This window comes from Meriones unguiculatus, chromosome X (assembly GCF_030254825.1).
Source record: "Meriones unguiculatus strain TT.TT164.6M chromosome X, Bangor_MerUng_6.1, whole genome shotgun sequence".
Taxonomy (NCBI): Eukaryota; Metazoa; Chordata; class Mammalia; order Rodentia; family Muridae; genus Meriones; species Meriones unguiculatus.
Genome location: NC_083369.1, coordinates 75,568,864 through 75,713,042, shown reverse-complemented (window position 1 = coordinate 75,713,042; position 144,179 = coordinate 75,568,864). Strand labels below are relative to the sequence as shown.

The 144,179-nt window shown below is 39.6% G+C and overlaps 2 protein-coding genes across 6 annotated transcripts; both read right to left on the bottom strand.

The window, feature by feature from the left end:
• Positions 1–28,546: 28,546 nt before the first annotated feature.
• Positions 28,547–31,864, bottom strand: Zcchc12 (zinc finger CCHC-type containing 12). Of its 3 annotated transcripts, XM_060375401.1 has the most exons (6): positions 31,724–31,864; positions 31,567–31,640; positions 31,387–31,458; positions 31,175–31,229; positions 30,816–30,947; positions 28,547–30,387 (listed from the first exon to the last, which is right to left on the bottom strand). In XM_060375401.1, the coding sequence occupies exon 6, from the start codon at positions 30,269–30,271 to the stop codon at positions 29,066–29,068; it is 1,206 nt and encodes a 401-aa protein (XP_060231384.1). In that variant the 5' UTR covers positions 30,272–30,387; positions 30,816–30,947; positions 31,175–31,229; positions 31,387–31,458; positions 31,567–31,640; positions 31,724–31,864; the 3' UTR covers positions 28,547–29,065. The 3 variants fall into 3 exon arrangements, with proteins under 3 accessions (XP_060231384.1, XP_021520483.1, XP_060231383.1); XM_021664808.2 differs by lacking the exon at positions 31,387–31,458; XM_060375400.1 differs by lacking the exons at positions 31,387–31,458; positions 31,724–31,864 and having other exon boundaries at positions 31,567–31,717.
• A 24,181-nt stretch (positions 31,865–56,045) lies between these two features.
• Il13ra1 (interleukin 13 receptor subunit alpha 1) lies at positions 56,046–122,287 on the bottom strand. Of its 3 annotated transcripts, none has more exons than XM_021664811.2 (12): positions 121,992–122,287; positions 115,221–115,307; positions 107,590–107,729; positions 103,839–103,977; positions 101,281–101,401; positions 93,442–93,626; positions 90,478–90,629; positions 83,660–83,707; positions 83,252–83,384; positions 78,768–78,864; positions 75,131–75,215; positions 56,046–58,547 (listed from the first exon to the last, which is right to left on the bottom strand). In XM_021664811.2, exons 1-12 carry the CDS (start codon positions 122,077–122,079, stop codon positions 58,455–58,457), a joined length of 1,368 nt encoding a protein of 455 aa, XP_021520486.1. In that variant the 5' UTR covers positions 122,080–122,287; the 3' UTR covers positions 56,046–58,454. The 3 variants fall into 3 exon arrangements, with proteins under 3 accessions (XP_021520486.1, XP_021520487.1, XP_021520488.1); XM_021664812.2 differs by having other exon boundaries at positions 115,221–115,304; positions 121,992–122,200; XM_021664813.2 differs by lacking the exon at positions 115,221–115,307 and having other exon boundaries at positions 121,992–122,197.
• Positions 122,288–144,179: the final 21,892 nt, after the last annotated feature.

The following is a 144,179-nucleotide window of genomic DNA, read 5'->3' as shown; positions in this document are numbered from 1 at the left end:
GAACTATACATACTGAAGGTATTATGAAGGCAGCTTAAGTTTAGGCAGACCCTGAGGAAAACCCAGTGATATTTTTAAAAAACACACTGATCAAATGTAAACTAAATTAGGTGAATTTTCAGCAACTGTATTTGAGCTGTTAAAATGTCATCCTTAAACTCCTTGGTGTGTGTGTGGGGGCAGTCCTCAGGGGAGAAAGCAACAGATGCAATTTGCCATGTCAATGCAGTATCCATCATATGTTCCATACTTTTACAAATTTGAACTACTTTCATAATGCCTAACTCACCTGACAATGTTTGCAGGAAAGCATTCTTCCTCCTGTCCTCAGACATCAATTACTATACTCCAAAGCAACACTTCAAAATTGGGTATTTCTATAACAAAAGAGCTTGTCAGCTAAAGGGACGCTGTGTCCACATCCTCTGCAGGATTCCACTGGTAGAGCTGGGTCAGACCTCAAATCTAACTATCACAGGATATAAAAGAAAGTTGCCTAGATGCTAGAATCCTTGCTCTTAAGAAATCTTTAACAACTCTACCCACCAGGATATTGAAGGAGATACTAAGACTCATAGCCAAACTTTGGCCAGAGTTCCAGAATCCTTGTGGAAGAAGAGGGAAATAGAAAGATCTGGAGTAGTCAGGATCTCCGTAAGGAGAACAACAGAGCAAAAATACCTGAGCCTGGGGGGTGGGGAGGGCTTCAGGGCCTGTACTCCAACCAAGGACCATGCATCGGGAGGACCTAGACCCCCTGTTCAAAGGAAGCCCATCGACTGCTCAGTTTCCAAGTGGGTTTCCTAGTAAAGGGTACATGAACTCAGTGGCAGGCTCTTTGATCACCTGCCCATGGGGGGAGGGGGTGCGGCCTTTCCAGGCCACAGAGAAAGATGATGCAGCCAGCGTTGATGTTGATGAGACTTGATAGGCTAAGATCAGAGGGAAAGGAAGGAGAATCTTCCCTATCAGGGGACTAGGGAAAGGGCATAGGGGGAGAAGAGGGAGGGTGTGTGGGACTGGGAGGAGATGAGGAAGGGGGCTACGGTGGGGATACAAATTGAATAAATTGTAATAAATAAATATAGAAATAAAATTATTTTTTTTAAAAAAGAAATCTTTGACAGAGTGTTGCCTTTGTGAGATCATTTACCTACACACAATGCAAAACAATTGCCATCAGCTTCACAACATTCTTTGCTAAGAAGGAAGTAATAATGCAGAATTCATGGGTCATTGTTTTGTTATTTTGGTCTGGCTATCAAAGAAGGGTGATGGAAAAGTTATTTATCATTTCTGAACCTTGATTTGTCTACTTGCTTTAAATCTTATTCTTTTTATTTTTCTAGGGGATTTATTTTTATTTCTGTGCATGCATGTGTATGGGAGTGGTATGCACACATGAGTACAATGCCTTCACAGTTGGAAGAGGGTGTCAGATCTATAGGAGCTATTGTGAATGGCCTATTGTGGGTGCTGGAAGCCGAACTTGGGTCTTCTAGAAGACCAGTACACACTCTTTTTTAATTTAATTTTATTTTATTAATTACACATTATTTACTTTGTATCCACCATAAGCCCCTTCCTCCTCCCCTCCCAGTCCTACACTCCTCCCCCCTTCTTCACGCATGTCCCTCCTCAAGTCCACTGATAAGGGAGGTCCTCTTCTCCTTCCTTCTGATCTTAGTCTATCAGATCACATCAGGAGTGGCTGCATTGTCATCTTCTGTGGCCTGGTAAGGCTGAACTCCCCTCAGAGGTAGGTGATCAAAGAACAGGCCTATCAGATTATGTTAGAGGCAGTCCCTCTTCCCATTACTATGTAACCCACTTGGACACTAAACTGCCATGAGCTACCTCTGAGCAGAGGTTCTAGGTTATCTCCATGCCTGGCACTTGGTTGGAGTATGAGTCTCTGGGAAGACCCCTGTGTTCAAATTTTCTGGTTCTGTTGCTCTCCTTGTGGGGTTCCTGTCCTCTCCAGATCTTACTATTTCCCACTTCTTACATAAGATTCCATGCACTCTGCCCAACAGTTGGCCATAAGTCTCAGCATCTGCTTTGATAGTCTGCAGGGCAGAGCCTTTCAGAGGCCCTCTGTGGCAGATTTCTAGGTTGTTTCCTGTTTTCTTCTTCTTCTGATGACCATCCTCTTTGCCTTTCAGGATGGGGATTGAGCATTTTAGTCAGGGTCTTCTCTCTATATTAGTTTCTTTAGATGTACAGATTTTAGTAGGTTTATCTTATGTTATATGTCTATATGAGTGAGTATATACTGTGTGTGTCTTTTTGCCTCTGGGACAGCTCACTCAGGATGATCCTTTCCAGGTCTCCCCATTTACCTGCAAATTTCATGATTTCCTTATTTTTCATTGCAGAGTAATACTCCATTGTGTAGATGTACCACAATTTCTGCATCCATTCTTCAGTTGAGGGACATCTGGGCTGTTTCCAGCTTCTGGCTATTACAAATAAAACTGCTACAATCATGGTTGAGCAAATGTCCTTATTGTGTACTTGAGCCTCTTTTGGATATATGCCTAGGAGTGGTATGGCTGTATCTTGAGGAAGCACTATTCCTAGTTGTCTGAGAAAGCGCCAGATTGATTTCCAGAGTGGTTGTACAAGTTTACATTCCCACCAGCAGTGGAGGAGGGTTCCCCTTTCTCCATAATCTCTCCAGCATGTGTTGTCACTTGAGTTTTTCATCTTGGCCATTCTGATGGATGTAAGGTGAAATCTCATGGTCGATTTGATTTGCATTTCCCTAATGGCTAATGAGGTTGAGCATTTCTTTAAGTGTTTCTCTGCCATTCGGTATTCCTCTACAGAGAGTTCTCTGTTTAGCTCTGTTCCCCATTTTTTTAATTGGATTACTTGGTTTGCTGCTTTTCAGCTTCTTTAGTTCTTTATATATACTGGATATTAGCCCTCTGTCAGATAAAGGGTTGGTGAAGATTTTTCCCAATCTGTAGGCAGTCATTTTGATTTGCTGATGCTGTCCTTTGCTTTACAGAAGCTTTTCAGTTCCATGAGGTCCCATTTATTGATTGTTGCTAAAGTTTATGTTTTAAAAGAAAAAAATTGTATGTACAAATAAGGCTTAATTTGTTGTTTTACAATATTATACACATCGTGTTTCTTAAATTAGAAAGAATTACCAGCACTCAGGGAGGCAGAGGCATGCAGATCTGTGTGAGTTGGAGGCCAGCCTGGTGTACAAAATGAGTTCAGGACAACCAAGATTGTGCAGAGAAACCTTGTTTTGAAAAAGCAAAAAAGGAAGAATTAGCTAGAATGGTAGTACATTCTAGAACTTGTAGCACTGTAGAGACTGAAGCAGGAAGTTTACAAAAATGAGTCCAGCCAGGATGGCATAAGGATTCCTTGGCATTCATAAATGAATAAGTCACAAAGGATAAAGCTGTCCTCTACTTTGTTCTTGTTTCCAGATATGTGGAGAGATGAATAAAGAACAACAGAGTATTTTCTCTTTTTTCACAGATTATTCATTATATATCCTGATTGAAGTGCCCTCCTTCAACTCCTATCACCCTTCCTCCATCTTTCCCCCATCCACTTCCCTTAGTCCACTGAAAGGGGGGTTCTCCTCCTCTGCCATTTGCCTGTAGCTTATCAAGTCTCATCAGGACTGACTGGATCTTCTTTTTGTGTGACCTGGCAAGATTGCATTCTCAGGAGGAGGTGATCAAAGAGCAGGCAACCGAGTTCATGACAGAGGCAGCCCTTGCTCCCCTAACTAGTGATGCTCCCCTTACTGGGAAACCTCCCCTTATTAGGAAACCCATATGGAAACTGAGCTGCCAATCAGCTACATTTGAGTGGTGGGTCTAGGTTCTCTACATGCATAGTCCTTGGTTAGTATATCAGTCTCTGCAGGTTCCCCTGGGCCCAGATTTCTTGGTTTTATTGGATATCAAATGGCAGGGAAAAACTTAAAGAAATGCTCAGCATCCTTAGTCATCAGGAAAATGCAAATCAAAATAACTCTGAGATTCCATCTTACACCCATCAGAATGGCTAAGGTCAAAAACTCAAATGATGGGGCTGGAGAGATGGCTCAGAGATTAAGAGTGCTGGATGTTTTCACAAAGGTCCTGAGTTCAATTCTCAGCAACCACATGGTGGCTCAGAAACATCTATAATGAGATATGGTGCCCTCTTCTGGCCTGTAGGCACACATGCAGGCAGAGTACTAAACAAGTGAAAGACTTGCATGAAAAAAATCTTTCTCTGAAGAAACTGAAGAAGTTATAAGATGGAAAGATCTCCCATGTTTATGGACCAGTAGGATTAACATAGTAAAAATGGTCATCTTACAAAAAGCAATCTACATATTCAATGCAATTCCCATCAAAATACCATCACAATTCTTTACAGACCCTGAAAAAACAATTTTCAACCACTTATGGAAAAACAAAAAAACCTAGAATTGCTAAAACAATCACATACAATAAAAAAATCTTCAGGAGGTATCGCCAACATTGATGTCAAGCTGTACGAAGGAGCAACAGTAATAAAACCTGCATGATATTGGCAGAGAAACAGACGGATGAATCAATGGAATCGAACTGAAGACCCAGAAATCAATCCATACACCTACAGACACTTGATTTTTTAAAAAAGGAGCCAAAACCATAAAATGGAAAGAAGATAGCAATTTCAACAAATGGTGCTGGTCTAACTGGATGTCTACATGTAGAAAAATGTGAATAGATCCATATTTATCACCCTCCACAAAACTAAAGCTCAAGTGGATCAAAGACTCAACATAAAACCAGACACGCTAAATCTGTTGGAGGAAAAAGTGAGGAAGAGCCTTGAACTCATTGGCACAGGAGACAACTTCCTGCACAGAACACTAACAGCTCAGGCTCCAAGATCTACAATTAATAAATGGGACCTCATGAAACAGAAAAGCTTCTGTAAAGAAAAGGACACTGTCAATAGAACAAAATGACAGCCTGCAGAATGGGAAAACAACAGGGTATTTTCATGCTCAAGGTGAATTATTTTTTTTCAGTTACTTGGAAATATCACATAAAATTTCAAGTGGCTCAGAGGAAAATATCTTCACAGATTTAAAATTTTACTAAAAATAAAAGCTACAGAAAAGATGGAAAAGCTTAAGATTTGGTAATGAGGAAGGGAAAGGTTCTTAGTGAGGTAAATTACAATCCCAAACTCGGCTATGAAATAGAGGAGAGTCTACATGAAAATGAGAAACTCATTTTCATGATGAATTGAAATGTGACTGCTGAGAAAGAAGGGAAAACATAAACAGCAACAGCCAAGTGGTATTTTCTCAACCAGATACATAAAGAAATCTTAAAAATGATTATTTGGAGAAATCTGAGAAAGAATTAGAAATGCTTTATATATGACATGATAAATCCACAAAATTAATTTCAACTGTCAGCTACAACAAAAGTGAATAATGCAGCTGATCCTAAATGTTTTTTTAACCAGGGGCTGGAGAGATAGCTCATTTAGTAAAGTTATTGTCACACAATAGTGAAGACCCGTAATTAATAAAATTAAATTAAATTAAATTAAAAAAATAAAAATAAAATGCAAAAACTTAAAAAAAATAGTGAAGACCCACACCGTGGCTCATTGGGGAAAAAAAAAAGAGTGAAGACCCAAGTTTGAATCCCAGAGTCTACATAAAAAAGCCAGATGTGGTGGTGCATTTATAGCGTTATCATTGAGGAGGCAGAAGCAGGTGGATCTCTGGGGCTCCATAATCATACAGCTCACCTAATGGGGAGCCAATGAAATATTCTCTATTGAAAAACAAGGTGAATGGCTCATGAAGAATCAATCACATTTAAGGGTGACCTCTGGCCTCTCATGCATGCATTCTACATGCACACACACATACAACATATACACAACACACACACACACACTAAGATTAGCATTGATTCTCTAAGAGGATATGATTTACATTCAAGAACTGGCTGGTTGAATTTGTCTCATATAGATTTGAAATTATAAGCATTGCACAGATCATAGTATAGAACCTCAAAGAAAGTAGATGTAAACTAATCAGTGGGGCCTAATTCAGACACAGATCTTATCCCCATCTTCTTACAATTCTGAACTTCCCTCCCCACACACATACCCCAAGCCACCCAGCTAACCAGCCAACCTATTATCCACAGAGCTAACAACTAATGTGTATCTGGTGTAAGAGACTGCCCTTGAGAAAAATATATATGCCAAAACCATAAGAAGCTAAGCTGAAATTCTGGCAGATTAGTTCTTTGGAGATTGATTTGTGCTGGAACAAGCCATCCCATTTCTATGGCAGGTACTAAAGGCATTAGAAAGAAAATTATTTAGTTTATCTCTGAGAACAAACTGCCAGAAGCATAAGCAACCAAAGTCAACAAGTATCCCAGGATTGTCTGTCTGTGTGAGTGTGTGTGTATGCACATATGTACATACCAGTGAGTGTATACATATGTACATACGAGTGTGTGCATACATGCATACTAGTGTGCATGCATATGTACATACTAGTGTGTGCGCATACATACATATTTGTGTGTGTGTAAATGCTACTAATGTGTTCCAGTGCTAAAGGTTCAGTTAAACACTATGGTTGGACCAAGAACAGTCAACCATTTCTGTCGTACATTCCTTCTAAGAAGTGGTCTTTACTTCTAGTGAAACATTTGGAAAGCTTCACTAGATATTCTCCTCCAAGGAGAACTATTAACTTTTCCTCTCTGTGATACTGAAGGACAATAAGGAATTCTGCTCTCCTAACTTCATCAGAGAGACAAACTAATTTGTGGTGAAACAAGCCTCAGGCATTGGGGCCCCTAGAGATATGGGGCATGGCCTGTGCCAACCTTGTGATGGTGACCTCATTTAAAAAAAAAAAAAAAAAACAAAAAAAAAAAAACAAAAAAAAAAAACACCTTCTTATCAAAGGCTTCAGTCAGATCTGGGACTTGGCACTAGAATGACAAAAGTGTTTGAGCTGAAGCAATTCTTACATTATTAGTGTGATTCTTGGAAGAGAAGCAGCAGGGAAAATGCAAATAATGGTGAGTAATGAAGCGGGAAAAGAAAATAGACTATGATGAATAAGTGGGTAATACCTTTTCTGTCCTCTCTTAACTGAATTAAGCACTATCTGTGGGACTGAAGAGGTGGCTTGGTGTTCAAAGTTCAATTTCTTTCTAGAGTAGAATATCAGCATCATTCATTCACTCCCTGTAAATGGGGTATGAAATCACCGATGAGTCGGTACCCAGGGAATGCAGCAAACAATCAATGGCCAGCAAATTTAACAGGTATACCTCTTCATAGTTTGCATCCCTTGCACTTAGATTAAAGTGAAGGAACTGGTTCCTGTTAGTGAAGTGTATACTGAAGTTGAATGTGTCACCTGTAGGCAACTAAAGCATGTGCACTTTCAGCAGTCATGTTCTTGCAGATCATGTGTTCCAGAATAATTGATGTGTGATTGAATAAGGCTAACTGGTTTGCACCAAAATTTATGTATAGAACACATAAACCCGGGTTGTTCATATCTATATCTGAGTCTAGCCTCTCTTGGCTAATATAGGAGACAAAATGTTCATCAGTCCAGAATGTGAGAGACTTAAGTGTAAGAAATGAAATTATTCATACACTCAAGGTACAGTTTCTTTTAGAGAAGTAAATTCTACCTTGATGATTGTTTTTAACATCTCAAAACACTCTTCAGTAAAACATTGTCTCTGAAGGAGAGGAGTTCTTCCTGAAATAGTAACTTGAAGCAGAAGGTCACCTCTCTCTAAGATACATACCTTCATAATATCAGACTTCATCCAAAATTCATTGAGTAGTTCACAGAATCTCTGCTTGGGCCCCATCACCTCCTACTGCTCTTTCACATGTCACTGGCAGCCCTGATACAAATGATGATTCTCAGCCTTTATATACAGAACTGCTCCTAAAATTCTGATTCTTATAAAAAACAGACAAGCGAGAGAGTGAGAGAGAGAGAGAACACTAAGTTTCCCACTATTAAGACCATTTTAGTTGCCTGTGAGCCCCAGACCAACCCATTTTTAAAGTTTAGCATGGGGAGGGAACTTCCTTCCAGTGAAATGTATAGTTAGCTCTGGATTTCTCAGTAAGCTAGGGAACCCAGCCTCAGAAACGAGGCACAATGTTTTATAGCTCTGAACAAAAAGGCAGTGACAACTTTGACTTTGAACCCTTCTCAGACAGATGACTTCTCTGCCCAGTCTGAAAGCTTCTACTCATGGAGGTCCAGAAGCCCTATAACAGCTGCTTGCTGTAAGTAACCAAGCTCTGTATTTAAAAAGAAAATCTTTCCAAAGGAGGTCATGCTACCAGTGAAGGTATGAGAACTTATACACAGAAAGAAATTTTTTTCTTGGGATAAAGACTAAAGGGAAATGTTGATGTTGGACAGAGGCTAGACAAGAGGCACAGCCTGGTTCCCTTACTCTGTAACCAGAAGTCAGTTCTGCTGGGAGAGGACTGACAGAAGCCCTTACATCGCTGACCCAGAAGGCCTCTTCGGAGCATTGCCCAATGCTCCTGTTATACAACATGAAAAATAAATAATCAACCTTAAAAGTCAGACAGCCAAAACTCTACTCAAATAATAAGCCCTTTTACAAGCTGCTTATCGTCTGCCAAAATCAGCTCCAGAGAACACCAGGAACTCTTGATTCTTTCTATTGTTCTTTTTAACTACTTGGGGGAACCAGACAAGCTTCAGTGGCTTAGGTGGTTTTTCTGAGAGACAGAAGAATAAAGGCTTCCATTTAACCATGCCCTGCCCTTGATCTCAATAACTGAAATGCAGAGGAAGTCCTCCTGTTCCTGGGAAATCCCTACTAAAAGAGTGAGCTAGACCAAAGGCCCAGCTTGGTCTGTTGTTTTGTTTTGCTTTGCTTTGGTTTCTGTGTGTGTTTGTATGTGTTTGTGTGTGTGAATGTGTGTGAGTCTGTGTGTGTGGTACTAGAGTTTGAATCCAGGACTTTGTACACACTAGGCATCCTATTGCTGAACTAAAACTCCAGCCCTGGACATTTCCGGAAAACAAAAAACAAAACAGCAACAAAAATACCCCACATCACTCTTTACTCCCCGTCTGTTGAATAGGAAGAGTATAAATGCTAGGCTTTTCAGGAAATATGTATTTGAAGGGAGGGACAGAAATGTGTGAAATGTAGTCTTCTGCATTTGGGGGCCTGCTGGCATAACCACAACAAGAAGGTAGAATTTCCCAAGGAAACATATTTAAAACAATGTTTACTACAGTTGTGTGGGCCTAACTGTGCCCTGTTAGTCTGGAATTTCTCTGGTTTTCAAAATACAAAATGAAGGTTCTGGTTAAATGTTCTTGTGAAAGAAATCTGATGGGAGAAATTTGATACAAAACTCATTTCTCATGAACCACAAGAGGGATTTTAATGTTTACCATTTTACTATCCTAAGACTGTCAATGAGCAGATTCCAAGCTCAAGCTTTCCATTTCTGGGAAAACCTTCCTTCCCTGACTCTTTCTCTCACTATTCTCTCCCATAAGTTCAGCCCTTTCCTCTGTAAGGCTTTATTTAGACACACTCACCCTTGTCTTCATTACTGGTTTATGAGTTTTCTGAGAGGAGAGAACAGTCTCCATTCTTTCAACATGTCCACAGTTTAGAACGGTCCCTGTATTACCAAAGGTGTTCATAAAGCCATTTTTATTTATTTATTTTTTTCAAGATGATTTCTCTGTGTATTCTTGGCTGTGCTGGACTCAATTTGTAGACCAGGCTGGCCTCGAACTCCTAGAGATCTGCCTGTCTTCTGCCTCCCGAGTGCTAGGATTAAAGGTGTACAACACCACACCAGTCTTCATGAAGCCATTTAACTATCGAACTATCATCAAGATTAGCATTTTTTAAACACTTGAGTACTGGGTACTTTTATGTTTAACTTCCTACATCTTTTCTCATTTTCCAGGTGACAAAGTTAAGATTTGAGAGGTTAGATATCATCCCCAATCTCTTACTAGTAAGAAGCATGACAGCTGTTATCGCCTAGGCTATCGGGCTCTAGAAAAGCTTCCTTCTTGTGTGTGTGTGTGTGGTGGGGATATGTGTCCATAGGGGTGTGCATGTGTATGCCCATGAACCATCATGCAGAGGCCAGAGGAGGATGTCAAAGCCTTTCACTATGGCACTCACCCTTGGTTTTTACAACAGGGTCTCTCTCTCTCTCTCCGAACCAGAAGCTTGCTATTTCAGCATGGATGGATGGCCAACAGGCTCCTAGGATCTGCCTGCCTCTACCCTCCGATCTGGGTGATACAGACATGGGTAGCTATGCGCAACTTTCACATGACTGCTGGGAATTGGAACTCAGGTCTCCATGCTTACACATGAAGCATTCTTACCCACGTTAGAACCCTTACTCTTAACCATCATACCAAGTGGTACATAGGAATGAATAAATGACCTTAGTAATATACATATATGTCAGAAATATATATATGTATATAATACATATATATTTGATATATATATATATATATATATATATATATATATATATATATATATATATCACAAATACAGACAAAACTTGTTTGGTCGGAGAATCTGGTTTACCTTCATATGTGGTGACTATCTAGTAAGTACTCTGTACCAAGTCTTTAGGTGTTAGTGATAAAAAGATATAAATATGGTTTTATTCATGAAAGAAAATAGATACATAACAGTTTATTTACTGTGTGCTGAGCATGGTTCTAAGTGTTTCACAAGTAGTAATGATTATTACACAATTTTATTACAACCCACCAGCAAGCAGTATCATTGACACAGAGACAGAATCAAACCAAAACGGGCTGTGTCAAGTCCTCCAGCGCCCTCTGGTGGAATCAATTCCAACAAAATAAGAGGACAGGAAGGAACAGGCTGTTGCTTGATGTTATGACGCAGAAGGGACACAGCAAGCAACTACATTTCACAGGAAAAGTAGTCATGTGAACAAGAGACAGTCAAGAGTGAACACAAAGCACGCAGTGAGATCTATCAACTTATATTACTATTAAGCTTCTTTGGCATGATGATAAAGGGAAAAAAAACTTTACCAATATAAAATAATAACTCCCAGTCAAAGAAATTTAAATCTAACCAATTTAACAAACAAATACAATGTAATAAGCATGACTGAATGTGTTAACATGTAAATAAAAAACTCTAATTTTCCAAGGAAAAGGAGGAATTACTTTAGTCTGAATAATTCTGGTTCAGAGAATTATTCTCAGCTGGAGAATTCAGAATTATTCTGAGCCTTAAAACAAAGAAAAGTTTTAACAAGAAAGTATTCTATGGAAAGACTTGGCTATTGCAAAGGTCATAACATGTGGAATCTCAATAGACCAGCAGGGTTTTTATAAAGGTCACAGTCTGAGTGGCAACACAATGTTGGTGAAAAGAACACAGAGATTATCTAGAGAAAGGTCCCTGGCAGAGGTAAACACTGGAGGAAATGAAAGAAAGATTTTTACCTTGTCTTATATCAGAGGAATATGCATAGAAACTATGGTGGGGGAGGAGATACAGAAAATTTTCAATGCCCGCATAAGCAGTCCAGGTTACATTAACAGACAGAGGGGTACGAACTCACAATGGAAATACCGGTCAGGCATGTAAAACACAAGAGGTCTGTTCTGCCCCACATTTGATCAAAAGGGAATATCAGGAGTACAATCTTTTCAAACTCCTCTCTCTCCTGTGTAAGATCCTTCTAAAAAAGAGGTCAAAGCACCTCTTGAATCCATCTACTCCTCTCCATCTCTACTATCATTATCTTTCGTGGGCAACCCACTATCCTAAGAACCCTGGTACAGTGCCTCGGCCTTCTGGTTGGTCTCCCCACCCACCCTGTACACTCCCTCTCAGCCCTAGTGCACACACTAAACAAATTACCCAGGTTCGTTCATGTAAGAAGTAAATCTGCCATGTCTTTCAAGTTTTCTTTTTGAAACAATTCTAGACTTGTCAAAAGCATTGTAAAAACAGCACGAAGAATCTCAGCATCATCCATGGATTCTCTGAATGCTTGCATACCTATACAAGACTAATGAGAGAGTAGGGCAGGAACCTGGAGGCAGGGGCTGATGCAGAAGCTTTGGAGGAGTGCTGCTCACTGGCTTGCTCCCCATGGCTTGCTCAGCGTGCTTGCTTATAGAACCTAGGACCACCTGCCCAGGCATGGAACCACCCACAATGAACTGGGCCCTCATCATATGAATCACTGATTAAGAAAATTCCATACAGGCTTGCCTATAAACCCATATTCTGGAGGCATTCTATTAATTGAGGATCCCTCCTGTCAGATGACTTTATCTGTATCAAGTTGGCATAAAAGCATCTAGCACAAAAGCTGCACAGCCTTTATGGAAAAGGGCCCAGCTGGTGGTAGTAAGTCAGTAGAGATAGTCCTCTGAAGGTTACATCTACCCTTTATTCTATTCCCAAATTTCAGTCATTGTGTATTTCATAGTCTACCCTAGTGAAGGAGCCTATGCCACTCAATCTGATTGCCACAGGATGAGTTACCACTGCTATGGACTGGGATCTCTACAACCATGAGCCCAAATAAATTATTCTTCCCTTAGGTAGTTTCTCTGGGCTACTATATGTTATCAGAGGGATAATAAAAGGAAAGAATATTCATGTTTCACAACACAGATCAATATGGACAAAGAGATCTCAAACAGGCACAAAAAACTTTCTCATATTTCATTATGCATTAGTGAATTTAGGAAATAAGATGGGTGCTATGGACTGATTGTGTTCTGTTGAAAATTCATATCTTGCGGTCCTAAGTAGGACCTTTAAGGAGTTCGTTAAGATTAAACGAGCCTAGAAGTGTGGAATAATAGGAAGAAATACTAGGAGTGTATGTGTACAGGAAAGGCCATCTCCATGCCCAGGAGGCAGAGATCAAGGCTGCTGGCAATTTGTTCATTGTTTTTTAGCCTCCAGAATTGTGTGAACTATACCATTGGTAGATTGTATGTTTGTGTACCACAAGCATGCCAAGAGCCACAGTAGCCAGAAGAGGGTGCCAGATTCCCTGAAACTGAAGTTATAGATGGTCCTTAATGGCAATGTCATTCTGGAAATTGAACCTGGGTCTTCTGGAAGAGTAACCTGTGCTGTTAGGTACTGAGCCGTCTCTTCAGCCCTGTAACATAATTTTATTTTTGACAATCCTGGTGGACAAAAATACTAAGTTATTTTGGAAAATAGTGCTCAAACTGTATTGTGAGATAGTGGTTCTCAGACTTCAGTGTGCACCAGAGTCATCTAGAGGGCCTGCTAGAATTCAGATGCCAGCCTGTTATCCCAGAAGTTCTAATTTACTAGGTCTGGGTTAGAGCCTGAGAATTTGCATTTCTAACAAGCTCCCAAGTGATGTTAATGCTGCTGGGATCACATCTTAGAATTAAAGACGAACTACCTACTTTGATTAGTATTGCTTCCAAAGGAGTATATATGGGTTCATAGTTTCTAAATCTGTGTATATTCCCATACGTAGCAAATAAATAATATATTGTGAATGTTAAAAGCTAGCTTTTACTCTGTTGGAAGGAATTGAAAGCGATGACATTTAAAATGAACCTTGTTAATATCAGTGGTACCAGTATGAATGTGTTTTTTACATGTACACATCCTATTTCTTCTCTAATGCAATGATTATTCTTTCAACCAAAAACGGAGGCAAAATTTTATGAAAAAAATTTATGAGAAACTGAATAGTCATATAGCCTCTGAGTATCTCCCCAACAAATATTCATTAATTGCAAGAGGTAGAATACTGAGTTCAGTCAGGAGAAACCCAGCAGACATCAACTGAATGATGAAAGTAGATATTGCTGATGCGGAAGCAAAGTGACACGATGTGCCTCTTGATATAATACACCAAGAAGAATCAATCTCATATGTCTGTGGTTCTCTTGCAGAGCATGAAGCTTGAATTTAATCAAGACAAACTATCAGACAAATACAAACTTCACAATGGTCAATCATTAAAAAACTATTATATTGATGAAAAAATTCTATTAGTGGGTTAACTAGAGAAGGTTGTATGTTACGAGTTGGTCTGGTGCTATGTATTCTGATGCTAATTATTTGCCCCCAAGATCTGGTTGCTGCCCAGACGAGCAGACATTCACATAACTCAAAATGATGTTTGTATCCTTGCCTAAGAAATTATTCCTGATTGGCTGATTAAAAGGCCTATACCTGGGCAGGGCAGAAGTGAGAATTTGAGCTAAAGTTCAAGGGGTTTGGGAACAGAAGGATCATGGGAGAGAGAGATAGGTACCCGAAGAGGAGGGAAGCAGAAGGAAGCCACAATGGGTTAGCATGAACAGGAGCACATGGTCAATTAGCATGGATGGGGTAAAGAGGCCCAGATGAGAGAATAAGCAAGTATTTATGAAATTATGGATGGAAGGCAGCCCAGATAGAGATTAAGAAAAACTGGCCTGGGATAAAGGCTGGGAGGTAAGGGTAGTTTAGATGGTTAAAAACTGTCCTGCCCCAGGTGAAATAAGGATATTTTAAAATCTATAGGGCATCTATGTCTGTATTGATTGTGATAGCAGGTTAGGTAATACCACCATAATAATTATAGAATTAATAATAAACATTATTTATCCATGTTTTTAAATAAACCACAACAGTTATAGGTAATAAAACATATTATAGATCTATAGATAATATTATAATACTGTTAGAATGTTAATTTCTTTTGTTGTCTTTAGAGACAGGGTCTCATACAATATGACTTCCTATCCTGACTTCTTTTGATGGTGAACTGTGATGTGGAAGTGTAAGCTAAATAAGCCCTTTCCTCCCCAATTTGCTTTGGTCATGATGTTTGATGACAGCACTAGAAATCCTAACTAGGACAGCCTTCAAAACAGTACCACCAGGTAAGGACCAAGCATTCAAAAACATAGATTTTTAGGGAACATATCAGATTCAAAACATAATAATACGACTCTAAAAAGTCAAAACAATACACAAAAAAAATATAATCAGAAAAACTGTCACCGAGGAGCTGGAGCATCTCAGTGGTTAAAAACATGCAGAGGACCTAATTTGATTCCTAGGACCCTTGTCAACTCCAGCTTCAAGGAATCTAACACATCTGACCTCTACAAGCACCTTCAGATACAGATGAATAAACATAATTAAAAATAATAAAAATAAATATTTTTTCATTTTTTTCTTTTTTGGAGGGTTGGGGGAGGAAAGGCTTTATTTGGCTTACATATTCTAAATTTCCATTGAGAGAAACCAAGGAAGGAACCCAAACTGGGGTAGACCCTGGAGGCAGGAGCTCATGCAGAGGCAACTGAAAAGTATCTCGTATCGGCTTGCTCCCATGGCTTGCTCAGCCTTGCTGAGCACCAGGGCTGGCACCACTCACAATGTTTTTCAAGACAAGTTTTCTCTGTGTAACCCTGGCTACCCTAGAATTTGTTCTGTAGACCAGGCTGGCCTCAAACCCATAGATCCATCTGTCTTTGCCCCTCAATGCTATGACTAAGAGACTACACCACCACTACCCAGATAAAATATTTTTCTTAATTATCACTAGTGGATGTTAGAGAGCTAGCTCAGCCATTAAGAGCACATTATAGCTCTCCCAGTGAACCCAAATTTGGTTCCCGGTACCCACATCAGCCAGCCTGTAGCTCGAGCTCCAGGAGATCCAATACATCTAGCCTCTGTGATCATGTTAAAATACACACACACTTAAAATTAATTTAAAAATATTTTAATTGTTGTTTTCCTATCCCTTCTATTCCACTTCTACCCTTCCCCTTACCTTTCTACTCTTCTCATTTGCCCTGCAGGTTGCTAATCATGTCGGGTTTTGATTTCTCTTTCCACATTGAGATTCTGTAACAAATTGCCCCAAGGTTAGTGATGCAAAGAGCAAACACTATTATATTACATCCCAGAAGGTCAGACATCTAAATGGATTTCACATTACTAACATCAAAATGTCAGCAGGGCTGCATGCCTTCTGAGGGCTGCCGGGGAGAATGTCGTTCCTTGTCTTTTTCATTCTTAAGGGGCTAAGTATACTCCCCGACTAATAACCCCTTCATTCATCTTCTAGGCTGCAGCATAGCACTGCCAAATTTGTCAGAAGTTTTCACCTTTGCTTCCATCACCCCTCTGCCCCTGGACCTTCTGCCTTCTTCTTATATTATACCCATCAGAACGATTCAGAATCTTTCCATCTCATGATACTTAATAAGATCTAAAAAGTCCTTTAAGTCCTGAAAGTTAAGATATTTATGTGTTTTGGGAGGTTAGGACATATAGACATCCTTTGTGACCATTGGTGTCTGTACCACTCAGAGACAGAGGTTTCACTATGGAATCCACGCTGACCTTGAACTCACAGTACTCATGTCTCAGCCTTCATAGTGCTACAATCATAGCTATATATTGTCATCTTTTTAATAAACATTGTAACCAGACATAATAGCACAGGCACATAAATCAATACTTAGGAGATACAGACAGGAGCATCACAACAAGTTTGGGGGCAGTCTGGTTTATATAAGTAGTTCTGAGCCACGCATGGCTGCATAGTAAGACCCAGGCTCAACATAACTAAACAATACCAAAAAATGCCCACAGCAACACTCCTATCATTCTCCTTCTTAAAGCTCTTAAGTGGTTCCTCCAGTATACCTAGAACCAATTCAATCACTTGAATCGTTGAGCTTCCTTTGGTTTCCTTCATCCATTGAAAATGCCAAATCCTTTCTGACTCCAAGACTTCTTCACTTCATCATTTTTCCTAAAATATCTTTTTCCAAGCTCTTTGCATGGCTGCCTCATTCTTCCAACCACATCGCAAATGTCATTTCTTCAAAGAAGCCTGTCTAATCATGGTCATATAACAACCTTCCTCAACTATTCTAATTTAGCCCTTTGTCATTTATCAGAGAATGTAACATAGTGTGTTATATGCCAATTCACTTTTTTATTGAGCCTTTTTCTCACTATAATGAAAGCTCCAAAAAGAGAGAGATTGTATCTATCCTGTTACATCCCAAATACCTAGCATACTACCAGGTACACAAAAATCTCTTAATAGTGTTGATTAAATGAATGTAGGATGGCCTGGGGTGCATCTCAGTGGTAGAAAATTGACCCTAAGGAAGAAAGAGAAAGGGAGAGAGGAGGAGGAAGGATATGGAGGAAGAAGGGGAGAATAATAATATGATATTCCACTCTGGATAGAAAATATAAGAAAAAAGTATTGCTGATCCAAATACTGCCAATAAAACAATCCTACATTACTTTAGGTATTGTGAGGACAAACTTAAGCCCCACTTACAATCTAAACAACTTCCCATACATTCCTTTATTTAACAAGTATTTGCTACATAGCTAATAGAGTCTCTAGTCCTCACAAAAGCTCTATTATATAGCTGCTGTTGTTATCATCTCCATTCTCTACTTGAAAAAACAGAAATTGGATGTGGGGTGGCTAACACTACAGACCTCTTGTAAGGTACCGTGATACTAGTGAATATGTCCCTTGTCCCCTGTAGTGAAAAGAAAACCCATTAGAGATTTACCAGTCTGGAAATGGTGAAATGGTGGAATGATACAGGCAACAAAAATCAGGCTAATGAGATTAATGAGGCTTCTGAAAGGAGGTGCTGTCTGCACTAAAATGTGCAACAGTGAGGATCAGCAAGTAAACACCCTGCTGTCAAGCCTAAGGACCTAAGATTGGTCCCCATAGGTCATGTGACAAAAGAAGAAAACCAACTCTCACAAACCGCCCTGTAACCACACACACACACACACACACACACACCACATACAAAGAGCACACACAGAACATACACATACCACACACCACATACACAACATACATCCACACACAAAAAACACACATCACACATAAAACATACATTCACACACACAAACACATCACACACATGTACAATATACATTCACACAAAACACACAAATACATACACCACACACATACACACTCACACAACACACACATATGACATACACACCACACAGTACACACACACACACACACACACACACACACACACGCAAACATACGATGGCATATATGCACTCATCCAGATGCATTCATGCATACATACACGGCACAGAAATAATAAGTGTTTTAAAAGCATAAATAGATTTCTCTAGATGAAAGGAATACTAATTTATTACTCACTGAGAAGGCTCATGGGATAGCATGTACCTTGACGGGCTTTCTATTATTTGTGTGAGCCTTGCCGGACAATAAATGCAAACTGCAAGGAGAATAAAAACTAGGAAAAAAATGACACTTACAAATCAGAGCATCAATTTTCTCAGAGAAACCAAGGTGGGCACTCATTTCCTTTAGGGACAGTTTTCTGCTGAGACTAGAACAAGGGTCTGCAAACTTTTTCTTTAAAGTCACAGTAAATGTTGTATGCTTTGTAAGTTTTATACAGTCTGCATCACGGTGATTAAACTCTGCAAAATCGGTGACGGGCAATATTCAAACAAGTAAGTGTAGCTGTGCCCCAACCAGTCTTGATTTACAAAGACTGATACTGAGCCACATATGGTCCATACTGTCATTTTATTGATCCATAGCCTAGAATAAGAATGACAAAAGTAAGCTCAGCAGTGGTGGCACACAACCTTCATCCCAGAACTCAGGAGGCAGAGGTGGGCAGATGTCTGGGAGTTTGAGGTCATCTTGGTCTTCAGAGCGAGTTCCAGGACAGCTAGAGCTACACAGAGAAACTCTGATCTCAGTGAAAGAAAAAATATAAAAACAATGAGAAAAGGAGAGGCTTGGATGGCTCAGTCAGCACATGCTAGGCAAGCATGAGAACTTGACTTGGAGCCTTAGAAGCAACATATGGTACCACATACCTCCAAACCCAGCACTGGGGAGTAAGGACAGATGCATCTCCAGAGCTCACTGGCCAGCCATCCTAGGGAACTTGCTGGCCTTCAGATTCAGTGAGAGACTTTACCTCAACAAATAAAGGTAGAGAGCAACTGAGGAATACACAGTACACTCTGGTCTCTGCATACGTGCAAGCACACACACTCACATGCTTATGTGCACTTATACTTCTATACCTTACACCCACACTAACAGGTACAAACACCGCACTCATATACCATAATACACATACAGGCATGTATATCCCAATGCCCACACTATTAATGTACACCCTCCCCACACACATGCACGTACACCCACATGCCCACAAGTCCACCGCCATACTAACAAGGACATACTCAGATACAACACAGGAGGAGGAAAGGAAGAAAGAGAAGACTGGTTACAGGAGTCACGTGATTAATTGCATCAGGTGTTGGAAGGCTGATGTCTCATCAAGGCAACACAGAGCTACATAACTGGTACCGGATCATGTCACTCCCAAACATGGGATCCTCTTTCCTCAAATGACTTTAGATGGACACTGGATCCTGCTCTCTAAGGTCCTCCTCTGTAACCGCTGGTCCCCTTCCAAAACACATACAGTTAAACGTCTTGGCTACAAAGCTCTGCTTACTTAATTGCAGCAGCCAATCTACAGCTCCCTTACAAGAAACTGCTCGACTCTTCATTACCTGCAGGGAGGAGTTGAAAAGAGGTAAAACATGGAATGGGAAGAAGGGGAAAGAGAGTAGAAATGATGTAATTATATTTTAAAATACTTACAAAAGCCACTGGCTTTTTAATTGGAAATAACCATTAACAAATGTTTGTTTATTACAAAACGAGTATAGGTTTATTTTAGAAAATTTGATAAAGTGGTCACATGCCGCCCCTATAGATGAACTGAGAGTTGCCAAGCTAAGCACAACTGATCCATTTCAGAGCTCAGTTGAACACAGTTACAGGTAGCCTAGCAAAGCCCCACAGTGCTTTGCCAGGGATAGCCAAACCTAACCGAGCCTGAAGTTTACCCAGCCAAGTGCCCTTCGAGACTAGCCAAGTCCCAGTTGGGACCAGCCCAGATGAAACAAGAGGAACTTTGCCCAACCCAACCAAACTTAACTGAGTCCCATCCATGTCTAAACTGGTAAAGGCGAGTCTAAGTCAAGCCAAGCCAAGCCAAGCCAAACTTAGCTGAGTCCAGAACAGGCTAGCCGAGACTCGCCGGACATAGCCAAGTCCCAGACAAGTTGAGTCAAGGCCAAAGGAGGCTAGCTGAGTTTTGTCTAGCCTAGCCCAGCCGACCCACGTCGAAACTGGCCAAACAGCTAGAGCTTGCCTTCAAAACAACTTGAGAACTAATGGAGCCAAGCCTAACCAAGTCCAACAGATCCCTGGTGAGTCCAGGCCAACAAAGCCTTCCTGAGTTCAGCTCTAGCTTAAACGAATTAGGTGAGCAGCTGAACTCAACCAAGTACAGAGAAGCTATTTTGACCCTGGATCCCAGCTCCTTTGTGAGGAAAATAAGGTAGCTTTGTTGAACCTTTTTGTTAGTAGTGACATTCCTGAAAACAGAAGCTCTGAGCCTCAGTCTCTTATCAGGCCTCTTACCCTTCCTAATTGAGGTTTTCTGCCACAGAGGCAAGATATGTATATTGATTTGAGCTCAGATCTTTTTCTGAAGCTCCAAGTTGCTAAGGACAATGGCAACTATGGTCCACATATGGCAAGCAAGACTCCCTCATTTACAGATCGCTATGTTCCACTGTCTCAGTGGCTCACCTGCTCCAGGGCTCCTAGCATACTTGTTTCAGTCCCTTACCTACTGCACACAATGGTAAGCATAATGGGGCAAGGGATTCCCCAGCTGTTAGTGTGAGGTGGCTGATGCACCAGATTCTAAAGTGATGTCATCCTCTCTGTTCTGGCTTTCACACCCACAACTTCCAACTAATTTTTTTTTCTATTCATAGAAATAATCTCTTTCTACATTTAAAAAGTTTTTTCCCCCCATTTTACTTTCCTAAGCCATTCAGATTTTGTCTTAAAATGTCTTATTCATGTATTTTCGGAAGTGTTTCCATCTGTTCTCTTGCTTTTTCTAGGAAAACAACGATATAATTTAAGACCACTCTGTGCCTAAAAGTAACAGTTTATTTCTTATAGTTTCTGTTGATATGCTTCTATATTTCCTTATGCCCCATTTTGTCAAATGATCTTTTCATTTTGTTCTAGAAATCATTACACTTATTAGAAAAAAACATTTTCCATATGTAAAACACCATAAGAATAGAAGAGTAAATATCAGCAAATTAAATTATACATTTATCTACACTCATAGAGTTAGAAATAAGTTTTAAAAATGTGTTAAAAAATCCAACATTAACTACAGCTTGTTTGTCCTATTTCTGTATGCTTTTCTGACTACTTAAACCTGTTTCTGTTGTTTGTTTTTGGCTTTTGGAGACAGGATTTCTCTGTGTATTCTTGACTGTCCTACACTCACTTTGTAGATCAGACTGGCTTCGAACTCATAGTGCTAGGATTACAGGCGTGCACCACTACGCTTAAATATTGACCACTACTTAAATGTTGACCACATAATATTTTCTAGTTTTGTGACCTTTCAAACTACTGTTTATGCAACTTACTTAATGGATGTTTTACAAAATACTGTAGCAAAGAAGAAAAGCTTATCACTTAAAAATATTTATGTATGTGTGTGCCTGCTTATCTGTAATATGTACCATGTGTGTGCAGGTGCTCAAAGAAGCCAGAAGAGCCTCTGGCACTACATGCCTGAAGTGTGTGCTGGGAGATCCAAACCCGGGTCCTCTGAAAGAACAGCAACTGCCCTTAACTACTGAGTCATCTCTCCATCTCCTTAAAACACAAACGAACAAACAAACAACATCAACAACAACAAAAAAAACCTGTATCTTATGGTATACCGGGTTGATCCCAAACTTGCAACATAGCTGAGAAAGGCCTGAGTTTCTTATCTGCTGCCTCCTACTTGCTGAGATTACAGGTGTGCGTCATTATACCCAGCTTCTGTGATGCAGGGATCAATAGATCCCTGGGCTGCATGCATTTTAGGTAAGCACTCTCTCAACTGAGCTATATCTCCAGCCCTATGTATCATTTAATTAGTTTCAAGAATCAATGATGCTAAGCAGTCTACTTTTTATTCTATTTTCTTGAACTCAGATCTTTGCCTATTGAGACAAATACCCATGGTATTTTAAGTCAGTTCCAGGTTTTTTTTGTTTGTTTGTTTTACTGCTACCAATAAAAAGCAAGGCTGATATCTGGGACCATGTCTCAGCTGGTAAAGTGTTTGTCATATAAGCATGACTAACTGAGTTTCAGTCCTCAGAACTCACATATAATATCTGGCTGTAGTGCAGCATACTTGTTGAAGAGGTGAGACAGATACATTCCTAGAATTCAATGGACAGTCTGTGTAACCTACTGATGAGGCAAGATCCTGTCTTAAAAAACAAGGAACAAAGAGGAATAATGTCCAAGGATATATTTGGCTCACACACACTTGCACACATATGTATCCAAGACATAAACAATACACACATACAAAATTGTGGATGAGTATCTTTGTTCATAAAATGTTTATATTCTCTATTTTATATGCATCAGTTTTAGGGTGATGATCCAGAGGTTTTCATATTTCAATCATTGTTGCATTCCTTAATTGCTATGCCAGTAAGAGTGTGTCAGTGCCAAGTTTTACCAGTGGAACAGGAGAGAGGCTTTTTGCCTATATTTTTCCCATGAGTTTTTCATTTTTATTATCTTTTCCCAGAAATCACATTTAAGGAATATGAGATGAAAATGGCTTTAAACTCTGATAAGGAATTTTCCTAAATAGATAATTTATTTTTGTTTTGTTTAACAATAGAAATGAGACTGGGACCATGCTAGTGACTGAGTTGGTAAGAAAAAAATTAGCACAATTATAAAATGACCAATAGAACTATTAATATCCTAGAGTGAACATCAGTAATGACCCTTTTTTTTTAAATGTGTATGAGTGTCTCGCCTGCAATATGTGCACCTTATATGTACCTAATGACCTTACAAGGCAGATGAGGTCATAAGATCCCCAGAAACTTGAGTTGTAGATGACTGTGAGCTGCCAGGTCAGTGCTGGAAATCCAACCTGAGTGCTCTGGCCAGTGCGCTTAACCATTGAACTGTCTCTCCAACTCTGTAATCACTTTTGATTTAGGAGAGGCTGTTCAGTTCCAGCTGTACTGAACACATACCTGCTGTGTGATGTTCAATGAGTGGCTCTGTAATTCACCATACTTTGATGTTCTTGACTGTAAAATAGGGCTTGCAAGCAGAGTAGCTACCTAAAGGCATAGTTGTGGGAGCCATACCAAGTTGTCAGGCCTGGTCTAAAATGAACTGCTAAAGGCAGCAATCCAAGATGAGGCCACAAAACCCATTCCTGCATTCTCTATCCCACCCTTTTTGATGACATGCAAGGTATAGTTCATTTGTTCTACCAAAGTTTTCAACAAACAGAAAGTGAGAACATTGGCACACACCTAGTATACTTTAACCCACAGTGAGGACACCATTGTTCCCAGGTGGGCGTAAAGACATGTGTTTATAAATCCAACTACTGACATAACTGTCATGGTGTGTAGATAAATGCTTTCCTACTCTCTTTTTACTCTTGGATGGATTCTTAGTTAAGGCCTAGAGGAGAAGAAATTTTTGAACTCCATCAAGCCATGCTTGCAAAATATTTTAGCATTATGCTAGATAGGATTCTGCACCTTCTTATCCTGCCCCTGCTGTGGCAACACATAACTGGATAGTGAGGACTCCTTAGACATCAATCATCATGCTTCCTTCCTGCATGCATTGGGGAAGTTCTGTGTCACTCTAAAATTAGTCTCTCCCTCCCTTCTCTGTCACATATTGCTGAAGATAATGGCTTAGCTGGCTATGAACAGTAGAAATGGACTGAAGAAGCCTTTAATATGTAAAAAAAAAAAATAAGAGAAATCCCCCCTGAGATACATAAACCACACCCCCTGCCATGCAGTGTTGATCTTGCCCAGGAAATCCACTGTAGCATTCCACAGATACTCTCTTATCATCATACTATCATCAACAAAACCTACGCATTCTTGAACAGACTATTATGTCTGCCAGGAGCCAATCTCAGTGCAGTTCAAGGAGTCTGACAGTTACACCCTCAAATGAACACTAAGTAAGCACTGTGTGCATAACAGGGACAACATTTTATTTCTTTTGTCCTTCCTTCTGTAGCAGATAAGTAACACATTCTAACACAGCAACTTAATTAGCACTTTCTAACTTAGCAGTCACTATGTCTCCAGAGCCTTTAACGGGTTAGCCTTGTGTTAATTTCATAGCCAAAGCATGTCTACTAACAGCAAGCCCTATGAATTTACAAGCCATCATTTCCTTGTATGTGAAAAGACATACATGCCAGGGTGTTACAAACCCATGAGTTAGGGAAGGGATTCAGGCTTCCGAGTTAGTCACCCTAGAACGGTGATTCTTCCTAATGCTGGGACAGTTCCTCATATTGTGGTGACCCCCAACCATAAAATTATTTTTGTTGCTACTTCATAACTGTAATTTTTTCCAGGGGTTTGGTGGTCTTAGCTGACCCCTGTGAAAGAGTTGTTTGACCTTTAAAAAGGTCACAACCCACAGATTAAAAACCACTGCCCTAGAAGCTGATGCCCAGCTTACAAGCCCCAGAATTCCAGGTGAGTTTCTGAGATATTCACCCTGTTTCCTTAGTAGAGAAATGAGAGCATGGTCTTTCCTTTTTGATAAGATTGGTATGACATATTTAAAGTGCTTCATACAGCTTTGCCGTGACAAACAACTCTCAAAAATCCCAGGAGTAATATTTATTCTAGTTTTATTATAATTCTACAAAAACCACAAAGAGAAAGATGATACAATACAAGCAAAAAATAGGATACCAAAAAAGCCAGAAGAGGAGGGAGCCATGAAAAAATGGTGTCATGAAAACCAAGGGAAAAGACACCAGGAAGGAGAGAGACAATATAAAAGGCAACTTAGAGGCCAGATACTTCTGACAAGACAAAAAGCCATTTTCAGTCCATAGCAACTATTGAGGGTGGAGGCAGAAGGGAGAAAATAAGCCCATAGCTTGAAAGGAAGTTTATTACATCCCAAATGCCCCAAGCACCTCATTTAATGGTCTCAGTGGTCTGATCTGACTACCCAGATATCCAACCTGAGAAAAACATGGTTTTCTTACATAAAGAAAAAGAAGTTGGTGTCTCACAAAATGAAGAGAGAGAGAGAGAGAGAGAGAGAGAGAGAGAGAGAGAGAGAGAGAGAGAGAGAGAAAGAGATAGAGATAGAGATGTTAGGTCAGCAAAATAAAGAAAATAAACAATATTTGGTATCCAACAGAAGCTTGGGGGGAGAGGTGGAGAAAGGCTACAGCCTGGGGATCCCATAACAAATTTTCTATGTGCTGTTCTAGATCCAGTGAGAAGGAGGGCCATGAACAGATGGGATTTGTTTTTCTCCTTTCTATGTTTCTACCCTGCCTGGCACCAGAAAAAAAAATGTTGGCAGCATAATCTATGTCTTCAGGCAAGTGATTCAACAAGTATTTAGAGAGTAGAATTGAACAAAGTTGATCTGGAACTTCTTTTTAAGCTGTGCTAGACCTTGGGGACAGATATTCATCAAGGGATGATGTGATGCATTAAACTTAATTGTCAACTTACCTGGATTCAGAATCACTATGAAAGCACATCTCTGGGGATGTCTGTGATAGTGTTTCCATAAAAAAAGTTCAACTACAGAAGAAAGACCCATCCTGCATGTGGGTGGTACCATCCATCCCATGGGCTGAAGTTATTAACTTGATATGGAAAAATAAAACAAAACAAACAACAAACAAACAAAAAACAGAATAGCTAAAACAATCCTGTACAATAAAAGATCTTTTGGAGGCATCTCCATCCCTGATCTCAAGGTGTACTATAGAGCAACAGTAATAAAAACTGCATGGTACTGGCATAAAAACAGAATGGTGGATCAATGGAATTGAATAGAAAACCCAGAAATAAACACACAATTATGGACACCTGATTTTTGACAAAAAAAAAAAAAAAAGCCAAAACCATACAATGGAAAAAAGATAGCATCTTCAACGAATGGTGCTGTTCTAACTGGCTGTATACATATAGAAAAAAGCAAATAGAACCATATTTATCACCCTGCACAAAAGTAAAGTCCAAGTGGATCAAAGACCTCAACATAAAACCAGACACATCTAACCTGTTAGAAAAAAAAAGGTGGGGAACAGCCTAGAACTCATTGGTACAGGAGACAACTTCCTGAACAGAACACCAACAGCACAGGCTCTGAGATGATGAAACTGAAAAGCTTCTGTAAGCCAAACTGAATTAAAAAGGAAAAAAAAAATGAGAGGACTGTCAGGACTGGTCCCTCTCTATTTCCTGACTGAAGATGCAGTGTGGCCAACTGCACCATGCTTCTAGTTACTGTGCCTCTTTCCCCAAGATGAACTGTGCTGTTAAACTGTGAGTCTAAATGAACCATTCCATAGGTTCCTTTGGGCAAAGATCTTGTCACATCACAGAGGAAAATAACTAATGTAGCAAGTGTATAGAGGGGCAGGTGGAAATTAAGTTAAAATTTGTGCAAACCGGAGGATTTTGGAAGCTCCTGTGGCTGAAGGAGGCAGAGAAACCAGAGCAGTTTCCTCCTAGGAGCACAGGAAGTCACCTCTCTGGCTCTGGAGAGTGGTGGCTGCCAGAGATACCCAGTGCTTTAGAGGGTTAGAAGGGCGGCCATCTTAAGCCTTTGTTCAGGTCTGACTTCTAAACTAGAGGCTCAGAAAGTTTCCCTCTGTTCATGAGTGTTGAAAGGCTAAGGCTTAAAAAGCTGGGTTGTATGGCTCCAGGGACAGGGGTGCTGGGGATTGTGAGGACAGATTTTGAGGTCATGGAATGGAGCAAGAACAAGAAACTGGGGTCAGGTGGGGCCTGAGGGGATGGTCTGAGAAAAAGAAAATACTTAAAGGCAGGTTCTGAACAAAATCTCTTGTGGCCTTTGGTGTCTACTGCCTCCACCAGGTCTCATTCTAGACCTCTTGTCTCTTCTAAGTGGATCAAAAGTGCTAGCAAAATGACCACCCTAATACTTGCCTCAGCCACAAATCTTGGTCACTCTTGGTTCAGCAAAGGCCAGGTTTCTGCATGAAACCCTATGTCTGTGATTCCTACCAGCATTCTTGTCAATCTCCATGTGTGTCTCCCTAGACCTCCTTCCCTCTCCCCTGCCCCCTCAGCTATAGAGCTCTGTCCTTCTCACCCAGACACACAAGCTCACACTGCCCTCTCAGATATATAAAGCCCCTATTTCCTACGTGACAAACTCTTTCAGGAACTCACATGTATGTGTCAATTTCACTCTCTCCAAACTGCCTTGCCCTGGCAAATATAGAGTGTTGTCCTCTGTATGTAAAGTGCCTCTGTATGAATAGATCAGATTGGAAGTGATCTGACATTGAATTGGGGCCTGGGATCCTTGAGCTCCTATGCCCTGTAGTTTATAGGATGAGAATTGGGCCTGTCGGGAGCAGAGCCTGCTGATGCTTAGCTAAGTGCAACTGCTTTTTTCTCTTCTTAATCAGGTAGGCAGCACAGGGTCGTATCACCCCACAGAAAAGACCACGATGCCCAGCAGCAACAGCAAAAATTTAAATATGTTATCCAAAGGACAAAATGCTCTTCTCAATGTGAGCAGGAATTGAATCACTAGAATTTTCATGTTAGGCTCCTACTTTAGCACTGGACTTCCTATCCAGCAGACTCCTCTGGAATATTAAAGAAAGCAATGAAGATTTGTCAATCAATATAGGCCATAATTTGGCTCTATGGAGCAGAAAACCAGTCAGCTGTGGCAAAGGAATCCTTTGCTTTAGATTTATTCAGCCGATTTCTTTTTCTTTTGTGTATGTGTGTGTGTGTTTAGCAGGGCTGGGGGGAGGGGGATTAAGCTTAGAGCTATATGCATACCAAAAATGCTCTGTATTTCAATTCCTCTCTCATTCATCCTTTGTGTGTGTGTGTGTGTGTGTGTGTGTGTGTGTAGGGGACTGGGCTCAGAGAAGCTTTATGCATGCTAAACAACTGCTGTCATTGAGTTATAGCCGATACTTTGATTTTAATTTTAAGAAAGGTATAAGTAACTTTCCCAGTCTGGCTTTGAGCTCCCTCTGTTGCTTAAGCAGACCTTGAACTCAAGATCTTCCTACCCACTCCCCCACCCCCTCTCATCTCCCAGATAGGTGGGATTAAAATTCTAGGCCCCGAGCCTGGCTTTTTTGTTATCTTCAAATCAAAATTTTGTTAAAAAACAAAGCACTTCAGATGGTAATTCCACCTCTTTATACCTTTTTTTTTCCTTTGCTTCCTAAAATTATACCACAGAGACATTAAAGTAGATGCTGACATATATGTATATTTTTATTGACAAAGAAGGCCACAACACATTTTGGTGAAAAAATACAGCATATAGGACACTTATATTTGATCACTCTTGTCTATACACGTTTCTATCTAGGAACATGGGTATAGAGAAATATTTAGAAGGGTAGTCACCAAAGGGCTGACAACTGTTGCACAAGGTAGAGAGTTCTGGGTAACTTGTACTTTTTCATAATTTTTCTTTTTTACTTGAAGATTGAACAATGAACAATACCACTTTCACATAGAAAACAAAGCCACCAAGGAGATAGGTTCACACTGAAAATAGACTCTTAGGCAGTGGGGAAAGGGAACAAAGCCAGGCCATTTCTCTTTACTGTACTGGTATTCAAGAACCTTTCTCCACTTTAAAAGAAAGCCACTTTGCAGATTTATTCATGCAATTAGAAGTGTGTAATCCCCCCAACTTTTTTGTCATTGAATTTTGAATACAGGTAAGGGTTAATTTAAGGCCGGAGGATAGCATCTTACTGTGGTTCAGAGAGGCTAATGGGCTCTCCAGGGGCCTCTCTTGCCCTCTCCTCTGTATGTGTAAGATCCTGCAAAGTGATGATCAGATTCTCAAAAACCTGGTCTTTGTCATTCTCATTGTCACAGGTTTCTCTTGAGTGGCCCTCCTCACCGCAGTGGGAACAGTGGACTGTATGTTTTCGCTTCCTGGTTCTACGGCGCTCCCCAAAACCATTGTTCTTGTGCCCAGAACCACTGCTTGTAGAAGGAAACTGAATCTCAGGAATGTTGGGGGACTCAATGACTAGCACTTGGTCCTCCGATACAGCCCTGTCTAGGAAGGGAGGGGCACTTGAGGACGGCAGTAGTGGGTCCCCAGACTCTACCAAGATCACATCCTCATCTGAATCATCAGGAGAGTCATCTATCTCTATCACATTGCTGTCAGCACTGCTGATCGTTATTGGTGGGGAGCCCTGAAGTGCCACAGAGCTGAGTGACTTCTCCACCATTGACTCAGGTGTTCTGGGACGCTTGCGTCTAATAAAAGTATCATCCCATTCTTCCTCCTCCCTTACCATCCTGATTAACTCCAGGAAATCGGGAAGCCGCTCTGGCTCATTTGCATACATCCTGAGAAGACTCCTAAGCCTGAATCGGAGGTCTCTACTTATCTCAGCCCCTACAAGGAGCTGGTGCAGGCGAGCTTTGTTTGCCTCCCTCTCAGCAAAGACCCCTGCCTGGATAGCATTCTGCAGCTGCACCTCTAAGCGGATCACGTACAGGGATGGTTTCTCTCCATGAGCCTGAACAGTGTTAAAAAATTTACCATGGGCTGTCACACTGCTCTCAGACTCCCCAAAAACCAGTTTCATTGCCCGCAAAAAATCTGCCACATTTAAGCTGGGATTGGCAACTTGGAGCAAACGCATGACCTCTCGGGCAGGACCCCTAAGGGTTCTCATTAGGCGCCTGACCTTTTCCTCCTCTGTCATATGCCAATCAGGCAGGACATTAGTGACTTGACTCAGCCAGTTTTCAAAGGTTTCTTCCCCTTGGGCTGGCTCTGCCCTCCCAGAAAACAACCTCATGTTTCTCTCCGCCATGCTGGCCATTAAAGGACCAAGACTCCTCCCCAGGGACCTCAGCATGGAATGAGCCCAAGGTGGTAAGGGTGAGTTCTGCACCCGACCGTTACCAATACGTGCAAGGATGCTAGCCATGTCTGACAACAGTGATAGGATATCTTAATACAAGACGCTCAGGCCGTTTTAGAAAACAAAACAAAACGAAAACGCTTTGTCGTCAGGTGAGCTGCAGTCTCCAATCGCAGTAGGGGCTGGAAAAAAAAATAGAAAGCAGGAAGGGGGAATTAATAAAAGAATAGCACAGCTCTAATTATCGTCCCTCAATAGCCCAAACATCCGTCCACTGTCTTAAAATTATCGAGCAGGAGATCGATTGCAGCCTCCTATAGCTTGCTGATGTCTAGGTACTAACAGGGTGCTTTTTACAGCCACGTCATCCATTCCCTCCGGCCAGTCCTGTAAAACGAAGCACAACTGTTGCTTCAAATCTGGATTAAACGGTGCGTAGAACTGAGATTGGGCTCTCAAAATAAAGCACAGTCGTCACAAATTCGCAGGGGTTAAAAAGAGACCTCACTAACTTCATGATCTCTGATCTCAACCACCTGCCCCTCTGAAAGCTTTTCTGACCACCCACTTTCCAACCCCACCCCATACCCGTGATTTCTCAGATTCTTACACCAGCTGGGCAACTGGAGTATTTCCAGCCTCTGCAGCCTGTGTCCTCCAGTGAGAAAGCTCGCCTTCAGGGTACAGTTGACCGACCTCGGTCCACAGGGGGTCGAAGATCTTGGCGCTCAGAACATCAAAACTGCGCCACATCGTGGGGGGTGGGGGAGGCAAGGGAAGGATAAGAAACAGAATTCATCATCATCATGGCCCTCCTGATACTCCCTCCCACCTCCCTTTCCTCACGCCCACTTCTGCTGTCACCAGGCAGAAAATCCCCTCTCCCACCTTCTGAATACAATACAAAATGACACCCCCCTCCTCCCTCCAAAAAACACGCATTGCACCCCCGAGATACCATCAGCCTACCTAGCTCTAAATCAGCTGCACCGAATTCAAGTTCAGATTCTGCTTTGATGGACTGCTGCCGAGAAAGGGAAGAGGAGTTGGACACACCCACCCCTATAGTGCCCAGAGAAATTAGGAGAGATGTATAGGGGGTTCGCGGCAAACATAATCCCTTCTCCCGCTCCCCCAGGTGGCCTCTGCCCCAACCCCTTCCCTGGCCAGGCAAATCCTACCAAGCGGCGTCTCCCAGGTGAATCCCAATGCCATGCAAATGCTTCTTCCCCAGCTTCGCAATTGCTGATTTTCTGAGGCAAAGAGCCACCTAGTATGCGCGGGCTTCCCCTCACCACCCCCAATCCCTTTCCCTCTCCAAACCCAGCAATCGCGTCTCCCCTGTCCCTCGCTTTTTAAACCTGCAATCCGCTGATGGCCAGCGGCTGTTACATGTCGTCTTCAGCTACGGATTCTGCCTTTCAGTCCCGTCGCCCTGCAGGAGAAAAGTGCTGGAGCCTCCAGAGCCGCTGGGCGACCCGAAGCTACCAGAAAGAGCTGCTTCACCCAGCCACCTACCCAGAGGTAACAGGATTCAAATAGCCCAGTTTCCAAGGCAGCTGCAACGCTTTTATCAGCTGCCTAACGACACAAAGGAATGACGAGACAGCCAGCGGAGCCAATCAGTGGAGTGCCAGGGCGGCTCCTAGCGGCCCAAAGCTTAAGGGCCGCGGTGGGGGGGAAGCAGGAAGGGAAGAAGGGAAGCAGCGGGGGGTGGGGAGAAATGAGGGAAGAGGGGAGGGGAGAGGAAGGAAAGGGGAGGAGGAAGGTGGGGGACCGAATGCAGCAGGGTCTAGTAGCCAGAGTTGCTTGTCTAGTTTAGAGAGCTAATTTGCTTTGTATCCCTGTGTTTGTGACTCTTTCCCTCCGCTCTTCCCTTCTGCCTTTTCTTTTCTCCCTTGGCTCAGTATTGTGTCTTGAAGCCAGGTGTGCATGTGTGACAAGGTGGAACCCAAATCAGGGAAAAGAGAAAAAGCGGGATATAATAGGCTCCTTAGCTGCCTGCCTCAGAAAGGTTTGGGCAGCTCAGCAGGGTTGTGTACATCTGTAAACCAGCTCTCTTGAGAGGTAGAGGCAAGTGGGTCAGAAATTTGAGGCCGGTCTGAGGTACATTAGACCCTGTTTAAAAAGCTATTTTGAAGCCAATGCTGGTAATCATTGCATTCGCAAGGGGTAGATAGGAGAATCAGGAATTTAGGGCCAGCTTTAGCTGCATAAGGAGTTCAAGACCAATCTGGGATGTACATAAGACCCTTGTTCAATATATATGAAAAATTTAAAAAGCCGTTTTTGGGATCTTGTTAGGAATACAGGATCCCATCTCTAGGGGATTCTGGTTTATTTAGAGGCTTAGGACACAATTTTGTGTTTTATAATTTGAACTGATGATGATTCTAAGGTGTAAATAATCAGAAGGACCCAACTCTCCCTAAAGGCACATGGTAAGTAAGGGGTTAGTTATTGCTTTTTATGTTAATTTTTTGTTTTGTTTGTTTGTTTTCTTGTTGTTGTTTTGAGACAGAGTCTCATAATATATCCCAGGCTGGTCTGGAACTCTTCTCAGTGTAGCTCGGGCTGACCTGGAGCTGATGCCAATCCTCCTATCTCAGCATCCTAATTGTTGCTATTACAGGCATGAGTCACCATGCCCAGCTTAAACATTGCTGAATACTACAATGAATGCTAATTTCTTCGGTCTTTATTATAATCATCCTTTAAAGTTTGCTTGTTGTTGTTTCTATAGCTAGGCAAATTATTGGGAGTGGGCCTTTATGTCTGTCTACCCTGAAGTGGGAGCTCTCAGACAACTGGTCCCTTTGTCAACAGTCAGCGTACATTTGTGGTCTTTATCACAGATACAGCAGGCTGAACTGATAAAAACCAGAGCTAATAAAAACCAGACATTCAGCTGCTGCCGCAGCTATAGCAACCGTAGAGGGATTCTTGATGCTATAAGCCAGGAGACTCCCTGAGCTATGAGCTCTTCTCTCACTCAGAAGCAAGGAGGTGGCTGAAGCACTCTAGAAAATGGCCAGGAGCCAGAGATGGCAGAGACTATGGAGGACTATACAAATATTACTGTAGACTGTATATTCTAAAACATAAATTTTTAATTGGTCTGGAACACTAGAGCTTATAAAAATTCCTCTTCTATCTTTCTGCATTATCTTAATCCTACATGTATGTGAAATAAAACCCAGTCTAGGCCAGGCATGATGAAACATGCCCTTAATCCCAGAACTTGAGAGATGTAGGCACGAACATCAGAACATCAGCAGTTCAGTTCATCTTCATCGTCACTGTCAGTTCAACAACAGCCTGAGCTGTGTGATATAGCTCAGCGGGATATAATAGGCTCCTTAGCTGCCTGCCTCAGAAAGGTTTGGGCAGCTCAGCAGGGTTGTGTACATCTGTAAACCAGCTCTCTTGAGAGGTAGAGGCAAGTGGGTCAGAAATTTGAGGCCGGTCTGAGGTACATTCTGTCTTAAAAATGACACAGACCACAGTTTGACTAGATTACCCAATGACAGTGCTAGAGCTCTGCCCCTCATAGAACTCTTGTATATTTTAGTTCAGTTTCTGTGTTGCTCTGTTCCGGGCTCTAAGATGACTTTTCTTATCCTGGATTTGGCTTTACTGGCCACAAAGAAGGAACAGGTCCATGTGGGAGACATAGTGAAGATAGGTTATATGTATATATGGCTCATGTATTTGAATGTTTGGTTCCTTTGTTGTTAGAAATGTTTAGGAAGGATTAGGAGGTGTGGCCTTGTTGGAGGAGGTTGGTCGCTGGGGCTTTGCTCAGTCTTTCTTTCTGTACTTGCTGCTGTGGATCAGATGTAAGCTTTCAGCTACTGCTTCAGCACCAGTCTGCCTGCTTGCAGCCTTGTTCCCATATTGGTCATGGACACATACTCTGCAACTATAAGCAAGCCCCCAAGTTAGCTATTCTGACGGGGAGAAGGGAGCACTGAGCAACAAGCTCCAATTAAATGCTCATTTTCTAAGAGTTGCCATAGTCATGTTGTCTCTTCACAGCAATAAAACCCTAACTAAAACAAGCTGCTCACCTCACACAATTGGAATAAGACTGGCAGCAGCTTGTGGTTTTTTTATTTTTGTTTTTGTTTTTTCAGGTTTTGTTCTCTGGGCTCTAAGATGACTTTTCTTCTCCTAGATTTGTCTTCAATAGTTTTTGTTTTTGAATTCCAATACTATGGCACTTGAATCTGGCCTCTAAGCAGAATCTTCTTCTGCCTTTGAATTAGGTTCACCACCAGATCTGGTGGCCTGCAGTAGGTCCTGGTGGCATCAAAGTAGGTAAAGACTAGGTATCAGAGCATTGTTTTTAAAAAATGCTGATCATGCAAAGATTCCTGGCTTAGATAATCAGAAGAACACCACGGTCTCTTCATGTGATGCTGAGAGGAACGCTTGCTAAAGTGGCTTAAATTTCATAGAAAGTATATCTTATCCCTGGCCTTGGGTTGCAAGCACTGGGCTAAAGGAATGCGGTTTCCAATTATAAGGGCTCTGAGGACCCTAAAATGGTCATATTTAGTTTCCAACTGTAGAAATTAAACCTTCATGCCTGAAAGATTAAGAAATAAAGTGTTCATTAGACATAGTAAATACCTTTGGCTGCCTTTGTGCTCTGAGGCAGATGTTTCCCACCCATCATCTGTTTTGAAAGATTTCAGCAACTCTACTGAGATAGGCATTGTGAGCCCACCCATGAAGCTGGATGCAGATGGGCACTTCTTACTAAACTTTTGACTCATCTGAAGTGAAAGACACCATAGGGATGCTTATAGATGTATTACCTACCCATGGTAACCGGATGCCTTCAGGACAATATCAATCATGATAATATTCAGAAAAACAATATGATTTTAGAAAATAAAAACGGTGAGGTTTTCATCAGGCTATCTCATTGGTGGAAATTCTAAAGATTTAGTCAGGAGGGAATGAGATCAGGGTAACAAGATCTACAAATGAATGAAATGGCAGGAAAGCGATAATACTGGGACAACATAAGCAAGAACAAGAAAAAAAGTAAATGTGACATCTAAGAACACAGATAAGAACTCTATTCGGATTCATTTTGAGATGTTCAAAATTTTTATGTCTGTGTGTATCTGTATTTGAGTCTACCCACACAAGCGCAGAGTCTACCCACAGGAGTGCAAGAGTCCTCAAAAGCCACAGGTGTTAGAGACCCCAGAGCTGAAGTTAACGGGCAGTTTGGAAATTAAACTCAGCTCCTCTGGAACAGCAGGAAACCCTCTTTAACCAGTGAGCTTTAGCTCTAGCCCCTCTTATTGGCTTTTTAAAAGTAAACTATTAGACAATATGGAAAGTTATCATGAAGGTCATAAAAAGAATTCAAGTTTTTGAAAAACTTTGTATTTTATCAGAAGTGACTTTGGTATTGTGAGCATTGTAGCCTGATAAGGTAACAATTAATGGAATACGATAATTAACATAATAACTAAAAGATGTAAATTTCTAAACAAGTAAAGAGAGGAAGTTTTTGGAAAATTAATAACAGGTTCTGCCAATTCTTGGGTCATTCATTGATTCATTTTACTGCTGGTGATAGGGCTCAAAGCCTCACACAAGCACATGCTAAGCATGCAGTCAACTGCTAAACTACATCCACTATTCAGTTTTCTTTTTGATTGGGATATGAAAGGGGAAAAAAACATGTGGATGAGATGAATAAAAGCAGTAATAATGATAGTTTTAACTGCATTACTCATAACTTAAGATAATAAGTAACTACTGTACAGAACACTGTTACCAACTATGGCAGCATACACATACAGAACATTTACAAAAATTGACCAAAGAGGAAAGCTCAACAAATTTCAAAGAACTGAGTTCTGATCATAATGGAAATAAATCTCATTCACTGAAAAATCTTGGTATAGTAAGAAACCAAGATACACATTCAGAAATAACTGATGAGTCAAAGAATCACAGTAGAATTGTAAATATTTTTAATCTAACAATAATCAAAACTTGAGAAAGACAATTAAAGTGGCACTTAGATAGAGGAAATCTTTAACAGTGATGTCATACCAAAAGTTAAAGTGTCAAGAATCCATCTCAGTGTAAAAAAGAGGAAAAGGAAAGAAAGAAAAAAGAAAAAGAGAAGCCTAAGCCTATTTAAGAAGTATATAAAGTAATAAAACACAAAGGAATGAAAATAACAAGAATGCTCTCCTTTGGGACAGTGATCTGGGTTAGTGGATATATGGGCACTTGCCACCAAACCTCGTGACCTACATGGTACAACTGAATTTTTATTTTTATTATAATTTGGACCACAACTTCACATCATGTACAAAATTCAACTGACAATGGATCATATGTCTAAATATAAGATCAAAATGTATAGCACTTCTAGAAGAAACAATAGAAATAAATCTTTGTGTCCTTGAATTAGGCAAAGCATTCGTAGCTATGATACCAAAGTATAAATAACAAACAAAAATCTTTTGTGTATCTCAGGTCTCTGTCAGGAAAAGTAAAAGGCAATCCATAAATCAAAGAAAACATATGCAAATCACACACCTGATAAGGAATTTTTACGTAGCATTTTTACCATGTAATACAGCTCAATAAAAGAAAGACATGTAATCCAATTTAAAACTTGGCAAAACATTGAATAGATATTTCTCCAGAGATGATATACAAATGGCCAGTAACCACTTGAAAATATGTACTGCCTTACAAGACATCAGGGAAATGTAAATCCAAACACCACGAGGTACCACTGAGATGGCTATAATAAAAAACAAGTCTTTGCAAAGATATGAAGAAATTAATGCTAATGGCAATGTAAAATGGCATAATCACTTCAGAAGACAGTCTGGAGTTGCCTCAGAGTTAAGCATAGAAATACTGTATGATGCAGCATTCTACCTCCTGGATGAACACCTAACACATACATACACACAACACACACACTCAAATACTCACATACTCATTCATATACATACACTCACTTTTTCATACACACTCTCACACACATACTCATACACATGCATATACATGCATACATACACGTACATACACTCACATACTCACACACTTGCAATTTATATAATAACATTCATTACAGTATATTAATATTAGCCCCCAAATGAAACTCAAATGCTAAATCAAATGATTATGCCAGGAAAGAAGTGCTGATTCATGCTAAAATGAAGGTGAATCTCCTGACAACCAGGAAGCAAAGAGAAGGGGGGAGGAGCATGGCTCCAACAGCATGTCTCCAATGAGCTAACTTCTATTACTATGCCTCACCTACTATATGTTCCACCATCTCTTAGTAATGCCATAGGCCAAGGACCAGCTTTTAACTCACTACCCTTCACTTTTTTTGAGCCATGTAACTGTCCCATGAAAATGTCCTAAAGAAATTATCCAGTAGCCTCATACTACATGTTTTCCTTACCTGGCACACTTGTAAATGATGACAAAAGCAATAAGTGCGTATGTTGAAAGCTTATTGTATTTTAGGTAGTAAGATTCTCAAGTTTATCCTTAACTTGATCTTCAAGGCCATCTTCATATTGAATGATTATTTGTCAGGGAGGGGGGGGTGCATGTTAATGACTGATGCTCAGATTTCCTAATCTAGACTGTAAGGCAAATCCTACTATAGAAACTGGCATGATTCTTGTTGGAATTTCTGTCCTCAGGACTGAAATTGTGTAGCAGAGTCGGGTTGCCATGACTATGTCAGTGTATATAACTAGAATGAATGAAGGATAAGGGATGCAGCAGGACAGGAGCTGGTGCCCTGTGTCTGAAGCATTGGTTAGATTTCTCCTGATGATTGATCCCAACCCCTGGCCCCTGAGGCACCAAGTCTATTCATTCTATCACAATTATTTCTGTGGGACACAGCAACTGTCATTCAAATTCAGTCAATCTCTTTCCAATGCTTTGTGACATTTAAGGGAGCAGACAGAGCGACTTGCCAAATGCTTGGGGAGACTTGCATGCCATTCCTCTCAGCTGACAGATTTTTCATAAAGGAGTGTTCACCTCTTTGGCTCACTGCTCTTTGCATCCTTACAACTGTAGATTGTGGGGCTATTTGTCAGGTCCAGAAATGCTGGTTACGCACTCCCACACCACCTTCCTTTTCACCCCCTCTTCCTCCATAGTTGTCTCATATTAGAACTAACTATTTTTGAATAATTTGGTTGCCCACAAGTACCTCCAAGTGACACAAGAGTAGACAAAATTGACTTTCTTCTGAGCTTTATCCATAGTGCTCAGCTTTAAGCCTGGAGGATGCTCAGCCAATATAAGTTAAAGAATAAAAGAATGAGGGATAAGGAGTGAAAAAGTGAAACAGAGCAGAGTAAGTTGACGAAAGAGTGTCAACCTATAGAAGAGGATGGTCTTTATAGCTTTTGATTTTAAAAGTAATTTCAAAGTTACTGAAGAGCTTCAAAATGAGAACAAGGAATTTCCATGTGTCTGTCCAGATTTTACTAATCTTGAGCAATCTGGCAGATTTATCACTCCATCTCCCCGCTTACTTATTAAGGTTTTATTCAGAGCTGTGTGTAGGCAAATTTCATATATTGTGCCACTTTAGTCCTCAACATGTTTGTGTATTTCCTAAGTAAAGGGATATGTTTCTAGATAACTTTATATCATGATCAAACCCAGGAAATTTAGTAGTGATGCTTTATTGCAATCTCCAGTCCTTCCTCCAATTTCAGTTGTCATGGCAGGGGTTGCTCTGTTTGGTTCTCCAGGGGAAAGGGAAGATTAATGGGCAAAAATATGAGGAAAATGGTGGATTGATAAAAAATTAAACATGTCTATCACTGAATGCATTAGCTTTTATTTAAAAATAAGGGTTGCCTTTCTACTGAGGTAGGAACTGGAGAATCTCTTGCATGTGGTGGAGCACACTTGAAATCCCAGCATAGAGCAGGCTTGAGCAAAAAGATTAGGAGTTTGAGGTCAGCCTGGACCAGATGGCAAGACATTAGAGATATAAGAGTAGCTCTTATGTTATGGGCTATGGAGAAAGTTTCTTTCTGTGTGTGTACTTCTGGAAACCAAGTAATTGTAAATGATCTAATAAGCTCAATTCTTTATTTTTTATTTTGATAAACATTTCTAATGCCAGGATGGGCCCTTGAGCATCTGAAGAACCACCTCTGCCATGGCACTGCATTGAAACAACCCCAGTATTCTATCAGCCTGGCAGCAATTTCCCTAGCTCTTTCTATAAACAGGTGGTATATATTATATGCTTATATGTACTAGCCTCTAAGTGATTCTCGAGTGGTAACTGGAAAATACTCTCTAAACATGTAGCTCTTATTTTATGCTCCTGGTACTAGGCATGGAAGCCGGGATTCTGTGCACATTAGAGAAGCACTTTAACACTGAGCTGCACCCCTGGTCTCTCTGTGTCTAATATTGTCATCTCTGTTTTATTAGTGAGGCATCTGAAAGGCAGATTTTAATATCTTGATTTTTAATCCAGATTTGATGTGTTAGAATATTTAAGACACTGTGTTCCAGTTGATTAATTGAGTGTATAGAACAACAGTCCTAGCGCTTGGGAAGCTGAGGCATGGTGGTCATGAGTTTGAGGACAGCCTGATCTGGTCTATACAGTAAAATTTCCTTTTCTCTTTGTTTCTTTGTTTCTTTCTTTTTTCTTTTTCCATTTTCAAGACAGGGTTTCTCTGTGTATCCCTGGATGTTCTTGAACTTGCTCTGTAGACCAGTCTGATTTCAAACTCAGAGATCTCTGCCTGCCTGTGCCTCCTGAGTACTGGTATTAAAGGCGTGCACCATCACTGCCTGGCTGAAATTTCTTTCTGAAAAGAGGAAGTAAAAAATTATTTTGATTTTTAAGATAATAATTAAATAAATGAAAGCATAGCATTTTGAGAATATCATCTTTATTTGTTTGTTTGCATTTGTTCATTTCTAAATGGGGTAGTCTAATTTGTAGATATAAGATGTCTTTTTAGTAGACAAAATCTTTTTTCTAAGTTTCTTAATTTGTTGATAGCTGTAGTTGTAATTGTTATCATTATTTTACAAATGTAGTTTTCATTTTAGTTTATGGGACAATTTAGAAGCAAAGATACTCCAAAGAACTTCCCCGTGTAAAGGGGGTGAATCTCTCCAATGCGTTGTATCTTAGAAGGCAGAAGACTCAGAATGATGGACCCTTCTTTTCCGGGACTTGGTGTCTTTGTATTTTTTAGAATGGTTAGCGTCAGCCTGATTCCCACTGATCCTTCACATTTCAGTTTAAGAATTAACTGTCAGGGACTGGAGAGATGGCTCAGAGGTTAACAGCACTGGTTCAAGTCCCAGCAACCACATGGTGGCTCACAACTATCTATAATGAGATGTGGTGCTCTCTTCTGGTGTGCTGGTATATGTGCAGACCATAATAAATAATACATAATAAATAAATCTTTAAAAAAATGAATTAACTCTAAGAAACTAGGTGATGTTCCCCCATTATCTGCTCTCACTGCATCATCCCCCCTTTCCCTCGTGGCAGTTTCTACAGTAAAACGATTGGAGGTTGGAGAGATGTTCAGTGATAGAGCCTTTTTCCCAGCAAGCACAAGGCCCTTGGCTTAATTCTCCACCCTACATCCACACCCCTACACACACCTTTACAGCTACACTGAAATACATTTTGCTGGAGGAATACATCTGATTTTTCCATTCATGTGTTTTCAGTATCCAGCACAGTATAGCCACTAAATGACTGTTTGTTGAATAATAAATTAATGAAGAAATGAATGAACAAAGACCCAACTCCACTTTACAAGAGGACGTTAGCAAAAGGAAACATAACTGAGATACAAAGTCATTCTAGTATTTGAGGAGACAAAAGTGCCTTAAAAGGCTCTTGAAAAGAGGGGTCATGTCCTCTCAAATTACATCTTTTGCCCAAATGGCTTCATAATGCTGCCATTACAATTTCTACATGCAACCGCCAGGTGGCAGTAGTGTGCTACTCTTGGGCAGTGCAACTCTTGGGAAAGTCCCTGAAGGTCACTTTCCCACTTCCCACTGCAGACCATAGAGCAAACTTAGATTCCCTGGCTCTGTGCTAGAAGACATGCAAAGTGAATTCTGGTAGTGACCTCATTTGCTTTTCTCTGGTGAATAGCTCTATAGACCCTCTCATTTTTTCAATGTTATATTTAGTTATTTATCCTGGGGAGAGGATGCATGGTTACTATGGCATGCCTGTGCATGTCAGAGAGTTGACTCTCTCCTTCCACCAAGTGGATTCTGGGGACTGAACTCAAGTTGTCCAGCTTGGCAGCAATTACCTTACTAACTGAACCATCTCAACAGCCATATGAATATAAACTTTTATTTGCATGCAAATAATAGAGTATATTATAACATTTCATATATGTATATATTAAATCATATGAAATAATTATATTTTGTTCTTATAACTCCCTCTGCCACTTACTATTATTACTCCTACATTCAAATTGTCCTTCTGCCTGCTTTCATGTCACAAATATTCCATCACTCTCTCTTGTTCTCCTCTTCTCCCTCTCCTTAGACCTCTTCCTCCTCTCCCTTGCTCTATTCCTTCCTCTACACACTCATACTTAAGCCTAGATTCCACATGCCAGAGAAAACATGGGCTACTTGACCCTGCCTTTTGAAGCTGCTCCTCTCACAACCATCCCTGAGTGCCTGGACAGTGCTGGGAATCATGACCTAATGGTTCTCTCTATGACTCCACAACCCACATGTCCAAAACAGAACCTATTTCTCATCCACTCCCCCAACTCACTACTGTATTTTTTTATAACTACATGGGTTTTTTTGGGGGGTGGGGAGTTAGGGTCTCAGAATGTAGAGACTTCTGGCTTCTAACCTGTAGGCTTCATGCCTCATCCTCCAGAGAACTAGGATTCCAGGTGTGTGCCTCCAGGTCCTGCTTTATCATTTTGAACATCTACCTCCCATGCAGTAAGTCCTGAAGAAACCATCTGTGACAGCCAGTTTTAATGTCAACTTGACACAAATTGAGAATCATTTTGAAAGAGGGAACCTTACTTGAAAAAAAAATGGTCCTCACCACATTGGCCTGTAGGCAAGCCCATGGTACATCTTCCTAATTATGGATTGGTGTAGGACGGCCTAGCCCATTGTGGGTGGAGCCACCTCTGGGCTGGTGGTCCTGCATGCTATAAGGAAGCATGCTGGGAATGATGAGCCAGTCAGTAAGCAGCACTCCTCCATGGGCTCTCCATCAGCTCCTGCCTCCAGGTTCCTGCCCAGAGTTCATGCCCTAACTTACTTTGGTAATGGACTGTGATTGTGATGTGTAAGCTGAAATAAATTCTTTCACCCCAACTTACTTATGGTTAGAGTGATCTATCACAACAACAGAAGACTATGGCACCATCTCTAAACATCCCAGATCCGTGGCTCCTCCTCCAGTATGCCAGGCACAAGGCAGATCCTCCCCACCTCTTTTCTAATGTCCTTTTTATCTGCATATCTTTGTCTTCCCTCCACATTCCATACTGCCAACATGACCCATGCCTCTGCAAAAACTTTTTTTTTTTTTTTGTCAAGGATAGTAATGCCCTCCTTTTATTTGTCTGTTCAAATTATTTTAGCGCATCATGGTGCATATTAACTAGCTCCTCCCTGAAGGTCACTTTCTAGGTCTTTTTCCTGGCCCCCCAAATCCACATCATTCTTTCTACTACTTGTACAGAGCATTTACCTTGGCCTTCTTTTCATAGTTTTAATTTATAATATTATCTCTGTAGTTTATCACACACATAGACATATGAGTATCTCTCTTAAGCCCTTAGAACCAGAAAACAGCAAGGTGGAACAATACTTCAGTTCGCCCTCTTTCCAGTATCCATAGAGAAACACATCATCCACACATCTTGGCTGTATTCCTACTGAGCCCAAGCACACTCTCAAAACTCCTTCTAAAAAATGTAGACCAAACAGAACTACTCTATTACTTAAAATATATCTGTCACCCTGCCTTGGACTTGAAACTACTATAGTGCAAAAATTATGCCATATAACTTTGATTCTACCAGGACATATCGTGCAACTCATTTAAAGGCTTCTTGATTGAATGGATAAAACGTGGAATGAAGCAGACCCTTGTAGTAAGGATGTAAGTCCCAGACTCCCATGTTCAATTTGACTGGATATTTTCCCCTTGGTATATCTACATGCCTTGCTGGGGATAGTCAAAGGGATTTGATCACTATTTCCCTGATGCATCCAAGGCAGCAACTTATTGCAAACTTCATTATCAAGTATAAATGCAGCAGATTTGAGATGTGCTCATGTAACTGTGTGTCATTTTTGCCAACAAAATAAATCTCTCTTTGCACTTTGCTGCAAAATTTTCATGCATTTAAAAATATTTGTTAAAAAGCTACAATTCTTTGGTCTTAATTAATTCATGCAGAAGTGCTGTCCTTCATGATCACATTGCCAACATTCTTATGTTGGTCCTTACCCTATGGGGGGTGTGATGATAAAAAACAGATGTTTTCTCTCTGCTTCCTTTGCCAAAACACTCCCTAGACATACTAAAGTTGGCATTTATGCATGTGGGTGGACATTCATGTGGATGAGTCATTTTGTCTTGGTTTTAGTTTTGATACTGGGGGTGGAACGCAGGGTCTCACACACATTAACCAAATGCTCCAGAGCTATACCCCTGCGCAGGTTTGTTTGCTTGTTTTTGTTTATTTGTTTGTTTTAAGTCTGTGTCTTTAGTGTTTGGAAAATTCAAAATTTCAAAGCCAAACTTAGCTTTTCACTTCCTTTCCCACTTTCACAGATGTTTTTGAAGAATTCCTGAAATTAAACAATTTGGAAGGGCAAAAGGGAGTAACTTTGTGTTGAGAAGGTCATATTCATTACTAGATGCTGACATAGTGTAATTTTTAAAGCCAAACAATTATTTTTCCTCAAATTCTTGTCTTTGCAAATCACAAAATATAGTACTTTTTAAGCCAGCATGAGCTTCGTTGGATCTTGATTTAAGAAAATTGTAGGAAAAACATTCATGAGACAATTGGAGAACTGTGAACACTAACAATGTTAAAATTTTCTTTTATTTTCCAGAAGTTTTATAATAGCACTGAAGGCATATATACACATTTTTGGTGTATTTATTCACGTTAGTATTTATAGGAAGTGTATGTTGCCCAGACTGGTCCCAAACTCTAGGACTCAAGCAACTTCCTCCTTTAGTATCTGAGACTACAGGAATAATAAACTGTTCTAAGTTTGTATGTTTTTCTTTAATAAAAATGTTATTTTGTAGAGATATACATTGAAGTATTTACAGATGACAGCATATGATAGCTAGGATTCTGTATACAATAGATAATAGATGGAGGTAAGCATCATACAAGATAAAATATACTGATAATTATTGATACTGGGTGATAAATATATGGTCATGTATTGTAATAAAATCTTTACTTTTACAAAGGTTTCCATTTTTCCCAAAGAAAAGATGCTTAATCAACCACTTGAAAGTGATAGCAAGGTTTAAGGGAGGCTGTTAACAAGAGGAATCTTATCCAAGAGTGATAACCCGCAATTTTTGGTGTTTTTTAATACAAGAATTAACTAAGCTCATACATTATGAGGAAGCAGACACTGAAAGAACAGGAAATAAGGCACTTAGAGAAAGAGTAGAATATAAACTCTTGCAAGAGTTAATGAACCATTGTTAGCCAATTGAACAAGAGGCTTTGGGGTGACAGCAGCTGGAGAGAGGATGCTAAAAGAAAGTAGACACACCAAAGGGAGAAGGTATGTGTATGTGGACACTGGTGGGGCATTATGGGATGTGGCTTGAATGTTACACCTTATTATGTGTGATGGCACACATGGGGGTTGCATATGCATGTGTGGCCCAGAGGATGACAATTCTTTGTCTACTTGTCCCTACTTCTTCAGCATTGAGAATACAAGTGTACACCCCAGCACACCCAGCTTTTTTATGTGAGTTCTTGCGATCAAAGTCATATGCTCATAAATTCTGGAATAAAACTCAGATCCTCATGCTTTCATGGCAAGTGATTTACCAGCTGAGCCATCATCACTCAGCCGAATTCAACTTTTGATTATACCTATCTTTGTCCCATCTCTAGTGCCTCTGGCAGCGCAATGGGGGTAAGGCATGTAGAATTCATCTTTACATTAGTTGTATGTCAAACAATAACACATGGAATCATTTTTGTTTTTTTTTCTCCACATTTGAAAGTTATGAGTCTTGGATCACCTGCAATTTTTCCATTATCTGCTTCCATTATTTTCCTAAAAATAATCAAAATTCATAATTTAGTTTATTGTGACTATTGGACTGGCAGGGGCTCCTATTTTTTCTCTACATATCATGGATGAGGAAATTGCATCTCAGATGAAAGAAAATAATGCCTAGCATCATGCAATGTCTGGCAGAGATCTGGTAACAACATAAAATAAATATCTGCTTCTGAATGGTGCTGGGGATTAAATCCAAGAATGCATACACAGTAGACAGGCACTTGATCAATGGACTATATACCCACCCCAATAAATAGCTGCCACATCAAAGACTGATACATTCATACCGAAGAATTAGAGTTGGAATCTAATCTGATTGGTTAGTGCCCATGGAGTCATTTGAATCAATGAACAATATAGCAAGACAGAATTTTGGACCTTGTTTTTCTCAGGATTTAATTATGGTCTCCATAGGCCCCTTAAACACAGGCAGAACAAAGTCTGTACAGGTCTCCTCTGAGTCTTGAGGTTCGTGAGCTGCCTGTCATGCTCCTTGGTACCCCAGGTACTGGCCTGCCTATGTTTGGGTTGTATGTATTAAATAAAGGTTTACACTGTCTTCTCGTGCTAAAAAAAAAAAAAAAAAAAAAAAAAATGACGCATTTGCACTCCAAATTATCCACTTAATTATCAAAGAGCAGTTACTCAGCATTCATTTTCCAGTTTGTATTTCAGGGTGAGGGAAGGTGGAAAGAAAGAAAATATTTTTTTTTCTTAAAAAACAAACAAACAAACAAAAAACTTTGGAAGGGGGAGACAGCAAGACCTGGAGAGGACAGGAACTCCACAAGGAGAGCATCAATACCAAAATATCTGGGCACAGGGGTCTTTTCTGAGACTGATATTCCAACCATGTATCATGCATGGAGATAACCTAGAGCCCCTGCTCAGACGTAGCTCACAGCACCTCAGTATCCAAGTGAGTTCCCTAGTAATGGGAACAGGGACTGTCTCTGACATGAACTCAGGGACTGGCTCTTTGACTGCCTCCCCCTGAGGGGGGAGCAGCCTTGCCAGGCCACAGAGGAAGACAATGCAGCCAGTCCTGATGAGACCTGATAGGCTAGGGTCAGATGGAAGGGGAGGAGGACCTCCCCTAGCAGTGGACTTGGAGAGGGGCATGGGAGGAGATGAGGAAGGGAGGGAGGGAGGGAGGGAGGGAGGGTAGGATTGGGAAGGAATGAGGGAGGGGGCTACAGCTGGGATACAAAGTGAATAAACTATAATTAATATAAAAATAAATAAATAAACAGAAAAACTTTTGATTTCAAGAGTTTTTAGAAACAACAGTAACTTGATTTATGCTATTCAAGTTATCTAAAAGCAGTGTGACTGAAAAGTGTCACCTATAAATTCATCATCATAAAGGAAGAAAATAATATAATGCTGTGGATATCTAAGTATGGTTTCCACCCAAATTGTCATGTTCGTGTGCTGAGAGACAAGGACCTGGCTCCTAACCACAGCTGATGGCAGTTCATCTTGCTAAACACTCTATATGTGTCAATTTGACCCCTCATACCAATCCTGGGATGTAGAGCATTTTGTCAAATTCCTACCAATGAGAATTGAGGCTCAAACCACATTAAGGTAATTTCCAAAAAACTAAAATCAAAGGCCAAAAATAAACAGAAAGGGTGAGAGAGAAAAATACAGAAATTAGGAAATCAGTACCGTATATCCAAAATCTAACTAATAGGAGTTCTAGAAATACAGACAATAGAAGAGGTGACACTGGGTGAGAAATAAGATGATGTGCAACAAATGAAGGGCTAGTTCTTACAAGGGCTAGATGAAAGATCTGCACTGAGGGATACCATTAGATTATAAGACACTCCAGACCAAAAGAAAGTTTTGATGAGAAAACTAGTTCCAGGCAGACAGGTGGAAATCATGAAGGACTGATCCTAATTTAGAATTAGGAAAACACATTAGAAGAACACATGCAATTTGAAGAATGCTTTCCACATCCTGTTTCCAGGGAAGAATTATTCACCTAGCACAAACTTAATGATATGTGAGGATACATTCAGACCAGACACAGAAAGGTTTTTATTGAAATCACCTCTGGGAGGGCACACAGTTATAAAAATAATGAAATGAAATCACATGTGATGGTATCGTTCTAAGGAAGTTAGCAAAGGGTGTGGTCCAGTAAGGCTAGAGACCGGAAGCTAACCAGGAATTCCCAGGATGATTGCTCAGTGGCAAGCCCAGAAAACAACCATTCCAGAATGACTCAGAAAGGAGCAGCTCTGAAAATGTTCTCCAAGAAAAATAAGTGGAGCTCGAGTTACTGAATGTGTTTACCATACAATGTAGAATTTTATGCGTTTATCAGAAGAGTTGTGGCACATGGAAAATTAAATTTTTAAAAAGAGGGGAATTGGGAAAAAAATACAATGAATCACACTTTACATGCATCAACTGTGAGTGATACTTATGTGACATAATGCAATATAGTGAATATTTTCATTAAAAATTTCATACTTGTTGAATTGTGTGTGTTCCAGACACAGAGAAAGAAAGAGAAAGGGTGAGGGCAAGAATAAGAGAGCCAGAAGGGGGTTGACCAAAAGCTAGAATTTAGCTATGGGTTCAATCTCTATCATCCGAGGAAAAAAATGCAAGTTTCTTATCTTCTATAACAGAAATTCATAATAAACTTAAAGAAAATAAGAATTAGAATTACTATGTTATTCTAAAATAATTATGCTATATATCAAAAGAAGGAACTAAAAGTGTTTATAAACCATTTAAAACAACATAAATATACGACTTCACAATTTTCATGGTCAGAAGTCTAACACTGTGTGGCATAATTATCTGTCCAAAGTCCTATAAGTTCCAAATCCTGTTATGTCCCAGGCTTTTCTCTTTTATGTGAACTCTTAGAAAGAAACTGTTTCCTGGTTCACTCAAGTTATTGGCAATAATCAGTTCCATCCAACCCTTTCTACACAAAGCTGTATCCTCAAGCTGGCCATGATACTTTGAGCCTTTTTCAACTTTGTCTCTTTCTTGCTCTTCTGCTTGATTTTCTGTTACTGAATTCAAATGGACACAATTTTAGATAATATGTTAAATCAAGTCATTATACAAGCAATTTGTATTATATATAGTCCATTTTATTTTATTTTAAATATATTTTTATAGTCCATTTTTTGTGCTTCAAATAAATATGCTCTAAAATCTTCTGAACTCATGAAATATTTGTTAGTGACAACCTTGGCTGAGACCCACTGAAAAATCTTGACTTGAATGAACAACAGACCTCTTCCAAGGTATCAATTCCTTTGTTCTTCACATTCCATTAAAGGGCCAATTCCTCTGGTTACATTTGGCAGTTACTACTTATAGCAAGAAAAATAGGTGATGATAAACATGTTTTCTTGATTTTTAAGAGCAAAGTTATATTAGCCTCTATTGTGTGCCATAATTAATAGAGTAAATGTCCAAACTCTCCATTTTAAATATCAAAACACTGACCCCTCAGAGAGATAAGGGACATGCCAGTGGCCATACAGCCTGTATTCATTGAAAAAAATTATTCTCCTTTCAAAATATGCTCCTTATTACATGGACACTATTTTATATGCTTATTTTTCTTCACAATTTATTCATTACATATCCCGATTGAAACCCCCTCCCTCAACTCCTCCCAGTCACACCCACTTCCCCCCCCATCTCTTTCTCCTAGTCCACTGAAAGGGAGAGTTCTCCACCATTGCCATCTGCCCATAGCTTGTTAAGTCTCATCAGGACTACCTGGATCCCCTTCCTCTGTGGCCTGGCAAGGCCACATCTCCGAGGTCGAATAATCAAAGAGCAGTCAACCTAGTTCATGATAGAGGCAGTACCTGCTCTCCTCACTCAGAGATCCACATGGAGACTGAGCTACCAATCAGCCACATCTGAGCAGAGGGTCTAGATCCTCTCCATGCATGGTCCTCTGTTGGTGCATCAGTGGGCTCAGATCTTTTAGTTTTGTTGGTCTCCTTGTGGGGTTCCTGTCCCCTTCATGTCCTTCTAATCCCAACCCTATCTTCTTCCATTGGTGAATAAGTTTCTGCAGGACACCCTGGGCTCAGATTTTTTTTTTTATAGCTTTGTTGGTTGGTATCCTTGTGGGACTCCTGTTCCCTCCATGTCCCTCTATCCACACCCCTCTCTTCTTCCATAAGACTCCCCGCACTCTACCCAAAGTTTGACCCTGAGTCTCCATTCCCTGTTGGGTGGAGCCTTTCAGAGGACCCTCAGTAGACTCCTATCCTTTTTCCTCTCTTCCACTGCTTCTGGTTTCTATCCTGTTTGCCATTCTGAATGGATTTAAGCATCCTCCCTAAGGTCCTCCTTAGTGTTTAGCTTGTTTGGGTCAGAGATGGCTGTCCTATATGATACAACTAATATCCACTTATAAGTGAGTATATATACCATGCCTATCTTTCTGTTTCAGAGCTACCTCACTCAGGATGATCTCTTCTAGTTCCATCCATTTGCTTGAATATTTCATGATTTCTTTGTTTTTAATAGCTGAGTAGTATTCCATTGTGTAGGTGTACCACAATTTCTGAATCCATTCCTCTGTTGAGGGACATCTAGGTTGTTTCCAGATTATGGCTATTACAAATAAAGCTGCTACAAACATAGCTGAACAAATGTCCTTATTGAATGGTGGGGCATCTTTTGGGTATATGCCCAGGAGTGGTATTAGCTGGATCTTGAGGTAGTGCTATTTCCAGTTTTCTGAGAAAGCACCAGATTGATTTCCAAAGTAACTGTACAAGTTTGCACTCCCACCAGCAATGGAGGAGGGTTCCCCTTTCTCCACATCCTCTCCATCATGTGTTGCACTTGAATTTTTGATCTGAGTCATTCTGATAGGTGTAAGATTGAGTCTCTGGGTTGTTTTGATTTGCATTTCCCTGATTACTAAGGATGTTGAGCCTTTCTTTAATTGTTTCTCTACCATTCAATATTCTCTGTTGAAAATTCTCTGCTTAGCTCTGCACCCCATTATTTAATTGGATTATTGGGTTTCTTGGTGTCTAATTTTTTGAGTTCTTTACATATTCTGGATATTAGCCCACTATTGGATGGAGGGTTGGTAAAGAACTTTTCCCAGTCTGTAGGCTGTCATTTTGTTCTGTTGACAGTGTCCTTTGCTTTGTAGAATTTTTTCATTTTCATGAGGTCCCATTTATTAATTGTAGATCTTAGGGCCTGAGCCGTTGGTGTTCTGTTCAATGAGTTCGAGGCTCTTCCCCACTTTTTCTTCCAACAGATTTAGTGTGTCTGTTTTTATGTTGAGGTATTTGGACTTTAATTTTGTGCATGATGATAGATATGAGTCTATTTTCATTTTTCTACCTGTGGACTTCCAGTTAGACCAGTACCATTTGTGAAGAGGCTATCTTTTCCCATTGCATGGCTTTGGCTGCTTTGTCAAAAGTCAGGTGTCCATAAGTGTGTGGCTTTGTTTCTGGTTCTTCTATTTGATTCCACCAGTTTATTTCTCTGCCAGTACCATGCAGTTTTTATTACTATTGCACTGCAGTACAGCCTGAGATCAGAGATGGAGATACCTCCAGGGGATCTGTTATTGTAGAGGATTGTGTTTTAGCTATTCTGAGTTTCTTATTATTCCATACGAAGTAGAGAATTTTTCTTTCAAGGTCTGTAAAGAGTTGTGTTGGTAATTTGATGGGAATTGCATTGAATCTGTAGGTTGCTTTTGGCAGGATGGCCATTTTCACTATGTTAATCCTACCTAGCTATGAGCATGGGAGATTTTTTCATATTCTGATATCTTCTTCTATTTCTTTCTTCAGAGACTTGGAGTTCTTTTCATACAAGTCCTTCACTTGCTTGGTTAGAGTTACACCAAGATACTTTATGTTATTTGTGCCTATTTTGAAGGGTGTTTTTTCCCTAATTTCTTTTTCAGCCCATTTGTCTTTTGTATACAGAAGGGCTACTGATTTTTTTTAAATTAATTTTGTATCCAGCCACTTTGCTGAAGGTATGTATCAGCTCTAGGGGTTCCCTGGTAGAATTTTGGGGGTTACTCACGTATACTATCATATCATCTGCAAATAGTGATACTTTGACTTTTTCCTCTCTGATTTGAATCTCCTTGATCTCCTTTAATTGTCTTATTGCTCTAGCAAGTACTTCAAGTACTATGTTGAAGAGATATGGAGAGAGTGGGCACCATTGCCTTGACATTGATTTCAGTGGGATTGATTTAAGTTTCTCTCCATTTAGTTTGATATTGGCTACAGGCTTGCTGTATATTGCTTTTACTATGTTTAGGTAAGTGCCTTGTATCCCTGATCGCTCCAGGACTTTAAACATGAACAAGTGTTGGATTTTATCAAATGCTTTTTCAGCATCTAAGGACATGATCATGCAGTATTTTTCGTTCAGTTTGTTTATATGGTGTATTACACTAATGGATTTCTGTATATTGAATCACCCCTGCATTTCTGGGATGAAGCCTACTTGGTCATAGTGGATGATATCTTTCATGTGTTCTTGGATTTGGTTTGCAAGTATTTTGTTGACTATTTTTGCATCAATGTTCATAAGTGAGATTGGCCTGAAATTCTGTTTCTTTATTCTGTCTTTGTTGTTGTTGTTTTTTTTAATTTAATTTTTATTTTTAGTTACACTTTGTTAACTCTGTGTCCCAGCTGTATCCTGCTCCCTCATTCCCTCCCCAACCCCACATTCCCTCCCTGGACTCTTCCCTGTCCCTTTCCACGTCCACTGATAGGGGAGGACCTCCTCCCCTTTCATTTGACCCTGTTTTATCAGATATCTTCAGGGCTGGCTGCAAAGTCCTCCTCTGTGGCCTAACAGGACTGCTCCTCCCCTGGAGGGGTAGGGAGGCCAAAGAGCCAGTCATTGAGTTCCTGTTAGAAATAGTCCTTGTTCCCCTCACTTTGGGAAACCAATTGGTTACTGAGCTACCACAGGCTACATCTGAGTGGAGGTTCTAGGTTATATCCATAGATGGTCCTTGGTTGAGTATCAGTCTCAGAAAAGACCCTGTGCCCGGATATATTTGGTCCTTGTAGTGCTCCTATCCTTTCCATATCATACTAACTCCCCCTTCTTTCATATGATTCCCTGCACTCTGCCAAGGGTTTGGTTATGAGCCTTAGTGTCTGCTTTGAAACACTGTTAGGTAGAGTCTTTCAGATGCCTTTTGTGGTAGACTCCTGTCATATGTTCATTGCATATCCCATTTGTTTTCCTAAATGAAGATTGATCATCTTCACCCTTGTCCACTTTCTTGATTATCTTTTTTTAGGTATGTAGATTTCATTATGTTTATATCTTGTAGGTCTATATAAGCGAGTATATACCATGTTGTTCTGTCTTTGTGAGGGTTAGGCATTAAGGTGACTGTGGTTTTATAGAAGGAGTTTGGTAATGTTCCTTCTGTTTCTATTTTGTGGAAAAGTTTGAAGATTATTGGTGTTAGCTATTTTTTGAAGGTCTGGTAGAATTCTGTGCTAAAACGACCTGGCCCTGGGCTTTTTGTGGATGGGAGACTTTTGATGACTGCTTCTGTTTCCTAAGTGGATATAGGACTATTTAATTTATTTATGTGGTCTTGATTCATCTTTGGTAAGTGGAATTGATCAAGAAAATTGTCCATTTCATTTAAGTTTCCAAATTTTGTAAAGAAGATGCTTTTGAAGTAGAACCTAATGATTGTTTGGATTTCCTCAGTGTCTGTTGTTATGTCTGCATTTGTATTTCTGATTTTCTTGATTTGGATAAGGGTTTGGCCATCTTGTTGATTTTCTCAAAGAACCAGCTCTTGGTTTCATTGATTCTTTGTTGTTTTTGTTTCTAGTTTATTGATCTTGGCCCTAAGTTTGATTATTTCCAGCCATCTACTCCTCTTGGGTGTGTCTGCATCTTATTTTTTATTTTTTTAGTGCTTTGAGGTGAGTCATTAAGTTGCTTGTATGAGATGTTTTGAACTTCTTTATGAAGGCACTTAATGCTATGAACTTTCCTCTTAGCACTGCTTTCATTGTGTCCTATACATTTGGGTATGTTGTGCCTTCATTTTCATTGAATTCTAAGAAGTCTTTAATTTCTTTCTTTATTTCTTCCCTGACCCTAGCTGTCATTAAGTAGTGAGTTGTTCAGTTTCCATGTGTGTGTAGGCTTTTTGCAATTTCTGTTGTTGTTGAGTCCAGCTTTAGTCCATGGTTGTATGATAAGATACAAGAGATTATTTCAATCTTCTTGTATCTGTTGAGGTTTGCTTTGTGACCAACTATATGGTCTATTTTGGAGAAGGTTCTATGAGGTGCTGAGAAGAAGGTAAATTATTTTGTGATTGGGTGAAAAGTTCTATAGATGTTTTTAAGTTCCATTTGTTTCATGATAACTGTTATTGTCATTGTTCTTTTTTTTTTTAGTTTCTGTTTTGTTGACCTGCCCCTTGTTGAGAGTAGGATGATGAGGTCTCATACATGACCACTCTTATGGGTAATGAATGGGATTATGAATGACCAAGTCTAACACCCTCATTTGAGTAGATCCAGATAGGGAGAGATACCTGTCCAGCATCCTTTGGATGCTCCAAAACGCTAATTCAGCTTTTTTTCCTGTTATGCAAAGTAGCCTCCCTTTGACTAATGCCCACAGATCCAAATAATATTCACTTCCAAATTCCTTTTACTTAGCACACCCTACCTGGCACATGGATAAATGATTGCACAATGTATCTTAAGACTTTGCAACGATCACTTTGCAATGGAACAGTTTGAACTCTCAAATTCTTACAGTTAATAAGCAATTTGGAAATAACATGAAACAAGATGTCTTTTCTTTAGGTAGCTGTTTCTTAGGGACAAATAAATGCATCACTGGCTGCATCAGATAGGCTTAAAATCCACATTGACTTGTCTTCCACTTCTGCTTCTTTTACTCCACAACTATCTATATATTTTTATATAACTCAATCACTCAGCATCTCAGGTTCTTTCATTTGTAAAAGAAATATGTAATGCAACCAACCTCATGAGACTGGCATAGGAAATTGGGGAAATAGCACATGTACTAGTAACTTAAAACAAAACAGAAACTATTGATTTTCTCTTTTTGTTTAATAGTCTACCTAACAAATGCTGAAAACTCACAGTAAAATAGTTTCCTGTTGTTAAAGATGAAACCATTGGAAAAGATGGTTAAAAGCTGAAAAATCTTCAGGGAAAAAAATCATCTTGAGAATTGATGTAAAAAATATCATAGCTGTGATCAACTCCCCCTCGGGGGTTCGAGCTTGCCAGGCCACAGAGGGTGATGCTGCTGCAAGCCTTGATATGACCTGATGGACTCTGGTCAAATGAAAGGGGAGGAGGATGTAGGGTGAGTAAATTGTAATAAATAAATATAGATAAAATTAAATAAAAAGAAAAGAAAAAAATCTAGCATGCCAACATCAAGAAAACTGTGACCTTAATGAAAACAAAGCATTCAAAAATTTAGTAGCAATATACATACTTAGCTATATATATGCAAACATATGTATGTATATAGTTTTACATAATCATTAGTCTGAAAGAAAATTTTTAAATATTATTATTATTATTGGTGTGTGTGTATGCATGCGTGTGATATGGATATGCATACTGCAACTTGTGTGGCAGTCAGAGGACAATTTCATAGAGCCAGTTTTTTCCTTCCACCTTTGTGTGTGCTCTGGGACCAGAGCTCAGGTCTTCATGTCTACAAGCACCTTTATTTTCCATGCTGAGTTGTCTCTCCAGACCAAATAAAAGTGTTTGTTTCCTTAGTTTCTTCCAAAAGTGCTAATGCTTTATAAGTGAGTCTGAAATGGTGATACATATCAGTAATCCCAGCACTTGGGAAGCTGAGGCAGAATTGTGAGCTCTAGTCTAGATTGGGCTATTATGCAAGTTCAAGACACCCTGGGTTACAAAATGAGACTCCTTGTGATAAAAAAAAAAACCCACACAAAGCAAAACGAAACCCAAATCACAGTAGCACAATTCATGTAAGCATGATGTTTCACTTTTCTTTTTGTTTTTTTTTTCTTTTTTTAACTAAATTTTTATTTTTTATATGCGTTACAGTGTATTCACTTTGTATGAGGGAAGGGGCTACAGCTGGGATACAAAGTGATATTTCATTTTTTAAAGACCTGTTCAAGGTAACCATGAAATGGCAAACAACTCTGAAAAGCAAACATACATAAATCATTCTGGCTTCTTTCTCCCTGATATCAGGTGAACATGTTTGTGGCCACAGGAATTTATGTTTTTCTTAAATCTCATACAGATTTACAATGTCAACTTCAAATCAACAGCCTCCATGTTAAAAAGCTAGGCGGAGTAACATGCCTCTACCCCCTACCATCCACTCCCCTTCAACACTTTCCCAAAAATAAGACCAAAAGAATGCATTTAAGTGACATACAAAAAGACAATATTTATTTTACTTTCTTACAAGTACTTGAACAGAAAGACTCATAGTTGAAGACATTACCAAAAACATTATCATTATTTCTTGTATCCCTTTAGTGCCCAGATTCAGAAAAAAACAAAACAAAACAAAACAAAAAACATTATCTGAAAGAAAAGGAACGATCCTCTTTACACCGGGTTTATTTTATGTATATGGAGGGACAATCCATATGCGAACCTCCAAGTTTCTAATAAGCAATGTACTGATGTCATTAAGAATTACTAAGGCCCAGAGATTACTTTTGTCTGTTAAAACAAACTTCATTGTATTTACTGTTGCTTTTCCCCTCTGGTATTGAAAGAGGAAAATGGAAGCAAAATATGATGTCCTTGTCCCTATGCTGCCAGACTCTAGTATGATCTCCAGGGCATTTCAACACATCTTCTTCTTCGCCATCAAAAGAGGCCAATAGTAAAAATGGCTCTGTGCAAAGCAATTAGGTGCTTTCCTTCCCAGAACTATGAAACCCTGGATAAGGAGTTATCTTCCTCTTACACAAGAAAGCCAAGTCTTCTTTCTAGTGAATAGTAGGAGAAACTAGAACATCTACAATGTCTGCATCCCAGCTGCAAGCTGGCAACCAAAACAAAAGTGCCAGGAGGAAATACCTGTGCATCAGTCAGTCATACCATGCACCCTAATTTTATGAAATGCCAGGCACAGCGCCCCTCTACTACTGTGGAAGCAAGGTTCCCTTTTGTCCCAACTTGTGGAGAGCAGGGGTCACTTATCTTCCATGCTTAACAAGAGATGTAAGTAGCCTTATGTTATTAATAGGAACTTAGAAAATGTCTGGTAATTTGTGATATGAAGTTCTTCAGTCCTTGCTTGTGATCCATGTGTGTGTGAGAAAGAGAGGGAGGGTACCTCTCTCACACTGTTTTAAATTTGCTAGAAATAGTTGGAATAAGGGGAATATAATGTATATATATATATGTGTGTGTGTGTGTGTATGTGTGTGTGTATTTATACATATATATTGTGGGAATGGAATAGAATGGAAACCTAACATATGCAAAAAGTGAGTACATAGTTGGGGCCCCACTTGGCTCCCTCTCAGTAAAACACAGAATTGACAGGACTATCTACAGCATATAAAACAGCCATCCTAAGGCCTATTATGCAAACAAAGAGAAACAGATACAAATCTTCCCCCCCCCCAAGCAAATAGAGCTAAATTCTAAGTGAAGAAAAGACATCATCTCTATTACACAGAAACACCAATTGCTAAAAAAAAAAAAAAAAAAAAAAAAAAACCTCAAATAATTGTAGGCTCACAGGGAAGCTGCAAACTATGTATGCCTTAGTCATTGATGTTCAGTCTACTCATCTTTTACCTGAGATGCAATGTATTCCCTGTTCCACTAAATAGTCTAAGCAAATTTGTGTCCTCAATTCTCCCGAAAGTCAAAAGGCTATAAGAAAAGAAGATGGGGGAGTAAGCATAGCAGGGACTAAGCGTAGGAGATCGGAAGCTCAAAAGGTTGGGACATGGCTATCTGGAGATAAAGAAAGTGCTAAGAAACAAGGATTACCAAATATATGTAAAGGGGTGGGGGTCCAATCCCTTGCACTTAAGGGTTTAGCACACGCTCGAGACACAGTCAATACTTGATTTGAGTCGCAGAAGTGAAAGGGTGTGCATACATAATTAGAGACTTCTTGCTTCCAACTCGAATACCAGGTTATTTTGCCTCTAATATCCTAAAAAAAATCCTGCAATGACATGAAACAGCCTTGGTGGAGAAGCTGCTTCTGCCTTTTCTGTGACCAAGACAATTTCTGGGAATTTTAAAGCAGAGGAAAATGCTATTGAAGTGGATAATGATACCACATTTGAATAATCACAAATATTACTCAGTGTGCTCCCAAACAATAGGCAGCAGATTGTATTGGTTTTGTTTGCTAGATGTTCTATGGGGGTCAAGTACAGTATTGGTGTAAACACCCCAAATGAGTTTCCTCACAACAAAAAATTTTTTTTATGTTATTCCACAGAAAGAATACAGACAAAGCAGAGATTCCTTAGGAAGCTCTCACAACTCCTGATAAGATGAACTGATGGTCATTGTAATCCCTTTTTTATCCTTAGTTTGGAGATTTGGCAAATGATGTCTGCTTTTAAGATTCAACAAGCATGAGAAGAACTCTGCTTTCTTCTTAAAGAGCTCCATTAGTTTGGATTTTTCTGGGCAAGATTCACATCAAGACGTGCTGCTCTTAGGAGCTGCCTGTTTTTCAAGAGTCCAGCAGTTTCAGTTTCTCTTTAACAAGTCCTTGGATAACAAATGGGGAATGCAATAAATCTTCACAGGGTCACATTGAAGGAAAAAAAAGAAATCAATTATTCCCATCACTGAGACACTTTCTTCAGGTTTTCTATCAGCACTACAGAATCCGTTTCTTCTTTGGATTGTTTCTCATAGATGTCATACTTCTTCCAGTGCTGGAAAGGAAAACAAAAACATACACAGTGACTTTTCTCAACAATATCCTTTCCTTGAGTACTCTGATTCAGTGCTTATTTTTAAGTTTGCATACACAGGAACCATAAGTGCAATGTTTTCCTGGTTTGAGTTTTTTTAATATAATTTCTTTAAATTTTTATTTTTATTAATTACAATTTATTTACTTTGTATTACGCATGTAGCTCCCTCCTCCTCCCCTTCCAATCCCACCCTCCTTCCTCCTTCCTCCTTCTCCACTCATGCCCCTCCCCCAGTCCACTGATAGGGGAGGTCTTCCTCCCCTTCCTTCTGATCCTAGTCTATCAGGTCTCATCAGGAGCTGGTATGAGTCTTTATCTAATATTATTCATCTAGTTGGACAATTAATGAAGCCAAACAATCAAGAATTACCATTAAAGATGGGAAAAACATAAGATTGTTACATTATGATTAATATATGTCTGAATTAGTGAAGAAATTTAGGTAGTTCTGAAACTAGAAACAGTATTTTGGAAATGAACAAAAGGGTGGCCTGCCTTTCACACTGTTTCAGCTGGGCTTTTATTTTTCTACCACTCAAACTTGACCATTGCTCCAGAAAAATCACAGGCTCACAAAACCCACTTAACATCTAGTGAACAAGACAATGGATGTCCCCAAAGCTTTAGGCTTAAAACCTATGAAAGGCTCTATACTAACAGCTTTATCTAACATAATTTGCAAGACCTTATTTGCTAGACATTATGTATATTGAGCTCATTATATATAAGACAAGCGCCTCCTGAATGGGATTAAAGTGTGTCTTTCATGGTAAAAAGCCAATATTCTGGTCCCACAGCCTTTATTTGTCAATCTATGAAAAGAGTGAAATCTAAATTCAGTTCTCTCATCTGTAAAAATAAAGCTGCTAGACAAAACAAAAAACAAAAAGAAAAACAAACAATCAACAACAACAAAACTAGAGGTGGGCAGACTATGAGGCATGGGCCAATCTAGCCAACTGTCTGTTTGAGGAAGTCAGGTTTTATTGAACTATAACCATTTGTTTTTGTATTGCCAATGGCTGTTTTCATGCTGTAATATTTAAATTGTTACAAGGAGTGAATGACATAAACAAAAAGAAGCCTTTGCAGGGAAAAAAAAAAAAAAAAAAACGAAAACAAAAAACATCACTACTCTCTGGCCAGGATTATGTCTGAGTTCCTTTTCTCCACGGGTGTTCATTAAGCTTATGGGAAGCAATGGAAATCAGAAACAGAAACATGAGCAACCTGTTTAGCTGTGTGAGGCTGTGGCACTGAGGAAATTAAGGCCATCTAGTATTAGTGAATGGCGCTAGAAGCTGGATGGGGCTGCTTAAAATATTAATTTTTCACCCTAAATAAGATATTTAAGCCTAACATAGCTAACAGAGTTGCTAAGGTTAAAAATACTGACAAGTCCAGATGCTGATGGGAGTGCATAATTGGATCGCTCAAATATTATTGGTGGAAATGTAAAATAGTAGATTTTATAAAACTGAACATACACTTAGCACATGACCCAAAAATCCTGTTCCTGTGCATTTATACAGAAAAGTGAAAACATGAACATACAGAGAATTCTGTATAAACATTTTATATCACCTCTACTCATGACAGCACAACTGGATATGCCCTGATGTCCTTACAGAAGTGAATGTTTAAACTATAAAGTACTTCTTAGCAATAAAGACAAGTAAACTGTTGACATACGCAACAATATGAATATTTCTCTAATGTATTATTACTAAGTGAAAGAAGCCAGACTTTCAACTTTCCTAATGCTGTGACCCTATAATACAGTTTCTCATGATGTGGTGACCCCAAACATAAAATTGTTTTTATTGCTACTTCATAATTGTAATTTTGCTAGAGTTATAAATTATAATATAAATATCTGTATTTTCTGATGATCTTAGACTATGTGAAAGGGTTATTTGACCCCTAAAGGAGTCGTGACCCACATGTTGAGAACCACTGTTCTAGAGTGAGGGATACATCAGGAAATGACAGAAATAGTCTATATCTCTACTGGAGCGGTGACTACAAAATTGCATTTATTTGCTAAAATTCTTCAAACTGAAAACTTAAAAAAATACATCTTATTACTGGTGAGTTGTCTTTTAAAAAATTCTATAATTTTGAACAATGTGAAATGAGCAGACTTCTAACAAAAACAATCTAAAAGTTATATAATCTTAAAAACAATGGTTACTCAATAAGTGGCACTATGCCAGCTAGTTGAAAACCAAAGTGAAACCCTCCCTCACAGGCTACACCATAAAGCCTTGATGGATTAAAGCCCTAAATGTAAAACACAAAGTCAACTAAAGGCATAGGGGAACATCTATATACCTCTCCTGCGGGTTAGGCTTTCTGCACATAAAAGATGATTTTTTTTTTTTACAAAGGTGGTTTTACGGCAGAAAACAAAGAAAAAAAATCACTTCTTTATAATTAATCACCATGAATGGAATCAAAGGGCAACAATGGTTGACAAGACAAAGGATTAATATTTAATATAGGAGGCTAGAGATATTGTTTTGTTAGTAGAGTACTTGCCTTGTATGAATCAGACCCTGGGTCCCATCCTCAATGATCCAAAAAAAAAAAAAAAAACAAAACTTCATATATAAAGAACCTCATAAACGACCAAGAAAAAGATAAATATTTCAGGGGGTAAAAGGACAAAGGACAAGAATTTTACAAAATAAACAGCCTAAGTCCATGCACTGATAAAACATAAAAGCCTGTTACATAAAATTTCCTCACCTATTCAGACACCCATTTATTTAAAAAAAATTACTAAACAGCACATTGGGAAAAGTGTGTTCAAACTAGTATTTGAACCCTACAACTGGTAAATCTAGACATTTGTATACCCTAGTTTTAATAAATACTTCCTGTGAATATATAATTGTTTAAATTCTCATGTTATGCATAAGCAATTTGAATGTTTCATTTAGCAACATATGTTACAAATTCTTATAAATTGGCAAAATGGAACTATCTCATTTCCTTTACCTCAGAAAACGATTTCACTGCATGACTGTACCATAACTTATTCAAACCACACAACCTCCCTGGATAATAATTTGCCACATCAAATCTACAAATTTACAAAGTACAAGCTGCTTGGGGAATAGCTCAGTAGTATAACACTTATCCAGCATGTGCAAGCTTCCAACCTCAGTAGAGAGAGAAAAAAGGGAAAGAAGAAGATCCAAATCTCTATTTGTACATCAAATGGCAGATGGTGGGATTTGACTCATAGTTTGTAGTTTGCGGAGATATGATGGCAGGAAGGTAACTGTGGCAACATGGTATGGTATTTCTCTCTGTCCAAATGCAATCATTTAAAGAATTAAATAAAACAGGAAGGCAAAGACAGACAGAGGCAGGCAGGCAGATAGATAAATTTTACTAACAGACTTTACACCTAAACTAGATGAAAAGATGATTCCCAATGAACCTAAATACAGGTTTATGGGACAAACAACTCATAGTTACATGACAAACAGTTGTGGAAGAATACACAGAAAAAATGAACATGGCATCCAAGAGATCTGAGAAGTTGGTGGGAACTCAAACATCAGTGAGCTAGTTTCTGAACATATTCCAAGGGTGGAAACAGTCTGCCAACACACAAAAAGTCCATGATCCAGACATGAGTTCTCAGAACTGAGTATCTTCATCTCCTTTGCAGGATGAAGCTGCTCTCTGAGAAGAGACTAGTGGGAATAGACTCCAACTGATTGGCAGGCCAGAGGAAAGAAATGGTTAAAAAGAAAGAAAATTCTGACAAATGTAGAGATGGAGAGGACAAAATGAGGGATGGAGGAAGAACTTATAAAAAGAAGAACCCCAGTACTTGGGAAGCAGAGGTAAAAGGATCATGTAAGCTCAAGAAAGCTCAAGGGTTACAGAGTAAGTTCTAGGCAAGTTAGGGCTACATAGGGAGACCCTGTCCCAATACTGAGTCCCACCACCAAAGAGAAGTAAAAGGAGGCAAGTGGGAAGGAGGCAAGACATTCTGGAAGTCATTCATATTATAATTTTAAAAATTTCTCTAGAGAAATAGAAGGAGGCCTATATAGTCATGAAATTAATAAAACAGTGTACCTAAGAACAGCCTCTTTCTCAAAGTTTAGGAAAATCATTTCACATAAAAGTGAACAACAGAATAATAGCCTTACAGAATTATAAGTTGCCAGAAATATGCTCATTAAAACTATCCTCTAGAAGACACTGTAGACAGTCCCGATAAGACCTGATATGCTAGGGTCAGATGGAAGGGGCAGAGGACCTCTCCTATCAGTGGACTGAGGGAAGGGCAAGGGAGAAGAAGAGGGAAGGAGGATAGGATTGGGAGGAGATGAGGGAGGGCGATACAGCTAGGATACAAAGTGAATAAACTGTAAAAAAGTTTAATTAAAAAAGGAAAAAAAACTATAGTCTAATATGTCAAAATTATACCAAGAAAAATTTACACGGAATGAGAAGTTATAAATCCCATAATGGAATGTATAAAAATGCAGAATTAGAGGGATTCAGAAAGGAGAAGAGAAAACTTAGGAAAGAATTAGAAGTAAAGGGAAATAATAATTTCATTTCAGAAATGAAGACTAAGCTAGAGGGAACATAGGCAAGTAAACACAACAAATCATTAGGTAATGTTTTCAGAGAAGTAGAAGGTGAAATGGAGGGTTTATATAATTATCCAGGAGGGTGTGATAAATATAAAAGAAAGGCAAAGACAACAAGAGTGGAATAGGTTAGAATCCCTCATATAAAATTCTTCAGAATAAAGTCTTTAGGGCTTGCAAATTTATTTTATAATTGAATATAAACACACACAAATTAATATTTTGTGGATGGGACCCAAGTTTTAACACAAAATTCTTTCATGTTTCACACAAACTAAATAACTCAAAATAATGTTATATAACCCGTTAACATTTTGAGCAGAAAACAAAGTTCTAGGAGTTAGAATTTTCTGTTTATGGTACTATATTGGCCCTCAAAATATGTCAGATTTCCAGCATTCTAGATTTTAGATTTTTAGATTAGAGCTGTTCAATCTCTACCTAGAAAAAAAATCAACCCAGAATAGCCAACATCAAAATTGATTCTGGTAAGATTATTGGATTCTGTGAAAAAAAAAATATTTTGAAAAGACAAATATTTTAATTCAGAAATACTATTATATTGTCAGATGTCTTTAACAACATTTCATACCAAAAGAAAGTGTATAAAGACATTTATGATAATCAAGGTAGGGTGTGTGTGTGTTTGTGTGTGTATTGCATTGTTTTGGGGTTTTTTTGGCTTTTTGTTTTGTTTTGAGGATTTAGTTTTTTTTTTTTTTTGGGTTTTTTTTTGTTTTTTTTTTTTTTAATTTCTTATGTTTGCTGTCACAACCACTGTGAGTTTCATGTGTGCAACTGCTCTGATGTATCTGGAAGGCAGCTTCCTTTTGATCATCCATCATCTTTCTGCCCCCTCCTATCACTGAGCCTTGGTAACCCAGACCCAGAAAGACAAATACCACATACTTTCTCTAATCTGTGATATTAGCATTGACCCTTCAGATATGTTTGGTACATTTAGAATAACCAAAAAGGCCAGGAGCTTACTAAAATCCCATGGGAAAGGTGACAGAATGCACTGGTTTAAAGTTAATAATGGAACAGGAAAGGTTAAACTGGATAGGGGATGGGAGAACAAGCTACAGGAAAAATTAACACTACAGACATTTAGAAAAGGCCACATGGAAACTTACTATAGAGGAATTTTAATGCAGCAACAGGGCTTTTCTGTCAAGGAATCACATCCAAAAACCTTCTAGGTCTATTGTGATCAAGCTGGGATGTAGACATGCTCTAGATTATAGTATGATGTGGCTAGAATGCACACACAGTCTAAATACATACCTTTAATCCTAAATAATGAAGGTAAAGTTAGTTTATACTTCTAAAGGTAAAGTTAGTTTATGCTTAAATGTGACATCTAATTGAGGAACAGAAAAAGTGACGAATGAGAGAAAGGTTTGACAAAATGACTCAGAGATAGAATACAACCAATTATTACAAGAAGACCACAAAGAGAGGCTAGATAAGAGCAACAATGAGAGAACGAGAGACACAGAGAGACAGAGGACATTTTTTATTGTGAAGTTTTTACCAGCACAGTTTTTACAGAGACAGGTTGCAGAAAGAACAAGCTAGATACAGGTGAAGACAGAACAAGAAAGAGAATGAGAAGGAACAGAAGATTAAAACATATTGCCAGAATTAGTTTGAGGCTTGGCAGAACAATTCAGTCAGAAACCAAGAGAAGCCAGTTTGAATCAGTCACCTTGGAGAAGAGTTTAGACCAGAACAACTGAGGTGAATGAGATAGCGAGAGTTCAGAAAGAGCTAGTAAGACATGGGAATGGCTCTCATCTCATCCCTCATCTGAGTGAATGAAAACAACATTTACAATTTACTGCTGTAGAAGCTTCCTAAAATGTATACATACACAATACTGTGTTGGATAAGAAAAAAAAAAACAATTTGTAGTTGGGTGCAGTGGAGCACGTCTCTAATCCCAGCACTCTCGGTGGCTGAGGCAGGCATATCTCTGTGAGTTCGAGGCCAGCCTGGTCTACAACGTGAGTCCAGGAAAGCCAGAGCTACACAGAGTAACCCTGTCTTGAATAAAACAAATGAGGGAGGGAAGAGGAAGGAAAGAAGGAAGGAGGGAGGGAGGGAGAGAGAAAAAGAGAGAGAGAGGAAGAAAGAAAGAAAGAAAGAAAGAAAGAAAGAAAGAAAGAAAGAAAGAAAGAAAGAAAGAAAGAAAGAAAGAAAGAAGGAAGGAAGGAAAAATTTGGAAGCCACTAGTGATGGCTTATGCCTGTATTCCCAACATTCAGAGGTCTGAAGCAGGATTACTAAGAATTCTAGGCTACCTTGGGCTACATAGGGAGTTGAAGGCCAGTCTGGGTTGACAAGAAGATCCTGTAACACAAAAAACTAAAATATGAAAAAATTGTTTCAATAAGGTGATATTGAAAAAAAAGCTTTCAATAACTGGATTAGAAACAATCTGTAAGTACAGTCTTTTCAATTCACTTTTTTTATTCCAATAAAAACCTTAGATTACTCTTTTTAAAAAAGTTTAGGTTTAATTTATGTGTCTGAGTGTTTTACCTGCATATGTGTTGCATGCACCATAACATGCCTAGTGCCTGTGTAAGCCAGAAGAGGGAATCGGGTCCCTGGAACTGGAGTTTGAAAGAGTTGTAAAATTATTCCATGTGGGTGCTGGGAACCAAACCCAGGTACTCTGTAGAACAACAAGTGATCTTGATCCTAGAACCATCTCTCTAGCCCCAACACTCTTAATTTTTTTATTGATTAAATTTATTCTTTGCAAATTTCAAACATGTATATATGAAGGAAGGACTCATGGGACCTTATCCCTCAATGTTAACTATTTCCTACTGGTAGATTCATGGAGACGGAAGAGTCATTACTTTTAACTAGACACTCACTGGTGACCCTATCATATACCAATGAATAGTCCCACTCTGGTGGTCATACAGATGACCCTGGTTAAGCCAAACAATTTGAAAAAAACAAAACAAAACTCCAAAAAAACCTCATGAATCCAGGAAAGGAAATGATAGAGAAAGGAGGGAGTGGAGTTGATTGAGATGAGAAGGAACAAGGGAGGCCAGTCTAATTTTAAAATCCACAAAATTACCCCGTAATTCAATCCCTAATCTGTCATTTAAAATAAGAGAAACAGGTTATCACCAATAGACTAGTGGCCAGAGAGAAACTCATTATGATTTTTTATGTTGCAAAGCCATAATTTCAGGAGAATTATCGAGTATAAAGTCTCAATTTAACATTATAGTCGCGTTTGATTGCAGTACTTCCCGCAGTGTCTTCAGAAGTACAGTAAGCCTAATGCAACTGAGCACCATGTCAAAACACTGGTCTTTTGAACACAAATGAATATATTTCTTACTCCAGTCTTCTTCTGGGCATCAGTAAAAACCAAAGGCTGAACAGAACAAATTGGAGATCCCCACATCTAAGAGTACTGTTGAATGTGGAATGAAAAAGACTAATTTGAAAACATTCATTGTGGCTATTAACCCAGCTCCTCATTTTGATAACCAATAAAGGGAAAAACTTAAGCATGCATTCTGCCCTTTTAACAAGAACTGAATTTCAGAACAGTTAAAGAGCGTGGATAACAACCTAAAAGCAATGCTTTACAGGAAGGTACAGATTTATACACATAGATGAAAGGACAAAAGGAGAAAACTGGACCTTTAACATCACCTAAAAACAAAATAAGGCAACGATATCCAGTGGTGTAAAAAGCATCAACACAATGCCCAACAAAGTATCTGCAAGTGGTACAGGTCTGGGGTTGGGAGAAAATGCAGGCAACAAGATAACACTGTTATCATCTTAAAAACATCTTAGTCTTACTAATTGTGGAGTAATTGGGTGGCATTTGCCTTTAGACAACTGGGACACTTGGGAAAAATTTTGAGGAGGGCCTGACACGTAGCTGATATTAGGAATTCAGAATCTTTAAAGCACTGTGATGGCATCCTGGCTGTAGAAGAAAGCATCTTTTGTTTTGGTTTATTAAGATATATACTGATGTAAAAAATATTAAATATTTATAAGTTTAAAAGCTACTTTGTGACTGGGCATGTCGAAAGGACATAGCACAGTTGCCTGCCAAGAAATGTGGGAAGAATAATGTTGTTTTTTAATGGATGCAAAAAAGGCAGATATAGAAGAGAAGCAGTTTCCTCTGTAATCCCTTCCCCCACCCTGAATGTGGCCACCAGCCCAATTAGTCACATGGAATAGAAAAACAGCAAAGCAATAGGAAGAAATGCTGTTGGTCAAACTGTTACTCCAGTGATAAACAAAACAGCATCAAAACACTAGAAACCTTAAGGAAAACTGCACTGAAGACTTATTTGTGTTCACATCTTAATACATTTTTAAAGCAGCATTATCAATCGCATGTGTGGAAGTAAGGGGTGTTTTGAAATCATAGCTTCTTTCTTCAGATTAGGAAATGACATCTTTGGGCTATTTAGTTCTAGTCCAGGCTAGTCTCTACCTTTATAGACTTCTTGGTGGCCCCCTAGCTGCCCATCTCTAAAGTGAGAATATTAGAGGAGAATCTAGGATTTTGCAAATCTGAAACTAAAGGCAAGAATTCGAGACATAAACCTGTGCCTCATGAGACAGCATCTAAGATCATGTTTGTTCTGTGACTATAAAAACAAAGAGCTGCCTTTCTACTGCATGTACATCACTTGTGAGGACTAATTCTGTGTAAAGAAAGCAGATTATAGGGCCTGGGAGATGGGCTCAGGGGTTGATGACTCCTGCTGCTCAAACCCCAGAACCCACATATGCTGAAAAGAGAAAACACACTCTCCAAAATTGTCCGACTGCAGAGCATCCCCCAACATACACTGAATATTTTTTAAAGCAGATTACTCATTTGCTTAAGAGCAGACAGAAAATTGTTTCCTAACCCCTTTCCATGTGTGGTATTATTTTATTATACTTTTAGTTAGAAAGAACAGATTTTGTTTAATGATATGCCGCCATTATGGGTGAAAATACCTCATGCTTTCAGTGGTACATCTTTTCAGTATATCCAGCTCACGAAATTATAGAATTATCTGTCTCATCTGGACAAAAACAACATATTATCCTCTAGACAGCAAATTGAAAAATCCCCCGCAATTTTTTCCATCTCTGAGAAAGATAATTGATCTGATTTTGTTGTTGGTGTTGCCATCATTCACTCAATCACCCAGAGCTGAAAACTTACACTTATTTTCTATTCTTCTTACTTTTCACCACCCACACAGAGTCACCAAGTCAGGGTGTGTTCCTTTAATAATGTGCCTTATTAGCAGTCTCCTCTGCTGCCGTGTAAGTCCAAGTCTCCATTATCTCCCAGACCTGGATGACTACAATAGTCTTCCTCCTTGTTATTCATTTGTACATGGTTTATTTCATTGTAAAAGTAATACATGCTTATTATAGGTAATTTGGAAATTTCAAGGAGATAGACTGAGAGTATCAGCTACCCCTAATCTCTCTGACCCAGTTCTTTCTAGTCATTGTTCTATATGACTTTAACACAGTTTTCTAAAAACTGGAATTGTGATTCACTACCTATTTATAATTTTTTGTACTCTTATAGGTGGTTTTGTGAGACACTATTCTTTAAAACCTAACTTTTTAAAAAAAATGAGATGTTATTACCTATCTCAGTGCTGTGGATAGAAAGTCTGACTATAGCCATCTTATTTTATAAGTAAATAATTTTTCCATCTGAAAGCTGTTAAATTTTCACCATCCTTAAGCATGATGCACACCACCTAACTCACTTTAGATGTTTTATCAAACTTTTCTGACACTTGGGACAGTCAATTAAGAGATTGAAATATTTCATTTGCTTATGGAAATGCTATTATTATATTAATTTTTATTCTCATTTATCTGTTATTTTATTTTATTACACATGATAAATCATATGTATATATATATATTGGTTTTTCTTTTTTTAATTTTTATTTTATTATTAGTTACATTTTATTAACTCTGTATCCCAGCTGTATCTGCTCCCTCATTCCCTCCCAAACCTTCCCTCCCTCCCTCATCTCCTCCCTGCTCCTTTCCAAGTCCACTGATTGGGGAGGACCTGTTCACCTTTCATCTGATCCTATTTTATCAGGTATCTTCAGAACTGGCTACAAAGTCCTTCTCTGTGGCCTAATAGGACTGCTCCTCCCTTGGGGGATGGGGAGGTCAAAGAGCCAGCCATTGAGTGCCTGTCAGAAATAGTCCCTGTTCCCCTTACTATGGGAAACCAGTTGGTTACTGAGCTACCTACCACAGGTTTCATCCACTCAGAGGTTCTAAGTTATATCCATACATGGTCCTTGGTTGAGTGTCAAGTCTCAGAAAAGACCCCTGTGCCCAGATATATTTGGTCCTTGTGGAGCTCCTATCCTTTCCACATCATTCAAACTCCCCCTTCTTTCATATGTTTCCCTGCACTCTGCCGAAGGTTTGGTTATGAATCTTAGTATCTGCTTTGATACACTGCTAGGCAGAGTCTCTCAGGGGCCCTCTATATTGGTTTTTCAAAACAGAATTTCTCTGTATAGCCTTGGGTGTCCTAGAACTCACTCTATAGATCAGGCAGGCCTTGACCTTAGAGAGTCACCTGCCTCTGCCTCCTAAGAGATGGAATGAAAGGCCTGCACAACCACTGCTTGGCTTATCTGTTAATTTTAATAGTAATTATTTATATGTTAAGTTCACTTTGAATTACCTAGTAATTCTCTTACTATTTTCCTCATAGTATATTTTTTCTCGGAAAATAAAATTAATTCTTAATTGTTGGTAGCTAATTGATTTCTAGATTTCCATAGTAGAACAAAATGGTACATGGAATATTCTCGTGCCATTGTTTAGTTATTCCCTGAATATGTATTTCTAACAATATAATTTACATGAGCAAATGTGCATAGGTTGTTGTCAAGAAAGGACATACAGGTTAAACATCCCTGATCCAAAACAACCCAAGTTCTGAAATGTGCCAAAATCTAAAACCGTTTGCTTTAAAATTCTAGATTTTGGCTGGATGTGGTGTTAAATGTCTTTAATCCCAGCACTTGGGAAGCAGAGCAGATAGATATCTGTGAGTTCAAGGCCAGCCTAGTCTGCCTATCGAGTTCCAGGCTAGTAAGGGCTACATAGTGAGACCCTGTCTTAAAAAAAAAAAAAAAAGTTCTGAAGTTTAGATATCTGATTTTCATATCCAGTCTGATCAACCAGGAAAGTCAATATAATATTCCAAATTCTGAAAAAAATACTTCTGTTCTCAAGCATTTCAGACAAGGAACACTGTATGTAGGGCCACCAGCTCTACATGACGAGCACCACTTTCTTACCTGATTGTTAATACTAGTTATTGTATCTTTTAAGAAATGCATTATACTGGTAGTTTATACTTTGTCTTATTTACTTTTCTATTGCTGCAAAGAGACACCATGATCAAGGCAACTTATAGAAGGCCAAGTTTAGAGTAGTATTACAGTTCCATAAGGTTAGACTCATTGACCACCGTGTAAGGGAACATAGCAGCAGCCAGGCACTGAAGCAGTAGCTGAGAACCTGTCTCTCATCTATAAGCATGAGGCATAGAGTTAACTGGGCCTTGAGTGGGCCTAAAAAAAATCCCAGTGACAAACCTCTTCTAACTAGTCCACACCTCATAATTTTTCCCAAACAGTTCCACAATCTGGGGGCTGAATATTCAAATATATGAGCCTATGAGGACCATTTTTATTCAAATCACCATATTACTTATCAATGCTTTGGTTAGCATGTACTGTGCATTTGGTGTTTACCCAAAAATACTGGGCATTTGCACTATGGTATTTTAGCTAGTCTCCATCTGACTGAGAAGAGGAGCAAACTCAAATGTCTTTCCACAGCCTGACATTGAGGCCAATATGTAACAGCACAGTTGGACTGGAAATAGCAGAGAGGGAATGGGAGAGTTCATGCCCTGCTACTATTCCAAATGGAAAGATTAAGTAAGTCACATTGGGCAAACAAAAACATTTACTGTTGCAAACCAGGCCTACTTCCAGTTTGATGCCAGGCATGTACTTTGTTTCTCTACTTCATCCCCCTAGAGTGAGAATGATATCCCTCACACCTGATACCTTTTCACTGCATGCTATTCATAATATGATCCCATGTCTTTTTGTCATAAGTCTTCTATCCCAATCATCTCCTCTCAAGCCAACCTCATAAAAGACAAATAGGTCCTTGAATACAAGCATTCTATGGTACAAGAAGTAACAAAGTATAGGAAAAAACAAGCAAGCTCTAGGACCTCATCCACAACTAGCTGTGTGACTATGGCCAAATTTCTAGACCTTACTGAGTCTGTTTCCTCATCTGGAAAATGATACTAACAGCATTGTTTTAATTGCTTTCTCACTGCTGAGATAAAATACTCTGGACAAAAGGAGAAAGGGTTTATTTTAGCTCACAGCTCATTGTACAGTCCATCACAGCAGAGAAATCAAAGCATCAGGAGCTTGAAGCAGCTGATCACCTCACATCCACAAAAAGAAAACAGATATGGATGCATTTTGATGCTTAGCTTGCTTTCTCTACATTATACAGTTCAGAATTCACTGCTCAGGAAACCATCTCAGCCACAATTAAAATGGGCCATCGCATATTAATTGATATAGTCAAGATAACCCCAACAGGCACGTTCAAAGGCCTATTTCCCAGGTGAATCTAGAGTCCATCAGGTCGACAGTACTAACCAGTACCTACACTATAGGGTGGTTATGAAGACTCAATAAGGTACCATAAGCCAAGCACTCATTGCCCTTCCTGACATATGCTAGATGCTCAAAAACTGCCCCTAGCATCTACTAGAGTAGCTGTTGAAATGACAAACAATATGGAATATAGGTTGTATTATGAGGACAAGAATCACCTATCTCCTTTTGCTAAATATGCAGATTTGTAGGATTCACTCCCTGACTTGATGACAGAATTTTTGCAGACAGGGCCCAGTAAGCTGTAAGAATTCCAGTTGGTTTTGTGCAAGGTGATAAATATGGATCTATTTTCATTTTTCTGCATGTAGACATCCAGTTGGACCAGCACCATTTGTTGAAGATGCAGTCCTTTTTCCATTGAATTGTTTTGGCTTCTTAGTAAAAATCAAGTATCCATAGGCGTGTGGGTTTATTTCTGGGTCTTCTATTCGGTTCCATTGACCCACTATTCTGTTTCAATGCCAATACCATGTAGTTTTTATTACTATTGCTCTGTAGTACAGCTTGAGATGAGGGATGGAGATGCCTCCAGATGATCTGTTGTTGTACAGGATTGTTTTGGAAATTCTGGATTTTTTGTTTCTCCATATAAAGTTGATAATTTTTCTTTCAAGGTCTATAAAGAATTGTGTTGGTATTTTGATAGGAATTGCATTGAATCTGTAGATTGCTAGGACCCAGAGTAAGATGATCATTGGATGTAGGAGAAAAAAAAGTAACAGGACAGGAGCCTACCACAGAGGGCCTCTGAAAGACTCTACCTAGCAATGTATCAAAGCACATACTAAGACTCATAATGAAACCTTTGGCAGAGTGCAGGGAATCATATGAAAGAAGGGGGAGTTAATATGACCTGGAGAGGACAGAAGCTCCACAAGGACCAAATATATGTGGGCACAGAGGTCTTTTAGGAGACTGTTTCTCTAACCAAGGACCATGTATGGATATAACATACAATCTTTGATCGGATGTAGCTCATGGTAGCTCAGTATCCAAGTGGGTACCCTAGTAAGGGGAACAGGGAATATTTCTGACATGAACTCAATGGTTGGCTCTTTGACAACCCCCTCCCCCCAGAGGGAGGAACAGCCCTGCTAGGCCACATAGGAGGACTTTGCAGCCAGTCCTGAAGATACCTGATAAAAGAGGGTCAGATGATAGGGGAGGAGGTCCTCCCCTATCAGTGGAATTGGAAAAGGGCAGGGAGGAGATGAGGGAGGGAGGGTGGGATTGGGAGGGAATGAGGGAGTGGGATACAGATGGGATACAAAGTTAATAAACTGTAACTAATATTTAAAAAATAAAAATAAAATAAAAAAGAATTCCAGTTAGCTATCACTCAACTAGAGTTGAAAGAACACTACCTGCCACACTTTAACCTATGTTATATAATCTTTCTTATAAACTGCTTGATCTATCTGCCCAGTGGTACCTGGCCTGGGCATTACCACTCTCTATAAAAGTGATTTGGTTTTCAAAATTAAAGTAGAAGAACGCTTCTCTGATAGTCTGTCAGCCTCCTTACTTCCTCTCTCTAGCCGAATAGCATTACTGCCAATATGAGTCACCTGTTAGTATGAGAATCAACAAAAATGAATATTATTGTCGAAATTACTACTCATTGTTAATATGCATCAAACATGTCTAAAGTATGAGAAATTCTAACTAGTTTTTATTGTTATTGTGCTCTGTATGGATTTAATCTGCAAGAGAACAGCATGAGACGGGTGTACTCTTACTACCACTTTATAAACAGGAAAACCAAGTTACAGAAAGGCTAAGCAAGTGACCCAAGGTCAAACAGACAGTAAATGACAGAGTAGATATCTGAATCTAGATATTGTGACTCCAGAACACAGGCTATTGTCTAGTACACTATAGCACTTCTCTAAATGAACTGCCCTTTGCCTGTTATTACTAATTTATCTATCTACAGTGCTATTAATATTTCTTTCATACATGTTCTTCATTATCTCATTAGAGTGAATGCATTTATCACAGAAACCTTGAACTCTTGTGCTCCCATGCCTTAAGTCTCCAGCCACAAGATCTGGCCTGAGAGTCTGCAGGAAACCAACAGTTGAGGTGGGTCTGTTCTCTGTGTATGTCTGTAGAGTCCTGCTTTCTACTGAAACTGTATGAATAAAGGGCATCTTAGCTGTTAGTCCTATCTATATGTATATCACCACATTTTCAAAAGTATATAAAAGTTGAAGGCCTATCCATTATGATAGTTTCCCAAAGGAGGCTCTTCCTCATGCATGTTTAGATATATCATTCCTCAGAAAGAGGATAGAGTCCAGTGACCTGAGATAGACAGGTTGTTCTGAGAATTTCTTAGCTGGTATGGTTGGCTAGATACCCATCATTTTTAAATCAACTCTTTCATCTTTTATATCAAGTGGAGCCTAAAATAACCAATTTTAGCCTGGGGAGATGACTCACTACATGGGACAATTTTCTGTGCAAACATGAGGATCTCGGTTTGAAATACCAGAATTTATTTAAAAAATTGTGCATGGCTGCTGATGTGTATAACCCCAGTGCTGTGGAGGGTGGGGACATAGGGAACATTTGTTGCCCACCGGGATCACTTGCTGCCCACTGGCCTCACTGCAAGTTTAGTGATGACCCCTTTTTGCAGAGAGTAAGAGAGTAGACCTCCACCATCCTCCTCTGGCCTCAATATGTGTAACCCCTAACACATATAACACATACTCTTTCTCTCTGTCTAACCAATTGGAAAATTATGATTGATGCTATGAGATGATAAACCTTGATGATATGGTGATAAATAAAACAATCCAAACTAAAAAAAGACAAATATCGCATGATTCTGTATATATGAGATTACCTAGAAGAGACAAACACAGAGCAGAACATAAAATAGTGGTTACCAGGGAAGGGATGACAGAACAGAAAGTTAGAGTATGGTGAGGTATAATTCCTATTAAGGATTATGAACAAGCCCTAGAAGTAGATACTCATGTGGTTGTAAAACACGGAAATTGTATTGAAGGGTACTGAACTAGATACTTAAAATGGCTGGAATAGTCAGTTTCATGTTATATGTACTTTACCATCAGTTTTCAAAATATCTTGCCTATTTCAAGCCCCCATTGGAAGCTGTGCTTACCATGGTATCATCATTCTGGTCTCCAAACATTTCTTTAAAAATCTTGCCAGGATCAGGAATTGGAGGAAATATAATGATTTTGAGCCTTAAAAAAAACACATACACAAAACCAAACATCTTTCAGATCTAACTTTCCAATGCATTGGAGTCTCTCACATAAATACAGCTATGTTTAAAATAGGCATGCAAAAGTTATAATACACACTGGGCAGTGGTGGCACATAGCTTTCATCCTAGCACTGAGGAGGCAGAGACAGGAAGATCTCTGTGAGTTCAAGGCTGGCCAGGTCTACAAAACAAGTTCCAGGCCAACTGAGACTACACAGAGAAACCTTATCTTGGAGAAAAAGCCATCATAGTATACACGTAATTCACCTTAGTATTTACTTAGTAATAAGGGAATCATGAAAGACATCTTTAAATGGCTATGGGAAATCTGGGTTATAAGAGCACTAAGCCTGGATGTAAATGAGACACCAGCTTAAACAAATTACTTATATTATTTTAAAAATAATGGGGGCCAGGCAGGGTGATATACATCTTTAATACCAGCACTCAGGAAGCAAAGGTGGGTGGCTTGCTATAAGTACAAGGTCTACGTAGTGAGCTCTAGACCAGCCATGGCTACATGGTGGGGCACTGTCTCAAAAACAAAATAAAATAATAGGAGATAATCTTAGCAGACAAGAAGCTTGGTTTTTATAATTTTGACTGTGTGTGTGTGTGTGTGTGTGTGTGTGTGTGTGTGTGTGTATACGTGTGTATGTCTAGGGGCATACATCTGTAATCTCGGCTCCTTGGGCGCTTAGGCAGGAAGGTTACAAGTTTAAAGCCTGCCTGAGCTATAGAGTAAGTTTAAGGCCAGCCTAACTAACTTAGATCCTGTCTCAAGATATACGAAGCAGGCTGGAGATATGGGTTAGGGTTTATAGTGCTTGCCTATAGCGTGTGCAACAGCTTAGACTCAATGTTCATTACTGCCCCAAACCAAAGCTTTGGGGTTTTATTTGTTTGTTTGGTAGGGGTTTTTTATTTGTTTATCTCGTTTGTGTTTAAACAACATCTCACGTTGATCAGGCTGTCCACAAACTTGATAAACAGTTAAGGTTGACCTTGAACTCCTGTTTCTTTTGCCTCTACTTCCAAAGTGCTACGATTACAAGTATGCACCACTTTACACTGCCAACATCTGTTAATATTTTTCCTTTCTTCTTACTTCTCTCTCATATTTTTTTTTCAATTCTAGTGATACACACACCAGACAAGTGAGCTGCTGCCTAGCCATATCATAAGCACACTCCTCTCCAGTTCTCAACCTTTTTTGTGGGCCTGCCTCACCCCACAGGGTATATCTACAAGTGTACCCCACAGTTCAGTCCTTTGTCCTCCTATATCTCCATCTAAGTACTTGCTTTAGTCATTTTAATGACTAAAGACATGATTATCCAAATGCTATTTCTACCTTAGAGCTCTTCCCTAAACTCCAGGTCCATGTATACTGTTGTCTACTGTACACATCTACTTGGGTGCTTACTAGGCATCTCCCACAATGGGGTAACTGAAATCCTCCCCCTTTCCTCAACAGTAGCTCTCATAGTTTCCTCCATCTCAAGAAATGCCACTGACACTCAGCTGTCCAAGACCAAACTCTGGGATCTTCAATTTCTCTCATATGTCCAATAGGAAGTCTTATTAATTTGGGCTTTCAAAATATATCCCACATTGATCTAACCACTTCCTTCCTCCATGGCTAGCCTTCTAAGTACATATTGCTTTCAGTGTCTGTAGTGTTAAATGCCTTTATTCCTAGCAGTCAGGAGGCAGAGGCAAATGGATCTCTGTGAGTTCAAGGCAGGCCTGATCTACATAGAGAATTCTAGGCCAGCCAAGGCAACAGAGTGAGACCCTGCCTCAACACAAAATAAAACAACCAAAAAATTGTAAACAGACTGTTTTCATCCTTCCTTCCAAACACTGATGCCATCTAACACAGTTACTTCTATTCTTGTGTAAACCAAGTGATATGATCCTATAATTAGCAGTACATTAGATCACACAAATTCTCTGCCTTGTGTGACTATTCCAAGGTTTCTTATCATGTCTAGGATTAAATCTCAGTTCCTTTTCATGCCCTACCTGGTCCTATCTTCCAGCTTTTCCAGCCTCATCTCTGACCACTTTCCCTTATCCTGTCTCTTCCAGTCACACATGATAAGGTCATTTGAGCCCCTTAGTCTTTGTATTTGCTTTTTCCTTGATCTGAACAAATAACTGAATGGCTCATGCTGTTCTTCTGTGAGTCTCTCATCAAACAGTCATCTTGGAGAGGACTTCCCTGGCCATCCTATGTGAAATGAATATTCTATCATTACCTACATTTACCTCTTGCTAAGCTGACTTCCTACTATGTATGTGTTCTATCCCCTCTAACACTATAGATAGGGACTGTGTTCTATTCACTGCTATCAGGCTAGTGCTTTTAATAGTAGGTACCACATAAATAGAGATGTAATATATAATGTTAAAATAATGCTAAACATTAGTTCTGGGCCCAGACCCAATTCTGGGTATTTACTGCAAGAGTACTAGCCATTTCTACACTAGTAAAGAGAAATAAAACATCCTTTCTTTCTCTTTCTTTCTTTCTTTCTTTCTTTCTTTCTTCCTTTCTTCCTTTCTTCCTTCCTTCCTTCCTTCCTTCCTTCCTTCCTTCCTTCCTTCCTTTCTTTCTTTCTTTCTTTCTTTCTTTTTTTTTTGACACACAGTCTTGCCGAGCTGAAAGCAGTATATAGCTTATTTCAGTATATAGCTGAGAACACTTAAAATCTTGCCTTTCCTTGCCCTCACCTCTTACATGTTGGGATTACAGGTATGTACCACCATTCTTGGCAATAAAAGCACTCTTAAAGAATGAGTAGCATATATTAGTGATAATCCGGTAGAGTTCATTTTCTGGTGGCATTAGCAGCTGCTTTGCATTAACACTAGATAAGTCATTTCATTAGCAATGTCTTATTTTCTTTTTATTTGTTGGTGTTGGAACCAGAGTCTCAAACATGCTAATTACCAGTGAGTTTCATTGCCAGTCTCAACTTCTTTTATACTTTTGCTTGATGGTTAGAGAAAGGAAGGTACACATGTGGGTGAACATACCACTGTATACATATAGGGGTCAGAGGACAATGCTGTGGAAATGGTTATTTCCTTAAATATTTTCATGGGTTTCAGAGATTAAACTTATATCACCAAGCTTATTCAGTAAGTGCCTTTACCCAAGGAGATGTCTTGCTAGTCCCCTTAAGCTCCAATTTCCAAAAGCTCATCCCAAGAGTTACCAACAAACTATTGATAAATGAGGTACTGAAATGAGTCAATGAACACAGCACTGGGCCTACTTGGCAATGTTGAGCATTTACACAAGGGGCCATGCCTGAGCTGTGTTGTGGGAGACTCACTTGACACTTTCTTTACCATAAAATGGGCACAACTAATGACTTACCTGTCATTTCAGTAAAAGTTATGTATGATCATAATTGTGCAGAAAATATGAGGCAAACACAATACACTGTCATGAAAAGAAATAAGCCCAGCACCTAGGCAGCAGGAATGGTAAAATATGCCTGGGCAGGTGGCTTACCTTTTCAGGTAAAGAAGAAGGACTATGACTGCACCTGCAACAATGACTGGGATGATGAGTAACATGGTGATGTAGAATGTGGAGTTCGCGTCATTACCTGCAGAATAGAAAATAAGCATGAAGATATGAGAGCTAAAAACTCCCTTTCTGTGATAAACAAGGCTATTGAGAACACAGATATTTATTTCCTGTGCCTCAAACCATTTTCCCCAAATTCTTCATTTATCTTATAAGAGTTGGGAAAATTATCTTGCTCTGGGGCCTGAACTTTCTAGATGAGAAAATAAGTTAAGTGCTGTTTACAACTGGGGAATCTTAATTTGTTTTAGATGTTAATAAATAAAATTTATTAACAATGGCTGTCCTTTCTTACTATTTACTTAAAGATGTACTATTGTACTTTCTTACTCAAATAAATCATAACAACTACCACCATTTATTATTTGTAAAGAGTGACTCACTATATGTCTGGTACACTTATCTCTGAGTTATTATATCTGATAGACAATATTAATCTCAGATCTATGCAGAAGAGAAGGCTTGGGAAGGCTTCAAATATAAACCTGTCTAATTACAAACTCCAGTTTTCTGTAACTAACATATTAAAGGCTATTTATCTATTTCTATGCTTATCTTCCCACAAGAGCATGGGTATATAGAGAGCATCATCAGGACCTAATGTCCTTGTTTTAGGGAGCTTCTAAAATGACCTCAAATGATTCCTGCTTCCTAATGTTCATACTCTTATATAATTCCCCTTATTGGCATAGCTACACTAATTGACTCACTTCTAAATAACAAAAGAGCACCGGTGATCTTATTTCCAAGATAGATGATGATGTACCATGGTTTTCACATATACCCTTTGTGGCTGGGATTGCTTCCTCAGGGAAGCAGATTTCTAAGTCATAAGGGAGCCCTGTGAAAGGGCATAGAGGAAAAGAGAACTAAAAAAATACATTTGTGCTAGTTTCCTGCTACAACAGATTACATCAAGTTAGATGTTTGAGAAAAACAAAACTGTTTTCTCTCACAGTCCTGGAAGTATAAAGTTCAGATCAAGCTCCCTCTAACGGCTTTAGAAAACAATCTCCCACCTTTGCCCAACTTCTGTTAGCTCCCACAAGCTTTGGGATTTCATGGTTGTGGCTACCTTTCTCCAGTATCTTCCCCCATGTTCATTTAACCATCTCCCTAGTGTTTCTCTGTTCAACCTCTTCATCTCTTTTTCTCCCTTCAATACACACAGTTGTACACTCTCCAGCCTCTGTCAAGCCTTTGGTTTATATGAGATTACACTCCCACTTGCAAACCGGGAGGAAAGCCTCTAGCTAAACCATGCTAGTCTCCTGACCCAGAGAAACTAGGAGGTGGTAGGTATCTGCTATTGTGTGATACTGAGGTATCATTTGTTTTTTGATTTTTGTTTTTCCTTGAGACAGAGACTCACACTGTAGCCTAGGCTGATCTATGATTCACTATGCAGCCATGGCTGCCCTCAAACTTATGCCAATTTTCCTGCCTCAAACTCCTGAGTACTCTGCCCAAAGTTTGGCTATGAGTCTCAGCATCTGCCTTGATACCTTGCAGAGTAGAGCCTTTTAGAGGCCCTCTGTGGTAGGTTCCTGTCCTGTTCCCTGTTTTCTCCCTCCTCCGATGTCCATCATCTTTGCCTTTCTGAATGGGGATTGGGCATCTTAGCCAGAGTCCTCTTTCTTGATTAGCTTCCTTAGGTGTACAGATTTTAGTGTTTTTACCCTATATTATATGTCTAATATCCACTTATGAGTGAGTATATACCCTTTGTGTCTTTCTGCTTCTGGGATACCTCCCTCACTCAGGGTGCAGAGAATCTTATGAAAGAAGTGGGAGATAGTAAGACCTGGAGAGGACAGGAGCTCCACAAGGAGAGCAATAGATCCAAGAAATTTGGGCACACGGGTCTTTTCTGAGACTGATACTCCAGCCAAGGACCACTCGTGGAGATAACCTAGAATCCCTGCACAGATGTAGCCCATGACAGTTCAGTATCCAAGTGGGTTCCATAGTAACCGGAACAGGGACTGTTTCTGACAGGAACTGATTGGCCTGCTCTTTGATCACCTCCCCCTGAGGCGGGAGCAGTTTTACCAGGCCACAGAAGAAGACAATGCAGTCACTCCTGATGAGACCTGATAGAACAAAGGGAAAGAGAGGAGGATCTCCCTTATCAGTGTACTGGGGGAGGGGCATGGGGGGATGAGGGAGGGAAAGTAGGATTGGGAGGGGAGAAAGGAGGGAGCTATGGGGGGATACAAAGTGAATACACTGTAATTAATAAAAATAAAAATAAAAAACTCCTAGGTACTAGAATTACAGGTATTAGCTATCATTACTAGCTAATGTTGGTATACTCTGTTATGTAACAACAGGTAAATAATACAACCATGGTTGACATGCAGCTTATACTGTCTCTTTTTAATTTATTTTTATTATCATTTATTACAATTTATTCATTTGGTATCCTGACTGTGTCTCTCCCCTCTCCCCCACCCCTGTCTCCTCCCAATCCCACCATTTACCCCTCTTCTCCTCCTATGCCCCTCCCCTAGTCTACTGTTAGGGGAGGTCCTCCTCTCCTTCCATCAGACCCTAGACTATCAGGTCTCATCAGGACTGGCTGCACTGGCTTCCTCTGTGACCTGGTAAGGCTGCTCCCCTCTCATGGGGAGGGGATCAAAGAGCCAGCCACTGAGTTCATGTCAGAGAGAGCCCCTGTTCCTCTTACTAGGGAACGCACCTGGAGATGAAGCTGCCATGGGCTACATGTGTGCAGGGGTTCTCAGGTTTCTAGGTTATCTCCATAAGTGGTCCTTGGTTGGAGTATCAGTCTCAGAGAAGAGCCCTGTGCCCTGAGCTTTTGGATCTGTTGCTCTCCTTGTGGAGCTCCTGTCCTCTCCAGGTCTTTCTATCTCCCTCTTCTTTCATAAGATTCCCTGCACTCTGCCCAAAGTTTGGCTATGAGTCTCAGCATCTGCTTTAATACCCTGCTGGGTAGAGTCTTTCAGAGGCCCTCTGTGGTAGGCTCTTGTAATGACCATCTTACCAAAAGCAATCTACAGATTTATTGCAATTCCTATCAAATTACCAACACAATTATTCTGTCTCTTAATATGGAATTACATTCTTCAAAATCCCATTCCTCTGAGTCCTTTAACAGCTCCTCAGTCTTATGTTGATTCTATATTGCCTCTAGTGGCTACTAAAAGAAATGTAAGTTTCCTTATCTATCCAGCAATGCTTTTTCTTTAAATATAAGAGTTCAACCGTTATGCCTTCTCAAAGTAACTTCATGTTCAGTTACTTACTAGTTTTGAGGTTCCTTAATATACTCATTACCCTTTCAAGACAGATTCCAGTCAGTCATTGTATCTCCTACAATGTGATGCTCCACACACAGATTTAGAATGGTGCTGCCACGTACTTTGCGTGTGTGTGTGTGTGTGTGTGTGTGTGTGTATGTGTGTGTGTGTGTGTGTGTTTACACATGCAAGTGCACATGTTAGAAAGGTGCTGCCACATACTTTATGTGTTTATACAGTGCAAATGTTTGTGTATGGAGAAACCGATGTCTTCCTCTATTGCTTTCTACATTATTTTAAAAGATGGAGTCCATCAGTGGACCTGAAGCTCACCAATTCAGCCAGATTAGTTGGCCAGCAAGCCCCTGAAATCCTGTCTCTACCTCCTGAGTGCTGGAATTACAAGTGTATACCACCATACTAAGCATTTTGTACATGGGTACCAGGGACTGAACTTAGGTCTTCATGCTTACAAGGCAAGGACTTTACCAAATGAGTTAGGTCCTTAGCCCTACTTCATGCTTCTGATTGGGCTGGATCATTGGAGTCCCACCCTGCAATACTATCTTGACCTGTGAGCTGCACCAGTAATGCTATCTAATATTGCACATGCATTTTCTCTGGCACCCCGCTCCCCAACTCAAACAGGTCTGTTTTCATCCTCTATTTGACCATGGCTTACTCAGTATAGTCACTAACAATTCTTTTTTCAAATCTACCTTCAAGATTATCTCTATTAAATAGCAGTGACCTCAATGCTACTCTCATGAGTCTATCAGCTACCATATAAGACAGCCCTCTAGCATGTGTCAACTTGATAATTTGATGATGCCTGCCTTCTGTGATTTTTTTTTAGGTTGCCAAAATTGATGGAGATGGAGCAGAGGTGAGGATACCACCCTGTGAATTGTGGTCTTCCAAAAACTGTATGCTGTGATCTGACAGCAATTAGAAATGGAAAAGAAATGCTCATTTTAAATACTAATACTAGAATCTCCATCTTAAACACTGGCATTAGGATATTCCATTTTAAATACTGGCATTAAGAAGAAGGAATGCCAACCCTTTCCCAATCCATTTTGTGCTTCAACTTAATTTCCAGTCATCAGTGTTCTTCACTGTAATAACACTGTGGTCTCTTACCTATACTTGCTGCTTCGCTCCAATTACTCCACAGGTGGTTGTCATCAAAGCATAACTTGTTCGTTTTGACTCTTACTCTGACTGTATAGACAGCGTCAGGAAGGATACCAGGGACTATGAAACAACTTGCAGCCTTATATATAAAGTAGAAATGCACAAAAATATTAGTTTAGTCCCACTAGCCCTGCTGTTCATTTATAACAGTATTATTGGCCAAGTTCTGTATGTGATTAAGACTTGGATTACAATTCAAATTATTTGATTTTGACTCTCAAAAACATTGGAAAATAGCACACTGAACAAAACATTTTGCTTTTCACCAAGAATTTCAAATTTACACTGACTGACTAGTCCCACCCCCAGTTACTTGGTATCCAAGCCCAAATAGCCAAAGCTGAATTGACTGACCTCCATGTTTCTATCAGGTTCGGCATTCTGGCATTTGTCCTCTTCAACCTTGAAAAAAAATCCGAAAGAAAAAAAAAAGTCATGTGTCTTTTAGCCATTTCTAACTAGCTTTCCTTGTATCCTATTAAAAGAACCTGTGGGCTGAAGAACTGTCTCAGCAGCTAAGAGCACTTGATGCTCTTCCAGAGGACCAGAGTTTGATTCTTAGCACCCATGATGGGTAGGTCACAACAGCCTATAACTCCAGTTCCAGGAACTGTTAACACCCCTGGCTTCCTCTGGTACCTCTATTCTTATGCACATACCCTTATAGAGATACCCATACCACACATAAATAAAAAATTAAAGAAATAAAAGTGAAATTTGTACAGTGAGAAAATGTTGGTCTTTTTAGTAAGTGATGCTGTGTATATTTCATATCCCTCTGGATAAAAAATTGTTTTCCTATACCTCACACTATTCATAAGAACAATGTTAAGTGTACTAGAAATGTAAACATGGGAAGTAAAATAAATGAACAAAGGGACTGTGCAGATGGCTCAATGTTGAAGTGCTCACCATGCAAGCATAAGGACTAGCTAACGTTCAGATCATTAGAGCTCATGTAATGTTGGCTGGGTGGATGGGTGCCATTGACATATAATTCCATCCCTAGAAGGATGGAGACAAAGGATTACCCATGGCAATCTAGAGACTAACTATATCAGTAAGCTCTAGATTTGATTGAGAGATTGTATAATCATCAATGAATAAAGTGGAAGCATGATAAAGAATGATTCCCCAAATTAACTTCAAGCCTCCATACACATGCACACATTCATGTGTACCCACACCCATGCAAACAGACACCCACACCAAATATAAATAAATGGAAGAATAAATGAACAAATATAAATATATAAATATAGCAAACTTTCAGATGAACACATACTGAAAACTACAACCTACTAGGGAAATGAGCAGGCAACAGAGATAAGAAAAGATATATGTAATCTATCACAAAGGCTGTGAATATATTTGTCCTCTGCATATTAATGAAAGATAGTTCAATAGGAGAATTGGCAAATGACCTAAAAAGGCACTTCAAAAAACTATATACAAATGGGCAATAAATGTGAAAAAGTTCTTAACTTCACTGGTTCTTAGGGAAGTACAAATGAAATAGAAATGATAATATTCACACCTACCAGACAGTATCATTGGCAGGTCACAGGCTGCCTGTAACTCTCAACTTCTGTTAAATGAGTAAATTGGCACAAACATTTGGAAATTTCATCATTTTCTATTAAAGGCAATCATATGTAACTTTTTGACACTCCCCCACCCCACATAGAGACATGCCTATCTGACAGCTTTGCACTTGTGCACCAGAGACAATCATGCAAATGTTTTTAAAACTCTATTCACATTAGCTTAAACTGGAAACTTGCTAAGTCAGTGAGAATACCTGTAAGTAGAAAGGGATACAGTCACACAGTGGTATTCATAAAATAAGAATTAACCATCTACAGTGATTGGGAAATTTTCATAAGTTCTATGTTGAATAAAAGAAAATAAACCCACAAAAATATGTCCTAGCACTGGTGCTATAATGGTGAGCATAGCTCTTATCCAAATATGTTCTCTATAATTCTATTTATAGAAAGGATTTATTGATTGAGAGAGACAGAGTCAAAGAGAGACATACAGAAACAAAAACCTTGCTCCATTGCCTAGGTGATCTTACACCCCTGGGTAAGCTATTTTCCTGTCAGCCCCCTGAGCAGCTGGGACTATAGGCTTGGCTAGCATGCCTGAGAAAGTTTAAATGGCAATAACAACAAAAATCTGCAAGATTAGAAGTCTTGATAATAGTTGCTCTTTGGAAGTATAACAGCTAGAATGGATGATGAGGGAGTCTTCTACAGTGTTGGCTATCCAGGTGATAGATCCTTTGTATGATTCATTTCTGAAGCTGTTTGTGGAAGCATATGCCTATAATTCCAGCATTTGGAAGGCAGAGGCAGGAGAACCAGGAGAACCAGGAGAACCAGGAAGGCCAACTCCAGCTAAACAGTGAGCTTAACACCAGCTATATGAGACCCTGTCCCCTAAAAACTAAAATAATAAATAAATAATGAAAAATAATTGACATGTACATTATGACTTATGTACTTTTTTCTAGAGTGAATTGTATTCCAATTTTTTTAAGTTTTTTTTTATTTAATGTGTTTATCTGAGAATATGTATGTGCACCACATATGGGCAAGAGGCAGCAGGAGTCAGAAAGTTGCAACAGTTGTGATCCCAACCTCATGGGTGCTGGGAATTGAACCCAGGTCCTCTGCAAGAGCAGTAGATGCTCTAGATAAAATGAGCCATTTTTATCTAGCCCTCCATTACAAAATTTTAAAAGAGACTAATTTCCCTTGTTAAGAGCATAAAATATAAATTTGAGTTTTTCAAAAATAGTCAAAAATATCAAGCAAAAATTGTTGCTTAGTCTTAATAGTCAAACTTCTGTCAAAGAAACTTTTTTTAATGTTTTAGTTTTAGTTTGTGTGTATTGGTGCTTTGCCTGTATGTGCGTCTGTGTGAGGATATTGAATGCCCTGACACTGGAGTTGCAGACAGTTGTGAGCTGTGGGTGCTGAGAATTGAACCTTTGGAATCATCTTTTGGAAGAGCAGCCAGTGTTCTTAAATGCTGAGACATCATCTTCCTGGTACTTAGGCAAATGTCTAAATCCAAAGTTTGTGTTTTCAACCACTGGAGACCACCTTAGTATTCCTCTTAAAAGTAATAACTATCACTTACCAACTGTCTAGAATATGCTACAATGATACTCTTCTAAGGGTTTCTGATGTGGTAGGTAGCTCATAATAACCCATGAAATTAGTACTAGTGAAACCCATCTTTTTAAGAAACTGAGGCCAAAGAAAAATTAAGCTTTCACACAGCTTATAAGTCAGTATGACCTCAACTTTGACCAAGATTCTTATACAAATCATTATTTAATAACAACTAGGTCTATAGCTTAGCAATATAACACTTGCCTAACATGCTTGAGGCACTAGGTTTAATCCTCAGCAGTTAAAAAAGAAAACCTGAAGTCTTGTTGAATTAAGTTTTATATTATATGATTATATAATCATATAAATATATAATCCACACACATATATACACACACACCTCTGAGTTAAAGAAAACACATACACCACAAATATTATTCGCATAGATTGGACTATAGTCTATTTGGAATTACTCTGTTTATAATGCTTGAGTGTAATGTTTTCTTTAAGCAGATGTTCACCAGCTGCTTCCTCCCTAAATGTCACCAGCTCTTTGCTAATTTTGAGCTTTGCTGATTAGACCCTTTTTTTTCTTTCTGAAAGATTACTTGAGTAGCTGTTTGTTGGAAATGCAGTTTGGAGACTAGGTAAACTTGCACCATCACATGGGGGTATAGTCGAGGTATCATAGAACGGAATTGTGGGTAATGTTTTCTTATTCCCACCCTCTCCATGAAAACTGTCTACTTAGTGCTCTGTGTCCTTGTTTTCCTCCTCTCAGAGGTATTAACAGCTGCTGTTCTATACATGAGGATTTGCAATGGAACAAGAGCCTAGGCTTAATCTACACAATGATTTGGCAACTTTGGCATTTTTATGTTTTCGAAATGGTTCAGGAAAGAAATGACATCAGTCTGCAGCTTGATCTCTCAAGTAGCACTTGACACTTATGATTTCCCAGCAGGCCAGTGGTTCCAGAAATAGGAGACAAAGGCCACCTCCATGGCTTTTTCTCTGTCTCTGTATGAACTATGGAAACAATAGTCTTTCCTCATTCTGTTGGCCTTTTAGCTCTTCAAAAATGCTGCTATAAACCATTTAGTGAATGGCATTGAGTGTCAAAATTACTACTAATATGGTGAAGAGCACTGGCTGCTCTCCCAAAGGTCCTAGGTTCAATTTCCAACATCCATATGGCCATTCACAACTGTCTGTAATTCAAGTTTCAGGGGATTTGACACCCTCACACAGATATACACAAAGGAAAAAACCCCAAATGTATGCAAAATAAAAATAAATTGCTTAAGCTGGGCAGTAGTGGCACACGTCTTTAATCCTAGCACTCAGGAAGCAGATGCAGGCAGATCCACGAGTAGCCTGACAGAGAAACCCTGACTAAAAAAACAAACAAACAAACAAAACTTTGGCTTAAATCTTTTTCAGTTTTTATTTTATGCATGAGCATTTTGCCTGCATGTATGCTACATGGTGTCTGCAGAGACCAAAAGACAGCATCTAATCCCTGGAACTAGAGTTACAGCCAGTCTTGAGCTACCATGTAAGTACTAAGAATAAAATCCAAGCCTTCCAGAAATGCAGCCAGTGCTAATAACCACTAAGCCATCTCTTCAGCCCCTTGCTTAAGTCATGATTCTATCTTATATTAGAAATGTGTCATTAGGTATAATTAAAATCACAGGGATCAAATGACAGGACATAGATCCCTAAGCTTGGTGTTATTTCTAAATGAGAGAAGAAAAAGTACTTACTAATATACTAAGATTCAGCATTCAGTACATATAAGTTGTTGTTAGTACCAAGAACAGAACAAAGTTGTCACAAACTGATGCCTGTTGTATTCTTTCAGTGGAGAGAAGAGGCACAAAAGTGATCAGGTTTTAAATAGCAAGGCATACTTGCAGGGGAAACTAAGTTAAAAGAAGCAGGATATGTTTCAGCATTTTACACAGAAGCACCAGGGGAGCATGAAGGCTGGAGTGATCAAAATACTCACTTTGTGGTCAATCTAAACACCCCCTTTCCCCACATAGAAATCACTTCTTTTTGTATGGGGACACCATGCTTTCTAACACTAAAAATGGCTGCTCATCACTACATAGTTTCATTTGCAAGCACGCCAAAGAGCTCTGTTCTACTATGGAGTTAGAGAATGTCAACCCTAACTTATTTTAGTAAGCACATTAAGAGTTTAGTGATGAGCTGAAACAACTAGACCCAGAAAATTCACCCATGTGCAAGATGCTGGGCTCCTTTAAATGCCAATGCAACACCTATTAATATGTTAATCTCTAAAATCCAAAAGCACAAATTACCCAGGCAGGTAGCAAACAAAAGAGTGAGTGGTACATTCTCTATGGTCTCAAGGCACCACTTTATAAAAATACTCACTTAGGATGGTCTGATTTAAAATCTGGACCCCAAAACAGTTTTTTTTTAAGACAGTGTGTGTATGTGTTGCGTGCACATGTACGTGTGCACGTGTATGTATGTATGTGAATGTGTGTGTGCATGGACACGATTGGGTTTTTTTGTATTAATCACAGGTCATTTACTTTGTATCCCAGCTGCAGCTCCCTCCCTCATTCCCTCCCAATCCCACCCACCCTCCCTCATCTCCTCCCTGCCCCTTTCCAAGTCCCCTCATAAGGGAGGTCCTCCTCCCCTTCCATCTGACCCTAGCTTATCAGGTCTCTTCAGGACTGGCTGCATTGTCCTCTTCTGTGGCCTAGCAAGGCTGTTCCTCCCTTGGGGGTGGCATCAAAGAGCCAGCCATTAAGTTCATGTCAGAAATAGTCTCTGTTCCCCTTACTAGGGTACCCACTTGGATACTAAGCTACCATGGGCTATATCCGTGCAGGGGTTCTAGGTTATAGCCATACATCGTCCTTGGTTGGAGAAACAGTCTCATGAAAGAACCCTGTGCCCTGATACATTTGGTCCTTGATGCACACACTTGTGAATGCTCATGTGCATATGTATATGTAGGTGTATGACTGCTATGGCATACTTGTGATGGTTAGAGGAAAACTTGCAGAAGCTGGTTCTCTCCTTCCACCTTTGTGGGTCCCAGAGGCTGGAGGAAGGTCATCAGGCTTGCCAGCAAACCTCTTTACCACTGAACAATTACACCAGTTTCCACCCCATCCCAATTAAAATGTAATAAGCAAAGAGACAAAATCTCAAAAGACTCTACAAAGCTTTAAAACAGACAATGGGACTGATGCCCTAAGGTTACACCATATTCTGGTGAAGGCTCCACAGAGACTTCTAATTTGTATGTTTTGCATTGGTTTTTGGACAGCAGACATATGTGTAATCCCACAAACACTGACTACTCCAATATGACTGCAATCCTTGCCACAAACTCCAAGAAAACAAAATGGCCTTTCCAAGGCCTCTATACACCTTAATGATTTTATCTGTGCTTAGACAATATTTCAGCCACACCCGCCCCCTCTGTTTTCAACTATATTTCAAGCTCATTCTTGACTCTGTATTTTGCTCTGTTTTAATCTGCTGTCTCTTCTAACACTGATTCCTCACAGAGGTAGCTAGCTCCTTCTCAGCATTCTGTTTTCATCTCAAAAGTCATTATTTTGTGTGACTTTCCTATCTGATATATCCTCATGCCATTCTAGTCACTCTACTTATAATTCCATTTGATTTTATTCATAATACTCACACTGTGAAGTTATTATAGTGATTCATTTAATCATTTTGTAATCAACAATCTCATGAAGGGGAAAAAGAGAAAAATAGGTTTGTCAGCTGTTACTGTCAAAGCCTTATAGCTATAGCAAGCAAAAGTGTCTGGGAGCATGGCAGATAACAACATTTTAAGCAACCCTGCAGCCAGTGTTATTATAAACCCTCAAAACCTGCAACATGCTTTATTTTTTTTTTAATTTTTATTATCATTATTATCAACTGACAAACATTAAGAGCTACATCTCATTATTATTTTAATGTAAGAAGTTCAAGTGAAAGAAAATATTTCAAGAAAAACTACAATCTAATAAAACTTACATAGAAAGGTCTTTGTAGTTCAGTTTGAGTACTATTGACTTCCACTTCATACGATAAGCATCGGCTACTAAAATTCTGTGGATTCTTCCACTGCACGAATAAGGCACCATTTTTGAAGAAAAGATTTTTAATATGTGGAGGATCAGGTTTCACTGAAAAATAGAAGAAAGCAAATTAGTTTCTACAAGTTTATTTAATTTTATGTATATAAGTTATGATTATATATGTAAACTGGATAATGAAGGTTTACAAAGTTAAATCAAAATAGGGCTGATGGCTTTTAATGGCTTCACATGATCTGATATAGAGTTTGAGAATTTCTGATTAGCCACAATTAGCAGAGGAAGTGTATTTAAAACTGCCCAGTAAAATGGATTTAAGGAGAGTCTTTGGGGTTATCTGGTAAATGACATGAACTCTGATCTAAGTCTACTCAGAAAATGATCATCAGGACATCTAACTCCCACACAGAGAATAAAGAATAGTTCTTAGATCCAGATGTTAACCACATGGTGGAAGCACATCTGGATCTAAGACCGCTCTAACTCTCCCTCACAAATGCTAACCCAAGTCCACAATTTAAAAAGTACTCTGACTTCTATTTCACAATGTACCATGGTTGGGTTTTCAGAACATTATGTTAAGTGAAACAAGCCAATCTAAAAAAGACAAGAGCTGTGATTCTATTCATGCAAAATGCTAAAGTAGCTATAGTCAAGAAACAGAAAGAAGAAAAGTGCTGCCAAGGGCAGTAATGAATCAAAATTAGTGTTTAATAGGTATAATTTCACTTTTGCATGTTGAAAAATTTATAAGATGTCAGGTGGTAGTGGCACATGCCTTTGATCCCAGCACTCGGGAGGTAGAGACAGGGTAGATTTCTGAGTTCAAGGTCAACCTGGTTTATGGAGTGATTTCCCATCACACCTTGGCCTACACAGAGAAACCCTGGCCTTGAGAAAGAAAGAAAGAAAGAAAGAAAGAAAGAAGAGAAAAGAAAGAAGAGAAAGAAAGAAAGAAAGAAGGGAGGGAGGGAGGGAGGGAGGGGAGAGAGGGAGGGGAGGGGAGGGAGGGAGGGGAGGGAGGGAAGGAAGGAAGGAAGGAAGGGAAAGGGAGAGAGAGAAAGAGAAAGAGAGAAAGAAAGAAAGCAAGAAAGAAAGAGAAAGGGAGAGAGAAAGAAAGAAAGAAAGAAAGAAAGAAAGAAAAGAAAGAAAGAAACAGAAAGAAGAAAAGAGAGAGAGAGAAAGAAAGAAAGAAAGAAAGAAAGAAAGAAAGAAAGAAAGAAAGAAAGAAAGAAAGAAAGAAAGAAAAAGACTCCTAGAGGTCTGCTGTACAACAATATGACTATACTTAACCTTACTGTACACGTAAGATGATGGCGGTAAATTTAGCATTCTATGAGTACAAACCCAATTAAGGATAAAATATTTTTGAAAGTATTATCCAGGCCACTTTACTTTTGCAGGGGCAAACTATACTTAAGAATAAGGAACAGACAATAATGAGTGATTAACAAAAAACATGTAGAGGTCATCTTGTTGTCAAGAAGAGTTATTCTTTATGTTACCATTAATTCCAGAAATAACAGTATAATAAACCTTAAAACCCTACCTAAGATAGTCTGCTAAACAAGCAAGAGAAAAATGGAGGGTTTTGCTTCAGCCAACCCCATGTGATAAACTCTCATGATCTCATTCTGTTGGCCTACAAACTAGGCTGCCTTTAGTCCCTTGCTACAGTTAACTTCCAAGACTATGTAGAGGAGTGGTGAGTAGTGTTATGCTTACGGATTTAGAGAAGCCTTTGTCAAATGATGCCTCTTTCTTCTATAAATCATCCACTTATTATTTAGTCAGAATCTGAGCTCCCTGGTGGGTTACTCCCAACAAGCAAACCAATATATTGACATTAATTATGCAAAATGCTTTTAAATACCTCATGTTCCTTGGCTCTTATGACAATTCTTTGTATATTTTACAAATAAGGAACTAATAAAAAAGAATCTATATGCCCCAACAAAAAGGGGTGCTAGGTTCTCAACCAGATATTTATTGTTTAAGCTAAAGTCTTGTGCTGGTTAGTTTCTGACAACTTGACACAAATTAGTCACCTGGGATGAGGAAACCTCAACCAAGGAACTGTCTCCAACAAACAGACCTGCAGACATGTTTGGAGGGCACTTTGTTGATGGATGACTGATATGGGAGGACCTAGCTCACTCTGAAGAGTGCCATCTCTGAGTCGACTGGGCAAGCCATAGAGAGCAAGCCAGTAATCAGCCATCATCCATGGTCCCTGCTTCAGTTCCTTTGTCCAGGTTCCTGTCTTGAGCTTCCTTCAATGATGGGCTATGGCATGGAAATGTAAGGCAAATAGATCCTTTCCTCTCCAAATATTTTTTTGACTAGTGCTTTATCAAAGTAACAGAGAAACAAACTGATACTGACCTCTAACAAACCAACCCAGTCAGAAATAGCTGTCTTAAATGTTATGACTGATCAATACATGTACCATATGGAGTTAAATATTTTGGATATGGTGGTGAGAATACAGTTCAGTGGCAGAGCATTGCTTAGCATTCACAAATTCCTGAATTCAATCCTTAGCAATTCTAGAATTTTTCTAAAAGATTATTTAGGGACTGTATGATCAGATAAGCATCTCCTCCAGAGCATCAAAGTGTAAAGAGATCTTCCAGTCAGATAGCCCAGGTCCAATCTTGGTTGTACAACTGATTGTCCTAAGTTTCTGCCTCTTTCTAAGTCAACAAGAATCATGTATGCAGTACTCATCCTCCAGAAATACCATTTCCAAGCTTGCTTTTTAGAGCGTGTATCAAAGAAAAGCTTATTGTAAAAGCAGTCTCTTGTTTCAGGAAGATCTTAAGACTAAAAATTATTATCTTCAATTATTTGTTTTAACTATTCAAAAAACATGTTGTTCAAGAAAGCTTTGAAAACTTACCACAGGAAGTTAAAGACACTACTTTGTAGTAAGGCCTAATTTTCCCAGCACTATCATTGACCATTATTTGAATGTTCTGCTGTTCAAAACTAGAATCCACTATAGTCAATTTAAAGGAACAGCCATTGTGTTGACCTTCTCTATAGATGTTTTCACATTGAAGAACTTTCATCAGGCTTCTGTACCTACAAGATAAAATGACACAATGCTCTGTATTATTTTGAACAAGGAGAAGAGGCAAGGGTAGCCATTTCTTAAATGGCTGAAAGAAATGTCCACAAAAAGCAATATCTTCAGCAACATATGATAGATTTTTTTTTAAAGAGCCTATTTTCTAAAGTGCCCCATTTCATATTCTAGAGGAAAACAATGGTCCTTTGTTGATGGGTATTAGTATTCACAATAGCCATGGGTACTGGAATCCTGGCCTTCCTCTTATGTATAAAGAAAGAAGTTCTGAAGCTAGGCTGAGGGGTTATACACCTTCTGAAAATGTGTATTTACTGAACCCCAGTGGTTCCCCTCTGTTCTACTCTGCCTATTCCTTCCTTGCTTTTTTAGCTCGTTTCCCTCCTTCTTCCCTGTTCCCAGGGGTGGGGAGTCATTAAGACATTCTTCTCTACTTCTGTTCGTTGTGTGTATGTATAAATCCACATGTGTGAGCAAATATGTATGTGGAGGCAGAAGTTTTTTCTCAATTGCTCTCTATTTTGTATCTTAAGACAGGATCTCTCACTGTATTAGGAGTTTTGGTTATATTTACTGATCAGGAAGTCCCAGAGATTTTTCCAACTTTTCCACCCGAGTACTATGATTTTTAAAGGCATACAGCCAGCTTTTTTTAATGTAGGTACCAAGTATATAAATGTAGACCCTCATGCTTACAAGGTAAGCAGTGTACTCACAAAGCCAACTCCTCACTCCTTCCCTTTCTCCATCCCTGCCTGTATCCACTCATTCTCAGTTTGTTAACACCATCCTTCTACTTTATTTTATATTCTGAGGAACTCCTAAAACTGACTATTTACCTCAGAATTCTTCCAGAGTTTTTGTTTTTTTCAGATAGTATATCACTGTGTATGCCTGGCTAGCCTGGAGCTCACTCTGTAGACCAGACCAGCATGGAAGTTACAGAGATCCACCTACTTCTGCCTTTTGAATGCTGGTATTAAAGTTGTGTGTCTCTACACTGTTCATCTCAGATTTCTGTCGATTCCATTTGAGTGTTTCATTCATCCCTCTTGCCTCAGCGTCATTGTCCAAAGATTTTATATGTATCTTATCCCCCACCAACCTGCCATTTCTGCCAGTATTTCCATTTCTACCACTCAACGCTCATTTTCTCTATGTTCCTCAGATACTTTGAAATGACCTTTTTCTTCTCTTTCTCTACGTTCTATCATCAAATTCTGTTTGCAAAATTTCTTGGAGTCTTATCTTCTGTGATATTCCCAGTGGCTACCCCCTAATTAATGATCTCACTCTTTCAGACTTCATATTTGACTTCAATGACCTTAAATTTAGTGTCCTCCAATTGCTGCCAGATCAACATTCACCAAAATTCATCAACCTGCTAGAATGGAGTTGTTCAGGTCAGGCTCCTTTTAATACCAAACTACCCTACTGGGACACACAATGGCTTTCTAAGTATCCCTCTACCATCTGGCTTTCATAACTGGCACCCTAAGTCCAATGTCCAATTTCATCTCACCTTCCTCAGTGAGCATGAAAATCTAGCCAAATGATAGAATGCATTCATTACTCTCTTTCTCTCTCTTATCAGGTACCAGAGAACTGGTTTTTTAGGAACCAGTACAAGACAGAGTCAAGTTTTACATCATCTACCACAATTGGAGTTGTACAAAGGTTCTGTAGAAAAGGAAGAATTTTTTTTTTTTTTTTTTTTTTTTTTTTTGGTGAGCAAAGAACAGAGAGTCTCAAACACTTGACCTGTAACCTCAAAATTATCTGTAGTTTTTCCTGAGCTCAAGAATCAGAACTCTGACAGAAATGCACATTCTGCTAAAAATAGTTTTTTTTTATTAAGATGTAATACATTTATTCTTACAAACAATACAAAGAAGTGTTCTGCTACAAAATGTGTCTTTTAAAGAGATAGTTCATTTCTTTCTGTTGTTGTGGTTAATTGTTGTTGAGACACAGGGTCTTAAAGGCTAGACTAGCCTCAAACTCTCATTATGTAGTCAAAGATAAACTTGAAATCCTGGACCCTCTACCCCCAAAGTGCTGGGATTATAAATATGTGCCACCATGATAGTCTAACAGCACAAAACCTTTCCTCCTAGTTGTAAGCCTCTATGGATCTTAAAAGAAAACTTTTACAATCTAAGTTGCTGTCATAAGTACTTTTGGGATTAGATAGTTCTAGGATTGTTTTCCACCCAAAACAGAAAATAAAGCTACTAATGACATTTTTGTTACATAACAAAAGCTAGTGATAAATGTGGTTTCTAAAAGAAGTGAAAGGAATTCCTGAAATACACAATCTTTTAGGTTCATCTTTCATTTTGTCCACCTGACAGTTCATAGATACTTATGGACTCTGAAGATGACTAACGTGGAAAATAATCCCTAAAATTCATTGAGCTGCTAGAATGAAGCTGTTCAGGTCAGGTTCCTTCCAATACCAAACTAACCTGCTGAGATACAAGTCACTGCTCTGGGTTTGCAAACAATGATTTTGAATTCAAATAAAACAACTCCCTATATTCTGTTGAGGGTTTAAGGGAAATAGTTTGGCAATTTGTGCAATGTGATCTTATACTGGTACCTAAACCATTCATGGTGTTTGCTAATCAATACCATGTCTGAATTCCCTTGCCTTTGGGGTTTTGACTGAAAAGGATCTCTCTCAGGGAATGAATGGGAGAAGGAAGAATGGGCTAGATGCCAATTCCATGTGGTAGAAGAAGAGAGCAGCACTGAGTGCTGACTGTACCTGCAACTAACAAACATCAGTATCTACAGATGTCATGAACTGCCATGCTGACCAGGAGTCACTGTTCCAAGCACTTTTCATATAAAAGCCCTCAACAGTCTTCAGAAGAAGGCACTATCTCTATCCTCATTTTACAGATGATAAAAACAAAGCTCAGAGATAATTAAGGCTCACTGTTAGTAAGGATTTGAACACAGGCAGTGTGGCACTAGAATGATGAATTTGTGGGATGGAGAGAAAAGAAGACATGAGGCAACACTATACAACAGAAATGTACAATCCAGGTAAATGGTCACTTGTGACGTCTAGAACTGGCTACTGAGGTTTTAATTTCATTTAAATTAAATTGTAAACAGTCTGTGGTGGTTTGAATGCAAATAGCCCCCATAGGCTTATATATTTGAATGCTTGGTCCCCAGTTTGTCGAACAGTTTGTGAAAGAGTAGGATGTGACCTTGTTGGAGGAGGTTTGTCACTGGGAGTGAACTTGGAAGGTTCGAAAACCCACACCATTCCCAGTTAGCTCTTTTTTCTGCCTCACAGTTGTGGATCAAAATGCGATCTTTCAGCTACTGTTTTAAGTGCCATGTCTATCTGCCTGCTGCCGTGCTTCCCACCTTGATAGTCATGGACTCGAACCCTCTGGAACTGCTAGCCCCAAATAAAACACTTTATAACTTTTCTTTGTCATGGAGTCTTAGCACAACAACAGAAAAGTAGCTAAGACACCATCATACATAGCTAGCATTCTCAAAAAAAAAAAAAAAAAAAAACAAAACAAAAAACAAAAAACATCCAGAAACAGGATCTTTGATACCTGACCCTTGGGTGCCAGTGAACCACCACTTTCCAGATCACTTCTCAAGCCATGTCCAATTATAGATTTTTCCCTGCCAAAGGCCTCAACTTAGAACAGAATGCCAACTAAAACACTGTTTGCTGTCAACCTTGACAAGAGCTTACATCAACCCAGAGAAAAAGGATGTTTTTCCAAATTAATCCCAATGGGGACATTGTTTGTCTGGTTTGTACTGAGACTTGGTTTATGCTAGCATATCTCCAGGGGATAGGGCACTTCCCTATTTTTCTCTTACTAGATCCTCAAGGACTAGTTCACTCCAACGTAAGAGCTACATTGTTTTCCTTCACACAGTCTGTCATGAGATGAGGTAGTTTAAGACTCCCCTCCCCTCCACCAACACTCTTGCTCATAGCCTCCTATAGACACATTTCTAAAGGAATTCCCTTGTTTATAATCATGATAAGTCTGGAGTTAATAGCATAATAAGCACAGGGATGCTACCAATTCCTAAGGTATCTTTAAAACCTGAAGTAACAGCTTTCCACAGACTTTACTGCAGCACAAAACTAGGAGACTTTTAAAGGATGATTCTGTTTGTTTCTCTGCCAGCAAGTTTGGGGATGCCACATGTACTCAATCCTTCTTTTTCACTCCTGGAGTACAATGATCACACATGGTTTATACTTCTATATTCTCATCCTATCCCTGAATGTTCTCTAGTTTTGAATTCTACCAAGAATTTCATAACTGATTTATGGAACACCTACCCCAGGTATCAAGTACTGGAGAAAACATAACACAATGACCCTGCTCTCAAAGGAGATTGTAGCCTGGAGAAGAAAACTACCAGTAAGTCAACAGGAAATGACAACACAATGCAGGGCACTGTGAAATGAAAAAAAAAAAATACAACTTATGGTATATTTCTTGACTTGAGAGGTAGAAGAAGACTTTTGGAAGAGGAAATTGCATCTGAGCTGAGCTGAAAACAAATGAGAGGCATTAGTAGATTAAAGGAGATAAACTATGAGAGGAGATAGACTTTTTCCACAAATCTGGGTAAATGTCCCTCTCTGAATACCACTATTATGTGTATTGAATAGTTAGTGTAAAGAAGGGAAATATATTCAGTTTAGGATGTAAGAGCAGAAGAGGTCCAAGGAGAGGAATGAGACATGGTAGCCAGGTGAAAAGGGGCTTTGTCTGTCATTATTGAAGAATATAGACTTTACCATAAAGGTGCAAGAGATAAGGTGACTCAGTAAGTACCAAGAGTGAGCAACTGAAACTACAAAACTTCCAATGAGAATTTTTACATGGGGAGAGGACTTTGGGGAAAAACAAACCTCTAGAATGTACCACATGATCTTAGTGTCACCTGGCTTTACCTGTAGTGTGCCTCAAACTTATTAAGCTGAACATTTTACCTAATAGGGAGGAGAGTGGATACAACTTTCCAGGATGCTTGGGGGAAGGGGGATTTTATTCAACCATTCATGTGATTTGAGGGGGCTGACGTGAAGAGCTTTGTTTGTACAATACACACTATATATGCATGTATTGAAATATCACATGGTAGCCCATAAATATGCATAATTTTGTGTATCAGTTAAAAATAAATTTAAATGAAAACACCATATGGGGATTTTGTACTCTGTTTTACGATCTGTCCTTGAGTGTTTTAATATAGTACAAATATTTTCCATGGTATTATCAAGCAAAACATTTACTCCAGGATGATTTTTTTCTTTTCCTAAGGTCTCATGCATCCTGGGCAAGTGCTATACCACTGAGCCACAGCCACAACCTGAAATCCAGGACATTTATCATCAGAAGTCCTAAAGAGGGTCAAAAACAGCTCTGAGAGCAGAGCTGTCTGATCAAACAACTGAGGAGAATAAGTCCATGGAGAGGACAGATTCCCCAAAATAGACTCCCTTCTCCATCCAGTTGTCACAGTGCCTCAATACCTTATCCTGGGTAGATATTTTGGTCAATTTGCCTTAATCCTAAATATATCTGAAAAGAGGGAATCTCAATTGGGGAATTGCTTCCCTCAGCTTGGTTTGTGGACAAGTCTGTGAGACATTTTCTGTAGTAATGACTGGGGTGGGAGAGCCCAAACCATTGTGCATGGTATTACCCCTGGGCACATGGCCCTGAGCTGTGTAAGAAAGCAAACTGAGTATGCCATGGGGAGCAAACAAGTAAGCAGCACTCCTCTCTATCTTAGGCCCTTTTTCCAGGTTCCTGCATGAGTTCCAGCCCCAACTTCTTTCCAAGATGGACTATATAAACTCTAAGTTGAAACACACTATTTTATCCCATAGCTGTTTTGCCTTTTTATACAGAAATTCAATCACCATGACTAATATGGTGGAATAGATTCGGGTAGTTAGTGGGTACAATAAGGGAACGAAGAGTAGCTCCAATGTTTTACCACTAGTAGGGGCTATCAGAGCCTATGACAACTAATGGCACATTTCAAAGATGGTAAATTACTTTGAAGGCTGTCAGTACATGGAAATAACAATATCTGAGGAGACATAGGAATTACTGTAACTTCACCATTGCAAGTAGTATACATAAACCAAATTACAATACAGTATTCCACAAATATGTACAAATATTATAGCAATTTTAAAAGGTCTTTACACCCATGAAGTCTCCAGGGCCTTTATAAAGAGCAAATAAAGCTGATTTTTAAAATCCTCCAGTTTTAGTCAGGCATGATGATACAGGAGTATTACCATAGTTTGAGGCCAGCTGGGGATACACACTGAGAATCCAGGCCAGCTTAAGCTACAGTGTGAGAACATGTTTCAAAAACACAGAAAGGAATGAATATATTTCTAGGGCTCTTAGGGGAATTATGATGCTTTTTTTAAAAGTCACTTATATATGATATGTGCTGTAGAATTCCATTCCAGTGACATTCTTGAAATAACAAAATTATATAGATGGAGGACAGATTAGTGAGTGGTTGTCAGAGGCCAGAGACTTGGGAGAGGGGAAGGGAAAGGAAAACGGGATTCAGGGATAGGGATGGTTATAAAAGAGCAACTGGAGAGAACTTTGTAGTGGTAGAACCATGTGATAAAGCTGCATAAAACACTACACACAAATACATTTGAAACTGGTGTCACATAACTAAGACTGTAGGTTATGCCAATACTAATTTTCTGGTTTGTTTTAGAGTCTACCACTGAGAGAAAGAGAGTGAAAGGAATACTGGGGTCTACCCATATACATGTTGAAATACTACGTGGATGGGCTTTTTAAATTAGGAAGTCTTTTTAAGTAGACCTATTTTCTGTTCAGCTGTCTATTATGGTGGTTAGTTTTTGTTATTGTTGTTGTTGCTGTTGTTTGTATTTTTTTAATCAGGTGGAAATCATTTCTTTTTATATTTTTTAAATTTCTTATTACATTTATTTATAGGTATTTACTTATCTAGTGGGAGACACACGCCATGGTGCACATGAGGCAGACAGAGAACAACTTGCAGAACTCACTGTGTGGGTCCCAGAGATCAAATTCAGGTCCCCTGGCTTGGGAGCAAGTGCCTTTACCTGCTGTGGCATCTCAATGGCTCTTTCATTTTTATTTTTTAGATTAGTTTTTAAGCCAGCATACCAAGTAACAGGGTTCATTATGGATTACCTATCAACTGCCTTCATATACAAGTATAGGCGAGAGCTGAGTATGGAGCTCAGCAGGCGTACACTTTCCTAGCATTCACAAAGTGTTGGAGGTCTTTTTGTTTGGTTGGTTGGCTGCTTGCTTAGTTTGGTTTGTTTGTTTTTGAGACAGGGTCTTTCTACAGAGCCCTGGCTATCCTGGAACATGCTATGTAGATCAGGCTGGCATCAAACTCATAGAGATCTGCTTAACTCAGCTTCCTGAGTTTAAAGGAATGCACCACCACCATCTAGCCAAGGTCCTGAGTTTTATCCCTACCACCACATATAAAAAAAAATGGGCTATTCTTTTTAAAAGAAAGGTTAAATCCAAACACTTCCAATACAATCAAAATCGGTGTTCCAGTTAACCTACTGTGCATGCAATACATACTCACCAATAGTAAAGAGTATAGTTAGTGTCAGGGCTTGTATTTCTGCCAGGGAGCCAGGAACACTTCATATAGCTTAGGTTGTGCCAAATGCACTGGAGCTCAGTCACAGCAGACTCAGGATCACCTAGAAGATTCAGGCAAGAGTCTTTGTCATGGAAAGTAGTCAGCAGCCTAACCCCTTAATCTCATATTCATTTTACCCAGAAGTCACTCAGGACAGTAAAACTATAAATGTAATTGTTCACAGCTTTCTTTCTCACCTCCTTCTGCAAAGAAAGCATCTTTTGTACCAATAAAGGAACCTTACTCTTCTTCTAACTAGACAGAATGGCTAAAAGTCAAATAATATCCCAACCATATGTAAGGACTACAAAATAACAAAAAGAATGTAAAACTACAAACAGTCTTGTATTTTATAATTTTTAATATTTATTTTTAATTATAACTATTTCATTCCCCTTCCTCTTCCTCCCTCCAACATCCCTCAAGCACCCTCACTCCTTCTCAAATGGATGGCTTCTTTTTCTTTGATTGTTATTGTTAAGTAAAAATATGCATGCATGAGCATTTGAGTGCAACCAGCTGAGTCTGTTTTTGTTGCTTGGGTGCCTATGATTTCAGAGCTGAACACCTGGTATTGTGTGTCTGCATATGGGCATATGCAAGTGAGTGCAGGTGTCTGCAGAATTCAGAAGGATTCGATACCCCCAGAGCTGGAGTTACAGATAGCTGTGAGAAACCTGACATGGATATTTGAAAACTAACTAGGGTCTTCTGGAAGGGGCAAGCCTTTTATAAAGACACAACTTACCTCCTTCTCTTCTACATCAGTACTGACATCTAGAGAAATTCTATGGAAACATAACTGAAAAAAAAAATCTGATAGTTGTTTGTTGTGTGCTATAGTTTTAGGGGTTCCTCTTCCCATTCCTTTCTTTTCTGACATGGTTTTCTAAGTAGCCTAAGATGACCTGTAACTTGTCATGTAGCATAGACTGGCTTTCAACTTGTAATCTTCCTGCCACATAGTCCTGAGTACTGGGATTAGAGGTGTGTATCACCAAGATGGCTGAGGCTGTCTTTATCTTTTTTGTTTGGCTATCTCATTTTTGTTTTGTTTTGTTTTTTGAGACAGAGTTTCTTTGTGCAGCCTTGACTATCTTACACTCAATTTGTAAACCAGGCTGGACTCAAACTCCCAAGTGCTTGGATTAAAGATGTGTGGCACCATACCCTGTTAAGGCTGGCTGGTTTTTAAGAGACTGGCTCAATCTCTTGGGTTCAAAGAATTCTTCCTGTCTTGGCCTCACAAATAGACTTGACCACAGGCATATACCGCTGTACCTGGACTGAAATAATCCTGATGGGACATCTCTCTTAATAAAGGGATTTCCCTTATCTTGTCTCTAGATTAATTCAATGTCTATGCTTAAAATGTCAGCCTTTAACCCTCATCCTCCTTGAAGGAATACTCTACTAAGCCATCATGAAACACTTTATGTCACAATATAATTGCTTTTCAAAGTATTAAACTCCTAAAAGCACAAATATGGTAGTCCAAGCTGGTTTAAAACATGACCTCACTCCTAATGTTATACCACTAAAAACAATGCTTCATAAGTTCTTTTGATCACTGCAAAACAGAGAGTAGCTTGAAGAACATGCCATGAAGTGCTAAGTTTGGAAGTTAGAGGTGGGGCCTGACCCTGCCTAACAAAGAGCCATGATAATATAAAAAATCAAAATGTGCAAAATATTTATTGTAGTGATTGTAGGAGGTAGGCATTCCCATCTTATAGATAAGGAATATTGATGGGGGTAATAATCTAATCAAGGTCACACAATTAGTAGCTGGCAAAGCTGGGCTTTAGACTTTGGTAGCTGGTAGCCTGCTTTTAATTAACATAGGCTTCTCCTTATACATAACATAAGAGGAAGAAGGACTGTGCCTGAAGTACAACTGGGGACAATGATCCTAATCATCCAAGAACCTAATTACCCTTTGATTAGTCACGTACTGACTTTAGGCCAGCACACTTATTCTACTTTAGCACTTTCCCCTATAGATATTCTACATATAAAACTTATTTCCATATGTCATGAATCAGACAGTACTATAGGTTTCCTAAAAGCACTGGGCAAGTTACTTCATCCTCTCCTCCATCACAAAATAGATCAAGGTAACAATGCATACTTTACTTACTTCAGATAAGTTTGTAAAATACATTTGAGGGAGGAAGGAAGGTAGAGAGGAAGAGAAGTGTGTGTGTATATATGTTTGCGTGGGCACACGTACATGCACTATGTCCATTTTTCAAATTATAAAATAAAGCATCCTAAGTATATAGATATTATTATTATTATTATTATTATTCAAACCATCTGTGAGTAACATGAAGCAATGACATCCTCAAACTTATCAGCATCTAGTACAGGTCCTGATACTTATTTGACTCAGCAAAACTTTGAGAATGGAATAAACTCATCAACAATGAATGTGAGCAAACTGAACAATTGGGTACACTCTCAAAATACGAAGGGAAAACATTTTCATCTGTTACCTTCAGGAGGTAAGATGCACTTTTTCACCAAAGGGCTAGGCTTCTCACTTTCATTGGTACTACACTGGGACCCCACTTGCAGACAGATCTTCTCATTTAGGGGTATCTCCTTGAAACGACAAGTTTCTGGACCAATTTTCTGAGATGAGAAAGTTTTTTTTTTTTTTAAAGGTAACTTCCACAGTAAACACAAAAAGACATTTAAATAACAAACCCTTAGCAGACCCAAGCATATAAGAAAAACGATAAATTCTTAAATGGTATGTATGGGTGATAGTGAAGGAGTTATTCTGCTCTTCTGCCATGCCTATGTACATTCACTAGTGTCTCACTCCTGGTTTTAGTTGTCATAACTCTGAGTCAGGAAAGAAATACACTACTGAAATTTAACAGATAGAGGCCAAGAATGATACCTGACCTCCTATCGTGAACATGTTAGCCCACCCTTCTCCTACAATAAATAATTAGACTGCACTAGGCACTAGAAGTACCCCCCACCACTGAAAAACTCTAGTGTAGGTAAAGACGAAATTCTACATTTGAAAGCATTAACTTTCATAAAATTTACCTATAAATTTACCAACTCTACAAACAAACTTTAAGTAATTATCAGAATTCTATCAAGATCAAGGTCAAAATATGTCACATCAAAACTCCAGTCATCATGGTGATCTCCAGAGACTGGGGGCCAAAGGGATACTTTTCTTTTTTTTTTAATCAAGCACGTTTTCTGTGGTGTCTAAATTTCAAGGGTTGCTATATGCAATTACACACTTCACCTGGACCACACATAAGGATAAGTAAGCTTTGTGGCACCACAGGGACCCTATACATCTCAGGGAAAACTCTAGAAATCTAAGCCTAAATCACACACCTGTTTATTATGACTCAGAACAATGTTACTACAGGGCTCTCTAAGAAATTACCATTTCCAGAGGTAAGAGGAATAATTAAGAATGAAGTTGCTTTTAATCAGAGTTCCAAAGACAGCACTTCCTGTTTTGCAACAGTTTCTGACTCAAGTTTCCCATAGTATTTCCTTTCATAATTTCCTGACCATGAAGTCAGGGGAAATGGTCACTTCGCATAATACACCATCTCAAGAAGCTAGTGTGACATTTTGGATGCATGCTGCTGGCTGGGAAATGAAGGAAACTCATTTCAGACACAACTCTGAAAAGAGCCTTAGGACATGAGGATGGTGTCAGGAAATGACCAACAATAAATATACCAGAGCAAAGATAGGCATACAGAGACAGAAGAGTTCTTAGGCACAATTAAGACAGTGGTCTGAAAAAGAGGGGGCAGTCGGTCAGAAAAATAGTTCTCTTCAAGTAAAATCCTGGCATGGAGAAAGGAGGTGGTGACTTAATTGTAGACAAGGAGAATCCTGCAAACTTAGTTATCCTCTGTGGGGCCTCAAACTAGATATTCATAGCCAAAGGCGTTTTCACAAGGAGTTCTTGATTCCTTGCCAAGAAACTTACTTATCACTTGGCTTCCCAATTAGGCTCTGCCTACCAGGATGAAAAGGACAGTGTTGACAGAAGTCTTCCTGAAATGCCTCATCATTTTAGGACTGTCTCTTTAGAAATGAATGTGTGCTGAGGAAGAGAAGTCTTTGACTGAGCCCATGAAACTCAAGACCAACTCCCAAGAGTGTGATAATGGTGGCAGGAAGGTTTCCAGTGTTAAGTGTCACCACTGTCCCTGCTTTACCAATTACAGGTTGCTAAATAAGCCTTACTTACCCAGGGATCCTTCCTAATTCTCAAGGAGGAGATATATTCTCTCTCTGAGGACACCATGGAAAATGTATTGGCAAACATCATAAATTATGGCTAGGAGTAGGTCAGCGGTATAGTACTTGTCTAAAAAGTGTGATGTCTGGCTTTAATCCCTAGTACCACAGCTTTAGAGCTTTCTTATTTAAAATAACTTTTATTTTAAAAAGAAGATTTTTAGAGATCATAAATTAGGATCATGGGGGGAAATCTCAGCTCTCTTACTATATTAGATAGTACTCCAGTTAAAAAGCTAAAGAGTTTTATTATACTCGCATTTTAAAATTAATAATGCTTCTAACATAAATTTGAATCTTATCTTCTAGGTATATGAATAATAAAACAAATATTTAAATATAATAATTTTACAGGTCTCTTTCTATGGTAGTTTATACCTGTAATCCCAGCACTTGGGATGCAGAAGCAGAGGAATCAGGAGCTCAAAGCTAGCCTCAGCTACATAAGACCAAAACCAACTTGAGATGCAAGTGACCCTGTCTCAAAAAGAAAATCTCCAACTTCAAAGTGTAGAATATTAAATTGCTATGAATAAAAAAGGAAGCTTAAATATTAATGAACATCAAGTCATTTGTATCAGATGAGAAACTAAATTCCTCCCAATAGATCTTGATGAGGTATGTGTGACTTTCAGATTTGGTGAATCATTCTACTGGTAGCAACTATAATGACAGCACTCTCCACCTCTCTGGGAATCTGGCCTTCTTGTAAAATTTATCCAAGCCCAAGGCTAGAGTCCTAAATTTGCTCATCTCCCTGAGGACGAACACTCCCATGGCTCCATCACACCTTTTCCTGACTAAAGAGCTCTTTCCTAGAAGGAAAGGGAACCAGTCTTGGCTTACGACTCTATGAATGCCTGGATTAAAGGGCCTTTGATTTCTTTGCCCAGTGGGACTTCCCTATCTCTTGGTGATGTGAGATAACCTAAAATACATTGCCAAAGCTGCCTTGTGCTCTCCAGATTGGGGAATTAATGGACATGGATAAAACAATCATGGAGTAACCAGTGATATCAATCTTTCGCTTTTCAAAAATTCTCTACAGATCTCTATCTTGATAAGCCTCTCTGTGATGACTGCAAACTAACTGCAGACTTCATCTTACTTAGAAACGTGGGAACTTAAGACTTCTGCCTAAGCTACCACCTGTTCAATATGCCCAGGGCTAGGTACAACCCTATAAATGATATTGAGTTTGCATTTAAAGGACAGGAAGAGGAGCATTGCTCTTGCCTCTCATTTGCTGAATCAGGATAGTAAACTCCAGGAGTTCTAGCGAGTACTACCTCCTCAAAATCCTGGGCAAATTCGACCCAGACACCTTTCTCGCAACACATATTAAAGAAACAAACAAAACAATTGAGTAGATGTATAAAAAAAGAACGCAATTATCCTATCCTGCCATCAACAATTTATTTAAATCAGCTAATTCTAACCGGCAAGGTTTTTAAAGTTTTGCCCTGTCATTTTTCCTCAGGTACCAGGAAATGCAAACTTATCCACATTTTCCAATTCCCCGTGGCATTTACTTTTAGACCCAAAAGTTCTTGAATAATCTACCAATATAAATGATGAGAGAGATGCTGAATGTGAAAATGTTCTGAAATTGAGTGTCATACTAATACAAGAAGATAGAGCTACAACAAGAATATAGGAACAAAGTTTGCAGTAATATTACTGATTATTTATGGGTTCCAAATACATAAAAAGATACCTAATATTTTCTATCAGAATAATCAATTATATCCAATCACCAAATAATTCACAAACATTTTCAAGTGTTTGATTTTGTTGATAGCTATTTCTGTAGTTCTCCCCAGTTGAAATTTGGGAACAACCTAAAATAAAATTCCCACTTTGAAGATTAGAATTTGACTCATTCTTGGCTTTGATTCACAATGTTTGTTTACTTTACTTCAGCAATGGCACGTGTTCTAGCAAACTTACCTTATCTTGTTGTTCACCAAGATAACTAAAATATCTGAGGCTACAATTTGGGCTGGCTCCCTCAGGAGGATCCCATGTCCATATTATTGTGCAGAGGTCTTTGACGGAGACACTCAAATTTGTCACAGGTGGCTGAACGTCTGTTCAAATCAAATATAAGTTAAAGATTTATCAGTGTTGGCCAGAATTTCTAATGGTTCATTTAATCCATTCTCCCACATCCTAGAGGCTAAAACCCAATAACATGCTGAGTTCACAACATCTAACATTTGATGAGACAGGCACAGTTACACTTTACACATATATTAATAACAAAACTCTTCCCAGACACCTCTTGAAAAAGAGACTACTGTTGGCTTTATTTTAAATATTCAGTGACTAGTTGGGTGTGGTGGCTCACATCTGCAATCCCAGCATTTAAGATCCTGAGGCAAGAACTGTCCTGAGTTTAAGGCTAGCCTCATCTACATAGTAAGTTCAAGACCACTGTGAGCTACAGACTGAGGCTGTCTCAGAGGGGATAAAGAAATTTAAAAAGATAAAAAAGGGAAAAGAAGGGGAGGAGGAGAGGGGAGGGGAGGGGAAGGGAGGGGAGAAGAGGGAAGGGAAGGGAGGTGGAAAGGGCAAAACAGGCTGTCAAGCTCAGTAGATAAAGTCACCTGTCCCCAAGCCTGGTAACATGAGTTTAATTCCCAAGGTCTCCATGGTGGAAGGAGGGAAGAGACCCTTGAAAATTGTCTTCTGACACCCACACATGTGCAGTGGCATGCATGTGCAAGCAAGCACATGCACAGCATTTTTTTAATAGCAAAAGTAGCTGAGGCACAGGAAAGTCAGTTACTCACTTTACCTCAGGACCGGTGACAGAGCTGAGATTGCAACCTGGATAATGTGGCTTTAAAGTCACATTCTTTTTTTTTTTTTAGATAGTTTCTCATGTCACTCAGACTGGCTCCAAAGTTCCTCTATAGCTGGCCTTATACTCCTGACCTACCTTTACCTTTCCATTGGTATAGTTACAGGTATGCACCAAAATGGCACTTATCTTTTTTTTGTGGTTCTAGGAATAGAACTTAGGGCCTTGTCTCTGTCATTGAGCCACACTCCCAGCCACATACTTAATTAAATATATTATAGTCTTTCCTTAGTGTCCATGCAAATGTTCCACGCATATAACTCATGTACATCCTTCCATATACTTTAATAGATCAATGTTATACTGTGTTTTTTTTGGGGGGGGGTGAGAAATGACTAGAAAAACTAAAGTATAACATGTTCAGCACAGATGTAATATTTTTAGATATTTCTTTTTCTTTCTTTTTGGTAATTGACAAACAAATGCAGAGCCTATGAATGAGGAACCTATGGACTCTAATTTATTTATTTTGGAGATATAGTCTCACTATATAGCCTTGGTCAGTCTGGAACTCACTATGGCTATGTGATGCTAGGTTTGAACTCATAGAGACCCACCCACCTCTGCTTCCTAGTGTTGGGACTATTGACTCTTAAATACTAGTATTCCCAAGATTCTTCCTCTAGAATATTGGGGATCCCCAAACTCAATCCAGACAGTTCACTCAGCTGTTTTGTAAGTTTGGAAACTTTGTTTTCAATTTGTGTGCTCTTCAGTTGTGCTTGGAATAACATGTTCTAGTTCTTTTTTTTTTCAATATAGCTTTTCCAAAGAAGTACTGAGAAGGAGATTTAGCACCCCTGACTCCTCCTGGGATCTGACACTAAGCAGCTGGAGTTGGAGATGAAAAGTAGAGAAACCGAAACAGCATCTCCAACTTTCCCGAGAACTTCTAAACCCAGGATTATTTTTTTTTTCAATGCAGTTTATTCAGGAACATTGAACAATCCTCGGACCCCGGGGAAAGCCAGCCCACAGCTTAAATAGCCTCTGGGTAGCCAACCCAGGCGTGCCACGGGGGCAATGCAGATAGGTCCACATACATGGAAGCAAGCCAGATCCTCGGCCTTAGCCAAATGTGGAGTTGTTCGTGACAGAGAGCACTCACCATGGGGAAGGTGGAAGGCGGAACCCAGCTCCATCTTTAAGGCATAGCATTCCGCAGCTCTCTACAGTTCCCCCTTTTTGTTTTAGACGCATCAGGCAAGAGTAGAGGTCTGATCTCTGATATTAAAAATAAATTGGGACTTTGTACAGATGTTCATTTAGGTGTCATCCACCCAAAGAGCATCAGACCCGTCCGATACCTTTTTCTCAGAGGCGTAAACCCAGGATTATTAAAGTCCCATACTGGAAGCTGGGTGGGAATGTAGAGAAACTCTCTGCCCTTCTATATAGTGTTTCTGCAAACTTTGCAAAACAAAGTTTATTAAAGCCATTTTAAAAATCCAGTCAGACATGGTAAGCATATCTGCAATCCCAGTGCTCCGAAGGTGGAGGCAGGAGGATCTTGAACATCAGCCTACACTGCAAATGGAGACCTCCATGTCAAAAACAAAACCAATGCCAACAATAACAATAACAGAAATAACATACTAAAGCAAAAATAACCTTGTAAGAACTAAGAGTATAGCTCAGTGGTCGAATACTTGACTATAATTTGCCAAGCCCTGAATTCTAATCCAACACTGTAAATAATAATAACTGATGTTATTTTTTCTTATTCACTTAGTATTTTATTGATTTTAAAACATCAAGGTATTTTTAAAGAGGTAAATTCCAACACCAGCTTGCATTTGTGTCTCTCTTCTTTTCCCTCTTTTCTTTTTTTATTTTATTTTTTTATTGTTTGTTATTATTAGTTACATTTTATTAACTATGTATCCCAGTTGTATCCCACTCCCTTATTCCCTCCCTCAGTTTCTCCCTGCCCCTTTCCAAGTCCACGGATTGGGGAGGACCTCCTCCTCTTTCATCTGGCCTTGTTTTATAAGGTATCTTCAGGGCTGGCTGCGAAGTCCTCCTCTTAAGATGATGATTTAAGAACTATAGTTATAGTGTTTTATCATATCATTACAAAAACTCCATCAGTCCCAAACATCAGCTCCAAGGTCACTATGTAGTTGAGGTTTTTCCTAACAGTCAATTTAAAACATAGCTACTAATTGGGCAGCAGCCTTTAAAAGCTCTTGAATCACACTCCTGATACAACTACTGATAAGCATTTCCCATGGCTCACTCAGTTTGGGGTGAGTACAGTCCTGAGCATGCCAAGGTCTTTAGAAGCAGGGAATTCCTAGCCCAATATCTTAAAGTGAGCTAGTAGCTTGATATGGTGGCCCATAGATATAATTCCAGCACTCAGAAGAGTGAGGCAGAAGGATCACTGTTGAGTTTGAGGTCTCTTGGAGCTGCACAGTGAGTTCTATAAATTGGGATTTTAGAAACCACAATCTACTTTAGGACTATCTCCTTTATTCTGAAGTTTCCAGAGAAAAAATTTTAGCAAAAATCACAGATAACTGTTTTGGCAGTTCCTGATTATCTATCCAGTTATCTCCCCTACAAAAATTAAAGACCTGATAATAAAAACAATAAAACTTTTATTTATTGTTACTTCTATTGGAGTCTAACATTTGAGATAATTTAAGATGTTTAAACCCCAATTCCTTTTTTGATTTTTTTTTTCTGTTTTTGAGATAGTATGTCACTCCAACTCGGGCTTTCTTGAACTCACTATGTAGTCCAGGCTGACCTAAAACTCACACAAACCTTTCTACCTCAGCCTCTTATTTATACTTGAAATCAACCAAAAGTCTGCCCTAGTTCTAACCTCCCAAATAAGATTCAATTTTCTCATCTGTTTGGAAATGCTATTTAGCCAGATCTAACCAGTTTGCATTTTAAGGTACTTGGGCAAACCTACTTTTTTTTTAAATTTTATTTTTATTAATTACAGTTTATTCACTTTGTATCCTTCCTGTAGCTCCCTCCCTTCTCCCCTCCCAATCCCACCCTCTCTCCTTCTTCCCCACCTGTGCCCCTCCACCAGTCCACTGATAAGGGAGGTCCTCCTCCTCTTCCTTCTGATCCTAGTCGATCAGGTCTCATCAAGAGTGGCTACATTGTCTTCCTCTGTGGCATGGTAAGGCTACTCCCCCTTCAGGGGGAAGTGATCAAGAGCAGGCCAATCAGTTCATGTCAGAGACAGTCCCTGTCCCCATTACTATGGAGGCCACCTGGGCATGGGCTACATCTGTGCAGGGGTTCCAGGCTATCTCCATGAGTGGTCCTTGGACGAAGTATCAGTCTCAGAAAAGACCCCTATGCCCAGACTTTTTGCATCTGTTGCTCTCCTTGTGGAGCTCCTGTCCTCTCCAGGTCTTACTATCTCCCACTTCTTTCATAAGATTCCCTGTACTCTGCCCAAAGTTTGGCTATGAGTCTCAGCATCTGCCTCGATACCCTGCAGGGTAGAGCCTTTTAGAGGCCCTCTGTGGTAGGCTCCTGTCCTGTTCCTTGTTTTCTCCCTCCTCTGATGTCCATCCTCTTTGCCTTTTGTTTTCTTTCTATTTCCTTTTCTTAGTGGCTGCTTCATAACTGTTAAAATTTTTCTACTTCCTGCATTTTAAAAACTGTATGTGGATGCAGCGATGAGGGTTACAGTATAGGAAACATCAGCAATATGTCTTCCTACCTAGATAACAACCATACTGAATCTGGTGAACTATAAGGCAAGAGAATTCCTACAATTTTGAGGACATTTTGGACTACATTGTGAATTCCAGGCTAGCCTATCTAATGTGCGCTCAAGAGTATGCACACACCACCACCACAAACAACAACAACCATCACGTTGACAGCATGATGCATCTGAGTGGCAGATTCTAGGCAATATGAAGACATTTCTTAACTAGACATGATGGCTCATGCATGCAATCTCAGCACTTGGGATGCTGAGATTGAGGAATTTTCACAAATTCAAGGCCAGCCTGGATTACAGAATTAAGTCTTTCTCAGAAAGACAGGAGGGAATAAGTGAGGGAAGGAAGAAAGAGAGGGAAAGAAAAAATCTATTTGGTATGATTTTTTAAGGTCCCTAGAGATAACTGAAAGCTTTACAATTTCCAGATAAAGGAATGGACTGGGAAAACTGCAATTAATTTCTATCAAGTTTCAATCAGTTTTAACTTTTCACACAACAGTAGTTATTGAAAGTTGACACTGGGCAGGCAAATGTGCATGGGCTTCTGGAACAGATGACATAAGCCTTGTCAAAGTAGGCAAAGAGAACCCTGTCCTCCAAATATCTGAGATCTGTATTCTGATCACTGGCTGTTCTGTTGCTTCAAATCTGTCATCATACGTCTTTCCTCTTCAGGAAATTCAAATTACTGACACTGCTCTTCTCTTCCTCATCCCCCTTTTTTCTTTTTGAAGGCTAGGCATTAAAGAGTCAAGACATCTAAAATTAACTGCACAAGTGAGGAAGATTAAAGAGAAAGCCTCCAAAATACCCATGAGAGCTCAAGTCAGAGATAGTTTCAATGATAAAAATAAACAGACATAGATGATCAAGCAGAAGTTCCTGAGTGAATACAAGGAAAGAGGGTCCTCACATATGAAGTCACAGTGGTTGTGACAATATGCACAAGCCCCATTCAAACTCAAGCCAGACCAAATCCAAGCATGGAGTGTGGAGGTGGACATGAGGTCCTACCCCTAGCTGGTGTGCCCTTGGCCAGTGATAGTTTCTGGCAGATAGAAAAGTTAGTTGCCCCTGATATTTTGATCACACTCTAGTGGAAGACCATACATCCATGAATATATGAGCAGCAGAAATGGGACTTGATGGGTGAAAAAAAAAAGTACACAAAGTTAGATAGTTAGGGAAGGGGGTATGCATCTTGAAGGAGTTGGGAGAGGGCTGAATATGATCAAAACTCATTGTATAAAATTCTCAAAGAATTAATAAAAATGGGAGAGGTGTCAGAAAAACCCCAGAGCCAGGGAATAATTGGTTTTCCAGAATTACTACATTATTATACATTTATTCAAATATTCTATTTTCCTTCTTTCTTTCTTTCTTTTTTTCTTTCAAGACAGGGTTTCTCTGTGTAGCCTTGGCTGTCTTGGACTCTCTTTGTAGACCAGGATGGCCTTGAACTCACAAAGGTCTGCCTGCCTCTGCCCCCCTGAGTGCTGGGATTGCAGGCATGTGCCACAGCACCTGGCTCAAATACTCTATTTTTAGTCAAAGCCAAACACAATTCATAAAAAGGAATAATAAAGTATGGGTATTTTCTTCATTTGGCAGTGCTGAGGATGGAAGCCAGGACCTTGTATATGCTATGCAAGTGCTCTATTACTAAGGAACATTACTGAGCAACATTCCAGCAAGTATGAGCCAATCAAGGAAAAAACAATCATGACAAACTGTCCCTGGAAAAGGTAAGTGTGTTAAACAAAGATTTTAAAACAAAATAAAGATGTCATAAAGATGCTTAAAGAACTAAAAATAAAGATGAACAAATTAGAAACAGCCACAACCTAAAAAGAAACTAAAACCAAATTCTGGAGATGTAAAAATAAAATAACTGAGCCAGGCATAGTGGCTCTCACCTGTAATACAGGCATGAAGAAGGTAGAGGGGAGTCACTAGGAATCTGAGGTCAGCCTGAGTTACACAGCTACACTAGGGAGATCCCATGTCTAAAAAATAAATAAATAAAATAAAATAAACAACTGAAATGTGGTATTTAAAAATAGATTGGATCAAGCAAATGAAATAATCAGCAAACTCAAATATAACACAATGAAAATTACAGAGTTTGAATAACAGAAAAATAAGGCTAAGGAAATATGGATCTTAGTTTTGAACTTGTAGATTTGTGTTTGATTTGGAGTGTCTACAAAAGACAGGAATCCAGAAAGGACCTATGATACAGGAGAAAGGAAGAGCTTGTAAGGTGGGAGGGGACTGCAGAACATACGTGTTATGAAAGTAAGTTGGACGGGGGAATAGAGAAGGTTAAAGGCTTAAGCAGGGATAGGAGAGAAGAAAAAAGAATTAGCAAAAACTCAGGGAAAACACTACAGAAACTCACTGTTTTCTAAATTAACATATATATATAGAGAGAGAGAGAGTGAGAGAGAGATACATATATGTATCTTTTTTAAGGAGAAGGACTGGCATGATTAAGGTACTTGCTGACAAGCCTAACAACCTAAGTTCAAGTCCAAAACCCACATGGTGGACTGAGAGAACTGACTCCTGCAAGTTGTCCTTTGACCTCCCACACATGCTGGTTGGCATGCTTGCCCCCTCCACATACAATAAATAAATGTAATAAAAGACATTTTAAACAGAATCTTAACAGAGGTATCCTGGACATTGTTCCCCGCACCTACCCACATCAAAAGACATGGTTATTAAATGAAAATCTCAGTACTCTTTATGGGACACCTTCCTATGAGTTATCCGTCAAGGAAGCCTCAGAGGCCCCTACCACCATTGCTTTTTATTTCCCACTGTAGATGGTAAGACACACACATTTCGGTTGCAATTCATAGAGAAATCAAGATGAAACTCATCTGGATTCTTTCTTTGTGGTGATAGCCAGCTTTCAAAGAGCTGCAAAGTATTATGTAGGCTGCTGGGGGAGAAAATCCATTAATTTTCACAGCATTGGACTCTGCATTCTATAATACCAACCTGTCAGGTAAGATGTTTCCATGGGTGCAATAATAGCATGACCACTATTCGGATAACCAACTCTTTTCTGATGGGATTTGAGGCCTGCTGCATGGGAAAAAATTCATACTTAGTACTGTAAATAGATATCGCCTGCTAGATATTTACAGCCTAAAGACTGCTCCCCTATGGAGATAGATCCTACCGAGATTGGCTAAACCTGTCTCCTTGATCCAGTTGGATAACATAAACTCTGCCTCCTTGTTTCTCTATATAAAATAACCCTACCTCCTTCTCCCTTGTTTAATATGTATGTAATAATTCTGCCTCCTTCTTCAGCTGTGTGCAATAACTCCACCTTCCTATTCAACTCTATATAATAAACACAATGAATTTCTGAGGTGCTTCTCTTTAGAGAGCACAGACCACCGATTGATAGCCTTCTGTCCATATGTCTGTTTGAATTTTCTTCATTTCCTCTCAGCCTAGTCCAGGTCTGTCTTCTGGAGCTGCTTGCATAGTATCAAGCCAGTAAATATTAGCAGCATTGGTGGTAGAAGGGCTCATAGGGCTCCACCCCTTGACAATTGGTGGCTGCTAATGGAGGGAGAGCCATTTTTTTCTTTAGGAGTATGGCTTCTGGTAGATTGCCCATGTTCCTGTAGAAAAAAACTCACAGGATTTAGTGGGTCTTTAAATTTTAAGACTAAAAAAGAATAAACAGATCCTCAGGAACCTGTGGAACATCATCACTGGGCCAGTATCTGCATTGGAGGAGAGGTTAATGGAGGACAGAAAAGAGAAGGAAGAGAATTTTAATAATGAGGGACTGGGAAATTGGTTCAGATGGCAAGGCAGGCATGATTATAATCCTGACAATGAGGAAGTGGAGACAAGCAGAACCCTGGGGCTCACTGGCCAGTCAGCCTAGTCTACTTGGCAAGCTACAGACAAGTAAGAGACCCACAAAAAGAAATGGACAGTGCCTGATGACCAACTCCCTAAGTCTGAATACAGAAGGGGTAGGGGAAAGGAGAACAAAAAAAAAAAAAAAGGGAGGGGAAGGAGGCCACCAGGCCTGGTGCAAATCTGTAATCCCAGCCCCTGGGAAGCAAAAGAAGGTAGAGCAACAATATCTTCAGCTATATTACATAACAAGTTTGAAACCAGCCTAAGCTACATGAGACCCTGTCTTAAAAATCAAACTCAAAAAAAGAAGCAGTAACTGAAAACTTCCCAAATTTTATAAAAGATAGGATTACAAAGCTCCAAACACAACCTAATTTTATAACTTAAGAAACTATAAAAAAGAACAGGGCAGTTCCAAAGTTAAGAAAATAAAGAAAATCACGTAGAAGATTAAAATAGAGATAAATGAAATAAGAAGCAGAATAGTAAAGCTGTGTTAATAACAAACAAAGGCTTTATTAAGGGCAACATGATTTCTAAATCTCTATGTAGATAAAGAAAAGACGGCAGTTACTAAAATCAGAAATGAAAATGGATATATTACTACTGGTTGTAAAACATGAAAAACAATTATAAGAATGAGGTATGAACAACTCAATAATAGCAAATTTGATGCTTTAGATGAAATGTACAAATTTCTAGAAACACAAAAACTACTGAAACTAAATCACAAAGAAATGTATAATCTAAATGGACCTGTAAGCAACAGGAGATTAAATCAGGAATCAAATTTGTCTCCCGACACACCCCACCCATAAAAAGGAAATCAAAACCTGATGGCTTTATGGGAAAACTGTACCAAGTATCTAAAAAATGAATACTATACATATCCAAACATTTTCAAAGACCTTAAGAAAAAAACAGTACTTCCTAATTTGTTCTATGAGGCCTGCATTACCTGATCTTAAATACAAATAGACAAGTAGAAGGGGAAAAAAACTACAAACCATTATAATCTCATCAATGAATCCTCAATAAAATACTGGCACTGTGACTTCAGTAACATACCAAAAGGACAGTACACCATGGCCATGTGGGATTTATTCCTGGAAGGATGGCTCAACATATGAAAATTAACCAATGTAATATACCACATTGACTCAATGAAAGGGAAAAAAAAACATAACATTATCCCAATTGATGCAGAAAATAACACCTGATGAAACTCAGCAACTGGAGCTAGGGGTGTAGCATGTAAAGGCACTGGGTTCAACACTTGGCAGGCATCACCACTCAAATACACGCCTTTTCATAACCAAAACATTCAAGTTTGGGCATGGTGGCACAGGCCTAACATCTTAGCTACTCAGAAGACTGAGGTAGGAAGACTGAACGTTAGTGGTGAGGCTGGATTACATGGCAAATTTCAGGCCAGCCTGGGCAATTTAACAAGATGCTGTCTCAAAAACAAAAACAAACAAACAAAAACAACAAACCAAATTGTTTTTGTTTTGTTTTGTTTGTTTTTCAAGATAGGGTTTCTCTGGGTAGCCTTGGCTGCCCTGGACTCACTTTACAGACCAGGTTGGCCTCAAACTCACAGTGATCCTCCTGCCTCTGACACCCAAGTACAAAGATTACAGGCATGCACCACCACACCCAGCTGCTATATCAAAATTTTAATTTTTTTAATTAAATATGTTGGAAATATGGTGATAGAAGGCTTACCTTGAATATGAGAGGACCTTCGTACCATCCCCAGCTTTGAAAGAAGATTTTGCTGAGAGAGGACGATTCTTATTAAAGGGGAGGAGGGAATTGCATTTAATGACCTAACCTACTGAACATCACAGCTGAAGCATGTTCAAAGAACCCACATTAGCATACAGTTGGGTACAGCTTAACACAAAGCCTGTTTTCCTGAGTCCCTGGGTTCAACCCCAAACATAACAAAGGGCATATGCTCTCTAAATCACAAAATGTAATGTCCTGGTTTTAAGGGACTATGAATACATGTGAATTTTGTAACACACACTGTAAAGCATATACATAGATAAGTGATGACTATACTTAATAATCTCAGGGGGCTTTGGGTGACTTATTTCACTACAGTGCAGTCAGGCCAATGGGGGCTATGTGATAAGACCTTGTCTCAAAAAATATAGGTAAAGTGCTACCTTCCGTTAGCATCAACTTGCAACCATTTACTGGGAGATGCTCACTGAGTTTGGACAAGAGAATGTAGAAGAAGACAAGACACAAACAGGTCTTCTAGCTAAACCCTCAGTGTATTTGTAGATCATCCGTGCTGACATTCTGTTAATACCACCAGTAATCGTTTTACTATAAGGTGCTTTTCTTAGCTGATTGCTTTTACTTTTCGTTGTTCAATCTCAGGAGTTGGCAGAGGCATGCAGATTTCGGGAAGAGTGAAGGAAATCATAAGAGTCATACATGAGTCATCTGTATTTTTTTTCTTCACATGTAGTCATCAACTCCCGCCCTTTATTTTTTTACTACATCTTTCATAATCATCCCTACAAGTGGAAAGACACCAGTAAGCCATATTCCTATAGGAGATATGTATGTACTGTGCATCTTTCTAATAAAGATCTGTATCTGCTGTCCTACATTTTACTGAGTTTCACACTCCAATAGCTCCCTTTAACTAGAAAAGTCTCTTCGCTTGCTTTTCTTCAGACTGTGCCCTTTTCAGGATGTTTAAGAGCAAATAAAGCTCTCTTGCACAGATTGATTTTACCAGTATCCCTCTGGCCAAGCCAAGCTCTTGACTGGCCACTTCCTCCTCTCTTTTCCTGTTTAACCCCCACCACACACACACACACACACACACACACACACACACACACACTAGAAATCACTTTCTCCATTTAAATTCTATCCTTTCTGATGCTCTATTTCAAGTTTATTCTGTTCTGTGAAATTGCCATCCTTCCATTTCCTATCTTCTGAATGCCTAGTGTTTGGACTATATCATCTAGCCATTATGAAGCCAGTCTCTAATATATGACTAGACTTCATATACTTTCATGGATCCCAACTGATCTCTCTACTAGTACTCTGGGAGGTACCTAACTAGCTACTCTGCATGCCAAGGACTCCCTCTTACTTCTTTTGAAGGAGGTACTGAGTACAGTAATAGTGGTTAAGGGCATAGCCTCTGGAATCATGATACTAGTGTTGGAAGCCTAAGACCTCAGCTTCAGTGTGCCTCAGCTTCCTTGTATACAAAAGGGACACAATAATAACACCTTACATTAAGGCTACTTGTAAAGGTTAAATGAAATAGAAGTAAAAAACTGAAAATTTGATATGGTGGCACACACCTATAGTCCCAGCACGGAAGAGGCTGAAACAGTAGAATATCAAGGAATTCAAGGCTAGCCTAGACTACAGAGCAAAACTCCAATTATGTATCAAAATATAAGCCAGTCTCTAATATACTACTTTCTCTGACTAATCTGCATATCATCGATCCCAACTAGTCCTATACTGGTACCTTGGGAAGTACCTACTTAGCTCTTCTGCATGCCAGGAGTTCAAGTCTACCTGTTATTAAACCAAGCCCCAATGTGGGCTACTGAGCTAAACAGACTGAACTAAAGATAACACACCTGTCCTACCTTGTTTCTCTCCATAGTACTTCAGGAGTTTTAGACATACTTAACACAAAGACACACACACACACACACACACACATACTTTCTGCCAATAGTATAACTCAATAGTATAACTAGCCTCATGGGACAGAGCCTTGTGAAAACACAACTTTAAATAAAAAAAGTAAAGCACTTAGAAAACTGCTGGACAGAGAGCAGACAAGGAAATGCTAGTTGTTATTAAGCAATGCTATAGTTTAGTTACTGAACTAAACTAGTAACCTAATAATTTTTTAAATACTCAGCAGGATCAAAACTAGAGAAACACTTCAGATGTACAGCACTCTCAACACCCTAGCTCAAAAATTACAATAAAAACATCTGTTTAAAACATATAGAGTTCAATCATTTCTCCCATGGTAGTTCATTTCTCCCATGGGAAAACTGTCACACAATTGAGGGGATAGTGACTAACCTTGAACCTCAAGTCCAGTCAATGTCAGAGCCATAAAAATTTCAACCTCTGCACAACTAGAAACAGCAAATGCTTTTTACACAATAACGCAAAAGCAATATTTCTAGCAGGGAGAAATGTTTCTGTCATCTAAGGTGCCGACAAACTATTGTGACAAAAATAAGTTGGAATTTGGCAGTCTTGTTTAGAGGGCAAGCTGTTGTTTTAGGTGCGTGGGGAAAGGAGCCTGTAGGACGGAGTATGTTGGAATGACACTGAAAGGGGGGACAATAATGAGATAGGTGACCTTAGGTACATTTATGGACTGCAGCTTTCCTATACATATAGAAACCAGGTGTCCTCAACAGAGCTAGAAACACTTTACAGGCAGATTTCTCTATATACTCTAAAGTTCTAAGTCAATCTTCAGAGCCTGGCTCAGCATAAAACAAACAAGGCAAACACTTGAATAATTACCAAAGGCTGGAAATGTGACTCAGCTCTAGAGCACTTACCTAGCTTGCATGAAGCTATAGGTACCCTCTCCAGGAACCCAGGGGAAAAAGGGTAATTATTAACTGACAAATTTAAGAGTCCCTCAGGTCTCATTCAATGCCAATTTTTCAGTAAAGTCTTTCCACTCCATGTCATTGACAACTATAACTCCCTACCCTGTCTTGTTTCTCTCCATACTGTATGTGATATACCATATTTTACTTCACATACAGGAACACACACACCCTCTGCCAATAATGTAACTAGTTTCAGGGCTCAGAAACTTGATCTGACTTTCCTCATTGTGACATCCTCAGCCCCTAGAAACACTGCCTGTCACAGATACTACGTATATTTTGTTGATAGAGCAACAAACTAACTAACATTTTCTAACTAACTAACATTTCAGCTTTCATTTGAAAGCACAGCACACTTGGAAAACATTCGTTAAGCAAATCAAGTTTGTTTGTTTGTTTGTTTGTTTGTTTGGGGGGGAAGAGATGGTGGTGGGATGCAATAAAACCTGTCCAGTCCATGAGGAAATCATTCATCTTTGATTTTCACAGCAACTTGAAAAGTTCATTAGTTAAAAGTTGCTCACAAGCACGAACACAATGGAGCAACTTCCCAAACAATGTACAACTTTCTGTAAATTTAAGATTATCCCAAGATACAGGATTTATCAAAGGTGGGATGCTGGTCAGGCGTTCTCAATGGATTTAACGCCAGAGGAGGCTTTGATGCTTGTGTCCTTTTGCTACTAGGACTAAGATCCATCTTTAGAGACTCCCTTTAGCTTCCATGCCAAAAGCTACACTTCCAAACTGAGCATGTGCGAGGCTCAGGGCAAGAAGCCCTGGCAAATTCCCAGCTCACTGGGAATTCGTCGACCTCCCTGGGTCCCTCATCCCTTCACAGGCAAAGGTACTTGTAAGGATAATTTCGGCAAAATTCGGTTCCCTTCAGTCTCCTTCCTCCAGCCTCCAGCCTCCAGCCTCCCCGGCTCTTCCCTAGTGCTCAAGGGAAGTGAGATGGCCAGTCGCCACCGTCCGACTCCCCCGCCAAGGCGCCTGGGAAATCCCCGGCACCCAGGTCCCTCAAATCCAACAGGATCAGGGAGACCCAGCATGGGAGGCGAAAGCTGGCCGGTGAGCATAGGGCACTTAAGGGTCGACCATCTCAGCGCACTCCACGACGACAGAACCCCACCCCCCTGGGCCCTGCCAGCTGGGTCCATGTCCCTGCCAGCCTCCTCCGTCGTCCCCCTACGCCCCACCCCGCCAGTGGCTGTCCACAGCCCTGGGCCACACTCACCTGTAGTCGTGGTGCCTGCGACCACGGCAGCACACAGTAGCAGCGCCCACAGCCCGCACGGCCGCGCCGGCCGCGCCGGCCGCGCCATGCAGACCCTCACCTCGAAGTGTGGCAGGGCTGGAGCCGCCAAAGTCTCCGCCTCCTCTGTTCTCTCTCCCACTTCCCGGCTGCCGCGCGCAAGAGGCCAGAGTCGGCGCAGACGGGAAGGGCCGCCCCGCCCACGGCCGCAGGTAACCCGAGAGCGTGGGGGCTCCTGAGCGTAAGCGGAGAGCGGGGCGGGGCGCACGGCTCCTGGCTCCCACTAAGCGACACCTGGCCGTCCCTCTTCGCCACCGCCTGTCACAGCTACCTGACAAGGTCCCAAGGCGACTTCTTCTAGAGTTTTGTGGCAAGGCTCCAGCGGCTGGCCTCTCCCCATTCCCTCTTCCTTTGGGATGTGTGGTTGTCCCAGGTGTCAAAGGCTGCACCTTGCTCCACACTAGGCCAGGGTCATGGTAGGGGAAGAAGAACCTTGGCCTGGGAGTCTGGAAACCTGGCTTCCAGCCTAGGTCTCTGAGCCCTTGTTTCCTAAACTCTGACTCCTAGATTAGTAATACCAACCTTATGTATTTCTCTGGGTAGACTTGCAAGTTCAAATAAGGGACATTAGTGGCACTCTGCTTTGTAGAAGGGAACAATTGTATATTTGAAAACTAGTAATACATTGAATTGGATAAAGTGACATTTCCAAAACAATGGATAGTGCCACTAACCTGTACACCTGTATTCTTAAAGCACACAATCAACTACTATAGATTTAGTTTTCAAGATACATACTGTAGAAGAGCATAGTGTTTTACACTTGAGCACAGTGGCCTAGACTGAACAAGTCCTTAACATCTTAATTCTGAGACTGAAGTAGAATGACTGCCACCAATTCCAGGCAAGTCTTGGCTGCAGTGTAAGACCACATCCCGATTGATGAATGCAATGAACAAGAAAGAGAGCAGGAAAAGGAGATGAACGAGAGGTGGGGACTGACAACCTGAGTTTAATACCCAGGACCCACATGGAGGAAAAAGAAAACTGACTCCTGCAAGTAGTCCTCTGACCTGCACGTGGGCAAAATGGCATGGGCACACACACATACACACCTACACAGACCGATGTAATGAAAAACGTAAAGAATATATATTGAGAATATCTGCACATTGAACACATAATATCAGGTGCTAATGAGGATTCCTGAGATTAGGAAAGGAGAGGTAATGATCTTTTTGAGTTTTGTAGTGGTGCTGTGAAAAACTGTCATAAATTGGGTGACTTAAAATCATTGAAGACAATGCAACCAGCCCTGATGAGACCTGATAGGCTAAGGTTACATAGAAGGGGAGGAGCACCTCCACTATCAGTGGAGTAGGGAAGGGGCATGGGGGGGAAGAGGAAGGGATAGTGGGATTGGGAAGAGACAAGGGAGAGGGCCACAGCCAGGATACAAATTGAATAAATTGTAATAAATGATAACAATGAAAAAATAAAAGCTTTGCTCTAGTACATTTCTTGAAATCAGACATCTCACTGAGCTTAACCTAAGTGTGGGCAGAGCTACTTTCCTATTGGAGATTCTACAGCATAAAATGTTGTTGACTTTTCCAGCTGTGAGACACTCCCCACATTCCTTGGTTTGTTGCTGTGCCACTCAACTCTATTATTTCCATGGTCAAAACATATCTCTTACTCTCACTCTGGCTAACCTATCTCCATTTTCTTTCTCTTTCTCTGACTCTGGCTAACCTATCTCCATTTTCTTCTTATAAAGACCACAATAATAATAATAACCCACATAGTTCAAAAGGCTTGGTTTGGGGGCTAGAGAGATGGCACCATTGATAAACTGCTTTTCACAAAACATGAGGCCCTGAGTTCAGCTCCCAGCAGCCACATATAAAGCCAGGCACAGAAGAGTGAACCTATAGTCCCAGCCCTGGAGAAGCAGAGACAGAAACAGCCCTTGGATTTTCATACTTGCTAATCTGTCATTCTAGCTAAATTGGTGGGCTCCAGGTTCAGTGAGGAGACATTCTGTCTCCGAAATTATAATAACAATAATAATTTGGAGAGCAAGTGGAAAAGACCCCTGATAATTGATTTTTGATCACCACACACACACACACACACACACACACACACACACACCAATCTATTGTCTAATCACATCTTCAAAGTCATGTTTTACTATGTATGGCAATATACTCACAAGTGTTAGGCATTAGAGCATGGATGAGGTAATAAAAACCCACTATTTTTGCCACTCCTTTCCTGATAAAGAGCCATGTCTGGGTGGATGGTGACACCCACTGAGATGCATTCTGGTCATGTTAAGTCAATATAGATACCTGAAAGTAGCTATAAAAGGTTATCAACAAAATGGCTAAGTCTCAGCCTCACCTAGAGGCCATCAGAATGTTTGGTCTAGCTAAATAAAGACTCCACTATGGAATGAAGACTCTTGAGTTCAGTAAATATTTGTAAAGTCCAAGAACTGTGGAAGATAATCATTAAAGGCAGACCTTGGCTGGAGGTGTCTAGCTCTGTAGTTAAATGTGTGCTTAGTACATGCAACACCCTGAGTTCTGTCCTCAGCACAAAGCAAAGAAAAATTTTAAAAGGTAGAAAAAGTAGAACTTGCCAACAAAAGGCTGCAAACAGTTTCTGGGGCTGGCACTAGAACATGAACATGGAACTATGGGATGCAAAGAAATATGCCTTTTGATAGAGAATGGACTAGAAAAGTTTCTAGGACGGGGACTGCTTGCAGAGAGTCTTGATAAACTGATTCTTAAACTGTTAGAGGTTCAGTATAAAGCTATGCCTATATGTGTATCATCAAATGAAATAATGGTTGTGGAAACAACACCATCAAAGCCTGTGGAACTGGTAGCAAGTACTGACCTTTTTAAATCCCTCTGCAAAAGGTTGGCACTCTCTAGCCCAAGGTTCCTCTTCCCTCATCACCACAAACATACACACTTGTTGGCATGTGCTATAAACATTATACAATAAGTTTATGATAACGTTTCCAAAATGATTATGCCGTCTGCCTTATAAGGAGTCTCCAGTTGGAAAAAGAGCCCTGTGGGACTGGCAGAGTGCCATCTTGGGCACTGTCTGGTCTAGATTGAATGAATGCTTTAAAACTTTTATAGTTAAAGCAAAGACTTATCATTAACCTCCAGAAATGACTCTGAGTGTTTGAACATTATGAGAAAAAAGACAAAGGGTGGCATACAGGACATGAGGAAATGGGTTTTCTTTCACCCAGGTGATCCACCAGGCTTTACTGTCTGTGAGTGAGTCTAAGAAACCACTTCCCTTTCTTTCTAACTCTAAACATCCAACAACATTTTTCCAATAGTAGGGGCAGAGCCAGAGTGGGATAGGGATGCTGTTTCTTCAAAATCAAAATCTTATTTATAGGTTCTGTGTGCTTTTATTCCAAGGGCATGTTAGATTGAATTAGGCCACTCTTCTAATGTGCAAAAAGAATGAAGAAAAAATGGAAAGTTTTCCAAGAACTGCAGAAAACAAGAAACTCTCAGTTTGGCTTTGAATAATCAAAATAATGACGCGACCAAGTTTCATTTTGACCCTTCCAGCCCATATGGCTTGAGCCTGAGACTACTGTCTACCTCTTTTGTACTTTGGACCTGGGGGTGGCTGGAGTTCTGAGCTGACCTATGAACCTCATCCACCCTGGTGGTGGGGTGAGGCATGCTGTGTGTTTTTTTTTTTTTTATTCTTCCTCCTCTTCCATCTTCTCCTTTTGGTCATGGCCTTACTACAGAGCTCAGACTAGCCTCCAAAATGCTGTTCTCCCATCTCATGCTTTCTAATACTGGATGACAAGTGGGCCTACCTTCAGTTCAGTTAGCTCATTTTATTTTATTTTTTCTGCAAAGGAAAGGCTTTTTTTTTTTTTTTTTTTTTTTTTTTTTTTTTAGATAGAGTTGTACTGTAGCCCAGACTGGCCTGGAGGTCACTCGTCACTATATCAGCTGGCTTCAAACCACCAACACTCCTGCTTCAACCTCCAGAGTTCAGGATGACAGGCAGGAGCTTCCATGCATAGCTTCTCTTAGCTGTTTTCATCTTGATTTTCTCACCAAGGTTTTCTTCTTTTCAGGAGATGGAAAAAGCAGAGAGAAAATAGCTGAGAGGAAAGAATAATGTCCCTCCTTTCTGCACATCAGGTCTCCCTCTAGCGAGTAAGAAAGAGCCTCATAAATTCAAAAAGGACACAGACATCAGGATACATTATGGGCTTAGCTAAACATGCTGATCACTTAGGAAAACATTCCACAATGTATCCTCCACCTTCTATTAAAAAGGATCCAAACAGATACTCACGGCATGGAGTGAAAGGAAAGAGGGGAAGTCACAGGGAATTTCCCTTTGATGACTCTAGAGCATGGTTCCTAACCATGGTCATTCAGCCTCCCAGGCAACATTTTCCTTTGTTGGGATGTATCTGGTGTGTCACAACTGTCAGGGGAGAGAACATTCTTAACATGTAGTATAGAAGGGCCATGGATGCTGCTGATCATCTTCCAAAGCCCAGGACAGGCCCACAGCCAAGATTTAGCCTCTTCAGGATGACACACATTTGTGCCAAAATTGATAAATCCCAGACTAGGATACACTTCCTCGTCTTTTCTATTTGGCTTTCACTCACCCATTATCCTGTGTTTACCTGTATCAAAGGAGACAAATGCTAAAATCACCTGGTCTTGACAGCTTCCTTTCTTACATCACACCGTCTAGCCATGCAGCAGTCACTTACTACATTAGAAAACATTTCTCAGACTTGACCCCACCCAAGCACACCACGATCCTATTTCCTGTCCTTATCAGTTGGCCTTAAAGACCAACACAGAGCTTCTCAATGTGCAAATCTGACCATTTTACTCTTGCACATAAGCTTCCTAAGTGACTCCCTTTTTGTGAAGTGGCACGCAAGCTCTCAGTTTCTTTGCCTAAGCAGGACAGATTGTTTCTCCAGACGTGCATCCAACACTGCTTTTAGAGCACTCAGATTCCTAACCCTGCCAGGTAGCTAGCCACTTTGAGACTGAATGCCTACTGAAGAAACTTGCCCTATTTTTTTTTTTTTTTTTTTTTGCCTCACCATTCCTAGCCAAGTGTTCTCATAGGGTGTTTGTCAACATCTGGGGATGTTTCTGGTTGTCCTAACTGTCAGGTAGATGGGGAGATACTCTTAGCTTGTAGCTGATAAGCACATAATGAGTACCAGGCCAGCCAAGGCTGCATAGCAAAATATTGTTCTAAAATAAGGGGAAAAGGCTTAAAAGAGGTGATGCTTAGGCTCTGGAGAGATGCTCAGTGCTTTAGAGCACTGGCTGCTCTTGCACAGGACCCGAGTTTGGTTCACAGCATCCACATGGTGGCTCAAAATCATATGTAACTCCATTTTCAGAAAATTCAATATCCTCTTGTGACTTCCAGGGAGATCAGACGTGTATATGGTATACATACATACATGTAGACAAAGCATTCATACACATAAAATTAAATAAAATAATCTAAAAACAGAAGGCATCAATGGAATATCCAAAATTGATCACTGGCCTCCACATGCACACAAATGTCCACCCACCCACACAAACACACCCCGTAATACACATATATGCACACAAAAAGAAATTTTTTCAAATGGTATTTTGCTTTAGGCTCCCAATACATACCCTCCTGCTCACTCTTTAAAAAAAAAAAAAGAATAATAGTAACTGGCTCATGTTTCCCAGGTTGTCCTCAAAAGAGCTGTGTAAACCAGACATGGCAGCACAGAACTTTAATCCCAGAACTCCTGAGGCAGAGGCAGGCAATTCCCTTAGTTCAAGGCCAGCTTGTTCTACAGAGTTCTAGGACCACCAGGGCTACACAGAGAAACCTTGTCTTGAAAAATGAAAATAATTTTTTAAAAAGGCTATGTAGACAAGAATGATCTTGAACTCCTAATCCTCTTAATGCCACATCATATACCATTTATTCTGAGTAGGGAGTTTTCCTCCTTTCTCCTTCCCCTTCCTCTCTCCCTCCTCCCTCACTCTATATAGCCCTGGCTATCCTAGAACTTGCTATATAAACAAGGTTGGCCTTGAACTCACAGATATCTGTTTGCCTATTTCCCAAGTGCTGGGATTGAAGGTATGAGCCACCATGCCTGGATTTCCTTTGTGTTCGCTAAGCACTGTGCCAATTAAATTGTAGCCCCCCACCCCCGCAGCCCTGCTGCTTACTTAAAGAAACCAGATCATGTGCTACAACTGGTTTACAGAGGTGCACTCACTGTTGGTATCTAACCAGGCCAACTTCCACCACTTGCCTGACACTTATTCAATGTCTTCTTCTATATTTTTCCATACAAATGTGTTCTCTTTGCTCAGAATCTTTTTCCCTCTGGAAGTTGTCACTTTTTTTTTCAGTAACTATTTCACTCCCAAATGCAAAATTCTTTCTTGCTTCCCTGTGTGTGCTCATAGCACTCAGTAAGTTATGCTGTTATAGAAAAAGTGTCTGTGCGTGAGTGTATGTGTGTGTGAGAGAGAGAGAAAGAGAGAGAAATAATTTCTGCATCAAGATTCAGACCTACCCAATGTGTCTCTAGATAACCTAGAAGCCTGAGGTTGGTACTGTGTACTGGTTGGTTTTGTATGTCAACTTGACACAATCTAGAGACATCAGAGAGGAAAGAGCCTCAATTGAGGAAATGCCTCCATGAGTTCTAGTTGTAAGGTATTTTCTCAATTAGAGATCAATGGGGGAGGATCATTGTGGGTGGTGCCATCTCTGGGATGGTGGTCCTGGGTTCTATAAAGAAGCAGGCTGAGCAAGCCATGGGAAGCAAGCCAGTAAGCACCACCCATCCATGGCCTCTGCATTAGCTTCTGCCTCTAGGATCCAGCCCTGCTTTGAGTTCCTGTCCTCACTTCCTCCAATGATGGTTTATAATCTGGAAATGTAACCCAAATAAACCCTTTTCTCCCCAACTTGCTTTTTGGTCATGGTGTCTCATTGAAGCAATAGAAATCCAAGGCATACTGATTAGAAGGGACAGCCATCATGAGACTTGTCCTGAAGCCATGCATATAGAGTAAGTGGCCTGCTCTTATTTAGATTCTGAGTTTATCTGAGGTGGCTTATGGAAAACATCCCCTGGCACCATCGAAAATAATACACAGATGACTGTAATGAGGTTAGTAGCACATGCCATGCCCTCATTGCTCATGTTTAATTGAATTGAAAGGCCTCACTCCTTCACAAGTGTTTTCTTCTACAGGTTTAATGGAGTTCACTGAAGGGAATGCTGTTTCTGAATGAGGCCTCAGACAAGAACTTTTCCATGAAATCTGAGGCATAGGAGGCATGCCACAGCCGGTACTGCTGGATCTGTGTCCTGAGGCCCAGAAACTCCTAAGCTTCCAAACTGAGGTCATATTTTATTAATAAACCACACATTTTTAGCTGCTGTGAAGGATACTAACCGATAAATGAGAGGCATCAGTTTCTGTGCTCCTAGTCTAAACTTCAGAAAGTTGCAGAAAACAATTAGAGAAAATTTAGAATAATAATAACATGTAATTATTATTGTCAAATAATAATAAATAGTAATAATAAGCAAGTGGGGAAAGTCATTTATCCATGAGTCAAGTTCATAAAAATGTTGGGGCATACAAATGTAGTCAGATTTGCTTTTGGAGACTTCATAGATTAGATAAGAATTGAACTAGACCTTCAAGGAATGCAGCAGAGATGGGGTTTGTGAGGAGAGGAAGAGGTCAGCTTGTGTGATTTGACCTGATAAGCAAGGCTTTCCAAAAAAAAAAAAAAATGCTGATGTAATAAAGTGGTGTTTGGAAGAGCTAGCTTTCTAAGATGAGTTACCAAGACAACTGTTAATTCTTGTCTAGAGGTCTGAAGTTCTGGGTATATTTGAGGTCTTGGCAACCAGGCACAAGGATAGCTTCCAAGCAAGTTGTGTCCTTCCTTCCAGTGACAACCCATGGGATGGAAGACTAATGTCAAAGTCAACACAGTGACCTCCAGTGAACCAAGCAGTGCTATTTTATATAACAGTATGCCCCAGGGCCAGGAATTCTTCACCCTACAAGAAAGCAAAACATTCCCAGCTCCCTGGCTTCCATTTCTCAGGCTGTGAGCCCTTATTTCTGCAGTTGGCCCTGTTCTGCTTTCCAACCCCTCAGTCACTGAAAGAGAAAGGACCACCGAGTGCTTGCATAAAAGGACCTCATTTAGCTTCTAGCACAAATTTAGTAGCTCAGCCAGGACCTCTAGTAGCCTTCTCAGTGTCCCCTCTCCACTATCCATCTAAAACCCTCTCTAGGTACTGCCCCTTTCCTGGCCCAAATCTTACAACTGTCAATAAAACTCTTTCTGTGTCTCTTTTTCTCTCTGTCTCTCCTCCTCGGTTTTGTGAGACAGGCTTTCTCTATCCTGGACTCACTTTGTAGACCAGGCTCACCTCAAATTCATAGAGAGCTGCCTGCCTCTGACTCGCTGAGTGCTGGGATTACAAGCGTGTGCCACCGTGACTGGCTACTTTTTTTTTTCTCTCTCTTTTGTCAGTGAAATTTTCTTTTATTTAGAGCCTGGGAATAGCATTGAACTCCAGGCAATCCTCCTGCCTCAGCTTCCAAAGTGGTGGGAGGTTCCAGTCCTGAACTACCCTACCTGGATCAAGGAGAGTTTTAACAGCCAAGTTAGTGTAGATCGTGTATCCTCATTTTTCCCTTTAGCATTGCATTGTTATCCCATGTTCAGGGTTTTGTGTTTAGATATTCAAAAACAGCATTTTCACATTTGAATCCAGCCCCTGCACCTTGAAAGTTGTCCATTGTTTGCTTCTAAAGGAAAGGATAATAATATTTACATTTAACCAAATAAAAGTCCAGTTTCAGACCTCAGTACACAAAGGTTCTCTGAGTAGGAGGCTTTTTGCATGCCAGTAGGTCTTCCCCAGGAGTTAGGAATCTGATCCTGCATCCTAACTGCATCCCCAGGGGCCACTTTGCATATCTGCCTTTTGGGTAGATTCCTATGCAAACATTGAATTGGGGCTTCATCTTTCACTTGGAAAACATCAGGCTTGGAGTGAGAGAGAGAAAAAAACTCTCCCAGTGTAGCTCCCCATCACCCCACCTTTCACACCTCCCCAGTGCATTGCCTATTTGTATCGCAGGTACTAGAATAAATTAGCTTCCTCAACAGGCTTGGCCAAAAGAGACCTTGCCAGTTTTCCCTAAGAAACCAGTCCCAATTATTCTCCAGTCCTTGTGAATTTGATGAAATTTACTTCATGGCACAGTGTGTAGTTTATTCCTATAAATGGTCTGCAAATGACTGAGAAAAATGTCTAGTCCCACTCACTGGGCCAAGAGTTCTGCATGTATTCGTTAAATCAAGTTCCTGGATTGTACAGGCTAAAACAATGTACCTGCTGATTTGAGTGTGTGTGTGTGTGTGTGTGTGTGTGTGTGTAGTTTTCTTTCTGAGACAGGGAATAGCTCTGGCTGTCCTGAAACTCACTATGTAGACTAAGCTGGCTTCAAACTCACAGTGACCCTTCTGTCTCTTGTTTTTGTTTTCTTATGACAGAGTCTTGATGTGTGTACCTCAAGGTGAGCTCAAAATGTCCACGTAGCCCTGACTGACCTTAAACTTGAAGTCGCCCTCACTCAGCCTCCCTTCAGTGCTGGTATTAAAGACTTCTGCCACTGCATCTGGTTACTTGTTTTTTTGTTTTGTTTTGTTTTTTTTTTTTTTTTTTGTGTGTGTGTGTGTGGTTTTTTGTTTGTTTGTTTTGTTTTGTTGTCTCTGTTGGACTTAGTATGAGGAGGCAAGTGTTAAAATATCCTACTATGATACTACAGTTACAGTTTGTTCTCTTTTAAATGAGCATTTTGAAGTGATTTCATCAGATACATGCAAATCCTACCTTAGAATTCTTAGATTTTTCTATTGCTTTTAGTGAACCAGACCTTCATCATCTAGTAAAATATTGCTGTCGCTCTTTGCCTTAAAGTCAGTTCCGACTAATCTGAGTACACCTTTATGAGCTTTCTTTTGCTAGTATGTGCTTGGTATATTTGTACATCTTTACTTTCTTTTCTGTACTATTACATTCTAGGTTGGCTCTAAGAAACAGCATGAAGTGCAAATTTTCTTTCATTTTCAATATAAAATATTACCATTTAACTATAGAATTTTCTTTGTTTACAATTATCCTAATTTTTTATTTCCATCATCTGATATTATGCTATTTGGCTCATTTTTTTAAACTTATTTTCATCCTTTCCTCTCTTGATTTCTTTTAAATGATGTGAGGAACTTTATTAATTTTTACTACAAAATGTCTTTAATCTCTTTAAAATAGGCAAACTTGTACTACCTTCCAAAACGTTTATTGTATTAAATGAAGTTAAACTCAAATAAATGTTTATCTAGTACCGAGTACTAAAATGGGAACTATTATTAGAATTTCTAGCACTCTTTCATATTTCACTTTATAGTTCCCTCAATGCTTATGGTTCCGCATCTGTTGTTCTCCTTTCTACTGGCATTGTCTTATTTGTTCTAGGTCCTTTTTCTTTCATTTCTCCTTTGCTGCCGCTTAGTTTCCTGTTTCTTCTTACCCTTCTATCCCCAGACCAGCTATGTATTCAAACTGAGGAAAAGGGTTCCTGTAGAAGCATAGGAGTGGCAGGCCCTAATCCACTGATTTTCATGCCACAGGGTAGCAAAGATACTGGCCAGTACAAATCCAACTGTGGAGGATACTCTGGGTTGGCCAGTGTAAAGCTGACTTATCAGGGACATCAGTTTATCAGTTTCTGTGAAGAGCTATAAAGGCAGTAGAGCTTGTCCACAAGGATGCAGTTCAATTCCCTAGTATGTTTCTTACTTAATGAAGGACAGTTCCATTCTTACTCTCCATTCCCAAGGAGTCCTGTTGTGAGAGAATGGGTGTCACCCCACTACCCTTTTGTTTATGTTCATATCTGAGCTTGGAAAGAGGAACCATTTGTACTCAAACACATTGTGGTCAGAGAAATATTTCCTCATCATTGTTGTAAGAATGTAACTTAGCAAGCTGCATAAATATGAGTGTGCATATGTGTGTGTGAGTGCCTGTGGATATATGTGTGTGTGTGTATTCATGTCAATCAGAGGAAGCAGTGTGTTTTCTTTGCCAAAAAGCAAAAAGTTCCTAATGAAAAAAAAAATGGTCTTTTGACATTTGATTGTTGTAGAGATTACTTACTCTAGTTGCTTCAGGTCTTGGCTTTTTCTGTGTCCCTATTGCATGACATTCTTCTAAGACCTACTGTGCCACCACAAGAACACTGGCACTGTGGTGGAGTTTTGGGTGCTTTTCTGTTCTCTGGTGGTTTCCACAATCACACTGAAATAAATAGAGGCACTGAACTTCCATATTTCCATTGGGTCTCATTCAGATTGGACAATCTACCAGTCTGATAGCAATTGTTTTATGCTTCAGGATAAATTTTAAATAGATGCTATTGGTATTTCTGGAACTTTCTTAATAATGTAAGCGCAATGGTGTAGACAAATGAACTATGTGGCTGAATGTCAGCATAGTTGACAGCACAATGCCTCTCTAGGTTTAGAAGTTCTAGAAACCAAACTGCATCTAAACTCTCCTATCTATCTTCAACAAATCACCTACGTGTATGTCAATTCCAGGAAAAATTCATAGAAAAAATACAAGGATGGAACATAAGCTATACATATCCTGGAAGTGGTACAGCAAAAAACCAAACACGTCTGGAAAGAGAGAGAGTTTTGAGGAAATAAATGAAGAAAAGAAAAAGACAGAAACAAAAAGGGGAGATGAGACATGAGAATGTGGGTCTTTTGGTTTCAATATCTAGATAATTATTTAATTTGAAATGACTCAGTTTTACCTATTCAAGTATCCTCTAAAAGTGGCTATTTAACTGTTCTCATCCAGGACTCTTTAAATGCCTAAAAAATGTTGAGAGCTGGGGAGATGGTTCAGTAGGGATAAGCACTTGCTGTGTAAGCATAAAGAACTAAGTTCAAATCCCTAGCACCCCCACAAAAAGCTAGCTAGGTCTGCTTGTTCCAGTCACCCCAGTGTCGGCAGGAGGAAAGAGGCAGTTTAGGGAAGCTCACATGTTAGCCAACCTAGTTTCTGTTTCAGTGAGAGACCTTATCTCAAAGAAATAGGGAGGCAAACGGTAGAGAAGGGCAATGACGTCCTTCTTTGGATTCTGCATGTGCAATACACAGACGTATATATCCACATACTATCATGCATGCGACATGCCACCACACACACAGACACACAATGTTGAGTGCCTGAATACTGCCTTCTCTTTTACCCTCTCATAGGACTTCATCCTCTGGTCACTCCTTAAAAACTTGCCAGGGAGTTGACTTCTGGTTAACCTAACCTGAGACAAGTATTTGGCAGTGTCTGCCATAGTAATGTTTAAATTTTTAAAGCAATGCATTTTTTTTTAAGGCATAAGTACACTTGACTTTAAACAAGCCAAATTTAGAAACTCATAGATATGTGGAGATAATTTGTTTCATAAACCATCTTTTGTTCTTATTTTGAGTCGTTCATTCTTATAAGGCACTTATAGATTTTTCTTTTTAAATTATTTTTATTTATTCATTACAATTTATTCACTTTGTATTCCTGTTATAGCCACCTCCCTCGTCTCCTCCAAGTTCCACCTCCCCTCCCTCTTCTCCCCATGCTCTTTCCTTAGTCCCCTGATAGGGGAGGATCTGCTCCCCTTCTATCTGACCCTAGTCTATCAGGTCTCATCAAGGCTGGCTGCATTGTCCTCCTCTGTGTCCTGGCAAGGCTGCAACCCCACCCCCCCCAGCAGGAGGTGATCAAAGAGCCAACCACTCAGTTCAAGTCAGAGACAGTCCCTGCACCCCTTGCTACTTACATTTAATCCCTGTATTTGGGAAGCATAGACAGACAGGAGAATGTCTGAGTCTGAGGCCAGCCTGGTCTACATAGAGTATCCTAGGACAGACCTTTTCTCAAAAAATTAAAAAGAAAAAATATGGATCTTTGTTTTGCTTTTCTTCTCCTCCTGTTCCTCCTTCACTCTTCTTTCTTCTCCTCCTTCCTTAGTTTTGAGACAGTCTCATATAGCCTGGGTTGACATCATACTCACTATCTAGTTGAAGATGACCTTGGTTTCCTCATCTTGTCTCCACCTCCCAAATGCTAGGATTACAGGTATGTACCACCATGCCAGGCTAAATGGACTTTCATTTAAAAAATTAATTGTACAACATAAAGGGTTTATTATCACACACACATGCCTGAACACACACACACACACACACACACACACACACACACACACACACACAGAGGAAAGAAGGAGCAGGGTAGTGCGACTTGCATCCAAACCTGATCTGAATTTGATCCTTAGGACCCACCTGGTGGAAGGAAAAAACAAACAAACAAACAAACAAACAAACAAACACAACTGACTCCTACAAGTTGTTCTCTGACCTCCACATGTGCACACTCCTGCGTGCATCCACACACATAAACACACACACACACACACACACACACACACACACACACACCCCAAATAAATAAATAAATAAATAAATAAATAAATAAATAAATAAAATGTATGGAGTTTTCAAGACAGGGCTTCTCTGTGTAGTCTTGGCAGTCCTGGACTCATTTTGTAGACCAGACTGGCCTCAAAGTCAAAGAGATCCACTTGCCTCTGCTTACCTGAGTCTTGGGATTAAAGGCTTGTGCCACCACACCTGGCAAAATGTTTATGTGTGTGTGTGTGTGTGTGTGTGTGTGTGTGTGTGTGCATGTGAGCGCTGTGAGCGCGTGTTTTTTGTTTTTGTTTTTTTTTTTTTAATTCAGGCTTTTCTGAAGTATTCTTGGTTCCAATGCCTTAGCGCCTCTCTTCATATGTGTATTGAATTGGTTAGTATTAGGTTAATCTGAGAGGAGCAATGCTCCAAAATAAAAGTGCAGTAAACAAGATGAAAACCTATCTTTCCATAACAGTCCAGAAAAAATCAACATGAGGCTGGGATAAAGTATTTGAATCCCCAGTGTTCCCAGGCACTCAGATTTCTTCATCCATCTTATTATTATTTGTTTGTAGCTTCTATTTATCAGGTAGCTTCATTGTCTAAGATAGCTGCTGTAGCTCTATATTTCACCTTCATGGTCCAGCTAGCTGTTCTCCAACTCATGGTAATTCTACTGTTTTGGCCTCCTGAATGTTGAGATTATAAGAGAGAGCCACCATGCCCACCTGGCAGCTGTTTCTTAAGGATGGGCCCAAGTAGCTTTCCTATGGTATATCCCTTTGGTTGGAAATCAGTCATGATAGTTGTTACTCTGGGTGGTCTTGGGTCCAGTCAAAAATGAGGTAATCCTTTACTGTGGCAGACAAGAGAATAGCCATTGAAAGATAACCAAGTAGCTCAGTATCCAAGTGGGTACCCTAGTTATGGGAACAAGGACTATTTCTGACATGAACTCAATGGCAGGCTCTTTGACCTCCCCACCCCCCAAGGGAAGAGCATCCTTGCTAGGCCACAGAGAAGGACTTTGCAGCCAGTCCTGAAGATACCTGATAAAACAGGGTCAGATGAAAGGGGAGGAGGTCCTCCCCTATCAGTGGACTTGGAAAGGGGCAGGGAGGAGATGAGGGAGGGAGGTTGGGATTGGGAGGGAATGAGGGAGCAGGATACAGCTGGGATACAAAGTTAATAAACTGTAACTGATATTAAAAAAATTAAAAAATTAAAAAAGAAAGATAGCCAAGTTTTGCATTAAATATGAAACTTCCATCACTGAACCATAAGTCACTTAGATATTATTCTAAAGTCTCAAAAATTTCCTTTTAATTTCTGACTCACTGTAGCCTCCTGTACCTTTTGTGCATTTGCTTCTTATACAAATATGTATTGAGCATCTACTTGTGCTAGAAATTGTTTTAGGAAGAGAAGATCCAGCAAGTGGACAAGAGAAATCTCTTTCCCTCTTACTTTATATTAATTTGAGGGAGACAGATCAGACACCCCCAAATCCAATGCTATGATGTCAGAGGGTGTGGACTGCTATGGAGAAAGATGGAATGAATTAAAAGGATGAGGAATCCTTGGAAGGTATCTTTGCCAAAATCATATGTGAGCTGGGTGTGTTGGTACATTCCTGTAATCCTAGCATGCAGGAGGTAAAAGGCAGGAGGATAAAGAGTTCAAGATTAGCCCCCTGGGCTATCTAGCAAGTTTGAAATCCGTCTGGGTTAGAGGAGACCCTCTCTCAAAACTAAGTAAAAAAAAAAAAATTCAATCAACCAAACAAAAGTGAAGGTAAACCTAAAATGAGGAAGAAAGCTGTGATATTATTTGGGTTAAAGCATGGCAGACAGAGAGGTAAGAGTGAATGCAGATACCCTGAGGTTTGGGTATACACAGTGCATGCAACACACACCAAGAAGGCCTGGGTTACTGGAGAACAGTGGGGAGCAAGAACAGGCTTAGCAACTGTTCTCTAGAAGCAAAATGGTACCAGACAAGCCAGTATTTCACAGACATTTGTCTTTATTTGGAAAAGAACTCACTGGGGCCTTTAGATGGAAGTCTGAAATGGTTGACTGTGTGTGTGTGTGTGTGTGTGTGTGTGTGTGTGTGTGTGATTTTCTAGGGATGTAACCTAACATATGCTAAGCAATTGCTCTACCACTGAGCATCTCATGTTTTAAAGGATTATTTTGGGCACTGGAGAGTAACTCAGTCAGTAAATGGCTTTTCTGTGCAAGTGTGAGAACCTGAGTTCAATGCTCAGCTTCTTATAAATATCAGCCATGAAAATGCACACTTGTAAGCCCAGCATTGGGGATGTCGAGACAGGATCATTTGCCAGCCAGTTTAATCAATGAGCTTCGGGTCTCAGTGAAACTGTGCAATAAAGAGAAAAAAATGTGAGGGGCTAGAGAAAGGGCTTAAGTGGGTCTAACATGGTAGCTCACAACTCACTGTAACTCCAGTTCCAGGGGCTTCATACATTCCTCTGGTTTCCCTGGGTATGCAGGCCCAACACTCATTTATATAAAGTAAAATAAGGAGAAAAAAATATAGTGGACAGCTCCTGAGGAACAAGATCTGAAGTTTGCCTGTGGCCTCCACATGCATGTGCATGCATATTTGCATATGAAAAATACACATATACATGTACAAAACATAAAATAAAATGAATATATTATTTGACTACTGATTTGAGTCAAGGTGATGAAAGCTGTTAATAGGGAGGGGAGCTCAAGGCCATTGTGGTTTGGCAGGCATGGGATCAGAAATGTTTCAACTAAGATAGTTGTATGAAAAAAGGCAGGTTAGATGTAAAGATTTTATAGGTGGTGCCGCAAACATTTTACTGAACAATCAAAAGGTGGGAAGTAGAGGGAGATATTACAGACAAGACCTCGACATTTCTGCTCTAAGGACATATTTGAATGTTGATGCTACTTAACTGAGACTAGGAACATGAAATTTGCAGGCAAATGGTGGGATCTAGAAAAGGTCATTCTGAGTGAAATATCCCAGAAGGAGAAAGACAAACATGGGATATACTCACTTATATAGACCTATAAGATATGATAAACATAATGAAATCTATACACCTAAAAAAGATAATCAATTGAGCGGACATGGGGTAAGATGATCAATCCTCGTTTGGAAAGACAAATGGGATGTGCATTGAACGTATGACAGGAGTCTACTGAGCGCATCTGAAAGACTCTAACTAGCAGTGTTTTCAAAGCAAAGACTCATGACCAAACCTTTGGCAGAGTATAGGAAATCATAAGAAAGATTGGGAGTTAGTCTGATGGGGAAAGGATAGGAGCTCCACAAGGACCAAATATATCTGGGCACAGGGTCTTTTCTGAGACTGACATTCAACCAAGGACCATGTATGGATATAACCTAGAACCTCTGCTCAGATGTAGCCTGTGGTAGCTCAGTAACCAATTGGTTTCCCAAAGTGAGGGGAACAAGGACTATTTCTAACAGAAACTCAATGACTGGCTCTTTGGCCTCCCCACCCCCCAAGGGAGGAGCAGTCCTGTTAGGCCACAGAGGAGGGCTTTGCAGCCAGTCCTGAAGGTACCTGATAAAACAGGATCAGATGAATGGGGAGGAGGTCCCCCCCTATCAGTGGACTTGGAAAGGGGCAGGGTGGAGATGAGGGAGGGAGGGAGGGGTTGGGAGGGAATGAGGGATCGGGACACGGCTGGGATACAGAGTTAATAAAATGTAACTGATAAGAAAAAATAAAATTAAAAAAAATATATAAATCAAAAAAAAAAAAAGAAAAAAAAGAAAAGAATCTGCTTGGGAGACAGAAACTGAAATTTACATTGAGCTTGGCAGCACAGGCCTGTAATCCTAGCTGTTTGGAAGGCAGAGATGGAAGGATCAAAAAATGAAGACTGCGTGCGTGGCCTAGAGAGTGACTTTAAGGCAACCTTGAGCAACTTAGTAAAACCTGTCTTAATAAAACACTGGCAAAAAAGGCTCAGGGGATGTCGACTTCCTGAGTATGTACACAATGTGACGAACTCTCTCATACTCCTGCTGTGAGCTCCTTTGATATCTTCCCACTGTACCTTAACATTGAGAATCAATGCAAACTCTTCCTTCATTAAAATGTCAAGTCATCAAGGATGATATAGCCTACTGCACCTTCCCAAGCCGAGGCTGGGGCTGCATTGCCAGATTTTTTTCTAGCAAATCAATCACAAAGTAGCTCTTTGATCACGCCCTCATATGGGGGAGCAATCTTGCCAGGCCACAGTGGAGGACAATGCAGCCTGTCCTGATGAGAGCTGATAAGCTAGGGTCAGATGGAATGGGAGGAGGATATCTCCTATCAGTGGACTTGGAGAGGGGCATGGAAGGAGATGAGGGAGGGAGGGTGGCATTGGGAGGGGAAGAGGGAGGGGACTACAGCTGGGGTACAAGTGAATAAACAGTAATTAATATAAAAATAAAAACTTAATTAAAAAAACAAAATTAAAATGAACAGCTGGGATGGACATGTACTGCGTTTGTAAATGATCTTTTCTTTCAGTCTTCATATTTGCTTAACTTGTCCATGTCATAAAGCACAGTGGACAAAGACATGAACTAAAATAGTGTAAATGGGTGAAGAGGGAGATATATTTAACAACCACTTAGGTAGGAAGTGAGGTACATAGGGTTTTCATGATTCAATGTAAAGAAGGAAAGTGGATGAGGAGGTAGTTCATATGCTGAAACTGGCCCATCTCTATTTGAGAGAGTAGCCCAGCCTGGCCTCAAACATGATAGGTAGCCAAGCATGACCTTCAATTCTTCATCATCTTGTTTCTATATCCCAAGTACTGAGATTATAGGAATATGTCATAAGGCCCATCCCACATTGCCTTTAATTGGAGCACAGCCCCATCCATTTGTTACATATTGTTGAGGGTAGCTGTAATCCTGCCACAGCAGATATGAATAGTTGTGAGAGAGGCTGACGGACTACAGAGCCTCACCGACAATCTGCTGTCCATTTCAATGGGTCCTGAATTTGTTGACTAATGTTTGGTTGAAAATAACAAAAACTAATTGCAGCCATGCATGGTTTCTCACATCTGTCAGGGTCCCAATGCTCAAGAAGCTGAGGCAGGAGGACTGTTATGAGTTTGAGGCCAGCCTAGGCCATAAAGATCATGGCTAGTGTGGGTTACAAGGTAGGACCTTATTTTTAAAAAGATTGCACCTGTACTGAGAATGTGCAATTTTTTCCTAAATATAAAACAGCTATTTATATAGCCCTTCATTGTAAGTAACTTAGAGATGATTTACAATATATATGGAGCTGAAGACATTGCTCAGTGGTTAAGGACACCTGTTGTTCTTGTAGAACAACACTCACATGGTAGCTATCACACACAGCTCCAGCTCTAGGGGATCTGACACCTTTTTCTAAAGTCTGTGGGTACTAGGTGTGTGTGTAGTACATAGACATATGTATAGACAAATCATGAAGAAAAGAATATGAGCGCATATGTAGGCTAAATGCAAATACCACCTAATTTTTGTATAGGGACATTGAGCTTCCCCAGATATCTGTAGGAGGTTCTGGATCCCATTTTGTATGGAAACCAAGGGACCACTATACTTCTATATTTGACCTTTTATTGGATTTATTTGCTACTAAAAATACAATATCGGACACAGTCTACCTACCTATGAAGAAGAACTTTACTTGGTGCACAATTCTGAAAATTCAGTCTAGACAGTGCTAAGCAGGCTCTGTAGTATAGAGTTAGCCCCTGGCTGGTTACCTCACTGCATAGATAGCAATGGTGGAAAACCATTTGAGAAAGAGCAGACTTACCTTGAGTTAGGAATCTATGAATACATGAATGTCTACTTGCTCATTTTATAACCTCTGTCTCCTGAACACTACCAAGGGATCATCAGAGAACTATTTAATGCTCCAGTGAGCTCCCTCTAGGCTCCATCTCTTACAGGCCCACACTACCTCATAATACCATCAACCCTGGTGACTAAGTTCCCAACACATACATTTATACAGGAACACAAACTATGTTCAAACCATAACAGACCCTTTAGGAGGAAAGAACATGGACTACTATTATAATCACTTTTAGGTTTATGGCCTGCAGAGCTGGATGGGAAACAGTGTGACCACTAAGATGGAGAATACAGGAGTAAGAGTATATATAAAAAATAAAAAAGAGTTAAGTGGAGATGGAGATAGGGAGATAGAGTAGATCAGGGGGTAGGGGTGGGTGAACCAAACTAAGAGTGTGTGAAGCCTTATGGAAATCCAGTAGTTATTGGTCAGGGAAGCTCCAGCCAGAGTCTCCCAAACAATACAAGCTATTGCCATTGCCATTGGTTATATACTTCCCCCCAAATCTAATCAATATACTATCAATAATTATTCTTAAAATTATTTTTTATTAATGACTAATGTTATTAATATTTAATAAATTCCATTTATTGCAAACGGTAAATAAACACTGAGCCATCTACCTTAATAAAAGATGGGTACTACTTGTGTCACTTTCCCTCTGTTTCTTGCTTTCTTTCTCTTTGCTTTTTACCACAGCAGGCTCCTTCTAGACTTCCTTACATCTTGATAAAGATAGAGTAGGTCAGAGCCTCACTAGGCATTCTAAGAAAGGCATTATTATTATTATTAATGTTACTCATAAATAGTAATTTTAAAGAGAGCAGTGATCTCACCTAACACTGAATTCTGATGTTAACATCCTGACTGACCTCTCTGGTAAGATACATCTACTGGTGCCATATTGGCATGGCAGTTATGGGGAAAACCAACTGCTTTCTGATTGAATATGAGGCCTGTTCCACAGGAGAGATTCCTGGGAATGTAAACCTAGTCAAAAGCTCTTGATATTGGAGATCAAAGGCCCATAGGAGGAAACTACTTTTGTTTTGATAAATGGTCATTCTGTCAAACTGCTTTCTAATTATTTATGTTTATACCTGCAGATTTATGTTTCTTCTAGTTTTGGTGAGTGGAGCCTCTTTTTGAAATGGATAACAATTAATGCAGACACTGATAGCTGTTCAAAGTGCAAAGTGTGAAGAACTTTTGAGTTCTCAGCTGTGGATTAACTATCTATATTACCCTCAGCCCAAGGCTAAGGAACACTTTGGAAGAGTAGGTAGAAAGAATTTAAGAACTGGCAGATGAGTGGGAGAGCTGTGAAATGCTGATTTCCGGACTGGATATGGCTTTTGTACACCTCAACTCACAGTGACCTGCACATATAAAGACAGTGAAAGTTCCAAGAGAAGTCAGGGGTGGGCAATGTCTCATCCTTGGCAGAGATGGTGTTGAGTCACCTTCCTTTGGAGATATGCTCATGCCTCAGTGGATGGCTCTTCACCCATGCACATATGGGCAGCACAAATTCTACTTGGATGTTAGAAATAACAACAAAAATTGGAGGACATGATTTTATGAAGAATATGGGGAGGGGAGACACTAAGGAGAACTGGAGGGCAGCAATGATGGACATGATCAAAATACATTCTATTAATTTCAAAGAATAAATAAAAATATCATTTTAAAAAGGAAAGAGGGGGAAGTTTGAGAGGGCATGTGATTGGTAAGTGTCCATGGGTCACTTGAAGAGAAAAATATACCTTGGGTATGGGGCTTTGGGGTTCATGAGAGAGGCCCTAGCTGGAGACTGAGGAAATGTATATTGATACTCTTCCCTTTCTCCAAAAATAAATTTATAAACATTCATAGTTTCTTCCCACTAACTTCATGAAGGGTCTAGAATTCCATTTATATTTTAAGTTTTAAAGTTTACTTTAGTAATAAAGTTTTAGTGCTACAGGATGCCATAATGATTAATCTTGGTTGTCAGCCTAACTGGATTTGGGCTCATCTAGGAGACAGCTCTGTGACTGCCTCTGTGGTAATATCCAGAGAGGGTTAACTGAGGATGGAATATTCACCCTAAATGTGGGGTACACCTTTGCATTGGCTGGAGGGTATTAGTTAAATGGCACAAATTGCAGCTACATAGTAAGAATGGAATCTGCTAATCTTCCTGACAGTGGTTATAGATTAATGTATTATGTATTTCAAAATTACTGAAAGAGTGGCTATTAGACAATCTCATCACAAAGAAGTAAGTATGTGGGATGATAAGCATCATTGTTTTTAATTCTACTACAATATATATGTATCAAAACATCACATTGTATCCCAAAGCATATGCAACTTCTGTTAGTTGGAAATGAAATATATATATATATATATATGTATGTATATATACACACATATATATTCAGAAGAATTAAATCAGCCACTGTCCTAGTTAGCTTTAAATGACAGCTTGACACGTACCAATCCCTGAATTATTTGAAAAGATAAAGAATACCAATTGAAAAACTGTATTAATACAACTGACCTGTGGACATGTCTGTGGAGGGATTGTCTTGATTGTTACTTGATGTTGAAAGCCCAGCCCAGTATGGGTACCACCATTCCCTGGGTAGGTG

Excerpts from the sequence above, each read along its gene's own strand:
- Zcchc12 (XM_060375401.1), bottom strand. The coding sequence starts at position 30,271 with ATGGCTAGCATCCTTGCACGTATTGGTAACGGTCGGGTGCAGAACTCA.
- Il13ra1 (XM_021664811.2), bottom strand. The coding sequence starts at position 122,079 with ATGGCGCGGCCGGCGCGGCCGGCGCGGCCGTGCGGGCTGTGGGCGCTG. Across the intron at positions 107,730-115,220 it reads GGAAACATCTTACCTGACAG|ACGTTCAGCCACCTGTGACA; the intron begins GTTGGTATTATA and ends TGATTTGAACAG. Across the intron at positions 83,708-90,477 it reads AACTACAAAGACCTTTCTAT|GTTGAAGAGGACAAATGCCA; the intron begins GTAAGTTTTATT and ends TTTTTTTTCAAG.